This window comes from Nyctereutes procyonoides, unplaced genomic scaffold, assembly GCF_905146905.1.
Source record: "Nyctereutes procyonoides isolate TBG_1078 unplaced genomic scaffold, NYPRO_anot_genome, whole genome shotgun sequence".
In the NCBI taxonomy this organism is placed as follows: domain Eukaryota; kingdom Metazoa; phylum Chordata; class Mammalia; order Carnivora; family Canidae; genus Nyctereutes; species Nyctereutes procyonoides.
This window is the reverse complement of record NW_026575135.1, coordinates 51938379-52080623: the sequence shown is the minus strand read 5'-3', so window position 1 is coordinate 52080623 and position 142245 is coordinate 51938379. Positions and strand designations below refer to the sequence as shown.

Here is a 142245-nt window from a genome sequence, read left to right as displayed (position 1 = left end):
AACCGCTGAGCCACTCAGGGATCCCTGGCCCCATGGATTTTAATAAAGAAATTTAAATTTTAAACTATTTAGGATCCAGTTGATTTATTCTGGAACAAATGTGCTCACTTTTCAACTCATTGTCACTGAAGGAGAAACACTGCCAGCTCCTTCCCTTGGTGGTTCAAGGACTTGGCCAGCCCAGCACCTCCTTCTGAACATCGCTGGTCACCTGGAAGCTCTGGGCACGATAGAGTTCATCTTGCTCAGGTGACTTTTTTCCTAGACTTTCCTTGGGAATTGTCAGAAAAGAGACCTCTCTGCCCTTGGACTGAAAATTCCTTGGACTGATCTTTTCTGTTTCAGGAAATTGCATACCCTATTGGAGGGGTCACAGAACCAGTGGGGGCACATGCATGGATCATAGACCCCAGATAGGGGGCCTCTACCAGACCAGAGGGAAGAATGGGGAGGGGAGCTTGGGCTGGGGGAGACCACATCTGATGGCCAAGGTCCCAGCGATATAAAGCGCTTTCCAATGGATCTAGGACTAGCTACTCAGGGTAGACCTGGAAGTCAGATCATAAGTGTCTCCCCATCAGTGGTGCCTCCCCTGCTCCCCACCAGCAAAAGGGGATGTTCCATAGGATGGAACAGAGCCTGATGCCTCAGGAAGCTGAAATTCAGGGAGAGGCAGGCCTTGCCGAATGTCACACAGTGAGGGAACTCGGAGCCATGACTCTGACCTGGGTCTTCTCCCTTCAATGTGGAGTCCTTCTCCTGGCCCCCTGAGAGGTCCCCAGCTCTCATATTCCTGTTGATGGTGGAGCTCCAGGGGAGCAGAGCCCACCCGGGGTGCCCTTCGAGGGAGTGAGACGCCATCCCAGCCACCACCCGCCCCTCCCCATTCACCCTCACATTCCCTCACCAACCTGGCCACCCTCGAAGCCCCTGATGTGACCCATTTCCCTCACTTTCCTCTCAGCTTCAAAACAAACCAAAATGCAGACCAACATCCTTTGTTTGTTTTGGGGGATCAGAGAAAGGGGAAAGCAGCTCTGTGGGTTTGTACTTAAAAACAAAACTGCTCTGAGCTGCCCGAGCAGAAACCAAACCAAAGGTGAATTCAGAGGCCAGAAACCCTCATGGCAATGCTGTCTCAGAATGAGTCAAAGAGGGTGTGGCAGGCTCGGAAAGAAGGCCGCCCAATGACCCAGCACTAATGACCTGGGGTCCGATAGCCACCGAGGCGGGCTCAAGGCCACAGCCATCCTGTGCTCAGCCTGGGCAGTGTGGGCTTGGCTGGGGACCAGGCCCTGTTAGCACGGAGAGGTGAGGAGATGGCACATGGCATTGAAAACCAAGCCCAGAGATTCTGGACCTCATAGCCCCTGTCTACCCCCACCCTAGCACCCTGGTAGCCCACAAGCCCCTGATGAGTGCCCAGGACCGGGTGATGTATACCTGGGCCCTGCCCGGTAGGAATTCCTGGCCAACAGATGAGACAATGGGGACTCACTCAGCCCTTGAGGCTACAGAGGAGAGATGGCCAGGCACAGCCTCACTTGAGACTTGGACTTGAGCTTTCCAATGAGTCGGGCTCCTCTAAGGCTCCATCTCTGGAGGGATCACACCATAAGGCAGAAAGCAGGATGCTCCAGGCATCTGGGGCTCTCCTGTCTCTGCACCCAGGGCATGTAGGCCCTGAGAGACATGCCTGGGGAAGGACTCTACTGGGCCTTTTTTCTCTGTTTGGATAAGAGAATGGGAGCTGAAAAGGCAGACCCACAGAGGCCCAGCTGGTGCCGTCAGATCCAGTCAAGAGCCTCGGGGAGAAACTACGAGCCAGTGGTCAGAGACTCGCCAGTGGTCAGAGACTCAGGGGTGAACAGTGGGTCATCATTTCCCGGTGTCCCAGGCCGGCCAGAGGTACTCCCAGCTGATGAAGGATTCTTTACTTCCTCTGAGACTTTCAGAGGCATAGTCTCATTTGAGGTTCAGAGCTCTCCGGGCAGGGGATAATGAGGCAGCTGGGGCTCAGAGACACAAAGCTATCTACTCAAGGTCACACAGCAAGCCTCACCAGGTCAACATGGGCCCATGACCCATACCTCTCCCAGAACCAGCCCGCTTAGAGCAGGATTCTAGACTGTGGGACCAGCTGGTGGCAAGTGGCTGGAGAGGACTCCTCATGTCCTCCCTGGTTATTCTATCTAGAATAGGTTGAGTGCCCTTTGGGTTGAGCACCTCTGTTTTCTCAGGCTACCATTTTTTAATTCCTTGGCAATGAGCTGAGCACTTGACTCTCATTCCCTCACCTAACCCCTCCAGCTTTGACAAGTCAGGACCTCCATTAGCCCACCTCAGAGATGATGAAGCTACCACTTAACCAACCAGCCCAAGGTCACACAGCTGGTAAGCAACAGACTAAGACTGGACCAAACCTCTAACTCAAGAGCAGGGATCTCTGCTCACCACCTGCCTCCCTCCTCTATCCCTCTACCAGGGGAATTTTTAGCTTGCATTGCCTCCGTTCTAAGAGGCCTCCAAAGCTGGGCCCCCTCCAGGATCTGGATGGGTTGTGATTCAGGACCTGAAATTCAGAGGTTCATCTCCACACACAGGGAGGCAACTCAGACATCTGTGCGGGGCCCCCAGTCCCCTCTCGGTCCCTAGGTCACACCGTACGCAGGTGTGTGTACCCACCAACGGCAGCCAGCATCTGGCTACCCACCTTCTATCGATGGAGAATCTGCCCCATTCTTCCTGCCTGGGTCCCTCCTCAGCTGCTGGGCCCCACAGGGAAGCCTCTGGTGACCATGGATTTATTAAAGCTCCCAAGACCCTGTTAAACTAGCTGGTATTCTAACTCCCTCCCCAGAACAGTGTCCTGTCTTCCTTCAGAGTGGGGCTCAGCCCCACATGTGTGCACATCTCCATGCATCTGTGTGCACATTTCCATCCGGGTGTGTGACTGTGTGAGACTTGTATGCAGGTGCATGTCTAGCTATGCGTCTAGGTATAGAAATGACTGTATGATGTGTGTCACTGAATCATTCATTCATTCAACACCCATTTCTCGAGCACCTGCTCTCTGAGTCGCTGTGGCAGTGCTGGGAACATAGAAGAGAACAGGACCACATAGAGCTCAGAGCCCTCATGGAGGCACCCTCAACCCCGGCCATTCTGCGGAAGGGAGGCTATAATTCTGCATGGGAGCCAGAGGGCAGTTTTGGCCTTTTGAGGGGCTGGTCTCAAGACAAGGTCCAATGCAAGGACCCAGCACCCCCAGCAAGGCCTGCTCTGCAGAGCCGTACTATTTTCTTGCCTTGTGGGGTTTGGCCAACCCAATTACAGGCCAAACTGTCCCTTGCCCCAGGCCCCAAGAGACAAAGCAACCGCTCTTTCCACAGAGGATAAAGAACAGCTAAGGATCAAGATTCCCTAACGAAGTCCACAGAATCAGTCAAAACAACCCAGGCTCTGTGGCTGGGACTTGCAAAGCCTCCGGAAAAAAGCAGAGTGTGTATGGCCCATCCAGCCGGCCACCCTACTTGTTTACAGAGGGGACAGCTGGAGCCCAGCAAATTCGTTTCCTGTGGCTGCTATAACTAATTACCACAAACTTAGGTGATTCAAAACAACACACATTTATCATCTTACAGATCTGGAGGTCTGAGGTCCTAAGATCCAGGTGCCAGCAGGGCTGCATTTCTTCTGGGGGCTCCAGGAAAGAATCATTTCTTTGCTTTTTCCAGCTTCTAGAAGCTGCCTGCATTCCTTGGCTGGTGACCTTACCCACCATCTCTAAAGCCTGCAGCAACGCCCACAATGCAGCATCTTCGAAGAATCTCTCTCAGGCCTCTGCTTTTCTTGTCCTATCTCCTATGACCAACTCTCCTGCCTCCCCCTTGAAGGAGCCTTGTGATTACCTTGGCCTCACCTGGATAGCCCAAGATGATCTCCCCAGCTGCAGCTCCTTCACTCCTCACTTCTGCGGAGTCTCTTGTCCATGTCAGTGGACATATTCACAGGTTCTAGGGGTTAGGACATGGACATTTTAGGATGGTAGGGAACATTATTCTGCCTCCCACAGCCAGAAATCGAAGGACCCATCCAAGGTCTAAGAGGGTTGAGTGAAGGCCAGAAGGAGGCTGCAGGCCTCTGAGTGTTGTGTCCTTTGGAGCAGCACCTCAAAATAGAAGAAAGGAGTCCTCCCCACAAATTGAAGCTGGTTTTAAAACACCTTGCAAAGTGGTCAGCAGCATCCGTTCTGCTTTCCATCTCAACTCCACCACCTGCCTCTTGGGTGACCTTGGGCCTGTCATGTAACATCTCTGGACCTCGGTTTTCTGATCTGTGAAGTGGGGGTGAAGATAAAGAGCCACACGGCCTGATTTGAGGGTGCTCTGAGCCTGTGTTGTGGCTGCGCCGTTAGGGCCATGTCAAGTGATCTTAGCCACCTCCCCTGCCCCCACCAAACACACCCCAGGTGGAAATGAAGGAAGTAAGTGCCCTGAGAAGGAAGGGACACACACTTGCACCCAGCAGGGCTGGGAGCCAGACAGCGTCCTTGACCCTCAGAGTCCTTCCCCTGCCCCTCCTCAGAGCTGCTTTCCTGGAAACTCCCCAGGGAATGAAGCTTTTGATACCTAAGTAGGTCATAGAAAGGGAACAAAGGGATGCTTTTTGCCTGCAAGGCTGCCTGCTGGGGCAGGCTAGAAGCCCTGGTTAATAAGGAGTTGAGCGGTGCGTGACTGCAGGCACGCAGGCGGGAGGCCCGTGCGGGGACAGGACCCACTGAGAGGCAACAGAGATGTGTCAGTGTCCCCGCGGCTTGAAGGGAGGGGCAACATCAGAGGTGCTGCCGAGGTCTCTCCAAACAGGAGGTCAAGATGGGGTGAAGAGAGGTGCCCCGGGACCCGCAAGGCTTCCAAGGCAGGAGCGTGAGGCGGGCCTCCGAGGATCGAGGATCGTTTCTATAGGAGAGAGAAACGACATGCTCCTGCCTACTCCCACAGAGTCTCCACGCAGCCCCCACAGGAGGAAGCTCAGGGAGCCCGGGGCGGGGGCAGGGGCGGGGCGGCCTGTGGATCGCTCCACTGATGCTGCCTCCTCGCAGTCATAGGCCAAAAAGTATTTTATCATCTCATGGTGCTACAGACCCCGCCATCAGCTATAAATCCTTTGGCGTGTTTACTTTTTGCTTTGCTCTTCTGTTTTGATTTTGCACACTTTTTGTGCAATGTGGATGCATTCAGAACAAATCAGCACAAGCCAGTGTTGTTCTCACGTGGGATGGTAGGTCTGGCTTGACGTTGCAGGAGGAAGGAGGACATGGGGGGTGGTCTCAGAGGCATGGATCACCGCAGTGCCCCGCTTTTCACAACATCCACAGCATAGCATGATCCTCGGTCATAAAAGGCTAATCAACAGGCACCAGCATTTTTTTCTTTTTTCAACCCCTAAAAACATTACTCCTTATAAAAGAAATTCATATTCATTAAGGAATATTGGATAGTAAGGACCAATCACCCAATGACCTCACTATCCAAAGACAATTTCAGCTAATATCTTGGTCTACTTCCTTCTAGTCTTTTTTTTTTCCCCGGGCATCTTTTTATTTTTAACACATCTGGGCTCAAGCTGCATGCATACCTTCTGTTTCTTTCAGGTAGCATGAACATATTTAGTGTTGTAGCTCCAATATTTAGAGCAGTATTTAGCACAAATATGACCTCAATAAATATTTGCTGAATTCAAGAATGAATGAACATGGATAACTGTCTAAGTTCTGCAAAAGAATGATCATCATAATGTGACAATTGAGGGCTTCCTTTGCACTGAGTCTTTTTATATACATTATCTCATGTCACGCAATTACCCTACAAAGTGGGTACTCTTCTTATCTCCATTTTACAGATGTCTAAACTGAGATTTAGAGAGAGATTATGTCCCAAGTTTATACAGGTAGCACCTGATTTCTAATGTAGGTCTGGCTAACTCCAAACCTATATTGCTGATACTATGTATCACTGCCTCTTGGTGAACATTTTTATCTATTTTTCTTAAAGTTTATTTTTAGTAATCTCTACACCCAATATGCAGCTTTAACCCACGACCCCAAAATCAAGAGTCCCATGCTCTACTGACTGAGCCAGCCAGGCACCACTAAAATCATTTTTTAAAATTTTGTTAAATATTTTATTTATTTATTCATGAGAGACACACAGAGACAAAGAGAGGCAGAGTCACAGGCAGTGGGAGAAGCAGGCTCCATGCAGGGAGCCTGACGTAGGACTCGATCCCAGATCTCCAGGATCAGGCCCTGGGCTGAAGGTGGCACTAAACCACTGAGCCACCTGGGCTGCCCACTAAAATAATTTTAAATGCTATACCCAATGCAAGTTCGAGCCTTATATTGGGTGTAGAGATTACTAAAGATAATTTTTTTAAAAGATTTTATTTATTTATTCATGAGACACACACACACAGAGGCAGAGACACAGGCAGAGCCGGAAAGCAGGCTCCCTGCAGGAACCCCCGTGTGGGACTTCATGCCAGGACCCCAGGATCACGACCTGAGCTAAAAGCAGTCAGTCAACCTCTGAGACATCCAGGTGCCCCTAAAAATAAGATCTTTAAAAAATAAAAAAATAATATGACCTCATAATATTCTTTTAGGTGGACTGAGCCATTTCTCAATCACTGCATATGTAGACTATTTTCTGTTTTTCTTTCCCCTCTGCTGTCACAAATAATTCCACGATAAATAATTCAACGTATAACTGAACTCCATATTTAAGGAGATTAATGCTATTCATTACCAGAGATTCAGCATAAGTTGAATTCCTGATTCAAATAGTACAAGCATTTTTAAAGCTTCTGAGGCCTATTTCTCAGTTGATTATGTTTTGTTTTGCTTTACATGTGGAAATTTAGATGAATTAATGTGCCACCTTCTCTTTTATAGTGTCATCCCCTGTACCCAGCTTTGATACACCTTCCCTTTCCAGACAAGTCAATAGTTCTATTTTCCAGTGATCATACAGTTTGCTCTTAAATTATTGAACCCTCCTGTTCTTCAGTGCATCCTTTGGGGGACATGCTGAAGAGAAGCCCCTTTTACACTTGCAAGACCTCCACACACACCCCACCCCCCACCCCCGAAAGGGGCAGAGATAAAAGAGAATGTGCAATAAGGAGAGTGTGAGATACAGAAGCCACTGTTTTCCTGATTATGGGGAATGATTGCCCCTTCTTCTACACATGAATGACTTTCTCTCAAGGTCTTCCATTTCTTAGAAGCTTCTAAAGTGCTTTGGTTGACCTGGAGTTAAGGCAGAACCACCCTAATGCAAACTGGCTTAAGAATCTCTTTGAAAAACTCAAAAGATGCAAAACTTCTTCCAATAGAATATTAGAAATAAGTCAGATTGGGGATGGGGATGTTGCTGGGTATATCGGTTTTGGTAAACTGGCTTTGGGCATGTGGGTGGTAGCTAGAGTCAGAGTAGGGGAGGAGGCTGTGACCCAGATGGATAACAACTCCTCCCACCTCAAGCAAAAAAAAAAAAAAAAAAGAAGAAGAAAAAAAAAAAAAAGAAAAAAAAATCCATGGGAGCATCTGGGGGATCAGGGGAGCCAACCCATACCCACCCACACTCCTCCGTGGAAAAGGCCTAGCTAGGAAAATGTGTATAATCCCGGCTGCAGGAAGAGGGGGCAGTAGATCATATCACATATGGCCTCTGGGTAGTGCCTTGTATGACAGCACGTGGTGGAGGGAGTCAGTGAGGCTAAAATCCAGCCAGAGGACCCTCTAATTACAAGGATGGAGAAGGAACCTCCTTCCGGTTCTCTAAAAGATGTCCAGGGGGCCAGTGGCTGTCTGGACAATAGCAGTGAATTGTAGAAGGAGCACTGGACCGGGAGCCAGGAGGCTGGGTCGTGACTCCAACCCAGCCATAGCTCTCCAGTTGGGAACCAAGAATCACCCACCCTGTGCCTCAGTTTCCCCAACAATCTAGCCCATTCTACCGGTCCCGCCAGCTCTGATACTAAGAGAATGTAGGCAGCTCTCACGTATGCTCAACTGCAGCTAGAAGGAAGACAGCCCGGTGTGCTTCCGCGGGTCAGGTCGACGGCACTTTCCAAGAAAGACTGTTGCAAAGTAACTTGCATTCTGGTTTGGGGTCAGAGCACCTCACACTGCCTTTTCCACTCAGCTCCTCTTCATGGACTTGATTATTTGCAAGAACCTGATGCCGTCGGCCGGTCCACCATCTGGACGTGGCACCACGTGTTCCACTCTATTTCTCCTTCCTCTGGACCCAGATCAAATTGTATTAACAATTAATATGAATCCATTTACTGAGCGCTGCCCGTGTGCCAGTTACTGCGCGTGCTGCTTCAGGAGCTGGCTCACTGCACCCTGACCTCCAGGCCCTGAAGCCAAGCATCTTGTTCTACAAGGTTAAGGGACAGAGGCCCCAAATCCCACGATACATAACCAAGCAGGAGTCACGCTCAATCACTGTGACTCTGAACACGGGCCCTTGTAACATTTCCACCTCTTTCAGAGGAAAGGAAACCAGAGCAAGAAGTGGCCGTGCCCCTCGCCCAGTCATCGAGCAAGCCAGCAAAAGGATACCTTCAATCCCTTCCTTCTGAAAAGGCCTCAGACTCTATGCATAAGCTCCTTCAATGCCCCCTCCGAAGCTTGAGAGTGTCCGTATTTCATCAGTTTCTTCCGGGTCAATGAACCCACTGGCCAGCCCTCCACCACTCTGCAGATTCCTCCCATCAGCCATTCCAGGGCCAGGTGCTCAGGGGAGAAGGCCTGGCACCCATCCTGCACAAAGACGCGCCTGGGGCCCCTGCATGGAGTGAGTCCCTAGGAGCTGGGTGGGGAGGAAGCCTGGTATGGGGGGGAGGGGGAGTAGAGGTCAGGTTGTACACACTTTATCCTGCCTGCCTCAGGGCACATTCCCACAGAGCCTCAGCCAGGCCACCCAACACCGCACAGGGGAGCTTTCTCCAAACTCCACATTGCTGGGTAACTTGGGGGAGTCACTCAGCATCCCTGTGCTACTCCAAGGCCACAGCCCACCCACAGTGGCAGATACTCAACCAATGCCTGCCAGAGCCTCACCTGGGAAAGGTGCATTTTTTTCTAAACCTCAAGTCAACCAGTCAGAAACAGGGCTTCTTCCCATTCTTAATCTTTATGGTGGATTCCTCCCAGGGCTGGCACGCACTCATACGCATTAAAAATGCAAAGAAAGAAGTACAACAGAGAAGTTATGACTTCCTGTGGGCTGCGGAGCCAAGAGGAGGGAACAATTAGCTCCTTTGTTGCGAGGGTTGCTGTTTGTCACTGACAATGGCATTCTTAAGGAATTATGATATTAAAGATTTAATAACCATTTGATACACGCAGTAAAACATTTCAATTACGGCGTTTCTAGAAAGTGCTGTCCTCATCTGTTACAGGAATTTACCGAGTTTCTTTTAATTAAGTCGGTTATAAATGAGACACGTCCTCAGTGAGGTAATTTTGTGAATGAAGCTACCCTGAAGTACTAATTAGTTTGTTTTTAATGCTTAATTTACTCTGCCAACACGATGGTTAGGGTGGGGCTGGCCTGCTAGGACTGGATGAGGTCTCGCTGGCAGGCTCTCCCAGCTGGAGAGAGGGAGGCATTGCATTTCAGGCTGTCAAGCTCCGTCCGAAATTGCCTGCTGGACTGATTACAGACTAAATTTACCTGGGGAATGCGGGACCCCCTGGCCCTCTCCCTGTGGAGCACAGGGAGCCGCTTACTCTGCGCAGGAAGGCCCAGTGAGCTGCCCAGACAGGAGTGGGCGCCCCACCACCAGAGGTGCCAGCAGAGGGCATTTGGGCGTTGGATGGGAAAGTGGGCTGAGTGATGGCAGCATCCTTCTATTCCCCCAGCATCCTTCTATTCTTTTTTTTTTTTAAGATTTTATTTATTTATTCATGAGAGACACACAGAGAGAGACAGACACAGGCAGAGGGAGAAGCAGGCTCTCCGTGGGGAGCCCGATACAGGACTCAACCCCAGGACCCTGGGATCACGACCTGAGCCCAAGGTAGACGCTCAACCACTGAGCCACCCAAGCATCCCCTTCTATTCATTTACTCACTGCACAAGTCCCAAGGCCCCTCTCTATGCATATGAGGGGCAGGATGCCACCTTAGTTTGTTGCTGCATGGAAGCAAATTAGGGGTGTAACCAGTGTGAAGTGGCCACAAAGGAAACAGGCAGGGAACTCTGGGAACACAGGATGGGGACAACCCCCCCCCCAAGGAAGTAACATGGAGAAGTGGGGGGTCAACATGGGAAGCTGTGTAGGAATGGTAGTTAGGCCCAGTTGTGGCACCCACTGGGTGATCCGACCTAAGGGAGGATGGGCTCTGGGAAGAGCTTTCAGCCCTGGGGGAGGCAGGAGAAATCTCAAACTCTTCTCCCATCTCTCATGTATAGACATATTTATACACACACATATGAGTCTTCATCATGCATGAGGACATCTGTTTATTTTGTTTTTGTTTTCTTTTTTTGTTTTGTTTTCTTTTTATTTAAAAGACCCACTTGTAAAAATGTCACACGAAATGGGAATATAAAGATTACAGAGTGAAAGTCTCCCATTATCTCAAAGATCAGATTGTTTCCAGAGAAAACCACTATTAACATACTTCCATATGTGGATGTGTGAATGCGTGTGCATGCAGAGCTGTATACACGCACATACAAGGTTCTGCTTGTTTAATAGGCCCTATGAAATATGTGATTCTATGACTTGTTTTCACTTTATTTTTTTTTAATTTTTATTTATTCATGACAGTCTCACAGATAGAGAGAGAGAGGCAGAGACACAGGCAGAGGGAGAAGCAGGCTCCATGCACCGGGAGCCCGACGTGGGACTCGATCCCAGGTCTCCAGGATCGCGCCCTGGGCCAAAGGCAGGCGCCAAACCGCTGCGCCACCCAGGGATCCCTGTTTTCACTTTAGATCACAAACACCGTTTCATATCACTCAGTACATGCAGATCTTATTTTTTTTTAATTTTTATTTATTTATGATAGTCACACAGAGAGAGAGAGAGGCAGAGACACAGGCAGAGGGAGAAGCAGGCTCCATGCACCGGGAGCCCGACGTGGGACTCGATCCCGGGTCTCCAGGATCGCGCCCTGGGCCAAAGGCAGGCGCCAAACCGCTGCGCCACCCAGGGATCCCAGTACATGCAGATCTACCCTGTTCTTTTTCACAGTTGTATTCAAAATTAGAGCCTACTTTATTTATACATCACCCTACTAATGGTCTTTATTTAATTGTTGCTTTTTTTTAAAGATTTTATTTATTTATTTATTCATGAGAGACGCACAGAGAGAGAGGCAGAGACAGGCAGAGGGAGAAGCAGGTGCCATGCAGGGAGCCCGATGTGGGACTCGATCTGGGGACTCCAGGATCACAACCTGAGCCAAAGGCAGGCACTCAACTGCTGAGCCACCCAGGGATCCCAAAAATAAATCTCTAAAAAAAGTATATGTGTTTTTAAAATGTTAATAGACACTTCAAAAAAGTCTACTCCTGGGCAGCCCCGGTGGCTCAGCGGTTTAGCACCCCCTTCAGCCCCGGGGCGTGATCCTGGAGACCCAGGATCGAGTCCCATGTCGGGCTCCCTGCATGGAGCCTGCTTCTCCCTCTGCCTGTGTCTCTGCCTCTCTCTGTGTGTGTCTCTATGAATGAATAAATAAAATCTTTTTTTTTTTATAATTTTTATTTTATTTAATTTACGATAGGCACACACACAGAGAGAGAGGCAGAGACATAGGCAGAGGGAGAAGCAGGCTCCATGCACCAGGAGCCTGACGTGGGATTCGATCCAGCGTCTCGAGTATCGCGCCCTGAGCCAAAGGCAGGCGCTAAACCGCTGCGCCACCCAGGGATCCCAGAATAAATAAAATCTTAAAAAAAAAAAAGTCTACTCCTGAAACCAATACTACACTATATGTTAATTAACTTGAATCTAAATAAAATAATGAATGAAGACTAGTAGGTACTGCCAAGTGGCCCTTCTGAAAGGGGCTGGGCCTCTTGCAGCCACTTTCACAGAACAGCACCCATTTCCCTACATTCTCTTCAACACTGGGCATTATCAGTCCTTTCAAATATTCTGACAATCTGATGAGCAGAACCCATGAAATGGTGCTCCTCACTGTTTTTACTTCTGTCCTTTTCTAAGTGAAAAACGAAGGAAGATCAAGTCAGTGGCTGGAGGACCCAGGTCGGCAGCCTCACCATCCCTGGCTCACCCAGGACTCAGAATGTCAAGATCTCCAGAGAGACAGTGGACAGACCACCCACTGCAGCAGCAGCCTTGATTATGCAAGATACACTGCAGTCAGGGCCAAGAGCCAGCGGAGTCCCGGGGACCAAGGGGACCCAAGCGGGGAGGCCTTCCTGAGGCAGATGCCCCAGATACAACAGCACAGACCTGGCTGCATGGGTTTCTTCAAGGGGCACAGCCCCGGCAGGCAGGTTCTGCCCCCCATGAGCTGAGGCCAGCCCCACCCAGCAGGTAAGGGGGGGGTCCCCCCACCCCTGCCAGTGCCTTCCCAGGGGGCTACCCCACCCCTGGCACTCCTCGGCAGAACAGGCAAGTCCCAGTGACTCAGCACTGCCCGTGGTCAGAGACAGGCCATGAGTCACAAATTACCAGTCTTCTGTCCGAGCAGGCTTTGCCAGCCAGTGAGGAGGCAATGCTGGCAGGGAGCTACAGAGCTCTAGGCTTGAGGCAATGGGAAAGAAAGGTCCAAAGAAAGAAAGAAAGAGAAAAAGAGAGAGAGAAAGAAGAAACAAAGAAGAGAGCGAAGGAAAGAAAAAAAGAAAAAGGGAAAGAAGAAAGAAAAGAAAGAAACAAAGACAGAAAGAAAGAAAAAGAAAGAAAGAAAGAAAGAAAGAAAGAAAGAAAGAAAGAAAGAAAGAAAGAAAGAAAAAAAAGAAAGGGAGAGAAAACTAAAAGAAAGACTGCAAGAAAGACAGACTGACCCTGACAGGAGCAGCAGACTGAGTACTCTTACCACTTCTGTCCCTGCCTGCCAACAAGAGTTTCTTGGGCTCCCAGGCCACAGAGCCAAGGCCAGTTTCAGGGGTGCAAGCCCAGCAGGAGGGCTTGGGCATGCTTGGACCGAGGTCCCTGGGCTCCAGACCAGGAGGAAACTGGCTGGCGTCAGAGCCTAGCGAAGTTTCAAAGACGGCATCTTCCAACCGAAACTATGGGAAAGTTTAGAGCCAGGGCGCCTGCCTTGTGCAGTGGGTGTTGGATCCAGGGAGGCACTTCCCTGCCCTCCAAGACATGCCCCACACCCAGGGCCGTAAGCAGCCTTGCTCGCGGTGCCAGGAGGCCAGTTTTAAAAGCTCCCCACCAACAGGAGCTCCAACCTCAGGCCTTCTGAGCATTGGCACATCCTTGAGCTATTTTGGCGTGGAAGGGCTTCCAGAATTTTCAGAGAACTGGGTGATTCTTTTGTGCTGGAACAATGAAGCGAGGCACACCCCACACCCCGCACCCAATCCTGCCCCACACAAAATTCCTTTAGTTCAAAAACAGATTCTGAGCAACAGCAAACTTAAATGCCACCCAAGTGTGAGGTCCTGCTTATTTCCTTTTGTTATACTGTGTTCGATTCTGCGACTGACGGGATAGAGGCCCAAGCAGCAAGAAATGAGGGCCAAAGCCAGGCCTGGGTGGAGGTCCAGGAGACCCCTTGTCTACTTCAAGAGGCTGTCACAGCGCCACCAGGGCTCCATCCTTCATCTCCGGATCCATCGAGTCTACAAGCCTCCCTGCACCCTACACATCCCCAGGTGCTGGGGCTGCCCCACTAGGGGCCTCTGCCCCTGATGACTTGTTTACATGCTGGGCTGTGTGGAATAGGCTGAACACAGACTTTAATGAACATGTGTTGGGTGCAATAAAGCCAAGGGCAGGACTAATGAGAAACTGACTCTTTATCTTGGCAGCTGAAACTTCATGCCTTTCCTTGGGAGCCAGTAATAATAATGGTCACCATATATTGAGTGCAGCGGTGCTCCAGCCACCATGCTGATGCCCCTCACACACATTATCGCAGCCCATGCTCCACTCCAACACTAGGAGTCTGATCTCCAAGGCCTGGCACAAAGCCCAGCACTGGGGAGGTGCTCACTCAGGAAGTACTGTTCAGTGAATGCTGAAGTGGTACAGATAAGGAAATGAAAGCTCTTCCCAGTACCCCTTCCAAAGAACCAATTTTTAAGAAAAGATTTATTTAAGAATTTATTTATTTATTTGTGAAGGACACAGAGAGAGAGGCAGAGACACAGGCAGAGGGAGTAGCAGGCTCCATGCAGGGAGCCCAATGTGGGACCCGATCCTGGGACCCTAAGACCATACCTTGAGCCGAAGGCAGGCAGTTTTAACCGCTGAGCCACCCAGGCGTCCCTTGTTTATTTATCTGAGAGAGAGAGTGTGCATGAGCATGGGGGAGAGGGGAAGAGGGAGAGGGACAAGCAGACTCCCCATTGAGCACAGAACCTGACACAGAGCTCAATCCCACCACCCTGAAATCATGACCTGAGCTGAAATTAAGAGTAGGACACTTAACCAACTGAGCCATCCAGGAACCCCATCTTTCTTTCAAGAAACAAAGTATATACACCTGGCTGAAGACTACTATCCTTCACCCTGTTCCATGTTCCTCTGGGAAACAATTAAATTTTTCTTTTTTTTTCAATTAAATTTTTCTATCATATTTTTTATACTAACCTTATATGCAACCATCTTACTGAACACTTCCTAGTTCAGTTTACCTGTGGATTTCCTTGAATATTTTATGTAGACGAGTCATCTGCACATAAAATTGCAGTTTTTTCTTCCATTGCAATTTTTATCTTTTCAGTTCTTGTTTTACTATGCTAGCTAAAATATCTAGTACAATGTTGAATGGTATCAGCACTACACATGTAGATTTTTTTCATAACTGATTTCAAAGGAAATACATTTTAAGTCTCACCATTAAGAGTATCATCTGCTAGGATGCCTAGGTGGCTCAGGGGTTTAGCGCCTCCCTTTGGCCCAGGGTGTGATCCTTGAGTCCCCCGCCATGAGTCCCACATTGGGCTCCCTGCAGAGAGCCTGCTTCTCCCTCTGCCTATCTCTTTGCCTTTCTTTCTCTCTCTCTCTGTGTCTCTCACAAGTAAATAAATAAAATCTTAAAAATAACAACAACAACAAAAAGAATATCCTTTGCTGTAGATATTTGACAGATATCTTGTCTCAGGTTTAGGAAGTTTCCTTCAACTCTGAAATGGTCAAGTTTTTTATAATGAGTGATGTTAAATCGTTATCAAATGCTATTTGTTAGCAGGGCACCTGGGTGACTTAGTTGGGTGTCTGAGTCTTAATTTTGACTCAGGTCATGATCTCTGAGTGGTGAGAGAGAGCCCCACATCAGGCTCCATGCTCAGTGGGGAGTCTGCTCTAGATTCTCTCTCTCTCTCTCTCCCTCTCCCTCTGCCCGTCCCCACACTTATGCACTTGTACATGCACTCCTTCTTCCTCTAAAATAAATCTTTTTTAAAAATGCTATGTGTGGGGTGCCTAGGTGACTTAGTCAGTGAAGTGTCTGCCTTTGGCTCAGGTCATGATGCCAGGGTCCTGGGATCAAGCTCTATAATGTGGCTCCTGACTCAGCAGGGAGTCTGCTTCTCCCTCTGCCCCTTTCCCCTCTGCTCATGATCTCGCTCATTCTCTCTCTCTTGCTCGCTCAAATAAATAAACTCTTTTTTTAAAATGCTATTTGTATCTATTGAGAAGATTATATGGGTTTTGTTGTGCTAGGTTAGGCAGCACATATACTAAAATTGGGTTTTCTTATTTGCTATGTTAATTTGATAAGTTTCTTGGGGTTTTCTAACTTTATTTTTAAATATTTATTTATTTATTTATTTATTTATTTATTTATTTATTTATTTATTTATGAGAAAGAGAGAGCACAGGGAGGGGCAGAGGGAGAGGGAGAGGGAGAGAGAAACTAGCAGACTCCGTACTGAGCACAGAGTTTGATGTGAGGCTTCACCTCATGACCCTAAGGTCATGACCTGAGCCAAAACCAAGAGTCAGCCACTTAACCAAGTGTTCCACCCAGAGGACCCAACTTGGGGTTTCCTACTTTTAAATTATTTTTGTATCCCAGTTGGATCAATTATATACATACACTCAATTTGCTAATATTTTTTTAGGATGAAACAAATGACATTGGTATATAATTTTTTTCTCCTATTTTCCTTTTTTTTTTTAATTTTTTTTTTATTTATTTATGATAGTCACACAGAGAGAGAGAGAGAGGCAGAGACACAGGCAGAGGGAGAAGCAGGCTCCATGCACCGGGAGCCCGACGTGGGATTCGATCCCGGGTCTCCAGGATCGTGCCCTGGGCCAAAGGCAGGCGCCAAACCCCTGCGCCACCCAGGGATCCCCTATTTTCCTTAATCATATTAAGGACACATTAAGATTATTAAGATTATATTACATATTAAGATGATATTAATTTCATAAAAGATTACATATTAAGATTATATTAATTTCATATTAAGAAATTATATATTAAGATTATATTAAATAATCTTACATATTAAGTTTATATTAATTTCATAAAGTCAATTAGGAAGCATTCCTTCTTTTTCAGTTTTCTAGAAACATTTTTCAAATTTTTTCAAGATTTTTTTACTTTTAAGTAATCTCTACACCCAGAGCAGGATTTGAACTCAGAACCTCAAGATCGAGAGTTGCATGGTCCACCAACTAAGCCAGCCATGTGCCCCTGGAACAATTTATATTTTTTTGAATTTTTAAAATAAGCTTTATTTACTTTTAAGATTAAAAAAAATTTTTTTTTAGGGCAGCCCTGGTGGCGCAGTGGTTTAGTGATGCCTGCAGCCTGGGGTGTGATCCTGGAGACCTGGGATGGAGTCCCATGTCGGGCTCCCTGCATGGAGCCTGCTTCTCCCTCTGCCTGTGTCTCTGCCTCTCTCTCTGTGTGTGTGTGTGTCTCTCATGAATAAAGAAATAAAATCTTAAAAAAAAATTTTTTTTAATAAAAAATTTTAAAAAATTTTATTGGAGTTCAGTTTGCCAACATATAGCATAACACCCAGTGCTCATCCCGCCAAGTGCCCCCCTCAGTGCCCATCACCCAGTCACCCCAACCCCACCCACCTCCCTTTCCACTACCCCTTGTTTGTTTCCCCCCTAGAACAATTTAAATAAAAGAAGGATGACTATTACTTGAGTTATTTGGCAACAATCACCCATAAAGCTATATAGGCCAGTAATTTTTCAGTATGTTGCAGGACTGCTGGTTTTTCAAAAGAAACTTTTCTCTTTTTTTAAGATTTTATTTATTTATTCATGAGAGACACAGAGAGAAAGGCAGAGACATATATAGAGGAAGAAGCAGGCTCCATGCAGGGAGCCCCACGCAGGACTCGATCCCAGGACCCCGGGATCACCACCGGAGCCAAAGGCAGACACTCAACTACCGAACCATCCAGGTGTCCCTAAAAGAAACTTTTAATTTTGGAATAATTCTAGTTTACAGAAAAGTGGTGCAAAGATTGTAAACAGCATTACCTATCACCTGGCCCCTCCTAATATTAAGAGTACATGGGGTGCCTGGGTCTGTCTTTGGCTTAGGTCATGATCCCAGGGTACTGGGGATGGAGCTTTGTATCAGGCTCCTTGCTTCTTCGTAGGGAGCCTGCTTCTCACACACCCCCTGCTTGAGCTCTCTCTCTCTTTGTCTCTGTCAAATAAATAAATAAAATCTTAAAAAAAAAAAAAAAAGAAAAAGAGTGCACAGGAGCTCTCCTCTACTTGCTGATGGGAAGCTGCCTGATTCACGAATCATTTATTTTATTTTTTTATAAATCACACATTAAATTCTCTCATAAATCACTCTGATCCTATTCTCAGTATATATATATATTTTTTAGAGCAAGCAAGTGAATGAGGAGGGTAGGGGAGGGAGCAGGGAGTCTGCTTCTTCCTCTGCCCCTCATCCCACTCCTGTGCTCGCGTGCTCTCTCTCTGTCTCTCTCTCTCTCTCTCTCTCTCTCCCTCTCTCAAATAAAATAAAAATCTTTAAAAAAAAAAAAGAAATATCGGTATGTTACTATTAATTAAACTCCAGACTTTATTTGGATTTCACCAATTTTTCCACTAACGTCTTTTTTTCTGTTCTAGTATCCAGTGTGGAACACCACCTTATAAAGAGGGTTGAGGGCACCGGGGTGGCTCAGTGGGTGAAGTGTCTGCTTTGTACTCAGGTCGTGATCTCTGGGTCCTGAGAGTGAGCCTCACAACAGGCTCCCTGTTCAGCAAGGACTCTGCTTCTCTCCCACAGCTCATGCTCCCTCATTTGCTCATGTTCTCTCTTTCTCTCTCTTAAGTGAATAAATAAAAACCTTAAAAAGAAAAAAAAGAATGCTTATAGAGAGGGTTGATTTTTAACTACTTAGTTTTAGCTGATTGTAATAATAAATGCCCTGCCACATTGATTCACTGAGTTGCTTTGGCCAACATTTGATATTATTTAGCCAAGGAAATATTAGCGAATGTGACCTAACCAGAGGCTTGAGAGCACTCGTGCACTGGGGTTTGCTTTATTCTGCTGTTTACTGGGAATCTTGCTGCTGACATGAGAAGCCTGGAATACCTAATGGAAACATAGGACTCACCTGAAAATCAGCATCAACTGCAGATCACGTGAGGGAGGGCACCTTGGACCATCCAGACTCAGAAGAGGAGCGAGCTGGAGCTGGCTGCCACTGCTGAGGCTCCAGGTGAGACCAGAAGAAAGCCGGTTCTTAGGGAATGCCTGGCTAACCTGCGGACCCACAGAATCATGAGGAGAAAAAAAGAAAAAATTGTTGTTTTAAGACATTCTGTTTTAGGGTGACTTGTTACTCAACAATAAATGAGACTTCTATTTTTCTCTAACTCGCTGCACCAGTTTTGAATGTTGACAAGGTTCTAGAAAATTATATGTTCCTTTTGAAATTTCAAGTTTGTCAGCATAAAGTTGCTTGTGGTATTCTCTCATAGCTTAAAAAAAAAAAAGCCTCTACAGGATCTTTTATTACGTTCACTTTTTAATTATTTTAAATTAACCAATTAGTTAATTTAAATTAGTAAATTAGTAACCAATTAGTAAATTAATCAGTCTAGTATTACTTGTTCCTTTTCTCTCTTTTTTTTTTTTTTTTTTGGTTGGTTCATCTGGTTGGAGGTTTGTCTTGATCCTTTTTTTTTTTTTTAAGATTATATTTATTAATGAGAGACACACAGAGAGAGAGGCAGAGACACAGGCAGAGGGAGAAGCAGGCTCCATGCAGGGAGCCTGCCGAGGTGGGACTCGACCCTGGGACTCCAGGATCAAGCCCTGGGCTGAAGGCAGGCGCTAAACTGCTGAGCCACCCAGGGATCCCCTGGTCTTTTCTTTTTCTTTTTTTTTTTTTTTTTTTTAAGATTTTATTTATTTATTCATGAGAGACAGAGAGTCAGAGAGAGAAGCAGGCTCCCTCTCCACCGCTGAGCCACCCAGGCGTCCCAGGTCTTGCTCTGTCTTTTCAAAGAACTAACTTCTGCTTTTGCTTATTGATTCTTTGTTTTTATTTTGTTTCCATTCTTACTTCCTTTTCACCACTTTCTTCAAACTATTCTGTTATTCTTTTGCTAATTCTTGTGTTGAGTACTGAGCCTATTTTTTGTCTTTTTCAAATATATATATATTTGAATATACATGTGTATAAGATATGTGTATGTATATGTGTATACACATATATACACACACACACACACACACACACACTTTTTTTTTTTTTGAGAGAGAGAGAATGCTTGTCCAAGGGCGGGGTGTGTGTGTGTGTGGGGGGGTGTATCATAGGGAGAGGGAAAATCTCAAGCAGCCTCTACACCCAGCAGAGAGCCTGCTTGAGGTTCTCTCAGGGGCACCTGGGTTGCTCAGTGGTTGGGTGTCTGCCTTTGGCTCCGGTGGTGATCCTGGGCCTGGGGTCCTAGAATGGAGTCATGAATCGGGATCTCTGTGGGGAGCCTGCTTCTCCCCCTCCCACTGCCTATATGTCTGCCTCTCTCTCTCTCTCTGCGTCTCCCATGAATAAATAAATAATTTTTTTTAAAAGAGATTCTTTCTCTCGGGGCATCTGGATGGCTCAGTGGTTGAGCATCTGCCTTTGGCTCAGTTGTTGATCTCGGGGTCCTGGGATCGAGCCCCACATCGGGCTCCCTGCATGGAGCCTGCTTCTCCCTCTGCCTGGGTCTCTGCTTCTCTTTCAGTGTCTCTCATGAATAAATAAATAAAATCTTTAAAAAAAATTATTTCTCTCACCTTCTGCCCCTCCCACTCACTCTCGGGGGTTCTCATTCTCTCTCTCTCTCTCTAAAAAAAAAAAAAAAAAAAAAAAAAAAATTCCAGCCAACCAGAAGAGAAAAAGAAGGTAAATTCCCTTCAAGTTGCAATATCACTTCTGGTCACTTATCATGGCCATGTCTGTAAGTAAAGCAGGATGAGAGATATAGATTTTAAATTTGCATGGCTAACAATTCTATTACCAAAAATTTTTTTTAACTCTACATGATGATGGATGTTAACTAGACTAATTATGGTAATTGTCTTGCAAAATATACATATATTTAATCATTATGTTATACATCTGAAAATAATACATCAATTATATCTCAATAAAAACTTTTATTACTACATGACAAATGGAGAACAGATATCAATGTTTAAGTAAGAATTTTGGCCACATTTGCCACTCTAGTTTGTGTTTTCTTTGCTCCCCCCCCTCCCCGCCAACTTTCCTTTTTATTTTTATTTATCTATTTTTTAAGTAGGCTCCACACACAACATAGGGCTTGAACTCTCACAGCCCTGAGGTCAAGAGTTGTATCCTCTACTGACTGAGCCCACTGGGTGTCCTTTCCCTCTCTTTCTCTGCTTTTCATAGTTTAATCCAATTTTCTTATCTTTTTTTTCCCTACTGGGTTAGAAGTCATGCATTCTGTTTCTTATACTTTCAGCAGATCAACATGTGTATGTTTACAAAACATATACAACTACTCTAATAAAATCTGAATATAAAACATTAACCCTATCCCAGAGGCAAATCCAGGTTTTATGGGACCTGAAGTTTATTCAATTTGGGGGTCTTCTTTAAGAAAAAGGAATAGAGGGACGCTTGGGTGGCTCAGTGGTTGAGCAGCTCAGGCTGTGATCCCAGGCTGTGAGTCCCACATAGGGCTCCCAGGGAGAAGCCTGCTTCTCCCTCTGCCTATGTCTCTGCCTCTCTCTGTGTCTCTCATGAATAAATACATAAAATCTAAATAAATAAATAAATAAATAAGTAAGTAAGTAAGTAAGTAAATAAATAAATAAATAAATAAATAAATAAATAAATAAATAGAAAGAATCATCCTGGGACTTATGACTTCATAGCAGCTTAATGAATTCACTTTCTACTCTTTGCTCTTCCAAAACAAAAGAATCTTAGAATGCTTTACACCAATGACCCTGCTCCATCTTTCTTTGTGGTTTTTCAAAAGATTTTATTTTTAAGTAATCTCTACACCCAACATGGGGCTTGATCTCACAGTGAGAGTCCCAGGCTCCAGCGATGGAACCAGGCAGGTGCCTACCCTGTTCCATCTTAACCATTATTGTTGCCTAGTACTTTATCCTTTCTTGTTTTTAAACTTTCCAAGATTAGTTGCCAATATTATTATTGTTGCTTTTGTTGCTTTTTAGATACAGGTTTACTTTGATTTACCCACACACATACTTTTTCTCAGGGATGCTTCTTTCCTTGAATTGCTTCCTTTGGGATTAATTTCTTTCTTCCTGAGATGCCTGGGAGGCTCAGGGGTTGAGCCTCTGCTTTAGGCTCAGGATGTAATCCTGGAGTCCTAGGATTGGGATGGGGATGGAGTCCTGCATTGGGCTCTCTGCTCAGTGGGGAGCCTGCTTCTCTCTGTGTGTCTCTGCCTCTCTGTGTGTGTCTCTTATGAATAAATAAATAAAATATTTTAAAAAAATAATTTCTTTCTTTCTGAGGAGCATCTTTTAGCAGTTCTTTCCATGAGGGCATGTAAGAAAACATCTTTTGCTCCCCCCCCCTTTTTTTGTCTGAAGTGTCTTTATTTTGCCCTCATTCTTTTTTTTTAAGTTTTTATTTATATATTCATAAGAGACACAGAAAGAGAGAGGCACAGGTGTAGGTAGAGGGAGAAGCAGGCTCCATGCAGGGAGCCCAATGCAGGACTCCATACCAGTTCCCCGGGATCATGACCAGAGCCAAAGGCAGATTATCAGTCACTGAGCCACCCCAGTGCCCCATATTTTGCCCTCATTCTTGAATAACATGTTTGGCATAAAATTTTAGGGACAATTATTTCCCTCAGCACTTTGTAGATAGCATCCTTGCCTCTCATTGCTGATGAGAAGGCTATTTAAAGATCATTTCTTTGCAGGGAAAGTTTCTTTTTTTCTGTGGTTTTCTTTAAGGATCTTCTCATTGTCTCTGGTGTTGTGAAGTTTCACTACAATGTGGCTAGCTATAGAGGGATTCTATTTTTTCTGCTCAGAAATCACTGTTCTTCTTCCATCTAAGAACTTAGGTATCAATCCATTCTTGAAAATTCATGGTGGAGTTTGAGCTGTTTCTTCTATCCTGTGTGTCTTGGTTTCCTTTCTTCATTATTTCTAATCTTTTGAAAATCTTTTTTTTTTAAGATTTTATGTATTCATTCATGAAAGACATAGAAAGGCAGAGACATAGGCAGAGGGAGAAGCAGGCTCCATGCAGGAATCCCGATGTGGGACTCGATTCCAGGATTCTGGGATCATGCTCTGAGCCAAAGGCAGAAACTCAACCACTGAGCCATGTAGGCATCCCTAATCTTTTGAAAATCTTTATGTTGAATTGGTATGTTCATCTAAAGTGAACTTAGAACAGAGAGAAGTTCTCTGGGAGGTGATTTTTGTGTGTTTTAGTAAAAGCAAATTTGACTTAGTATCAGTACCCTCTGGGGGCCCCAGCAAAACTCCTGCCCACGCAGACACCCCCCCCCCACGTTTTACTGTGCTTTCAGAAGAACACAAGGATGAATGTTAAAGAACTCAGAAGCATAGAATGACTTATAAACTGCCAAGTTAGAAACAAGAACTTCAAAAGATCACCAAAGCTAACTAGAGAAAAGGGAAATTTTTTTACTGTTCTCTAAACTTTATGATGAAGACTGAGGGGCCCATTTCAATGCCTGTAGCCATTTCAGTTGGGGTCAAACTCTGTGAATACATCCCAAGACAGACTTCTCCTTCACCCTTCTCTCTCCCCAGCCATCCCCTACTAATTCAGTACTATTCTTTTTTTTTCTTTTTTTTTTTTTTTTATGATAGTCACACACAGAGAGAGAGAGAGAGGAGCAGAGACACAGGCAGAGGGAGAAGCAGGCTCCATGCACCGGGAGCCCGACGTGGGACTCGATCCCGGGTCTCCAGGATCGCGCCCTGGGCCAAAGGCAGGCGCCAAACCGCTGCGCCACCCAGGGATCCCTTCAGTACTATTCTTTTTCTTTCTTTTTTTTTTTTTCAGTACTATTCTTAATGTGGGTGAGAGAGACCAGCTATAATGGATGGTGGGTGGTGGGGGGAATGATGGCTTTACAGAGGTGAGGAGGAACTCTCCTGCAGCTAGCTATTTTAAGTAGGCTCCATACCCAATGGGGAGCTTGCACTCACAACCCAGAGATCAAGAGTCAGTACGCTCTACTGACTGACTCAGCCAGGGACCCCAATAGCTAGCTTTTTTTTTTTTTCTTTTTTAAGGAACAAAGCGGAATGTTTGACAAGTCCCAGTTCTGTAGAACGTCCCTCCACCATCCCAGGTCCCCTGAGTAGCATCAGACCAGACCTAGGACTCCCAAAGTCTGGACTGTGGTCTGGGGCTCCTGTTCTTGTGCTCTAACATTTTCTAATACTTCTTACTTTGCCATTGTTGCAGATCTGGGTTGCAGTGGGGTGGTTTGCAGGCTGAAGGTGGGGAAGCCAAGAATGCCTGGGTCCTGGCCACACCCCAAAGGGAACATCTGGCCTGCAGCTTTTCTCACTCCTTTTCTCCATGCATGCTCCCCCAACTCCAAGGAGCTTTGTGCTGAGGAAGAGCACAGTGTGTGTGCTGAGGAAGTGTGCCTCACGCCTGGGCACCATCCATCACCTCCCAAGCATCAGCCTTCCCTTCTGTGAAATGGGAATAACAGTAATTGCTCACCCATCCCAAGACTGAAGACGTGTTTTGAAAAGAGAAAAATATGTTAAAAAGTGGTGAGTCTTGTCGGGTGCTACTCAAACGAGAAATTACTGAGAAACCTGGTAGAATTTTGTTTTTATAATCTTATAACTGAAGTTTTATCCATATAAAAATTATACATATACATGATTGTGGCATAAAGTGTAAAGAATTTTAGAAAAGCCTATGACAATAATACCATAAGAACGTGGTATCCTGTATCCTCCAGTCTTTTCTCCATACCGGTGTATGTAGTTGTTGCTTTCATTTAATATCACGAGCATTTTGCGGGGAATTAATATGCTACATCATCATTGCGAACGATTTGAAGTCGTGAGTTTTTCCAACGGTTTGTGTGACCCGCGGTAAAAGTAGTTAATTAGAGAATACAAGTGATCTCTACTGCTAGGTATTTCCACGGTTTCCCAGTTTTAAACCAAGTCCCCATGTGTTGTAATGTTCATCTTTGCACACAGTTATGGTTATTTTCATAGCAATGCACTTGCCAGATGAAAGGTCTGCACGGGTTTTTTTGGCTTTTTGGTTTTTGTGTTTTAGGTCTGCACAGTTTTTAAGTTCTGGTACAAACACGTTGGCAAAAGGGCTTGTTGGATTTTCCGTTGAAAACTGGTTCCCGCACCCTCCCGCCCCCCCAGCCCGCCCCAGCCCGCCCCCCATTTCCTCCAGAGGGACCGTTGGGGGGCTCTGACAGTCCCGCCCCAAGTCGGGAGGAGGTATTCAATCATGAAAGAGGCTAGAGGGGCTAACCTTACACACCTCGGCCTTCAGACCCCCTGCAGCGGCCCCGAGGCTGGGCCTCCCGGGGAGGAATTTGCAAAGAGTGCCCAGCGGGTGCCGGGCCCATTTCTATGCAAAGCACTAGGCCACTGCCAAGGTGTGGGCGCAGCGGGGGCGGTGCCGGGCGGGGGGGGGGGGGGTGCGCCGGCGGTCGCGGCCACTTGAAAGCGCAGGGTTTGGGGGGGGGTCTGGGGGGGGACCTCCGCTGGGAGGCTCACACAGGACAGCCTCCTAGGACTGGCCCTTCCCCGCCGAGCCGGCCAGGGGGGTGCGCAGGGCCAGCCCAGCAGGGCTGCGCAGGTGGGCGCGTCCTCCCCGCCCAGCCTCGGGGGACCTCCTCCGAGGCCCCGACTCAGCCCCACTCGGGAACCCGACCCGCAGACTCGTCGCCCTGGGCCGGGGGCACCTTGGCTCTGAGACACGAGCTGCAGAAGGCCAGCCCGACCCAGAACAAAAGTAACACCCTGAGCTTTTCCACCGTGCAGAATTCCCCCGGCCTCGGCTTTCGCTTTTTGGGTTAGGAGCGGGTATCATGAAAGAAATGAGAAGTTAAGATTTGAGTCTGAAAGGATTAAAATTCTCTTCCTCCCTCCCGGCCTCCCCCCCCCCCCCCAGTTCCAGTATTACTGCAGAGTTAGCAAGTTAGGGCCGGTGGGTGATGGGTATTGGACAGAGCTTAGCCTTGCTCGGAGCTCGGAGCTCGTGCTGCCCCCAGACCTTGGGCGCCAGCTCCCGCTCCACTCCCTCCAGCTCCACCTCGAGAAGGGGGAAGCCGGTGCCCCCTCTCCACACTCCCCTCCGCGGTTAGGTCTGTCCCAGGGTAACCCCAGCATAGGCGGCAGAGCCTTCCCCAGGGCCCTTTTGCACATCTGAGGCTGTACAGAGGTTGTTCCTGGTGGGGGCCCCAGACCCCACAGCTACAGCAGTGCAGAGAAGAGTCTCAAATAGCTAAATAGCTGGCCGGGCAGCCTGTCCCCCATATCCAGGGAGTAAGCATCCTGAGCTCATCTTGCAGACAACTTCTAAGGGCTTAAGTTCATTATTCATATACTCAACAAGGATCTGTTAGGCACTTTGTGCTAAGCATTAGGATGGTAACTATGAACACATCAGAGAAAACATTCAAGATTTAGACATAACCCTAGAGAGAGACACACACAGGCACAGAACCTAACTCAGATAACATTTCTGCACTGGGTTTGAACTGGATCCAAACTTTGCCTGCACCAGGGGCCTGGAGCAGCTCTCCTGAGCTCCAAAGGGGCTTCCTTCCATCTCTCCCACCAGATTTGTAGCATGGTGACTGAGGCTTCTTCCCTCCTCCCTTCTGATAAGTGCAACAAACAAAGAAGCCAGCAGTCCAGAGGAAGCTTCTTTCTGATGATCAAGGTTGCTGATGTTCATGCACAACACCTCAGGGGTCAAAGGACAGGGAGCCCAGGAGATGCAGGGTGTCCAAACTCAGCTCCAGGCAAAGGCACTGACCAAATGCCCTTTGGGGTCTAATCCTCAGGTGCACAAGTGTCCCTCTCATAGCCACCAGGAAAAAGGGATGTTGTTACAGTATTGCTTGTGATGGTAACAATCTGGAAACGGTATAAATGAATATTCATCAGTGACAAAATAGTTAATTAACCTATGGGAATACACACTTGAGAATACTATGCTGTCATTATCAAAGAACAAGGTAGGTTTACATACCTTGACGTGCAGTGCTACAGATACGGAGATCTTTAAGATGTACCGTTAAGTGGAAAAGGAAGTTGCTCCGTAATACACAGAACTCAGATTTATGTTTAAAAAAGAAGTACACCAAACAATCTATCCTTGTATCTGTACACATATAAATGAAAATGCATTGAACAGACTGGAAGAAGACCCATTCAAAAGATAACCCCCAGGTAGAGTACTGGGATGGGAGAACTTTAGCTTTAGCCATGTTTTTACCCTCAATATCTGTATTATTTACATCATTAGAAGTCAATTTGAAAGAAGGAATAAAAACTTTGAGGGGCGACTGACTGGCTCATTCAGTAGACCATGTGACTCTTGATCTCGGGGTCCTGAGTACAGGCCCCATGATAGGCAGAGAGCTTACTTTAAAAAAAAATTTTTTTAATGGAAATTAGATCTAATTTGAAAAAGGAAGTCAAACCAAGCAGCAAGCATGCTGGAGTAGGGGGGTGTCCTGCACCCTGGTGCCAGGCAGAGAACCTGGGTGGGAGTCAGGTGCCAGAGCTCCAGCCCCAGCTCATGAATGCCAGGTCATCCTGAGAAGAGAGAAGTGCTGTATAGTAAAGTGGAAGGCAGAGGTTTTGCTCATTGGATGAGCAGTCAGGCCAAGTCAACCTCACCTATAAGGTGTCTATAACAGCCTTAGCCCTTCTTCTCCTGGTTCCCCCAAACCCATCCCAATCACTTAGCAATGGGAGGACTGCTGGTTCCCCTTCCCAAAGAGCACTTGAAGTTTAGAAGAGAAACTAGGGAAGAAGGATGCTTACCCAACCCTGCAAGGAATCGTGTGGTGATGGGGGGAACTCCAAGCAGGTAAGTGGAGATCTGGTATTTGCTAATCCTCACATATGCTGTGAAAACATCCGCCAGGAAGGCTTGTTTTCCATGCAAACCTACACAGAGCAAGAAGAACAGTGATGGGTGTCATGGTGACTATCCCCAGAGCCCAGCCCCAGGTCCTTACCCTCTTCTCCAGGCCATCTGTAACCTTGCTCAACTGTGCAACTCCTCCATTCTTCTGTCCTTTCAACAGACCTCAGGACCTCACACACTGTGCCCTTGACCTGCACTGTTGACTCCCCAAATCCTCATTCACCAAGATAAGTCTGATGCAGGCTTTAGATTTCTGTTGACCTGTCATTTCTTGGGACCTTCTTCCTGAGTTCCCCAGACTGGGTCATTTCCTGCTGAGGTCAGCTCTCATTTTAGTCTTTTTTTGTGTGAGTGAGCCCTATACCCAATGTGGGGCTTGAACTCATGCTCTACTGACTGAGCCAGCCCAGGTGCCCCAGCTCTCATTTTAGTCTTGGATATCTCCTTTGTATGTAGTACATGTTGCAATGATGTTTATATGTGTCTAATGGTTGTGCTGTGTCCATCTCCCCATCTCTCCATCTCCCCTACTAGATTGACCCTGATCCCTGGGGAGGCAAGGCTGAGTCAGCTTTGCTCACTGCTCTCTCCCCAGCACCCCTGCACAGACTGGTACCTGATGGATTCAGCAACAAGGAAACTCTGTGGTATATGGGAGAGACTCCAAGCCCAGAGAATTCTTGCCCTGTGGCAGTCTTCAAAGGACTCAGGACATGCCTTTCCTTCCATCATGGTCATGCACATCTAGTTGTAAGGGAGAGGGCCGGACCAAATAGCCTCTAGGGGTATCTTCTCATCCAAGGACCTAAGGCCATTAGGTACAGGAGCTGAAGAGGTGAGAGGCAGGAATAACAAGGAGAGAATCAGGTTGTCTTAAAGAAATGGCAGTTTGCCCACTCATAGCCCAACTGGGGCCTAGGTGGGTATCTAACAGTTCCAGGAGGAGGTCTGATTTAATGGCCAGGTAATAATTATTACTAATTAGCACTACCCTCATAAGTAAACACTTAAAGTATTTCTTCTTCTTCTTCTTCTTCAGATTAATTTATTTATTTGAGAGAGAGAGAGAGAATATGCGTGTATGCATGAGCAAGGGGAGGAGCAGAGGGAGAGGGAGAGAGAGAATCTCCAGCATACTCCCTGCTAAGCACAGAGCCCAATGTGAGGCTCAATCCACGACTCTGAGATCATGACCTGAGCCAAAATAAAGAATTGGATGCTTAACCCACTGAGCCACTGGCTTTAAGAGAAGCCAATATTTCTCTTAAAAGAAGTATTTCTTCTTTTAAGAGATTAAACATTCATCTTTAAACTTCCTTATTCCCCCATTTGCCTGGCAAAGCCTTCCTTCCCTGTCATAGGAGGAAAATCTCAGCCTGGTCTAAAAAATCAAAAACTGTAAATCCTTTCAATAAACACTTACTGAGCATCTACCATGTGCCAGATGCAGCCTTTACCCTCACAGAGCTTATTTCTCATGAGAGAGGGATCTATGTATGACTCAGTCCCCCATCCTACCCTCCTCACACTGTGACTGTACATCCCCACCATGATGAAACACCCATGGACCTTCTTCATCATCATTATCATCAAGACACAGTACTAACAAACTGCACCTACTAACACTAGAAGTAACTAACAGAAAGCACTTACTGTGCGTCCAATTCTGTTTAAGAGCTTTACACAGGGATGCCTGGGTGGCTCAGTGGTTGAGCATCTGCCTTTGGCTCAGGTCATGATCCTGGGGTCCTGGGATCGAGTCCTGTATCAGGCTCCCCATGGGGATCCTGCTTCTCCCTCTGCCTATGTCTCTGCCTCTCTCTCTGTGTGTCTCTCATAAATAAATAAATAAAATATTTTTTAAAAGGGGGGGGGCTTTACACAGTCACTGGTTCAATGCTCACAAAACCCTATGAGGCAAGTACTCCCCGTGGTAGAGATAAGCAAGGCCTCCCTTTCACCTTCCCAACACCCATCCAACCCAGAGGGGGCCTGTCTGACCAGCTGCTCCTGAAATACTTTCTTCAGAGTTTGGCAGAAATGGAAAGTGGGTTGTCTGTGAGTGTTTCAGCCTTGGCCAAAGGTCAGCCGTCCAGCTAAAGCTGGAGGGGGACATAAAAGGCAGAAATTCCCCTGGGAAGAGACTCTTGCCTTTTGGCCCTGCCCCCTAATTATCAGCCCCTGGGATGTGTTCCTTATAAAGCAAGCTGCATCAGGGAGCCTGGGGAGCAATGGAGAGGTGGGGAGTTGCTGTCAGATGCCAGGTGTTTCCAGACCCTAGATCCCCTGAGGATGTGAAGGGCACAGAGAAGGCTGTCTGACACACAGCTGCCAAGCCTCTGGTCTGTGCTACACCTTCCTTGACTAGGCAGGGCTGGACTGGCCTGCAGACACAGAACCCAAGTGGAGCCCTGGCCTCAGAGGCTGGAGCTATGCACAGGTGGCCCATGCAAAACCGAGCCATACACACATGCACAGGAGGTAAATCAACTCTGGCTATCCCTCAGGAAAGGCGACAGGGGATAGGGAAGTGGAGAAGGGCATTTAGCTGAGGGGTGAAAGGTTTTGCAGCAGAATATGCGGCACAGGCAGGGGCCTATTCAGAGCATCATGCAAAGCCGTGAGGGGGCCAGGTAGCCTAAGACTTGCTTAGGGAATGCCATATGAAGTGGCAGGGTGTTCTCAGCACATAGAGATGGCTCTGGGAGCAGAGACGAGTTCTGAGAGATGGAAGGCCTCCCTGAGCCTTACAGGCCACAGTAGGGACTGTAGATTAACCACACAAGGTATACAAGAAGTAAAGAAGGTCCATTTGTGATGTGGTCCCTCAAGCATCTGGAAGGATGGCTCTGGCCACTGTGTGGTCTGTGGGTGGAATGGGGCCAGGTGAGGCAGAGAAGAGCATGACAGTATCATGTGAAGGGGGCCAGGGATCTAGATCCAAACCATCATGGTGACGATGGAGACGAGGAGACGGAATTGGAAATACTAAGGAGGAGGGACAGAGGGACTGAGGGTCCACCTGGGGTGGGGAATGAGGGCATAGGAAGCCAGGGAGGCACCTCCGGTGTGTCTGGCCCAGGTGAGCAGGTGGCGGTCGTATTTGCTGAGCCAGGAACCTAGGAGGAACTGCATTTGTTTGGGGACCTATCACATCTCAGTCTAGATCAGCTGAACAAACATATACTGAAGGCCCACTGTGTGTCTGGCCGGATGCTCCCTTTGTTTACAAAGCCACAGATGAGCTACATCATGTTTCTCCTGGGCTTTCCCAGCCAAGGAGGTTCTGGCTGAGGCATCCGCTGCTGGGGCTTCCATGGCCACTGACACCCCAGACTTTCACCCCAAGAAACCCACTCCACAAGAGAGCCCAGAGGCCAGAATAGAAAGAGCAATAAAGGCTGTTGTTGACACGAGAGGAAAAACCAGGCTTCCTGTTTGAACTCAGGCAGGTACTGGAAGTTGTGAGTAATGTCGAATCTTGGCCTGCTCTGAAGGCGGTCTGCGGTGGGGGCTTCTCACACTCGCTGTGAAGAGTGGCTTTGAATCACTCACTTGCAGGAGACCTGGGGCCCGGCCGGGGCAGGCTGTGTGTAAGGAGTGCTGCATCCACCCGGGCAGGCCGCAAGGGAGGCAATGTCAATTTGCACAGCTCGCTGCAGTCCGTTGTCCTCCATGAGGACCCAACATCCATTGCTAAGGGCTTCCCACATCGGGGTCCCCAGTGCCCTTGGCTCTGCCACCCGGACCATTCCCAAGTCCTTGGCAGCTGGGGTTGTCTTCCCTTTACCCCACTTGAGGTCAGACTAGAGGAAGAGGCCACAGGGGCTTGGGGGTCCCCTCCAGACAGGGAATACTGGCCTGCATGACACCAGCTCCCTACAGGACCCGGGCAGGGTCCCTGGACTCTCCCACCTCCAGGCCCAGATGTAAAGGGACCTGAGATGGGAACAGAAACTGCAAGCCATCTCCAGAGGTAAAGCACCAGACGCTGGGCTGATGCCTTATCTCGTTTGAGCCTCACAGCAACATTCCTGGGTCATGGACAAGGAAATCTTTCTATTCTAAAATGTACAAATAAATAAATAAATAAATAAATAAATAAACTAAATTAACGTTACTGAGATATAGCTGACGTATACTAAACTGTACATATTTTAAGTAGACAACTAAATTCTGCATGTTTACACTCATGCAGTCATTACCACAATCAACATAATGAACGTTCCCATCTCCAACCACGTTTCCCACGCCTCTTTGTTTTTTTTTTTTTTAATTTTACTTATTTATGATAGGCACACAGTGAGAGAAAGGGAGAGGCAGAGACACAGGCAGAGGGAGAAGCAGGCTCCATGCACCGGGAGCCCGACGTGGGATTCGATCCCGGGTCTCCAGGATCGCGCCCTGGGCCAAAGGCGGGCGCTAAACCGCTGCGCCACCCAGGGATCCCTCCCACGCCTCTTTGAAATCCACTCGTCCCTCCTTCCACCCCTCTCCCAGACCACCTGACCTGCTTGTTGACAATATAGATTCCTTTACATTTCCTACGGGTTTTTTTAGGGTTTTTATTTATTTATTTGAGAAAGAGAGAGAGAGAGAGAGAGAGAGAGAGAGAGAGCACACAAGCAGGAGGGAAGGGGCAGAGGGAGAGGGAGCAGCAGACTCCCTGCTAAGTGAGAAGCTCGATGTGGGGCTCTGTCCCAGGACACTGAGATCATGACTTGAGCCAAAGTCAATCATTTAATTGACTGAGCCACCCAGCCACCACTCCTATAGTTTTGTGTAAATCGAGTCATACAGTATGTACTCTTTTGTCTGGGTTTTCTCATCCCACAGGATTGTTGTGACATTTACCCACGTTGTTGCCTATGTTGCCCATATCAATAGTTTGCTCCTTTTTATTGCTGAGTAGTATTTCATTATATGATTGTACCACAGTATATTTATCCAGTTACTTGGTGGTAGACATTTGGGTTCTTTCCAGTTTCTAGCTATTCCAAAATAAATTGCTCTAAGCACTTGAGTATAAGTTACTATGTGCATCGGTTTTCATTTCTCTTTCATTTCTCTTCTAAAAGTGGTTTTACAGTCCCATCAACAGTACAGTAGATTCACATCCTCAACAACACCCAGTATGGTGTATGGTCAGTTTTGGGGTGTGTGTGTGTGTGTGTGTTTTCAGTTCTGATGGATATGGTAGTGGTATCTCACTGTGGTTATAATTTGCATTTCCCTGGTGACTAATGATGCTGAGCACCTTTTCATGTGCTTATCAGCCATTTGTATATTTTCTTTTGTAAAGTGCCTTTACAAATCTTAATATCTTGGAAACTGAGACACATCTTACAGTTGATGGTTTACTATAGCTTTACTGGCAGGGAGCATTTTTTCTTTCTTGGTAGGACATAAAATACGGTGTACCTTATGATGGATGAAGTATTCAATTTATGAAATACGTGAAGTCACTTGCCCTGGATCTCACAGTGGTTGGGGGACAGAGCATCTAACCCTGACGCCATGCTTTTAAACAGCACGTTATTCTCCCTACTTGGAAAAGTCAGGTCCAAGTGTATGGTCAGTGTGAGAAAAACAGAATGGGTTATCCACTGCACTACTATGCTCTAAGTGCTGGGCCCTAGAGTCCTGGAGCATTCAGTAGCCTGGCTCTGGGGGACCTCCTGGAAGCAGAAGCAGCCCCTAGGTGTGTAGACCCCAGGCTGGTCTTGGCACCTCTCTGCTCAGCAATTCTTCACTATATGAGCCTTCGACTGGCAAGGGGTTTCTAAGATTAACCATGTGCCAGGCAAGTGTGTAGAGTGGATGGCGCTGAACAGGATTCAGCCACGTAAGACTCAGGACCCAGAGAGGGAGTCAAGAGAGACTCACAGAACACACACTCTGTGGAGGCTAGAAATGCTCAAAAGGAGAGATGATCCCTAAGGGCTTTGTGAACAGGATAAAATCGCTGTTGTGTGGTACCTAAGGGCCCTGGGCAGGTCTTTTAGGTCATACGGCTCAATTCTGGCTCCAGCCCTTACCAGCTCAGTCACGTCAGGCATGCATATGGCTTAACATTCTGAGCCTCAATTTCCACCGCCACCCTCTGTAAAATGAGCAATAAATTATGTGACAGTAGGTATTTCTATTTCTCTTACAGATGAATAAACAGAATTAAATAAGAAAATGTATGTAGAGTGCTTGGCTCAGAGGAGGGCTCTTTGGTTTAGACTTTAAGGATAGCTAGGACTTCAACTGGGAAGAGGAATGAGGGAATCCCTGGAGGGAAAACCTGTGTGATCCAAGACAGAGCACGTGGACTCACATTGGGAAGGGGACTGAAGTGGGAAGTCTGCAGGAACAGTGATTCCTCTTTCTCTGCCATGGACAGACCTTTACTGCTGCCTCAGAGAGCATCTCCTGAAATGCAGCCAGGTGCTCTGTGTGCAGCCAATGGCCCAGCAGTAGAGCTGCCCACGGTAAGGAGGCTCAGAGGACCAGGCACTCCAAGCCAGATCCAGAAGCCCTGAGCCACATCTCAGTCCCTCCAGGGATCCCCTCACCAAAGTGCTGCCGAGGAGACGGTCCAGAAATCCCCACACGTCTGTTCAGGTCCTGGCCAGCCACCAGCTTACCAGACTTCCTATGGCTAGCCACTTAATCTTTATGCACCTCAATTTCTCCATCTCTCAAATGGTGATATGAAAATATGGCAGGCCCGCCTGCCCACCACACAGAGCTGTGGCTGAGATCAAATGAGCTGCTGAAAGATAAGTGAGAGTGCCTCAAAGCCAGTAAGATGTTCTGCTTATGCAAATCCAGGGCAGTTCAGAGAATCACATCACCAACTGCCATGCCCCTCAAGGATACTGGGCAGCTTTTCCTAAGACACCTGTGTTTTTGTGACCGAAAAAGTGAGGCCCAGAGAAATAAAGTAATTCACCTAAAGTCACACGGCTGGTAAGCCAGGTTCAAGCCTCAGTTTGACCCAAGCAGGTTGAATCCCTGTGCCTCATGGGCCAGGGGTCTCTGTGGTCTCTGGGTTCCCTAGGGCACAAGGCAAAGCTAAAAATGAAGTTGGGAGCCAAGGTGGTCTCTCCAACAGACTTGCGGAGCCACTGATTCCATGTGAAGTTTAGAGGTCTTTGAAAATGCCTGGTCTCAAGTGCCTGGGTAGTTCAGTCTATTAACTGTCTACCTCCAGCTCAGGTCATGATCCCAGAATCATGGGATCCTGTTCAGCAGGGACTCTGCTTCTCCCTCTTCCTCTGCCTCTTCCCCAGCTTATGCACACACACTCTCTCTCTCTTGCTCACTCTGTCTCTCTCAAATAAATAAATAAAAATCTTTAAAAGAAAGAAAGAAAAGAAGAGAAAAGAAAAGAAGAAAAAGAAAGAAAATGCCTGGTTTCTGCAGACACAATTATGGGACCTCCATGGCCTTGGGTTATTTTCTGCAGCCATTGCCCTAGTTGCTCTTACTTCATCTGCAAAATGGTCATAGCACTACACTTAGTTGGGCTTGTGCTGGCTGCCATATTGATGTCAACCTTCTCCAGGACGGGAGAGGAGGTAAGGGACACGAAGCCTGCTTTGAAAAACCAGTCAATGATTACACACACAAGGGTCTGTTCCTATTGTGATGTAATGACTGTCGGTGTGGGCAGCCCTTGGGAGATTCCAAATATTGATGAACTAACAGAAAAGTTCAAATCAAATGGCAGGAGATGCTGTGGCTGATGAATCCAGAACCTCAGGACCTCCCCAAGAGAGCACAGACATCCCCAAACCCTCTAGACCACTTAACATCAGCCTCATGGAATCTTTGCAATTAGGGAAAATTGATGGGCATGAATGTGCAGATTCTTGGCAACTTTTGTGGAGGGGAAACAGTTCTTTTTAGGACTTGCCCCTGGTTTTTCCTCTCATAAAATCCCCTTCTGATCAGTGCCTGATTCTTCTCTTTCTTTCCTCATTCCCTCCTTCCTTCCTTCCTTTCTTTTTCTTTCATTCGTTCTCTCTGCATAATCTCCAATACAGGCAGCAATGAGGAGAATTCATAGACTCAGCACATTCCTATCCCATTTCTCATAAGTTTGGGCACCTGATTTTCCCTTGTGACGCGCATCCTAATGGTGAGCACGAGGTACAGTGAGCGGTTTTGAAGGCAGCTCCTTATCATGGAGCGTTATCTGAGCCATCAAAGTACACTTTAAGAAAAAAAGCAGTTTCACCATCAAACTTGAAGGTTTGACTGTTAAAAGGAAGAGCCGGGACAAAGCAACCACAGCTTTTATCACACACTTACGAGGGCGGCGTGCGGTGGGAATACTATATATTTTGGGCCTGCTGCTGAGAATACCTCCATGGCCTTTGAACAAAAAACAAACCATGCTATGGAAATTGCCGGTAATTGACTTTACCTACAGTTTCAGAGGGCGCACACCGGGCCTTGTGGTTGTGGGCGCCGTTTCATGCTGGGGTTCGCGTCCCCGGCTCTGCTTGGCACAAAGAGTGGAACAGATCGGGGCCTCAGATCTGTGCGCACCTGTGGTCGCTGCAAGGCGGCTAGGCGGACTGCCGCAAGATAAGGCAACAATGGAAAGTTTCTCACCTGAAAGGTCCGAGGAAGAGCAGGGAGGCCTAGGTGCCCCAGGGAGAGTCATCTGCCCCCCAGAAACAAGGGAAGAGGAAGGAGCCAGCCCCCAGAACCCAGCCCCCTCCCTCTCAGGAACACCCCCCTCCACACACAAACACTATTCATTTTCTTGCATGGTTTCTTCAACATGAACACTAAGGGATTCCTTTTACCTTTGAAAGGCAATACCTGCCTTCATCTATCAATAGTTCTCCTTGAAGAAAATAAACAGAGCGAACAGAACTTTGAAGATCAGAGATTTGTTTTTCAAAAAGCATGCATGCTCTATAGATATGGCCTTCATTCACGGTAGAGGTACTCCAGGGCATCCCTCAGAGAGAGCAGATACTTGTCAGGGCAGGCCTGCTTCCAGAGGCCCCTCACTGGCCGTTCACAGAGGTCCTCTGGCCCATTTATGCAGCCCCCAGACAGTTCCAGAGTGGGCCGGGGACTACCCAGAAAGGGGCCCCACAATTCCTGAGTTTCTGGGCTCTCTGGAGGTCAGGGAGGCCCGCTAGCCTGTGACCCCATCAGTGCCAAGGAAAGTCTGGGCCAGAGCTGGTGTGGGTGGGGTGCATGGGAGGGTGCTGACCCCATGGGCCATGGAGACCTTTGGGGGAAAGTGTATTGGAGAGGAGAGGTAGCCTGGGGAGGACAGTGAGGGCCATGCTCGGTCATTTCATTTGCTTCCGCTTCTGCTTTCTTATGCTTTCTTATTGTAAGAAATAACAATCAGCAAAGGACATGAAGCATAAATGTATAGCATAAGGAATGCAAATGAACACTTCTGTGGCACCTCTAGGATCAGGCACTAGAAGGTGGCCTGCCCTTGAAGCACGCCCCTTGCCCCACCTGACCCCTTCCCCTCTCTCTTCCTCAAAGGTCACCATTCTATCCCGACTTTTAGGGCAATCACTTCCAACTTTAGTTTTACCCCATGAGCTTACCTCCTCTAACACCGTGCAAGAGTTTTGCCTGGTCGTGAACTTTATGTGAATGGAATCAATCATACCCATTCTTTCAGCTTCTTTCGTTCGACACCACATGTTTCACATCCATCCGTGTCGTGTGTCGCTTTGGTTCATTCATCGTCACTGCAGCCTGCTTCCTAGCCTACTTTGGTGCACTGCCTCTCTGGTTTGCAACCAGCAGTGCATGGGGGAGCCTAAAGTCCTCAATCCCTCGGACTAGCCTGCAGCACCAGCCTCCCGCAGACTGTGGGGGTTTGCCCAGACTCAGTTGTCTCCAGCTGGCTTCGCTCTGCCAGGACAGGCAGGGGCAAAGAGCAATGGGTTCCCAATTTCCTCTGCAGAGCTTCCCATGGGGGACACCGGAGGCTGTGAGGACTCACAGCAGAGGTTCGCCCCAGCCTCGGCACAGACGCCTGGCAAGGGCAGTGATCCACGGCTGCCCTGCCACCTCTGAAAACCAGCTGGGCTCTGGAAACAAACAATAAACCCAAGCATGTCCCAAATGAGAAGCAGGTGGTTTCCTGGGACCAGATTTCTTAACATTCCATCCTCTTGGTTTAGCCTTCTCCAATGTGGTTCCCATTTGAAGGAGTCTGAGCCTTTGGAGCCCAGAACCCATATGAAAAATGATATAAATTATAGCTCACCATCCCAGCCTGGCTGTTTGGGAGTTTGGCATAAACATTAAGGAAGGGCCACCCTGATTATAAGGTAGAGGCACTGGGGAGGGTGGGCGGGCTGGGCAGCCCCCCAACGTGCATTTCTCTGTTCCCCTCTTGGTGCCAGGCTTAGCCAGTTCACCTCTCCTGGTGTTCTTTGAAAACGAGGCTCAGTAGGAGTTAGTGAGGCAGGCTCTGAGGTCTGGGAGCATGGACAGGTCATCTCCTGCCTCCTGCCCCACTATGCCTCCCCTCATACCCCATGTTCACTCCCAACTACTTCCTACCTCTCTGTCTTTGCCACACGGTCCTTCCACCTACTCTGCTATGACCCTTCCCACGCCCCGGGAGCTTGTCCAATTCTCCACGGACTATTCCTGGATGTTCAGTTCAGAGACCCACTGATGTCCTCCCAAACGCCTGGCATCATTCCTCCTCCTCCTCTGAACCACACCAATTAGCCCTGATTGCAGAATACATGCATTGTTCTCTAACGGTTTCATGTGTGCAAGGCCCAGATCCCCAGATGGGAGTGGGGGCGGGGGTGGACATTGGCCAAGCCTCTACTCCTCTCTGAGCCTCCGTGTTCCCATCTCTGAAGGAAGAATGGAGCCAGAGGTCTCACAGCCCCCCAGAGCCCCCCACCCAGTGTACGGCCTGGAGGTTCTGGTCTTCAGGAAAGCAATGTGATGATGGTCTATTGTCCCACCCTCAGCCTCCACTCTCAGGCCCTCTACCAGGAAACCCACTCCCACCAAGTCTCACCTCCAAGTGGGAGCCCTGGGCCTCCACCCCCAGCCCCACCCCCTGCCACTGAAAGGCAGCACTGGGGCAAACATCCTAAACCACCGAGTACTTCTAAAAATACGGTGTTTTTGTCAGAGAGCAACCTTCCACTTCCTTCAGACTTTGATCCCCATGCAACCCACAGAGGAGAAGACACATTTACAATAACAGTTTACAGCTTTCATCTTTCTTTGGGGGCTACCTCTCGAGGGCTTGGAACCCCCAACTGCATGGTGGTACCCCCACGGTCTTTCTGAGCATGCTCACATCCATCTTGGCTCGTGGGTGGGAGACTAACATATCTGTGCCCCGGGTGGGTCTGTGCTCAGGGAGCAAAGTCCAGGACTGAGAGGCTGCCTGGCCACAAACTGGCCATGAAACATTATGCAAGTTTATAAGGCCCTTTCCTGTCTAAAAATCTTTTTTTTTTAAAGATTTTATTTACTTATTCATGAGAGACACACAGAGAGAGGTAGAGACACAGACAGAGGGAGAATATGGGCTCCATGCAGGGAGCCCGATGTGGGACTTGACCCCCTGTCTCCAGGATCACACCCTGGGCCAAAGACAGATGCTTAACTGCTGAGCCACCCGGGAGCCCCTTCTGCCTAAAATCTAGAGACAAAAATTAATGCTAGGATAGAGTGAAATAAATATGGACTCAAGTACAGAAATGGACTAGAAAAAAAGAATGGAGAGGTTGACGCTAGCATAGTGTTGGACAGAAGTAGGAACTCAAATATTTGTTAAACTTTCTTTTTTTTTTTTTTTTTGGTAGACTTTTAATGAATGTTTCTGACTGGAGAGATCAGGGAAGTTCTTGTCACAGTCTTGCAGGCTGGGGCTTAGAAGGACGCTGATAGGTGGGGATGGAGAAGTTGGATTTCCTGGCATAGAAACAGCATGGGCAAAGGCTCAAACACATACTGAACAAGCAGAATGCAAATTCACACGGCTGAAACAGAGCTATGAATACGCTTCCACTAGCTCTATAGACACAGGAGCAATTGCTGCCCTGCCAAGAACACAGGTACAGGCAGAATGACAGGGTGAAGTGAAAGGACAGTGACAAAAACGATCATACATGAGCACCAACTGGACGCCAGACACCGTGCTGAGCCCTGAACACGCAGGTCTCTGCAACATTATTCACATTTGTTTTTCCTTCAGGGAAACAGCCTCAGAAAGGAAGAGTCCTCTGGTTGTCCCCACGTCAGCGACAGAGCTGGATTTGAGGCCAGGCAACCTGGCCTCTGATTGATAAGGCCGAGCAGACTCTGCCTGAGGCCCCCGTGATTCTGGCTGGTTCTGTGCTTGCTGACCAAGACTCTGGCCTTCCTGGTCAATCCGGGGCCCAGGAAACAACCGCAGTGCCCATTTACCCACGCCTCCTACGGGCCAAGCCCTCTCTGCTTGTGACTTCATTTAATGCTCCACCAACCTTTGAACTAAGTGCAACCTTTGGTTACAAAACCATGCAAGGAAGCCCAAGTTCAGAGAGGCTAACTCACACGGTTGGCAAGTGACAGAGCGGGGATCTGAACGCAGGTCTATCTGACCCCAGATTCTGTGCCCCTAACTTCTCTGCAGCCTCTCTGGGTTTCACCTCCTGCCTGGGAATTCCAGACTGTGAGTAATTCAAACATGTCTGAAAAAGTCAAAATCACTATAATTTCCTAAAGACTTTAATGGATGCAGAGCATCTTCATTTTTTTTTTTTAAGATTTTATTTACTTATTCATGAGAGACACAGAGAGAGAGAGAGAGAGAGAGGCAGAGACATAGGCAGAGAGAGAAGCAGGCTCCATGCAGGGAGCCCGACATGGGATTGATGTGGGACTTGATCCCAGGACTCCAGGAACACACCCTGAGCCCAAGGCAGAAGCTCAACCGCTGAGCCACCCAGGCGTCCCAGAATCTCTTACTTCAAAACAAAGAATTTATCAGCAAAACTGACAAAGGGGCCTCTGAATCACTGTCTTAGGCTTCTCTTTGTTTTGGAGAGGAAGTTGTATGTAGAAGGCTCCAGCACCGGAGCCAGGCTTTGCCCCAACCAAGGTTGGGGTCCTGGCTTTGCTTTTCCCATGCTGTTCATTCCTGGGGTCATGCCTTGACCTTTCTGGATGCATGTCCTCATCTAGAAGATGTGCAGGTCTGTCAAGGTGATTTCCAACACTGACCCTAGATCTCATGACGTATGCCTGTCCCCCTTACCGATCCCCAATGCCCCCCCCCCCCGAGAAAGAACAAAGATGCCATACTGATAGCATGGACGTGCAGTTCAGCAAATTCACTACGGGGCTTTAGGTTACCAGAGATTTTTATTCGAATCTTGTTTCCTGGTTGCAACCTCTGCCTCTTCTCAAAACCCAGCAGATCTAATGGAATTTCCCTGTCGGCTGGTTCACAGATTTGACTAGGGCTTGCCAAAACCATCTGGAGCAAAGGCCTCTTTCAAGCTCACACCCAATCATCTTTCCAGGGGATAAAGGTGATTTATGGATTCTCAACCCTGAGTCATAAATCTACTAGAGATCTGCTGTGTTTGGGAATGGCAGCTGCCGCCACCCCTGGCAAACCTGAGGACATGTATGAGTCATTGGTGCACAGGTGCACCTCACTCAACAGAGCTGGATATGGTCCTGTGAAGTTAGATGTGAATGGAACTGGCTAAGGTTCTGGGGGCACCTCGGTGGCTCAGTGGTTGAGCATCTGCCTTTGGCTCCGGTTGTGATCCCAGGGTCATAGGATTGAGTTCCCACACTGGGCTCCCCACAGGGACCCTGCTTCTCCCTCTGTCTGTGTCTCTGCCTCTCTCTCTGTGTCTCTCACAAATAAATGAATAAAATCTTTTTTAAAAAAATGCCCTAGGAGAAGCCATTCCCTTCTGCAGTGGGTAAGATCACTGCCTATTTATAATCAGGCTGGGCTTCCACATATCCGAAATACTAAGGTAGAATGAGGAAGGTGTACACAGTGACAAGACTGGCACGTATATGCATGTGTGTGTGTCCTGAGCATGGCCATGTGTGTCCTTGTGAGCAGGACCCACAGAACTGTGCCACAGTAGCCCTGCATGTGTGCACCGTGTGTCCATGGGGAGACAGGCCAGGCCAAGGGGCTCCAGGCTGGGCCAGGCTGGCCCTATGCAAGGCAGAGCTGAGAATCCCACGTGGATCAAAGCCCTACAGGCCTGTAATTGCCCAGAGGGCCTGACCAGTTCTCCTGGATGTGCCTTCATTCCAGAATTCCCATTAATGCCCCCCACATCAGGCTCAGAGCTTTGGGGTGGGCAGAGGAGAATAGGCCTCTGTGCAGGGCAGAGACCTGTGTCCACAGAGTTCTAGGTAGAGTAGGGCTAAGGGCATTCTTCCCTCTGCCTGGAGGGGACTGGAGTTGCCCCTGAGGGAGAGACGGCTGCCAGACTTCAACCCTTTCTATCTTTCAGGGAGAGATAGAAAGTGGCCACAGCAGCCCCTCTCCTGCTGGTCATTCCCTGTTCTGGTGGGAAACCTTTTAATGCCCCCTAGCTGGAAGCCCTTGCTGCATCTGAAAGTAACTGTTACTTTCCTGTAATCCGAAGCTCCAAGCCCACTGAGGTGGCCCAGAGATCAGGGCCGTGTGATCCCAGACCACGGGGCCAGCAGGGCCATGGGGTGGGGTGGGGTGGGGAGTGGGGGTGCAGTGGAAGTTGCAGCTGCCCTGCTGCTCAATTTAAAGCAAAGTCAACAGGGCTGGGCACCACCTCACCCCAGCAGGTGTGAAGCATTTCCAGGAGGAGCTCTTGGAGTCTCCCAGCAGAGGTGCCAGGGTACAAGTCCCATCTGCTCTGGGACTCGACCTCCAACATGCCTCCCTGGGCAAAGGGAGGGAGCACCTAACATATACCTAGCCCGCGTTTCCTCTTTTCTCATCAGCTCCCACAGGCTCAGATACTAGAACAATGATAGAGCTTCTCTCAGTCCAATCTCTGTGTCCAGAGTGGTGGGACCGAAAAGACATAAAACAGGACAACTGCCTCTATGCCGCCACCCCCCACGACACCCCTGTCCCCGCACACTAAGGCCAGAGGACAGAGTGGGATGGAGCCGCACCAAGCCCCACAGCTGCCTTGTCCAGGGCAGAGCACATGGTGACAGGGCTTCCTGAGGCCACTGCTGAGTTCCCGGCCAGGCCGGGAAGGGCTGTGGCAATCCAAGGCAATGTCTATAGCCTTAACCAAGAGCTCTGGGGTTTCCTTACACAGGCTGCAGGAACCAGGAGTAGCCCCATGTGGGAGCATCAGTTCTTCCAGGAGTCCCGCCTTCCCCAGCATCTCCAAGGCCTTCACAGAACATGGATAGATAGGCCATGTAAGAATGTACTGTAGCAAAAAAAAAAAAAAAAAAAAAAAAAGAACTGCAGTCAAATACAATTGGAAAATTTGGGCTTAAATAAAACCAAATGGGTCTCTTAGGGGCAAAACATCTCAGAACATGTATTTAACATGCTACATGCATCTCAAAAGTCAAAGGATGAAGTAAGCTGTTTCCCGGATTGCTTCTGACCTTTCTCACTTGGACTTTATCACAAGACTGGAGTTTATCAAAATCACCGGGGGACATGCTCCTCTACGCGATGTTACCACCCCTTCTCACTCTCCTAGGGCCCCAGCGTGCAGGGGGAGGCTGGTGAGGCACAGGGACCGGAGCTACGCCGTTCGGACCAGGAGCCACTAGACACACGCAGCTATTTACACTGAAGCTGATTACAATTAAGTGTAATTTACCACCTCCTCCGTCACACCAGCCCCATTTTAAGTGCTCAGAAGGCACGTGTGGCTGGTGGCTACCATACCAGACTACACAGAGGATGTTTCCATCTCTGCAGAAAGTTCTTTCAGACAGTGCTGATGAGAGTGGCAGAGAGCCTGAGACACAAGCGCAGAGCTACACAGTAATTCTAAGAAAGACCCAGAGCAGCCCTGGCCTTCTGCCCCTGCCGGGTAATCTAACCACCAGCCTCCCTTGAGCCATGCGGCTACAGGGCACCAGCTACAGAGTCAGTCTCTACCAAATGGAACAGAGGATTTTCCCTGGGATTTCAGCAAGGTGCACCATTCCTGCCTCCAGGGCCTGACTCCCACACTCTGGTTCCTTCCCAGGCCCTCCTAGGCCTCACTGACTGCCTGGGGAAGGAGCCACTGCACTCCCTGCCCCCTTCCATGCCTGTGCTCCCAGAGGAATACCAGTCCCACGGTGCCCTCATTCTCCATGCCAGGAGACAAGGCACCTAACATATGGCCTCTGCCTCCAGGTCTACAGCTCCACAGAGCAACCCGAGCTTCAGGATTTGAGGCAGGTTCCAGAAGCTGCCTCTGCCAGGACTCTTAGCATTATGAAACCCCAAGTCTGGGGGGTGGGCAGGGGTGTAGGAGTGGTGTGCAGGGGGGTTGTGGGCCGTTTGTCTCTCCTTCATTCTGGCAACCAAGGATACTCTGTTTCCATGCCCCAGACTTCCTCCAGGCAGATGCCAAAGGCCTCCCTCCAAGCAGTCTGGACTCCTGGACTGCTTGCCGCCCAGGCCAGTCTTGCTCTTAAACTGGCTGGCCAGGTGGCTGGGGAGCTGGCTAGGGGAATGGTCTCTAGCAAGACACTGCCAAAGACCCGTGTCCACTGCTTCCTCTGCACAACTGGCTATAAGCCCAGGCACCACTGAGGGCTTCTGCTGAGGGATTCTCTGGACCCAAGGACTGGACAAGCTGCCCCTACTTGTCAGCTCTCTGTAGACTTGGGCCACATACAGTGTCCAGAGCAGCTGTCAGACCTACCCAGGCCCTTTCTGCCTGTCCTCAGGTCTCAAGGCTTCCCTAAGGCTTCTTTCTGCCCTGCCCCAGAAAAAGGGATCTTGGGCATTCCTCGCCAGGTGAACTGGCTACACTGAGAAGCTAATCTCTGTAGGAAGCCAAGCCCGCAGCAACAGAGACACTCCATGTAGCTGTCCTGTTCTGCCGAGATATGGGTCAATGCACCCATGAATATAAACTTGCCCTGGCTGGAACTAGGTACTCCAAAAGTTACAGGGCCTACCCAGTAAAAAGTAAGCAGACACCAGTTCTAGCTGCCCATAGCTTGCTTGATTTGGACCCAACAGTGCCATCATGTCACATAACTCCAGGGGGTACCATTCACACTACAGTCCATATAAATGACACTCCTGGAGTTGTGCCATATACAGCAACCCCAAAAGTAGGCTTGCCATCTGTGCTACATAATGGCTACATGACGGCAAGTTTGACCTTTCTCCCTAAGAGTGGCTGTTTTAATCTCCAGTCCAGCCTTAGAGCAGGCAGTCCCACCCAGGGTCCAGTCTCGGGGCCTCATCCATTTCTTCAATGAGCCCTTAGCAGAAGCCTTCAGCAGAGAGTCAGGGGTGGGACACAGGCCTGGAACCTCAGGGTTCTGTGGCTCGTGCTCTAAAAAGCCATTTCTTTTCTTCTTCTTTTTTTTTTTTTTTAAAGATTTCTTTTATTTATTCATGAGAGACAGAGTTCTGGAGAAGCAGGCTCCCTGTGGGGGGAACCCGTTGCAGGACTCAATCCCAGGACCCTGGGATCACGACCTGGGCCCAAGGCAGATACTCAACCAACTGAGCCACCCCGGTGCCCAAGCCAGGGATCATCCTAAGTGGGAACCATGCCTGTGGAGGACAACTTGACCATTGCCATCACAGCTAGAAGCATACAACTTCTGTGACTTGGCTTTCCCACAGGTGTCAATTAGCCTACAGATGTACGTGCACATGTGTGAAATGGTGTGAATGGACAAGATGATCCACATCAGTGTTGCTTATCACCATACATCTCAGAAACAACCCATGTGATGACCCAAAGAGGCCTGATTCATTAATGGAAGGTTCACAGACACAATGGAATGCTTTCCTTCTTCTTCTTCTTGTTCTTGTTCTTGTTCTTCTTCTTCTTCTTCTTCTTCTTCTTCTTTTTTGCTTTCCCACTTTTTTTTTTTTTTAATGCTTTCCCACTTCTAAAGCAGATTGACAGCCATCTCTATACACAGATAGGACGGGATCTTCGAGGTGTGTTGTTAAGTGAAAAAAAAAAACAAACCACAGGACAGTAAATTTGATTTGCCATTTGTGGCAGGAAAAAAAAAAGGTTGCACACAATGCAGACGTAGATGCTTGCAGATGCACGAACTGTCTGAAAAGATACACAGGCAAGTAGTGAGAGTGGCTGCCTCAGGGAAGGGGTGGGGTGGACAAGAGGGTAGAAAGGAAACAATTTTCACTGCATAATTGTTTGTACCTTTTTTTTCCATGTACCTTTGAAGTTTGACCCATTACCTATGTAGTCTTTTCAGATTTTATTTATTTATTCATGAGAGACACACAAAGAGAGGCAGAGACATAGGCAGAGGGAGAAGCAGGCTCCCTGCAGGGATCCTGATGCAGGACTCGATCCTAGGACCCTGGGATCAGGACTTGAGCTGAAGGCAGAGGCTCAACCACTGAGCCTCCCTATGTAGTCTTTTCAAAAGTGAAATGAAATAAAATGTTAGAAAACCTCCTTAAGGCACTCATTTCCCATTTTCCTGCCCCTAGGCTGGTCCAAGCTCCACCCTCTTATAGACTTCTCCCCACATTGCGTGTTTCTCTCTGGCCCCAGAAGACCCTTGCTGGTGACTTGGAGACAGCCCCAGAAGCTCAGCATCTTCCAGAAGCACCCCGCAGGGCAGTGGTTGCAGGGCGGGAGGGAGTAAGATGGAGGAATGTAAGGGGGTGTTGCCCACCTTCGGGGTGGAGAGCGGGGGACAGTGAAGAGGCCAAAAACCATAAGCATTCTTTTTTCTTTTCTTCCAGTATTCAGAGTTACATAAATAACCTTTTCCCACATTTTTTAAATTGTAGTATAAAAAACATAACATAGGGGCGTCTGGGTGGCTCAGTGGTTGAGCATCTGCCTTTGGCTCAGGGTGTGATTCCAGTCCGAGATTGAGTCCTACCTTGGGCTCCCCACAGGGAGCCTGCTTCTCTCTAGGTCTCTGCCTCTCTCTGTATGTCTCATGAATAAATAAACAAAATCTTTTAAAACAAAAAACATAAAATTGAGCATATGAAAAAAATTGAGCATATTAAGCATTTTAAGTGTGCAGGTTGGTAGTGTTAGGTATGTTGACATTGTGATGCGACAGATCTAGAGGGCTTTTTCATTCTGTAGCAGTGAAACTCAATGTCCAACATTCTGATTCCCCTCCTCTCCTCTAGCCCTTGGCAACCAGCTTCCTCCATTCTGCTTCTCTGCCAGAAGCATTCTTGATCCTGGCTTGGAAGATAGGCCCAGGGCCAGAGGTCCCAGAGGGTCCTGGCAGGGTGTGCACCTGTCCTTCACAGCACACGCAGCTCCATCCCACCCTCCTTGGAGACAGCATAGCTTCAGGGTTGGGAGCGTGAACATTCCGGCTTTCCATTCACAAAGCTGTATGTATGCTCTTAAACGAGTCTCAGCCTGTTTCCAGCTCAATAAAATGGCAACTCGCGCAAGATAATGATACCTTTCTCCCCATCGGATGGAGGGAGGTGGGGAGCACATGAGGTGAGTAGCTCAGCCCACAGTATAGGCTCAGCCTGGGCTGGCTTTGGTCACCATGTTCATGGGAGAAACTCGGCCCTTAGCCCCTGTTCTCAGGACGCAGGCATCTGCACACCTGTCCTTTACCCATCTAGTCTATTGCCTGTGACTGATGCTGCCTGTCTGGGATGGAGGCCCAGCCCTGTGCAAGGTCAGAGCCTTCCCAGGGCCTTGACAAATATTCCTGGAAGAGGGAGGTTAAGATTCTACCCCATGTCCCCAGGAAGATCCCTCCCTCTGAAGTTCCTACCTTGGGATCTATGGAATTGCCTGCAGAGCTGGGCAGAGGTGGGTGTTTCCCCTGAGAAAGGCTCCCGCTTCCGTCAGACCCTCAGAGTGGCCACAATCCAACCCATGGTCAAAACCCTCCCCCCCTGCTGCCTGGCACCTGGGAGCCCCGGTGGCCTTGGTCCACCCTGAATCCCCCTCCTTATGAGGTGGGCTCTCTGCCAGGCCTGACCACTAGATACAAGGCCGCAAGGAGCCAGGCCAGGTGGGATGGGGCTGGGGTGACTTGACTGTAAGCGGTGCACTCCTGTGAGTGTGTGTCTGTTCTCGCAGATCAGCTCTGAATGAATGATCACATTGGTCCTGGGACCCCTAAAGCTTACGATGAGATCCTGTTGAGCTGCACACCACCCTTCCAGGCTCTCCAGCCAGCCACTACTGAAGAGGGTGCTTCTGACGGAAGGTGCAGCAGGGTAGGTGGGGTCACAAGGGGGATCTCCACCATGCAGCCTGTGCCTCACCAAGTTACACAGCAGCACCCTCTGTGGCCTCTGCTTCGTGAAAAAGAAAAAAAAATGCATACATGCATGGAAAAGAAAGTCTGGAAATAAGTACATCAACATCTTGGGCAGCTCGGGTGGTTCAGTGGCCGCCTTCAGCCCAGGGTGTGATCCTGGAGACCAGGGATCGAGTCCCACGTCAGGCTCCCTGCATGGAGCCTACTTCTCCCTCTGCCTGTGTCTTTGCCTCTCTCTCTCTGTGTGTCTCTCATGAATAAATAAATAAAACCTTTAAAAAAAAAAAAAGTACACCAAAGTCTTAACAGGGTTTAACTCTGGATACTGAAATTACAGATTATTTCTATCTCATTTTCTACAGTATTTTTTTCTTTGACTCAGTGGTCCTTTTTTTTTTTTTTTAAAAAAAAGACTTTATATATTTATTCATGAGAGACACAGAGAGAGGCAGAGACATAGGCAAAGGGAGAAGCAGGCTCCTGGCAGGGAGCCTGATGTGGGGCTTGATCCTCTGACTAAGATCAGGCCCTGAACCGAAGGCAGACCTCCAACTGCTGAGCCACCCAGGTGTCCCTGATTCAGTGGTTCTTAATTGGGGGTAAATCTGTCCCAAAAAGGGCATTTGGCAACATGCAAAGATACTTTTGGTGCCACAACAGTGAGGGAGGGGGTACAGCCTCTGTGCTCCTGGCATCTAGTGAGTAGAGGCCAACAATGTTGCTAAATATCATACAATGCACATGACAGCCTCCACAAGAGAGAAATATCCCACCAAAAATGTCAGCAGTACCAAGACTGAGAAACCCTGAGAGAAACCGTGGAACTTATTCTGACAGGGAAGCAAGGCTGGAAAGGTGTGAGGCCCTTGAGCCCACTGAACCCGTCCCACGGCCTCCGAGGCAAGCCCTTCTCATCCACCTACCGTGTTTGGTTAAGACCTTTGTGGGCTCTCCCCCAGGCAACCCCGAGGCCTGTCCAAGAAGCTGGCCGCCCCTCTCTGGAAGCTGTGACTCTCCTGGAGTACAGCCTATAGCTAGAGGGTCACCATACCCCCAGGACCCTTTCCCCAAAAGCATCTCCGGTTTCACCTCCTCCCAGAACACATCCCTGTCTAATAAAAAGACGTCAGCACCGATTAGTACTGACTGCCAGGACCCTTCACATCCCTGCAATCAATGAAACCCCTACATTCTCAAACATCCTGTTCCCAAAATTTTGACAATGGCATCCTGTTTTCTTTTGGAAGGAAATCCAGGTTGGATTGATTAACAAATACAATCATTATTTAACCTCAGAACTTGGTTTTGAAATTAATTTACAATAAAAGAAAACGTCCATGCTAAATAATCTCTCTAATTATATGTTAAGGGCTCAGAAATGGAAAACATTCAGGAACACAAAAGGCCCAACCGAGCTCATTAACTCTGCTTTGCCTCTGAAGTATCTCTATGGTAACTCACGGAAGGGGGGCAGGCTTTTAAAATCAGATCGCCAAGACTTCACCCAGAACAGCCACAACACAAAACTCTTAACAAAAAAAGAAAAAAAGAAAAAACGTCGTGGGCAGCCTGGGTGGCTCAAGGGTTTAGTGCCGCCTTCAGCCCAGGGTGTGATCCTGGAGACCCAGGATCGAGTCCTGCGTCGTGCTCCCTGCATGGAGCCTGCTGTGTCTCTGCCTCTCTCTCCGTGTCTCTCATTAGTAAATAAATAATAAAATCTTAAAAAAAAAATCATCGGATGATGAAGTGGTGAGGGTGTGTTTCCAGTTGCAGCTTCTAGAACCCTTCAGGCTCTCCTCTAAGCTGGGAAGCGGGGACCACAGGAGCAGTGGTGTGCCATAGGAGGCAACTGTTACATTTTCCCTGCAACTGTGGCCCAGGTTCTTGGGGGCTTTCCCATGGGGACCCAAACAGGACAGGTCTGGTCAACACCGGGAGTTCTTTCTCTCAGGCCAATCCTCCACCAACCTCTGCCAGCACGCCCCTCCTTACCCTGCAGCCCTCTGCATGATGGTGATACCCTGCATGGCCCTGACTACTAACCCTATCTTCGTCACAGGAAGATCCTTGGCTCCAGGCTCCTGAAGCTTTCCGCATGAGCTTGGCCTGATTGTGTCATTGGAGCTGTCTGCAGCCTGCACAAGTAGCGAATAATGTCATGGTAACCAGGGCCAGCCCAGTGCCTACTCTCACCCCCAAGGCTCAGATAGAGGGATGGAGGCATTGGGAGGGAGCAAAGGCCAAAAGGGCCAAGGTTTAGTCCATGATAGGAAAATGACCCAGCAGCCAGGCTGCCCTGGATTTAAAGTTGTGATGCTTGTGCCTAAGTTTATGCAAGAGCAGCGAGCGAGCCAGGCTGGATCCCAGGCTCAGATCCTGCAGCCTGAAGAACAAGGAGATCAGGTGGTACTGGGTGGGGTGCACTGTGTGGGGCGGGCCACGGGGGGAAGACCCGGAGACAGAGGAGGAACAGAGCTTCATGAAGAGAAGATGGTGGGAGGGAAGAGAGAGGAGGAGGGGAAGTAGAACTACAGGCGGGAAAGACGGAACTCATTGAAACTTAGCAGCTTAGGGCCTGGGGTGCTTCATGCTGAGCATCTGCGACTCTGAGAAGAAGGGCTTTTTGGAGGACTATAATTTGGGCTACTAGAAAAAGCCAATATCTGGCTGGGCTGGGCTTGGGGGATGGACTATTCCGGCCTGCCCTCTGGTTGCCACAGAATTAACCTTCGATGGGACCTGCCTTTTGACTTACCAAAAATTAAAATGCTCCCGATTCTCAGGGCCCTGAAGGCTGCCTTCAGATATATGGTGAGGAGGCCCATGGATGAGGTCCCTCTCACTGTATGCCTCTCCACATCCCCCGGTGGCTCACCTTCCCATCTGAGCAGCCTGGTACAGTCTTGGTGAAGCGAGACATCATGTCTGGGGAGTCTGCTGGGTCTCTGGCCAGCTATTAAACAGCTCTATACCCCGCCCTGGAGTCAGCCTTTCTAACCACCTTCCTTATCTCACCAGAATCTGTGGGCCAGACCCAGGGGTTGAGGCTGAAAGGGGAGAGGGCTGTCCCACATTTCCCATGCCTTGCTGGTGCAGCCTGGCCTCTTGGCTGGCCCTGGGTCAATCCAGTAGGCCCCGTGTGGCCAGGCCTGTGCATGTGCCACAGGTGTAGAGAACAGAAGCAGCAGGATGCTTTTTATTTGTTAATTTAGTTATGCCCCACCTACTTCTAAGGATTTGAGGCCCCTGAGGAGTACTAAGTGCCCAGGGGGACATATCTTTGCAATAGCTAGGCAGGTTTCCCTTTGGAGGCAGAGTAGGTGGCAGTGGATATGCCAGAGGCTGTGGCTCTCCCTGGGGGTAAGTGGATTGAGCATTTTCTGGAAGGCAGAGGCCAGCCAGAGCCCCATCCCCTTCACATCTTACCCAGCAGAAGAGCTTCTAGGGCACTCGCTCATTTACATATCATTTGCATTCTATTTTCATGTAATGCATAGGATGGAAAATCCCCCTCGGCAACTGGGCCCAAAAGTTACAGTCCCTAATGCTTTGCTCCCATGGCTGCAGCACTGGTGGCAGACAGGGAGTCCTGCCCATTACCTGGGCCTCCTGCCTTGAGGTGGCAGCTGCTGTGAAGGTGGTGACAGCAACAGACATAGGCCTCGAAAAACAAGAGACTTTCACATGTGACTCACACTCCCAGGATCAGAAGCAAAATTACGTGTGAAAACCAGAGCCGGCTGAGTGTTCTCTGGGGAATCCCCTTGAGCTCCCTCCCCAATTCACTCCTTTTAAAAATCCAGGCATGGCCCTGCACTCAGACCCTCCAGGACCATGCCACGCTCTCCAGCCATAGTGGGTAGGGGCCAGGCTACCCATGCTGGGCGCCTTGCTGGGCACCCCGATGTTCTGTCTCAGGGTTCTAGGTCTTGGAAAGCAGAGAGAGTCAGAAGTGGATTCATCCCGGGGCGGGGGGAGCCCAGATGGGTCCTCTGAGCAGTTTTGCCTTCCAAGCCCAGGGCTGCTCCATGGTCATCTTTGTCCCAGCTTGGCTTCCTCCTTACATTCCATTCCGTGAGCCACCCCATATCCTTGCAGTAAACTGCCGCTCTGCCTCGGACCACTAAAGGGGACTTCTATGGCTTGTGAGCTGTAATCTCAATGGGCACATTCCCCATGAAGGTAGGATGCTTCAAAGCCTTTAGCAAAGGCCACTTTCAGCTCCTGACAAACCTTGGGCTTTTCTGTCACCCCCAGCAGACCAGCCTGGCCCTGGATCCTGCTCCTGCCAGTTGCCAGTACCTGACCTGGGGGAGGCACTGCCTCCCTCTGAGTCTCTGGTTCCCTCGCCTGTAAAAGAAGCTGGTGATTAGGAAACAGGATTGGGGTAAAGATTAAGTGAGATGAGGGAGAGCTGACATGAGTGGGGATTCAAGCACCACTTTAATTCAAGCACCACCTTGCTCTGCCCCTCATATTCCTTTACAATTATGCCAACATTCCAGTGATACTTCGATTGCTTTGTTTCATCATCATTTTCATTGTTATTGTCCAAAGCAAGAACAATGTGGTACACTCATGCATTATCCCCATGAATCCTCCACTTTACAGAGAGAGAAGCTAAGACCCAGAGAGAGGGAGGTAGTAGTAAGCTCCTAAATCCGTCTCCGTCCCAGGGTTCAAATTCCATCCCCATCACTATGAAGCTGTGTGACCTTGGACCAAGTTCTTGGTCCCCTCAGTCTCCATGTCCTCCTCCCTAAAATAGAGGCAAGAAGAGTAACCATGTCATGGGCCAAGTATTAGATAGCACTGAGGAATTGTCATTCACTTTTTTTTTTTTTGGATGTGATAATGGCTTTTGTGGTTATCTAAGAATGTGTCCTTATTTTTAGAAATATATGCTAGGGACACCTGGGTGGCTCAGCGGTTGAGCGCCTGCCTTCGGCACAGGGAGTGATGTTGGAGCCCCGGATTGAGTCCCACATCGGGCTCCCGGCATGGAGCCTGCTTCTCCCTCTGCCCATATCTCTGCCTCTCTCTCGCTGTGTCTCTTATGAATAAACAAAATATTTGAAAAAAAAGAGAAATATATGCTAAAGCACACAAGGGTGAAATGACATGATGTCTGCGATTTGCTTTAACATACTTGATTTAAAAGAGACAGAAGGAAAAAACCGAGAAAAAACAAGTGTGACAAAATCTTGATAATCATACATTTGGGATGAGGGGATGTATGTGGATCTATTCTCTCTACCTTTGAGATTTTTCTTTAAGACAACGACAACAAAAGACCACCTGTCTCACAGAGCCGTTGTGAGGCCTCCCCAGTGGTGCTGGCCACAGGAAGCACTGTCACTGCCATTATCCTTGTCATGATCCTGCCAGCCTGAGCAGGTGAGCCAGGGAAGTGCCAGCACTCCTGACCACCCCCCATCCCATCCCCTCCCAGTTGACACCTTGCTCTGCCCCTCATTGTGGGACCTCACCAGCTGTGAGTCACGGCTCTGTCACCATCAGTGAAGGCAGGGCTCAGTCATGAAGTGTCTCTCTCTCTCTCTCTCTCTCTCTCTCTCTCACTCACACACACACACACACACACACACACCTTTATGCCCCATGTGAGCAACTTTCTTCTAAAAGTCCCCCTTCTGGGATTGGGTTGAATCAGAACACCTGGACATCAGGCCTACTCCAGAGCCAAGGTGAGAACCCTGCCATGGCTCCTTCGTGAGGGAGATGAATTCTACCAATGAATCCAGTGCCAGCCTCTGGTATGCAGGGGTGACAGCTGCGGGGGGAGGCAGGGGCTTCGTGCCCAAATGTCACGCTCCTTACTTCCCTTCCCATCCCTTCGATTCAGACGCAGCCTCTTCCAGAGCCAGCCACCAGGGGGTGCTCTCCAGCGGAATCACAGCCTCCAGGGGACCCAGAGGCTGTGGAAGGAGCCACCTGGTCACCCTGAGCTAGTGAGCAGCTTCCAGCGAGCAAGTCCCAAGTCCCCACCCTACCCCTAATGTTCTCATGTCCACCGGCATTTTTAAATAACATTAAATCGTTTATTTTTTATCACAAAAGCAACTCATGCTCAACACGTGAAATGGCTTCTTTGGGTTTTTGTTTTGTTTTTGCTGCGTGTTTCAAGATTTCTTGCACTTAAGGCAGATGGCTCTTTTTGGGCTATGTAGTAGAGGGAGGCCTCCCAATGGCCTGTGAGACCCAGGCAGGTCCCTGCCCCTTCTGGGCCTCAGTTTCCCCTGTGTGCATGTTTGGGGGGTACTGGCAATCTGCTATATCTCTCTGAGGTCTAATAGCCTGGCTTACCTCAGTGTTCCAGGTTGGTCCAAGGAAGGTAGGACAGGGGAGGTTCACCGCCCAACCCTACTCCACAAGGCCCCCAACTCCCTGCCTCCCATCTCACTGGCTCTTCATTGCGCAGCCCTGGCCCCTCCTCAGGGGACCCTCCTGATCACTCTGGTCTGCACTGCTCTCCTCTGCCAGCCGGGGCACTTCATTACACCCAGCCCTTGTGTACACAGGGTGGACTCTAACCTCCTACTGACACCTGCCCATCCTCTGGGAGCTTTGGAACCACAGTGAATAAGAAAGGCCTACCCTCATCTAGGCTGGCATCAGAGGGCAGCTCCCTGACTTGTACTGCAACCTGGAACCCATGGTACCTCTGGTACTTTCTGTGAGTGCAAAGGAAAGGCCAGGACGGCATTTTCCATGCTGGGATGCAGGTGCACTGCGGGTTTGTCTCGTGTAGAAGTCCCAGCAACCAAATGGGTTTTAAGTGCTTTCCCCCTATAGACCTGAGTCTCACCTTTGAACCCAAATGTTCAAGTTCAGCCCTACAAACTGGAGTCGTTCAGGGACCAGCCAGGTCCCACCCAGAGTATTGTGTTCCAGCCAGAATAAAAAGCGTTGGGACTTCTGTTCCTCCCCAGCTTGGGGCCCTAGATACAGGGCTTAGCAGGAGACAGGGAGCATTTCTCTGGCTCCAAGGCAGACATAGACAGGTGGTTCTCAGGTCTGCAGTCCTGGGCTCTCAGAAACCAGCTGCCAAGTACTCCCCCCCACCCCCCACCCCACAAACCCCTGCCCCCCCTGCCCCCTCCACTCCTGCCTCCGGTCAGGATGGAAAGTCTGTCCCAGCCCCTGGACTATAGCCAGAAATCCAGTGCATCAGGCCAGTTGTTGTGGTCCAACCTGTTGCTGCAGAAGCAACCCCCACCCAAACCCAATCAAGAAGGGGAGTTTTTGGTTACAGACGTATTCCTACTCTGAATCAGTGTGAGAAGGGCCCCATGAAAGTCTTCTGCCCATTTTCTGCCATGTGCCCATTTTCTCAGGGCACCATAGACCCCAAGGAGCAAGGTGACTTGCTTATTATGGTCAATGGGCTCAAATGTGTCAGAAACTTCCCCAAGCAGGGGGGCAGCCCTGAGAGGAGTGAGAGTTGAAGAGAAAGAGAATGGATGGGTCAGGACCAAAAGGGGGCTACAGGCATGAAAGTTTCCACTCAGAAAAGGAAAAAGAATCCTCATTTCAAAGAGCAGGGTCTACCTGTTGTGTGTGGGGGTGGGGGCACTTTAGGCCTGTTGGGGACAGGAGCAGGGAGATGCCAGATAGAGGGGGAAGCCGCTTTTATTTTTTTATTTTATTTTTTAAAGATTTTATTTATTCATGAGAGGCACAGAGAGAGAGAGGCAGAGACACAGGCAGAGATCGTGGGACTCGATCCAGGGTCTCCAGGGTCTCCAGGGTCTCCAGGGTCACATCCTGGGCTGAAGGCAGCGCTAAACCACTGGGCCACCGGGGCTGCCCAAGGGAAGCGGCTTTTAAATCAGCCCCCTAGGGTCTCCTGGGTGGCTCATCAGTTGAGCATCTACCTTCAGCTCAGGTCATGAGCCCGGAGTCCTGGGATCAAGTCCCACATCGGGCTCCCTGCAGGGAGCCTGCTTCTCCTTCTGCCTGTGTCTCTGCCTCTCTCTGGGTCTCTCATGAATAAATAAATTAAATAGATAAATAAATAAATAAACCAGTTCCCCACCTACCTCCTGCTTCAGCAGCTTTCAAAACCATGAGCTGAGCTGAGAAGGGAAAGAAAAGAAGGAGAAAAGAGAAATTCTCAAATTATAAAAACAAAGACCAAGCTTGACCAGAGGGGAAACCCTTTAAGATGTCAGTAATAATAGAGCATTGAACAAAAAGTAAAAACAGCAAAGCTGACAAGGAAAACCACAGCAGTCAGCAGGGGCCCACCAGTGACCCAAAGCTGAAAAGATACACTTTCACCTCACAGTAAAGAGGCTGGCTCCAAAGAGCTGGCCTCCCTCCCCTAGGCCCTAGCACAGCTCTGTGAGGGGGGGATCCCAAAAGGTTTCCTGGGGCTCTGTCTCCAGAAAACAGAGCATTGCTCCCCCTCAATGAGGCAAAGCTCTGATGCTACCCTTTTGGATGGTGACTTGGCCCTACCTCCCTGCCAGAAAGCCTGAGAGCATGGACTTGCCTGTCCTGGTGCCCAGGAGAGGCGGAGGAAGCACTTGGTACATGAATAAATGACCCTTGGCTCCCTGAGCACCCCCTCCCCCATCAGAAGCCCTGGAGCCCATTCCCTGGGAGCCAATAACCCCATCTCCCATTTCTGAGGAGCCTTCTGAAGAAGCCAACACCAGCTAGGGGTCCCTTCTGTTCCTCACAGTCCTCACACAAAGAAAGGGAAGACATCTCCATGGGGCACAGAGCTAGAGTGAATTTAGAGCCTGGAGACAGAGATCAGGGTTTGAGTTCTGTGACCTTGGGTGAGTCATTTCCTTTCTGGGAGCCACAGTTTCCTCATCCGTAAAATGGGGTTAAAAGACCTACCTCTTGGGGCTGTTGGGAGGATCAGATGAGATAACAGATAGGAAGGAGTTTTGTAAACAGTAAAGTGCAGTGCAGGTGTCTGGAGATATGCTTGGGTCTAATACATATTTATGGACATCTGCTCTCTGCCAGGCCCTGCTATAGCCTAGGACAACAGTCCTGAGTAAAATCTCTGTGTTTGAGACAGCAGAGAGAAGGGGAGTGAGCAGGACACCCCTTGCCCATAGCCTCGCCTACACCCAGGGAGGCTGTCTAGGGTATCCCAGGTCTCCTAGATCCTGTCCCTGTTCCTAGAGGCTGTGGGAGGTGGTCCATCTGCCTCAGCAGTGTCACCACCAAAGCTAACACCACCAGCCTGGAGCTCTGGCTGCTTTGGGGACCCCATGATGGAGATTACTCAGCTGGAGGAAGCAGGGCTGAAATTTGTAAATGGAGTCACCCAGCAATGTTGCCACCAATTAGTTGGAAAAATCTCCCCTAGGCAGCAGTGAGGAAAGGGAATTTCCGGCTTGGGGGATACTTCTCTGACCCCTTCCTGCCTGCTGATCTGCTATCCTGCTCCTGTGGGCACTTGACCTCCCTTAAAGTGGCAGCAAACTCCTGGGGCGACAGAGCTGAGTGGTTGCTAGCCCAGGTCCAGGACACAGAAGATCCTGACTTTAAATCTTAGCTCTGCCTCTTACCAGTTGTGTGACCTTGGGCAAGGAACTTGACCTTCTCAAGTTCACTTTCCCTAATAATAGTATTTTCAACTTCATTAGGGTATGGTAAAGAGTAAATGAGATGACCACTGTGAAGCCCCTTGTATGTTACTAGGCTAGGCTTATATGAGTTGCTCAATTAATTTTTATCTATTTAACGAATATTTATATATATGGTATTTAATATGGACCCCAAACTATTTCAAGTACTCTACCAATAACAACTCACTTAATTCTTATAAGGACTTAGATGGGTATTTTTTTTTAATTTTTTTTTATTTATTTATGATAGTCACACACACGGGGGGGGGGGTGGGCAGAGACACAGGCAGAGGGAGAAGCAGGCTCCATGCACCGGGAGCCCGATGTGGGATTCGATCCCGGGTCTCCAGGATCGCGCCCTGGGCCAAAGGCAGGCGCCAAACCGCTGCGCCACCCAGGGATCCCAGATGGAGATTTTTTTTAAAGATTTTATTTATTTATTCATGAGAGACACACACAGACACACACACACACACACAGAGAGAGAGAGAGAGAGAGAGAGGAGAGAGAGAGAGAGAGGCAGAGACACAGGCAGAGGGAGAAGCCGGCTCCATACAGGGAGCCCAACGCGGGACTCGATCCCGATCCCATGTCTCCAGGATCAGGCCCTGGGCCAAAGGCGGCTGCCCCAGATAGGTATTATTATCATTCCATCTTACAGATTAGAAGACTGAAACACAGGGAGGCTAAGTGACTTCCCAAAGTCACAGAGCTAGCTAGTGGCAGAGCCAGAATTGAAACCCAGGTTCTCTCCTCTTCTGCTTCTTCCCACCTCTCTCCTTCCAGCCTGTGGTTTTAAAAGTTAAAGCAAGTGAGGGGAAACTGATTTAAAAACAAGCCCCTGGGCAGTCCAGGTGGCTCAGCAGTTTAATGCCGCCTTCAGCCCAGGGTGTGATCCTGGAGTCCCGGGATCGAGTCCCACATCAGGCTCCCTGCATGGAGCCTGCTTCTCCCTCTGCCTGTGCCTGTGCCTCTCTCTCTCTCTCTCTCTCTCATTAATAAACAAATTTTAAAAAATCTAAAAAAAAAAAACAACCAAGCCCCCTCCCATCGCCTAGTCTGATGTCCCCAGCCCCAGCAGGCCTGAGGGGGTGGTGGGTGGTGCCTGGGCACAGATTTGGCTCAGGCTTCCTGCAGCTGCTAGCCACTGCGTTAAGCCGCCTCCCCCAAAAGGTGTTATTGTCATTACTCTCCCTTAAAATTGGCCTCCTATAGGAGCACTCCCTTCCAGCCTCCACCCCCTGTTTGGAGCCGGAGATGTGCAAGGTTTGCTCTTACTCACCTCCGAGGCGGCCGTAGCTCCCATGCCTGCAGTGGACTCCACCAAGCCATGTGAGGAGGAGAGCGGCATGGAAGCAGAAGGAACTGCCCACAGCCTCCAAGGGGCCTCATGGGTAAAAACCCTCCTCTACAGCTTCCCTCCCTTGGGAAGGAAGGGAACTCTGCTCGCACACCTCTGGTGACAGGGAGCTCACTGCCTCTGTTGGCAGCCTGGGTTGGCCATGGTTGGCCAGCTCTGACTGGTAGACGTGTTTCCTCAAGCTGAGATGAAATCTCCCCATGTAATTTCCTCCTATTAGTCCTGTCTCTGCCCTCGGGCCCCACAGGCCAGCCGGCTCCCTGCAGCCCGTAGACGTCTGGAGATGGCCATCTTTTGGCAGGCGGAACCTCCACTCAGGCTGAAGGCTGGGCAGCCTCAGGCTGGCCTCAGAAGGCAGGGCTCCTAGTGCCTTTCTTACCTTGGTCTGCGCTTTCCACCCATGATTACCAGGACCATGGGGTTACAGGGACAGGCTCCTCTAAAGACCTGGTCCTGAGCACAGCGCTGCTGGCTGGACACTGGACACCACTTAGCAAGTCCCTGCTCTTCATTAGACTACACTGTGCTAAGTACTTTACAGGCAAGAACTTATCCCATCTTTCCAGCTTTTTGAGACAAATATTATTATTGTCACCCACTGAACGGGTATGCAAATGAGGGCTCTCAGAAGGAGGTGGCTGGCTCAAGCTCCCACCCACAATGAATAGGTGGAGAAGCCCCAGTTTACAACACAGGCCATGAGCTTCCAGCCCGGCTCCTGACTGCCGGTGACAAAGACAGCAGTGGAGACGTGGGAGACCCACTCAAAGCACACAGACCAAACTGCTCAGGAGAAGTTGAATGACTCCAATCCTAAAGGCCATGGGAATCTGAAAGGGAGAGAGATCCCTGTGGTCAGGAGCAGGTGGGATGATGAAAGGTCCATGATGCCAAGAAGGTGATGAGCCAGTAGGGCAGGAGTGAAGCCTGGTTAGAGTTGTGATGACCAGTTTGGGGTTCAGCTATTGCTCATTTCCTCCAGATCAGGGACATGAATTGGGAATGTGTTTTGGATAAGGAGTGCCCCTTCCTGCCTTCCAAAAGCAAGGATACCAGCATTTTCCAAAAGACTTCCAGAGGAATTCTGTTCTTTGGAAAATCATACATGGAAAAACAGGTTTTTGTTTGTTTTAAAGATTTTATTTATTTATTCATGAGAGACACAGAGAGAGGCAGAGACACAGGCAGAGGGAGAAGCAGGCTCCATGCAAGAAGCTTGATATGGGACTCGATTCCAGGTCTCCAGGATCAGGCCCTGGGTGAAGGCAGGCGCTAAACTGCTGAGCCACCCAGAGTCCCGAAAAACAGTTTTATGGTCAAATAAGTTTGGGAGACACTTGGCTGAAGAAGGCTAGACAGGACATCTCTGGTACAGGGCTTCTTGAGTCTTTCCTGGCTGTGCACATTGGGACTGGCCATGACTATAGGGTCTGGCACAGGCTAGCCTCAGGTACCCCATGCTCAGCACGTCCTGTTGGTATTTTTTTTAAAAAGATTTTATTTATTTATTCATGAGACATACACACAGAGAGAGGCAGAGACAAAGGCAGAGGGAGAAGCAGGCTCCATGCAAGGAGCCCGATGTGGGACTCGATCCTGGGACTCCAGATCATGCCCTGAGCCCAAGGCAGATGCTTAACACTGAATCACCCAAGCATCCCCCTGTTGGTTCTTCTTGCAACACATGAGCTGCTGGGAATAAAAGGGGGCAATCTCCACATGAAAGATGGTAGATTATGCACCCACGAGTCTGTCCTAGGAGAGAGGACAATCAGGGAGAGCTAGGATCTGGGGAGGAGAGGAACCGTCCTAGGTGGTGGAGGTAGGGAGATCAGAGGACCTTGGACATGAAGATGCGCCATTCTGGGCAATGTTCAACTGATGGCCAAACTCCCCAAGGATCCTGGCTCACCTAGACCCAGAGATCCTATGGGGTTAAAGTCAACCATAATCTAGAATGTGGTTACTACCCCACCTGATCAGAGCTCTGTCCTCTTTTTTTTTTTAGGCTCTACACCCAACATGGGGCTTGAACTCACAATCCCCAGATCAAGAGTTACATGCTCCACCAACTGAGCCAGGTAGGCACCCCAGCCCTGTTCTCTTTAATCCTACTTACCTCCTAGGCTGACATTCATCCTCCAGGAAGCCCCGCTTGCCTGCCACGTTGTGTGCCAAGACATATAACAACAGTCATGTTTCTGAACCCCTGGTTCCTGGAAATTCTCTCTATCCTAATGTGTCCCACAAGAGTTCCTTGAAAGCAGGTACAAGACCTAATACTTCCTCCCCAGATTTAGTGATCACTGCTGTGAATGATTCATCCATCCATCCATCTATCTAACCACCCATCCAATCATTCAGGCCAAAAATTTCTGAACACTGCACTTTGCCAGCCCTATAAGAAGCCCTGTATCAGGCAGCAAAGCCCTTACAACCCTGTCTCAAAACTAAATATCTAGTGGTACTTTTCTTGTAAGACATTCCTGCATCCATGTGTCTGCGGCTGTTCCCACAATCCAAACATGAGTGGGTATGGGCACATTCCTTGTGAAGCTGCAGGCAACTCCCACGTGGACCCTGGGTCTGTCCCCCTCATTTCCTGTTGCATTTGTGATGATTCTTGCCTCACCTCTGATCTCATGGTTGTGGGCTCCTCACTATATCCCTGGTACTAGGTAAGGGGCCCTGAGCCCAAAGAAGGCAGAAGACTTACCCGAGTTCATCCAGTAGGTCAAGGAGTCATGCAGGGACCGGAACACAGACCTCCCACTACCGAGCTCTTTGGAGACCCACGCACTCTGACAGCACAGTGTGTGGCGTTTGGCAGCTCCTCCTGGCTTGCCTTTGGGGCTGACACATTGGTGCCTCTGAGTCCAGACCCCTTCCTGTGGAAACCCTGGGTGATTTCTTTTTCCTGGTGAGCGAATCCCAGCTCTATTCCCTGGGGACCATGGCTGGCACGGTGTGGGAAATCAGCCTGTGGGAAACTGTCATCGCAAGCCCTCTGAAGTTGAGGGGCAGCTCTTTGTAGCCTCACCACCACCACTCTACAAACCAATTTGGCCAAATTTCCTTGGGGTTTCATCAGGAATAACTAATACCTAGTTTTTTTTTTAATTTTTATTTATTTATGATAGTCACAGAGAGAGAGAGAGAGAGGCAGAGACACAGGCAGAGAGAGAAGCAGGCTCCATGCACCGGGAGCCCGACGTGGGATTCGATCCCAGGTCTCCAGGATCACGCCCTGGGCCAAAGGCAGGCGCCAAACCGCTGCGCCACCCAGGGATCCCCACTAATACCTAGTTTTATCATTAATCTTTTTCATTACATTTTTACTTTTAAGAGCAACTCTCGGTTATTACATAAAGTCTGGAGAGTGGGGTGGAGGAGAACCCACAGAAAATTATAAAGAAAGAAGACATGAAAAAAAAAGAAGGAAGACATGACCCCAAATCCTTCTTGCTTCATTTTATTTTTTTACATATCTATTTATTTAAGTAATCTCTACACCCAATATGGGACTTGAACTCAGGAACCCAAGAGCAAAAGTTTGTACGCTCTACTGACTGAGCCAGCAAGGTGTGCCTTGTCCATTGCTTCATTTTGAAGGCAGCTGCCTGGTATCTGACCCAGGGCAGTCACATTACAGCAATTGTGTGTCTGCCATCCTGCAGGCCACAGCCACCTACATGCACACACACACAAACACACACACACACACACACACACACATGAACATACAGTGAAACTACACAGTTTCCAAAGAGCAAACTGTGTTTCTAGTAACAAACCACAGTCTGCCTCTAGGACGTGTGGCCAGGCTCTGCCCCGAGAGAGAAGGTTCGCACGGGAAGTGTTCCTGCCCAGAGCCGGCAGCCAGGCCTCCAGGCTGTTCTCGGCAAGTCCCGACAGGATGCCAGGCGGGCTGGCGGGCAGGAAGAGATGCCTATCCCAACCTCTCCCTGTTGTAATTTACCAAACCCATCTGGGGCTCCTTTGAGTTGTTTTCTGGAAATGCCACATTTCGAGGGTCTCCCCATTAGAAAAGGTCAAGGAGTTCACACAGGCCTTTCATGTTAAGGAACTTGAAAGAAAAGGAAAGGAAAAGCACATTTTCAGCCTTAGCTGCGATGAGGTGGGCCCAGGTCATGAGAACACTTAGAGGGCTTACATGACGTTACACGAAGAGCCAATTAACCTAACAACTTCCGAAGACTATCTAGCTCAGGAGCACCCATTTATTAGAGCGCTTGGAATGTGCCAGGCCTTGCACTAAGCTCTTTCCTAGGATACGGAAATCAGCTCCGTATCACTCCTGCAGCACAAGGCAGCCCTTGGGGGCTGATACCCATTTTACCCAGGAGGAAGCTGAGGCTCAGAGAGGATCAGTGATTTGTGTGGAATCCCCCAGCTCATCAAAGGTAGGGCAGGGATGCAAACTCAGGTCTGCCCAAATCCAAAGCTGGAGCTCCCTTGATCAGACCCTCAACCCTTGTGAGCTCTGACTGTGTCCTACATTCAGCCTCTGAGGACAGCACATGTCCACCTAGCTCATGCGCATGTCGATGAAGCCTCACTAAATCTTCAGGTCTGGGGGCACCTGGATGACTCAGTTAAGTGACTCCAACACTTGGTTTCAGCTCATGTGGTGATCTCCTTGGTCCGGAGATTGAGCCCCAGGTGGAGCTCCCAACTACATACTAGGCATGGAGTGAGCCTGAAGATTCTCTCCCTCTGCCCCTCCCCCCATGTGCACGTGCCCATCATGGGCCTGCGCGCGCACGCACACACACATTCTCTCTCTCAAATAAATAAATAAATCCTTAGCTCTGTTCTGGATTTCATGTGTCCAGAAGGCTCCAGGGCGTCCCTGCAGAAGACTCTGGCCCTCATCCTGAAACTCCCTGGTCACCACTAGAGGGGGAGCCATAGCAGATCCCACTCACCACCCAGTGGAAGAACCCCAGGGCCATTGTTCCCTTATGGGCTCTGAGTCATGCCCAGAGTGGGTAGTGTAGGGTGGACCCAGAGATGGTACAGACTGAGGTCTGACTCAAGGGAAACACTGGGCCCTCCTATCTAGCTAGCAAAGAGCTTGAGCCACCCTATGCAGACCAACCAGAGAGATTCCCCCGTCCTCCTGGTGGTCTCTCCAAGCAACATCAGCCACCCTGAAAGTCAGGCTTCAATTAGTCACAGCTCATTCATCAGCATTTGTCTGCAGAGACCACAAACCAGATAAGAGCACTCCTCTGGAACTTAAAGATCATGATAGAACACTACAGTGTGGTAGTTAGGGTGAGGATTCCAGAGTCAGACTGTCAGGCTTTTGGAATTCTGATACTCTCACTTCCAAGCTGTGAGATCCTGGGTGACTTATTCACCTCTCTAAGCTTTGGTTTCCTCATTTGTGAATGGGGATAATAGTCCCTATGTCACAGAATTGTTAGGATGATTAAATGAAATGATGTGTGTGTGTGAAGCTCTTGATTTGATGCCTGGCACATAGCAATCACTCAGTAATAGGAAGTCATTGTGCAGATGGTAATGATGATGTTGATGATGATGATGATGATGGAATCAGTGTTGGCCAGACAAGGGGCTGCTGCAGAGCCATGCCTGCCTTTTGTGGACAAGCCCAAGCTCCTTTTCCTATCTCTCCAAGCCTTCCAGAGGCTTCCAGGTCCAGATGAAGTTTGCCTCCTCCAGGAAGCCCACCTGACCACTCCAGCCACATTCATCTCACCATATCTGAGCTCCTTCTGCCCATGGTCTGAATAGATTAATAACTAACAAATATAGCTCTAATAACCTCTCTGCCTCTCAAGCAGACAATACCTCCTGGGGAAGAGGAACCCCACCACTGCCTCTCCCCTCTCTACATCCTGAGTCAAGGGTTAGGTACGCAGTAGATTCTCCCTAGCAGGTATCCAAGCTGATTTCAGTGTGGCTGTAGATGTCTGATATTCAGCTTGATTCTCCCTCCCTTATTGCTCCTCCTCCTCACACCCCTGTTCTCCTTGCTTCACCTGCCTCCTCCCCTGGTTCCACCCAGCAGGGCTTGATCCTGTAGGGTAGTGGTTCCCAGACTTTGAGATTTCACAGCCCTATAAAATGTGCAAAGAGATTTGGGAGTGGGGGATTGAGTAGAATGGCCAACTTTTTCTTTTGCCAAATAAGAACATTTAAAAAAAATCAATTTCCACCATTACTTTAGTAAAGAAAGGCTGTTTTTATACCAATAAAGCAGAAAATCCATAATCTCTGATTATAGGCTAATACTTTAGGCTGAAAAAAAAATCCAACCTTATTGAGAAAAACAAACCACCTCACTGTTGCCCTGACTTCTCTGCTTTCTCCATGGACTGGAGAACACAACCCCCACTGTCCTGTGTCTACTCATGGGTGTAGGGACCTTTATCCCAGAGGAGGCTCCTGGTAAGCTGGGATCACCCTGAGACACAAGGGGACCCCCAAAGCCTATGAGTTAGGCAGATCATCTTCCCATTCAGCTTTCCCAGAAGAGGTTCATCCCAAGTCAGATCTTTTTTTTTTAAAGATTTATTCTTATTTATTTATGATAGACATAGAGAAGAGAGAGAGAGAGAGAGAGAGAGAGAGAGAGAGAGGCAGGCAGAGACACAGGCAGAGGGAAGAAACAGGCTCCATGCCTGCCGGGAGCCCAACGCAGGACTGGGGACTCGGGACTCCATCCCCGGACCGCAGCATCGTGCCCTGGGCCAAAGGCAGGCGCGAAACCGCTGAGCCACCCAGGGATCACCCCCCAAGTCAGATCTTATAACCTCAGGGCTGAGGAGGAGGGGGGCATGGGCCCCTCCTCGTGTACCCTCTCCCCTCTCTTTTGGGCTAAGATTTGCTGGATTCGCCCCACCACACACACACACCCACTGTCCAGTGGGGATCAAGTGAGACTCAGCTCACACCCAGAAAAGGAGACTGGGGGAACCTAACGTGCAGGATCTTCTCCACTTCTCCATCGCCAGACTGAGCACTAGTAGCCCTCATCCCCTTTCCCAGCCCCCGGAAGGGAGGAAAAGTGGGCACTCCAGCCGTGAGGTAGGAGGCCGAGCCGCCCCGCTGCGCGGGCGCAGATAGGATCTGAACGCGGAGAAGGACGGCCCTGGCTCTTTGATCCGCAGCCAGCCGGGCTGGGCCTGGACCCGGAGGGGCGGCGCGGCCCTCTTCCGGCCCGGATTTGCGCCGCTGCCAGGGGTCCCTTGGGGCTCTGAGCCGGAGCGGCGTCCAAGACACCCTCCTTTCCAAACACCCTCTGTCCCTGTGCTCTCCGGAGAGCTGGGAACCCTACAGTGACTCCAACCCTGAAACCTGCTGGGGGCTGCTGCGGCTCACTGCACCGCGCTTCTAAGGGACCTGTGTCTTTCCCAGATGCGGTGCTAGAGTCGAGGCCAAGCGTGCTGCGGAGGCCTGCGCGGACACGACTCCGGGTGCCTTGTAAAGGCGATGGAAGCCGGCTCGGGTTCCCGCGCGCTCCTCTGGCTCTAGTAGCGCCGGCAGCCTGGATCTTGCCGGAGTCCGCGGGTGTCAGGCTCAGCGTCAGTTGGCTCCATGCGAATGCGACTTCCCGTGTAGAGTTGCTTCTGACGACCCACCCCTCGTCGGAATCCCGCGGCCCACGTGGCTGCCCAAAGGCTCGCATCCCTGGGCCGCATGTTCTGAGTTGGGAGGGTGCTGAGGGCGGTAAAGGATGCGTGGGTGGCTGAAGGGTGGGATCCCTCTTTTCGCGCCCTGGAGATGCCACACGGCCGAGAGGCACGTCACAGACGTGTGATGCATGAGCCCCGCATGCAAACGGGCGCTCAATAAACGTGTGAGGGCAATATGCTTGGGTTGGCGCCGCACGAGGGCAGCCTGGAAGGAGGTCCCAGGCCAGCCTAGGGTTGGAGAACTGAGCGGAGAATGGGGATTTGAGGAGTCCTCACCCTGCCAGCCGGGGTTCGCGCACAGCCTCGACCAGCCTCCAACCTCTAAGAAGTCCCCAGTCTCAAGCCCTCGATGTACTAAGGGCCCGGGGCGCCGACGCATTTACACCTCGGCTTGCCTTCCAGTGCCCTCCTACCCCCGCCCCGCCCCGGGGCCTAGGGGACCCGCTCCCTGTGCCCTCGGGGGAGAAGCCTGGACGCAGAGCGGGAATCTCTTATTGTAGGGGAGGAAGCGGGGTCTTATTGTAGGGGTCTCGTTTATTGGCCCCACATTTCAGAAGAGGGGTGATGCCTTTCAAGCTAGTCGGACGCCTCGCAGTAACGCCGCGGAGAGCGAGCCCTTTAAGACTGTGCGCGAGGCCCTCGCCCCAGCCCCGCGGCGGAGAGGCGGGAGGGGGCGGGGCGGCCAGGCCACGCCCCCGCCGGGCCCGCCCCCGCGCCCCCGCCCCGCCCCCCGCACTCGGCCGGCGGCGCCTTTGATGTTCGGACCCGCCAGCTCCCGGAGCCGCGCAGCCTGGCGCCCGCGCCCCGCGCCCGCAGCCCGCCCAGGCGGAGTCGGCCCGCGCTCCGCCCGCCGCGCTTCGGGCTCGGAGGTCCGGACTCCGGGCTCGCCGCCTGCCGGGCCGGCTCCGCGTCCCGCACCCCCGCGCCCCGCGCCCCGGCGGGCGGAGCGCACGATGCCGCAGCTGGACGCGGGCGGGGGCGGCGCGGGCGGGGGCGACGACCTGGGCGCGCCCGACGAGCTGCTGGCCTTCCAGGACGAGGGCGAGGAGCAGGACGGCAAGAGCCGCGACAGCGCCGCGGGCCCCGAGCGCGACCTGGCCGAGCTCAAGTCGTCGCTGGTCAATGAGTCCGAGGGCGCGGCGGGCGGCGCGGGGGTCCCGGGGGCCGGCGCCGGGGCCCGCGGCGGAGCGGAGGTCGGGGCCGAGGTGAGCGCCGGCCCGCGCCCCGCGCCGCCCCCGGGCGCCCGGGGCCCCCGTCCCCGCGACCCCCCCCGCCCCGGGCCGCTAGCCCGGCGCCCCTCACGGCCCCTCTGGATCTCTCCGCAGGCGCTCGGGCGGGAGCACGCTTCGCAGAGACTTTTCCCCGACAAACTTCCAGAGTCCCTGGAGGACGGTGAGTTTCGGCCCGCGCCGCCCGCCCGGGCTGGGGGCCGGCGGCGGGTGGGGGTGGGGTGGGGTGGGGGTGGGGGCCTCCCCCCGCTCCCCCCTCCCCTCCCCACCCCCCCCCCCCCGCCTCCCGAGGCTGCAGGAGGCGGCAAAGCCCGGGCGGGGGGAGCGGGGGGCGGGTTTCCCGGGCGCCGCCGGCCCGAGTCACTTCCGGTGCCCTGACCTTTATAGGAGTAAACAGACCCCCGCCATCTCCGCCTCCCCTCCTGCCCAGGTGACTGGCTAATCCCCGGTCCTAGAGGAGAAAGCGTTGGCCCAGGTCCCTTGGCCGCAGGGCGGGCTGGGGGTCACGCAGGGGCCGCCGAGGGGAGGCCTGGACCCGGGTCCTTCATCCGAGCTGAGGCTCCCCGGCCCGTGCCTTCCCCGGCCACTCGCTCGAGCGGGACCCCTTGGCAACTCTCCCTCCTCTGGGGAGCGCCGGCCGCGCGCGGCTGACCCCGCTGTGGTTTTTCAGGCCTGAAGGCCCCGGAGTGCGCCAGCGGCATGTACAAAGACACGGTCTACTCCGCCTTCAATCTGCTCATGCACTACCCACCCCCGTCGGGAGCAGGGCAGCACCCCCAGCCTCAGCCTCCGCTGGTAAGTGGCCCCGGCACCCGGCAGCCTTGGGCCTGCCACCTCCTTGACCAGGTAGGGGAGGCGTGGGCAACAAGTGGCTTTCGCCTACAACAAGATAGATACTGGCGTCTCCCCCCCCACCCCCCCACACACCCAGTGGGATCTGAACCGGGAGAACTTTGCTGAAAGTAGGAGAGAGGGCCCCAGGCACCGCTCCTTTCCTCCAGCTGTTGGCTTTTGTCTTCCTAGCTGGCTCACAAGCAGGTGCAGGCCCTGTCCTGGTGCTAGGGAATGCCAGGGTACAGTCTGTTACCAGAGTTTTTTGAGCTGACACCATCCACTCCCTTCCTAAGGATGCTGTTCGCGGTGTGGTCTGAGCTGTGAAGCTTTGCAGTTAGCCTTCGCCCCAAGCCTAGGTGTTTGGAGGAAAGGGCAGAAACACTAGTGTGCTTCAGAGCTCCTGGATGTGGGGGAGAAACCTGCTCTACTTTATTCTTATTGGCACCAGTGCACTCTTGCCAGAGAAAGACCCCGAAAGCAATGTGTAGAGAGTAGGTTTTTCTGAGGCTGGCTTGCTCTCACATGCACCAGGAAAGGTTTGCAGAGGTGTTTGAAATCAGCGGTGTGGGTAAGGGGCCCGTTTAATCATTTTGCTAATTAAATATGTTCAGGCGCTTTGAAAAGATCCCACGGTCTTTATAAACCCTGCTTTTCTCCCTCATTGGCACAGATGATCTAAAGGGCGAAGAGTCTATTCTGAGTGCATTGGGGCAGTACAGCTGCACTTAGAAAAAATTGAGATTAGTGTTTCAGACTGTCCTCAGCTGGCCTAAATCAAGGGGGACTTCAGAGCTCTTAGAGTACACGAAGTGTTTGGAGAACTCTGATGGCTCCAAATGGAGGCCCAGTGCAAGAGAGGCCAGCAGGTAGACGGTTCACGTGGCTAGTTGGGGAGTCTCCCCGAGGGAGGATGGTAACTGCCAGGCTGTCTCAGACAAGGAGTGAGGGGAGTTGGTTCTGAAAGCTGTTTTCATACTGAAGCCGGTGGGAGGTGAGAAGACAGATTGAGGCTTCTCTCTAGAAACCTCAGAATGGAAAACCTGGTAAACTGTTGACTATAGAAATGAGCCCCTTGTCCCTTGGACTCCCCATTTCCTCATAGACAGAAGGAGCATGTTGGCTGAGTAGTTTTTCTGCTCCAGGGTGACTCCATCTATGAGGTGTTTGCTTCTTTCAAGGCTGTGGGTCAGGGGGCTTGCCCTCTGGCCTGGCCACCTGGTGCAGCACCTCTCCCCAGAAACCTCTGCGCTGCAGTAGCAGATGCTTAACACAGATGCTTTTTGGTCCAACTTGGCATAACCCTACACTTCCAAACTGCTGGCAGGTGAGCTGCTTGCACGGAACGCTGGGGTCACTGTGATAGTCAGGACTTGACAAAAGGCCCAGGCCCAAGAACAGTCCCAGGAGGGCAGGCTTCCCTCCATCCTCTTGTGATCTTCACAGTGGTGCAGGGAAAAGGCAGGGTTTCTGCATTCCTTCATGGCCCAGAGAGAATGCCCAGAGTGGGAGGGCCTCGTTCTCTTTAAGGGTGTGGTGATGGGACCATTTGGTGTCCTTAAGCTCACACTGGTCAGAGTGTAGCGAACGGCTGGCTGGAGTGGCCAGCCAGCCGTCAGCATTGGGGGTAGGGGCTGAGGGCAGGCACACCATTGTTCCCCTGGCCTGGGTCGTTTGTTTTTTCAACTTCGGCATCTTTCTCAAGCTACTGTATGTCACACCTTCTCCTATAGAGGTAACCCCCCTTGTCCTACTCCCCACCCAGCTGCAGCCTCCCACTGCCTGGCTTCTGGGAACACAGGAGGAGGAAGGACCAGTTCTGGGGCTGATGTTCGGTGTGCTGGAACCAGCTGTTCTGCAGGGCTGGGGACAGAGACAGAGGCAAGGGCCTAAGTTGGGGTGACAGTGGGTGAGGAAGATGTACATGAATATAGAGGAGCCTCTTTTAAGCAAACCTGATAGTTAAAAATGAATAGCAAATAGGAGTAATTGCTGTTGCGTGGATATTAAAAAATACAGTTGGTTTTAAAAAGCAAAATTGGTTGACTCCAAGTTTTGGGACCACATTTCATTAGAAAAGAAACTCACAGTGGGTCAGGAGTCCATTGTAGGGGCTCTGAGGATAAACTCCTTTTGGAGGTTTCCTCCCAAACTTTGCTTTCCTGAGCCCATCTTCAGGGGACAGAAGACATGCTGCCCAGTTGCTGCCCACGGGCCTTAGAACTAGCCCGCCTGCCCCCACTGCCCTCTGAGAGAATCTAGGCGGTCAACAGTTGTGCTGAAGAGCTTTTAAGGCCAGTCGCTTAACTTCCCCCAGACAGCGGGGAAGGCGCATGTCGGGATCCTCCTCTGCCCACATGTGGGTGGAATGCCCATGTGGCTACCATGTTGGATGCCTCAGAGCAGGCCGACTCAAACCTTGCCAGGGTCAATGGACCAAATGACCACCTCACAGCCATCTGCCAGGGGATAGAGGGAGATTTTTTTTTCCCTTATAAGGGTGCTTCTTTTTGGTACATGGCTTCTAGTGAACTCTGTTTTGGGAAGGAAGAATTAGGTCAAAGTTTATCTTTGATGTTTGTGAGGCATCTAATATAGGCTTGCAGATAGTTCCTGGCCTGGGCCAGTAGCCACTGCTTATCTCTTGTTTTGTTTGCTCTGTTCTGCTCTGAGATTGGGGGTGAGGGTTAGGGTAGAAGGGCCAGTGAGCTGGTCCTGGGCCTGACTTTGAGGAAATTCTAGGATGAGTAAGGCATTGCTCCCTAGGGAAACTCAAATTCTTGGATGTGCTCTAGTGGCCCCTTCTGTGGGTTCCACTTGGAGTCTTTGGCCTGGAAGGTTGCTCTGCCTTTTGCCATTTAGATGAACTGTCCAGAATAGGCAAATCTATGGAGAGGGAATATGGATGAGCAATTGCCAGGGGCTAAGAGAAGAGGGGAATGGGGAGTGATTGCTAATGGGTATGGGGCTTCTTTTTGGGGTGATGGATGTGTTCTGGAACCAGGCAGTGGTGATGGTTGTACAATCTCGTGAATATACTAAAGCCGCTGAATTGTATACTTCATAATAGTGAATTTTATGATGTGCAAATTACATCTCAATTGAAAAAAAAAAAAAAGGCTGAGCCTTTTGGCTCTTGCAGGGACTTGGGGCTGTTCCCCAGTGCCTGACCTCCACAACCGTCCTGGTGTGTGTGCATGCCCCTGAGCCAGGGCCCAGGCATCAGTTTCAGTGTGGGGGATCCCAAATGAGGCGGTGGACCCTTGCTTGAGCTCACATTCCTGGACTCCAAGGTCTGAGATAGATGAGGGCTGTGCTAACGAGCTCTGTGGGAGGCAGGAGGTACAGGTATGAGCAAGACTTGAGCAGAGGAAGGAAGTGCTGCTGACACACGGCCACCATGTCCAGGGAAGCTCTGCAGAGATGCATCCACCCAGCCCTCTGTAGCTTCAGAGAGAGGGAGCAGCCAGGGCTTGCTGGGGAGGGTTAGTGAGGGTTGATCACCAGCCCCGCTTGGAGGGGTCTGGCACCAGGCTGGGCACTGGACAGAGCATGACCAGTCTCTGCCTCTGGGAGTGCCTAGCTGAGTGGAGGAGACAAATGAACAGGCTGGAACTAGGTCCTGGTTGGACAAGTGCAGTCACAGCAGGCCCTGCTGGGGCGTCCTGGTTGGAGCTGGCTCCCATGTGGGCTATGGAGGAGGGTCCGCCGAGCAGCTTCTTGAAAGTATAGAGTTGGCCAGCAGATGAGGACAAAGAGTACCAGAGCTCCCCTGCACACATGCCACATCTCCCACTTCTCTACGTCTAAAACCCAGGCCTCCGCCATCCCTCACCCAGAAGGTAGTAAGGGCCGCCTCTAGGCTCCCTTTTGGCTGCCTTCTTGGCCCCTACCTGAACCCCTGCTCTGACCCCCGATCCAGACTCCACATAGCAGCCCAGCATCAATCAGATCTCTTCTCTTGCGTGCTGAAACCCTGCAGTGGCTTCCCCTTGCTCTTGGAGTAAGCTCCAAACCACTCACCACAGCCCAAGAGCCTGGGTGGCCGGCCCCTGCTGACAGCCCCTCCTCGTTTGTACCATCCTCTTCCTCTCTCCCTGAATAGCAGCTACTGCAGTGTCCCGATCTGTTTTATACTCATCCCATTCTTTTCCACCTCAGGACCTTTGCATTTGTTCTTTTAGTTTGGAATTCTCTTCCCCAGCTCTCATATAGCTGACACCTTCTCCTTTGTCATTCAGTGCTTTATTTTATTTTATTTTTTTTAAAGATTTTATTTATTCATTTATGAGAGAGAGAGAGAGAGAGGCAGAGACCCAGGCAGAGAGAGAAGCAGGCTCCATGCAGGGAGCCTGATGTGGGACTCAATCCCAGGTCTCCAGGATCACGCCCTGGGCTGAAGGCGGTGCTAAACTGCTGAGCCACCGGGGCTGCCCTCATTCAGTGCTTTATTAAAATATCGCTTCCCCAGAGACACCTCCTGTGAACATGAAAGTGTGGCCCTCTGTCATTCCCCCAGGCCTCTGCTGCCTCACCCACCTTGGTGGCTCTCACCACGGTGGGTGGCACTGCTTTATGATGCACTCACTATACTGAGACCAAAGGCTGCCCGTCTGTCAAAAGTATCTCTCTACCTTAGTCTCATTTGTTTATCCAAGTGGTAAGCACCTCCCTACCAGAGTTGGGAGTGTGGATGAGAGGCAGCAGTGCCAGCGAGGTGCCCAGGAAGGTGCCAGCTTGTCCTGGGCTTGGGAGGTGGGGGGTTGGCCATAATTGATCCCTTCTCCCTTGTTCTGGCTTTTTTGAACTTGGTGGTGGCTCAGTGGTAGACCCCACATAGATTCCCATCTGGAGGGTTGTGTCTCTGCTTTGGGCAACTGGAGTCTGGAGGTTTGAACCCTGGGGGCCAGCTCTGGGGCAGGGACACAAGTGTACAGGCCCCTTCCCCCCCTCCTTTTTTTTTTTTTTTTGAAGATTTATTTATTATCAGAGGCAGAGCAAGCAAAAGAGCAGGGGAGAAGGAGAGAGAATCTCAAGCAGACTCCCCACTGAGTGGGGAGCCCAGACGGGGCTTGATCCCAAGACCCCAAGTTTATGACCCGAGTCGAAATCAAGAGTCAGACACTCAGCCGTCTGAGCCACCAGTTGCCCCCCCCAGCCCCCCCATGGCTCCTTTGTTGCTGCTGGACTTCACCTAGGGATTCTTGGGAGGGGAAGTACTATTCTTAGAGCCAGGATGGGAGGCCTCACTATTCACTCCATCCTACCACCCCCAAAGATTTATCTGAAAGAAGTCCCCCTTCCCTAGCCATGTAGAAGCCCTTTATGTAAGAAGTGTGGGGCTGAAGCTGTTTTGTAAGAAAAGCTAGGGAAAAGACCCATTTGGTTGTTGGCTTCCTATCATTCAGACCTTTGCTCACATGGTCACCCCATGCATGCACCCCATTGTGCCTTGCCCTGGTTCTTCCCCTGCCGTGGAGGTGCATGTTTGCAGGCCCCGAGAGGGTACCCACATAAAGCCTCTTTATTCTCTCTCATATAGCTTCTAGTTTGCTTATGGGTTGCCTTCGTTGCCAGTGGGAGTGATGCTATGTACAAATGACTCCTCAGGTTCCTTTTCGATTATTTTCTTGGAGCAATATGCTTGAGGAGAATTACGAGGTTAAAAGGAAGAATCAGGAGCACTTGGCTGGCTCAGTCAGTAGAGCGTGCAGCTCTTGATCTTGGGGTGGTGAGTTCGAGTGCCATACTGGGGGTGGAGACTACATTAAAAAAAATAAAATCTTTTTTTTTTTAAGATTTTATTTATTTATTCCTGAGAGACACACACAGAGAGAGAGGCAGAGACAAAGGCAGAGGGAGAAGCAGGCTCCATGCAGGGAGCCCAATGTGGGACTCGATCCTGGGACTGCAGGATCATTCCCTGGGCTGAAGGCAGACACTCAACCGCTGAGCCACCCAGGCGTCCCACAAAAATAAAATCTTAAAATAGTAGGAAGAATCCTAGCATTTTGCTCCCCCGTGAGCCCTGTTTACTGCGGGTTCCTTGCATGCAAACTCCAACATGGAGCTTCTTTTCGGTTCATTTAATAGGTTCATGGTGGGAAATAGGACTTAAACGTTATTTTGACTTGCATTCCTTCCTGACTTAGAAGGCTGTATGGCATTGGCTGTGGTATTTGGAAAATCTGTGGCCCCTAAGGTGCATCTTAACCTTCAGACTATCCTCTTGCTGCCTTTCAGGGCCAGGGAAATACCACAAAGGAGGCTCATCCTGCCGGCCCTGCCCCACCCTGTCCCCAGGGGCTGCTGTTCCAGGACCCCTGCCCATTCCTCTAGCTCAGTGGGCTGAAGTCACCAAGGGCCAGGTGTTCCTCCCTCAAATGTCTCAGGGTTTCACCGGACCAGCTTCTATAGCTCTATCCATCTCCCAGGTACCCTGAGACTGAGTAGGGTTGAAGAGGAGAGAGCTTGGTGGTTACTTCCCGAGACTGCCAGCAGCCCATGGCCTCCTTTGTTTCTTGAGGCTACCCCCCATCCCTTGCCCCGGCAGCAAAGGAGGTGTAGCTGAGCTATGAGAATGGGCTCTGGGGGCCTGGGTTTCTAGTCGTGACTGCTGAGGTCAGGCTGGATTAGGGTAGGTCTGGCTGCAGGGAGGGGCAGGTGGTGCCGTGGCCGCCTCCTCCCCGTGAGCCTCCTCAGGGGCCTGTGGTCCTGGAGCTGTACAGTCACACTCCCTCATGCCTGTGACTGGCTGCTTCCTGCCACTGTGTACAAACAAGATTCTGGTGGAGGAAACAGGTGTTTTATCAGGTCAGAGGGCCTCCCTTCCTCAGCAGTACAGTGCATAGATCTTTGGGTAATCACCTTCCTTCCACCAGTGGGGACAGGAAGGCCAGGTCAGGGAAGGGACCTTTCCAAGGCCCCTTCGAGGCACGGAAAGGGAGGAAGATCCACCCTCGAATACCGTATCTGCCTCTCCTTGGCTGAGAGGCCTCCAGTGAGTTCCTTAACTGCTGGGAGGCTGTTTTCTCATCTAGAAATGAGAAGGAGGACTCCGACCTCTTTGGGTTCCTGGGGCATGGAAGGAGGCAGTGTGTCTGGGGTCCATGGTCCACGGCACATGCTGTGAGTACAAGCACTGGGGGCGGGTTGCTAATACTAGGGTGAAAGAGCTCCTTCAGAGGGTGGTTGGGTGCTCCTGAAGCTGGACTGAGATGCGACCACAACACCTGTTCCTCCTCAGCTCCGCAGCCGGCTCCCCTCAGTGGCGTGGAGCCAAGCTGTCCAGCCTGCCTGGCCCCAGGGCCTCACGTGGCTGGTGACAGAGTGGCTGCTGTATCTAGAACCCTGGTTCCAGGCCCCTACTGGCATTTCCTAGCTTAGCCTTGGCTCAGCACAGGGGGGTGGTAGTCACTGCCTCCCAGAGCTCAGTTCTCTTGATGCAAAGACTCCTGGGGGCTCACAGTTAGCTTTGAGGTTCTGCCCAAGTTGGTGAAGGGCAGTAAGGAAGGAGAGGCCAGTGGCGGGCAGCCAGAAAAGCTTCCTGAAAGGACCAGCTGGAACCCTGCACAGGTGAAATGGGGGAACACTCTGAGGGGGCAGGGGCAGTTTGAGCAGAGAAAAGCAGAAATGAGTATGTTCTTGGTCACTAGAAGGGCAGCCCGAAGCCCAGGGCCTGCGAGGAATACCAGGTGATGCTGGTAGAGCCAGCAGGGAGGGCCCAGCACGTGACCTCGATAGGCCGGTGGCACTAGTCCTAGAGCCTGGCAGTGGCTGGCGAGCACACGAAGGACCAGGTGGTGACCATCGGCAGATGGTTTGAGTTGGACACAGAGGGAGAGGCAGACAGGGCCAGCAGCTGGGGCAGGGTGGATGCTGGGAGGCCCAGAGCTGGTGGGAGGAGCACAAACAAGGCTGAGGGAGGGGGTGGACTTTGGGCAGGGGAGACCCTGGTGTGTTGGCACAGGCCAGGCAAGAGAGCCTCAGAGGTGGAGGTTTGCATTTCCATGTTATTTGATGCTCAGTCTGTCTCTAGGGTCATGCATTCAGGGTCTTGGCCTCCTGTTTACTGAAAGGAACTGCACCCCCAGAGGTTGAGTCCCTCGGCCCAGCAGTGATTTAGTCAGGGCCTCTTACCAGCACTGTCTTCAGCAGGACTGGAGTCTGGGGAGAGTCTCTGAGAACCTAGGACATTGTTAGCTTCTTCCTTCAGGCAGTTTGGGGCCTCCTCTTACAGATCTGTGATGCTTGGGGTTTGGTCTGGGCACCACCACCCCGCCTTACAAAGATGTGGCCTTAGCATGCAAAGTCTCTCAGGGGTGTCCCAGGTGGGTTTGTCTTGGTCATAGGGTTTGGCCTATTCTGGTCCTGCTAGAACCTCTGGTCCCGCAGTCCCCTCGTGCATGGGTCCCTGCTGGGTAGGGGCCATGGCCTGGGGTACGGCCAACATGGGTGTGAGTTGGGCCCCCTCCTGTGGGGAGGCTGCCCACGTAGCTTGTCCCATGGAGCCTGACTGCCTGGTTTTTGCCAACAGACATGGCTTTGTGCCATAGCCAACTCCAGAGCCAGAGCTCCCTGGAGGTCAGAGGAGGCAGACGTTCTGCCAAATAAGCTTCCCCTACCTCTTTCATTAAAATGATCAGTTGTTTCCCTCTCTAGAGACAGGAGAGTTGTCGGAGCACTACACTATGTGCTTCTAAATGATGAGTGTGTGGCTAAGGCACAGACAGGCAGGACGTGGCCCACCCCAGGAACTTGGGCTTTGGGGATTTGCATAGTTAGAGGGCCCCCTCCCCACAGTATTTGGGCTGGCCTAGCCAGGGTTGGCATGAAACAGCCCACTAGGCCCATGAGGGCAGGGAGCTGTGATGGAGAAGGAAGCCAGAGGGCAGGGCCACTTTCTTCCCTGGCTATGCGATCTCTAGCAAATCTGTTAACCTCTCTGGGGCTTGGTTTCCTTCACTAATTTGGGAGTGGGGAATCCGTGGCCAGGGAGGATTTCTGAGGTTCAGGTAAGTGTTGGCTGGAGACACCTGCAGCTCCTGTGGGCCTCAGGTGGCTCTTGTTGGGCATTGCCAGGACTGCTCCAGGGCCAGCCTCCCCATCAGGCAAGGGAGATGGGATGGAGGGACAGGTGATGGGAATCCAGGCAGAGGGCATTCTGACTAACTCTGACCTGGCTCTGGTGGCAGAGGCCCAGCCTCCCGGTCTGCTGGGCCGCCATCTGAAACGCATTACTGATGCTTTATAAACTCCACATCATTTGGCCACATGAAAGCCTAGAATCTAAAAATAGGCACTCCCAGAGGACGCCCCGCATTGGCGGGGCTCAGCTGACCTCTGCACGCACACCCACCACCAGGCCACCTCCCTTGATGGGGAGCCCCGACTGGTAGGGCCACACCCACTCACCCTCCCAGTGTGGGCAGCCACTGCCTGGAGTCACTTTATCTGGGCACAGATCTCATCCAGCTGGTCAAAGCTTCAGGCCGCAAGGCTTTCCCCAGAGCAGAATGTCTGAAGGAACCAGGCGGGAGGCAGCTCAGGGTGTGTCGGTGGTCCCAGGACCCCTTTCTCAGCTCCATACATGTCTGGAGTGTCTGTGGGACACGGATTGGGAGGCTAGTGCAGCCATTTTACAGATGAGAAGACTGGGGCCCTGTAGGGGGGCAGCTGGCCACTGGCTGATGTGGTGGCCTGAGAAGGGCAGGGGGCCTGCCCAGGGCCCCATGGTGTTGGTGGAATGCCAGCCCTGGCAGGAAGGCAGGGCAGCTGTGCATCTCCAGGCTGCTGGGGTTGACTCTTTGCCCTGCTTTTCTGTGGGTTCCCTCTCCCTATGGTCTGTATGACCAACTGCAAACCACTCTTTTCCCTAAAAATAAACATGCTTATGGGATTGGGGAAAGCTTTGTAGCTATCAAAGGAAATAATAGGGTGTTTAAGAAAATTACATTGCGTTTTAAATAACCAGCATGAAAGTCATTAAGTTTGAAGTTTCATTCAAATCAGATGGCTCTGTGGCTGGCCCAGTGGCCAGGCGGGCAGAGGGTGGGTGGGCCCTCGGGGACACCGAGGGACAGCCTGCAGAGAGCTCTGTGGCAGCAGCAGCGATGTCACTGGTGGTACAGCCGGGGTCCAGGCGGGGTGGCTGCTTAGTGTGTGCCAGGCTGTGGCAGCCGCCCCACAGCTTGCTGGCGGCTTGAAGCAGTGTGCTGGCGGGAACCGCCCAGCTGTGGTGGGTAGTTCCAGGGGTGGGGCTTGGGGGCGACCCCAGTCTGCAGGGTGTAGGGGCAGATGAGGCCAGGATTGCCAAGGCCACAAGGGTTGATGGCTGTGTTGAGGTAGGTTTTCAGGACTGGTGGTTTGGGTTAGAAAGGGCTGGGGGAGACCTATGGGGCCAGGGCCACATCTGTCCTCTTCACTGCTGGCATCTTAGTGCCCCACACAGCCCTGCAGAGCAGGTGCTCAGCAAACCGTTGTTGGAAGAGTGACAGCAGCGTTCCTGGGTGGCTCAGTGGGGTAGGCGTCTGCCGTCAGCTCAGGTCAATCCCAGGGTCCTGGGATGGAGCCCCACGTCCAGTTCCAGGCTCAGCGAGGAGAAAGAAAGAGAGAAAGAGAGAGAGAAAGAAAAGAGAGAGAGAGAGAGAGAGAAAGAAAAGAAAGAGAAAGAAAAAAAGGAAAGAGAAAGAAAAAAAAAGAAAAGAAAGAAAGAAAGAAAGAAAGAAAGAAAGGAAAGAAAGAATGAATAACAGCAGCTTTAGTGGTGGATGTGTCGAGAACTTCCCAAGTGCTGGGACTGTGCCCGGAACTTTGAGTCCCAGAGTTGGGATCCTTATAGGACGCTGAGAAAGTGGTTACTATTACTGCTCTCATTTTACAGATGAGGAAGCTGAGGCTCAGAGAGGTGAAGAATGTGCTAGGACCTGGAAGAGTAGGGCTTGCACTGAGGTTTCTTTTGTCCCAAGATCCATGCTCCTTGTGGCTCTGCCCCTTTGTTCTTAAGTGTGTGGAGGCCTTAATGCTGAGTGGTACCCTCACGCCTGTTGGGCTCGTGAGCTGGAACCAGCTGGGTGCTCTGGGCCCAAGGACACTCTTGACCCTCAGTGCCCCTCCTGGGCATGACCTCACAGCTCTGGGCCTAGGTCAGGGCTGGATACTTTCCTCCCTGGACATCTGACAAGTCAGGGTTGTGTTTTGTGGTTGGAAGCAGGAGCTCAGGGTTTCCAGAATAAATGTTGCCCTGGAACATGTTTCCAAATGACGTTTAAGATAGATCAGGGCTGGCGGCTGACGGAAGCACGGTCTGTTAGTGGACCCTTTGCTCTTTCTAGCTCTGGTCGTGGTTTGGCTTGGAGCTCAGTGTGGGGCCTCTCTGGAGCAGGTGCCCTCCTCTGTGTGCTGTGGGGCTGGGCTGGAGGTTGTCCTACGCCCCAAGTCACTGGGAATGGCCGTGTCCCCAGGCATGGTGTATCATGTTTGTTGGCATTGTGTCGCTCCCCTCCCCCGTGGGCAAGTCCGGCTGGGGCATTTTGAGAGCAGTGTTTCCTTATACCGCTGCCCTCCTTTGCCTCCCATCCCCTGGCTCTGGCAACTGAAGGCCGGTCAAGAGCTTGGCCGTCGGACCTGATAGCAGTCAGGCAGGAGTCCAAAGGAAAAATCAAGGGCCACCTCACCTTTCCTGAAAAGCCTGGTTTAGGGACGGGCTTGCTTTTGTCTTCTTTTTTTCCCCTTTATTTTGTTCTTCATTAATTTAACCCCAACATCAACCTCCTGAGATATGACAGTCATACCTGGATTGGGAGCCCAACAAGGCTTGGGGAGACCTATACCTTACAAATGCTGGAGGAGTGATTTGAACCCAGGCCTCTGTGTTTCCTGCCCTTACCACCAAGCTTCCTGGCCTCAGACAATATGCCTATATACTCCTTATTAAAAACGTGGGTTTTGTAGCCCCAGCTGGGTCCCCCTGGGAACCCCTTACACCTCTGTCCCCACTCCTTACTCCCCAAGAGTTTGGGATTTCCCCCTCTCCCTTGTTTTTATACTGGTAAACCTAGGTGAGTATCTGTCTGCAACAGCTGTCTGGTGTGGTTTTTGGAACCCCCTAACTCAGCTTCCTCAGGGGGCTCTCTTTGGAGGGCCCCTGTGGCAGGTGGAGCAGCCCTGCACTCCTCTCTCTGTGGACATCGGGTCTGAAGGGCTTGGTGAGGGCGCTGAAGCCTGGGTCGGCTCCTTTCCGCTCTGTGCCCTGCCTGCCTTGGTGTAAACTGCTGGGTTCAGTCCACTCAGAGCCCCGAGGGCCTCAAGTGGCGGGAGCTATGAAGGTGAGACCCAAGTGAGTTTCCTGACCATGGCCCCAGGGAGGGACGGTCCTTCTGGGTCTAGTACAGACAGCTTACCAGAGACACCCGTCTTGTCTTCGCTTCTCAGAAGTTGGCTCAGATTAATCAGGGCAGAAGTGCGGTGCTGAGATCTCCTGGTGTCCCCCGCCTGGCCCCAGGGGTCCCATCAGCCCCCTGCCTTTCTAGGCTCTGCCTGGGCTCTCTGGGCTCTCCTTCCTAGTCAGCCTGCTTACTCGTCTAGACAGGCCCCAGTGAAAGCCACCCCTGTTGCCAGCTGCTGTCCCGAGCCCTCGTCGCCTGCGAAGGGGTGAGCACAGGCCAGACCCCATGGGAAGGATGACCCATCACGTTTCCTTTAGTCATTGATGATGGAGAAACTGAGTCACTTGTGAGGACAGGGCGAAGGCACACTGCTGGTCAGTCAGAAAGGTTCTCAACAGGGGTCATTGGCCAAGTCAGGGGTCCTGGGTCCCTGGGTCCCTGGCGGGCTGGAGGTCTGAGTGGGGAGGCTCAGAAAGAGAGGGAAGGGGAACCTGGGAAGCCCTGGCTTTGTGTGCAGGGTCTCCATGCTGGTCTGAGGTCTGTCCCTGAGTGGTGAAGATCTCTGGCCAGGACCCCCACAGGGCTGATTCCAATCCCAATCTATTGCTACTTGCCATGAGCCCTTGGGCATGCTATTTAACCTCTCTGGGTTTCCCATTCCCTGTCTGCAAAGTCTGCACGGGTCATCAGGTGACGGGAAGACTGGTCAGATCCTGGCGGGGGTGGAGGTCTGCCGTGCGTGCCTGGGGACACAGCGGGCTGTTAGCAGCCCAGGCTGCCGTCTCTTCCTGCCTTTCCTACAGAGCCTGTTGGCTTTCCTCCGGGGAACCAAATCTCTGAACTTCCCTGAATCCCCCCATCTGCAGAGCCTGCTCTCCCTCCTGCCAAAGACAGGCTGAGCTCCGAAGCCATCCTGGCCTACTCGGCTTATGGCAGGCTCCTGAACGGCCGGGCACCGAGGAGGAGCCAACCAAGACCACCTGTGCCGGGAGGCTGGAGAGGGCAGGGGTGCCCTGCCACAGAGCTGCTGCAGAGTCCCCACCCGGTGTGTCAGCAGCATCAACTAGCAGCTCAGCTGCAGCAGCTCCCGGAAGCTTCTATTTTCCTCTAAAAACATCCTGTCCTGAGGGGCGTTCACCTCAAAGAGGAGGAAGGAAAACACAAGTAAACGAATGCACAGAAACCACTGGAGGCTGTGGGCCAGGCCACTCAGCTCAGTGAGGTTCAGCTAGCTCGGAGGGTGCCTTGGGGCCAGGCTGGGTCTAGAGCAGGCCTGTGGTTTGCCAAGGCCTCCTGCAAGGGCTCTGGTCCTCACCTCTGCTGTGGCAGGGCCCCGTTATCTGATGTTGAGGCCAGGCGGCTGGTAGACTGGCCACACGCACCTGGCAGGGCTCTGTGCAACCACGGCAACAGTCCTCTGCTGGCAGGTGGGACCAAAGCCTCCTGGTCCACAGGGTGTGGCCCAGCCATCCCCCAGGCCTCCAGCTCGGCCAGCCACACAGCCACGGCTCCGTGCTCTGCGGTGGGTGGCGGGCACAAGGTGTCCGGCACGCTGTGGGTTGGGAGCTCTCGGGCCGTCCTCTGGAGAGCACCGTGTCCTGGGCAATAGGGCCCAGAGCGGGGGCTGAGGATAATATGGCACAAGCCTTACTAGGGTATGTCTGTAGGGGTAGGGTCTGCCAGGATCGCCAAATCTAGGCCCATTTGATACGCAGACAAGTCCCACTTGGAAGGGCTTTGGGGGGCTTGCTTTCTTCTCGGAAACTTATCCCCGGCGTCCCAGGCCTTGGGGCAGCTTCCCACTCAGCAACTGGCCAGACTCCTTGGTGCTTAAAGCAACCACTGTTGCTGGACAGTGGGTCCCAGTTCTGGACACAGGTCTGGGGGAGCTGTGGGGCTACCTGGTGGGCCCTAGAGGTGGGAGAGGAACCACAAGGGACTGATCCAGGCCAGAGTGGATGCTCAGGACCAGTCCATGCATGGAGCCTGGCTCTTGGCAAGAGTGGGGAGAAGAGAAGTAAGAACCAGAGGGGACTGTTGAGCATGGCCAATATGAGGGGTTATGTGGGGGTGCTGAGCCTGGGAGCTGAAGCTCAGCCCATACTCATGCAGCCCAAGCCGTGTGCCCTTGTGTGGCTCCAGGTGTCCACAGAAAGATGTACTTCTAATTAGTACAAAGGCTCCATATGAATTAGCAGCAGCCCTGGCTTTGGCTTTCTGGTTATTCTGACTGCCAAAGTACTGCAGACAGGAAGAGACTTGGGGGGAGGGTGGGTCGGAGGCGACGTGGGGTCTCAGATGTCAGACAGGATGTCCCTGACTCTAGGCAGTGGCCCCTGCTCTTTCCAGCTTCCCGAGTGCTGCTGTGACCTTATATCTAGCTCCAGCCAGGGTGCTTTGTCCAGCATTGCCACATTCTCCCTAAACACTGGCTCATGCTGGGATCCCTCCCCATTCCTGCTAGAGACCCAACTTGGAGGGCCCAGCTTTCACTCAGGCAACAGAAACCGTGCAGGGTGCAATCTCAGGGAGGCAGTGAAGACAGACAAGTGAACAGACACTTCAGCGCAGTAGGGTCGGTCTGCGTGCTGCGGTCGGTGGGCCACAGTAGGGGACCCCTGCTCACACGGGGAGGGTAGGAAGGGCTTCCAGGGTGAAGTCTCATTTATGATGATGCCTGGGAGATGGATGGAAATAGGCCAAGCCAGGTAGGGGGGTATTTCTAGATATAGATTTAGTGGGCCCTCCCATGGCTGGAGCATAGCGGGAGAGGAGGGGAGAAGAGATGTGGCTGTCCGGTGTCACCAAAGACCCAGAGAGCCCACCAAGGGGTCCCAGCACAGACCTGTTTGAGGGCCGCATGGCCACAGGCAGTCTTCTCAACCTCAGCCTCATCTGCCTCGTGTGCAAAGCGGGGAGAATGCTTTTTTAAATGGGTTGTCACAGGTGACTTTTACAGTAAGTACTTTGCATCCCCTCTTTGCACCTGCCAGCAGCAAACAGTAACTGTGCCAATAGCCCACCTTCCTGCCCTGGAAGAAACACGAGGCTCGGGGTATGGATCTGCTCGTCCCCATGGGGCTCTCTCCAGCTCCGGCACAGGCCAGAGGGAACAGGGGAGCCAGGAAGCACAGACGGGAGTCCGATCCATGGTGGATGAGGGAGTGGGGTGTGCAGAGGTTCTGGGGCACCAAGGATTCTGGAGGCCTCCCCTTAGCAAGTCTTAGTGAACGTGCCAAGTACAGAACCCAGCCAGGCCTAGAGGACTACAAGCGCGTTGTGCCCTCTAGGATCCCCAGGCTGACCTCTGCACCAGGTGGGCACCTGTGCTTGCTGGGCTGGGGAGCCCTAGTCAGGTCACAGTCCCTTCCTGGGAAGTGACCCTTAGACTGAGGTCAGAATGAGAAGGAACGGGGCATGCAAAGAGCAGGAGGAAGCAGGGAAAGTTCTGAGAGGACAGAGGAGGGGTGGGCAAAGGTGCTGAGGCTGAGAAAAGCTAGGCTCCAGAAAAGCTAGGCACCGAGGCAGGTGAGGGACGGAAGAGGGGTGGGCCTGTGCGGTGGGGTCATCAGGCAGGCAGGCAGCTGGTGTGGCCAGAAGCCCAATCCTAGGGGTCCTGGAACCTGCTGAAGCATTTTTAGAGTCAGGGAAGTGCTGGCTTGGATACCTGAGCCACCAGTGTGAGGAAGGGAAGCTGGGGTGGACAGGTATCCCCTCACATGCGCCCTCTGGTTCCATCCATGACCGCCATAGGCCTCGGGAAGAGTGGGTAGCGTCACAGCTCAGCTATTTACTATGTGTTTTGGGCAAGGAGTACCACCTCTCGTGCGCATCTGCTCTTCTATCAGATGGAGAGAGTATTTCTGCCTCTCGCTGAGGAGCATAGGAGTTACCCTCTGGAAGGTACTCAGAACTGAGCCTGACACATGGTAACCCTCCACTTATTATTAGGAAACGCTTTTCTCTCCCCCCGAAACATTTTGGCCTGGCACCCAGGCGCTCGGTGACCCAAGCTGACTGACCATGTCTGTCGCTGGTGATCAACAGAGAATCTGGATGTGAGGGCCGGGGACTGGGGGCGCTAGGGACATGTCCTTCCTGGCACAGCCCCTGCCACAGGGAGGCCGCTTTGGGGGGGCCTGGCCTGGCCTCACGCACTCCCCCCACCCCCACGTGTGAGGCCAGAGGAAGCGGCAACTTTCTTCGCTGGGAAAGTGTTGTGAGAGGCTAGCGCGTGTGGGGGTTTTCAGAGTCAACCGTCAGAGGCGAGGGAGTTTTGTCTGCCGGTGGCGGCGAGGGCTCTGAGGGCGCACAGGGCCTGTGAGCGGACCCACAGGCCCGCTGCGGTCTGCAGGGAAAATGCAGACGGTGTTTATTTTTCACCGGAGCCCGCAGGAAGTAGGGGGGCGAGGGGGTGAGGGAGGGCAGCCCAGCCCTGCCGGGGCCAGCCTAGGAGCAGAGGAGACCTGCCCCGGAGCCCCTCATTTCCACCTCCTCCTGGCTCCAGGCTCCGAAGGAGAGGAGCGGTGCTAGGGCAGCTCCGTGAGCAGTTTCTAGCCGTAGGCTAACGAAAGTGTCCGGAAGGCCACAGACCACCTCTGGGATGGGGCATTTTGAGTCGGAAGGTGAAGAGCAGTAAAAGCCATGCACCGGCAGGAAGGATGGCCTCCCGGCCCCAGGGTCTCTGAGTCCTGGCCCTGTCCTCTGGTGCTGTAGCCCCGGGGCGGGGGGCATCCGGGCGGAGGCAGAGGGACAGGATCCTGGAGTGTCCTGACCGAAGAGTATGGACTGCTGTTGAGCCTTCTGATTGTGTGCGTTCCACCACGCCGGGAACGCAGGGCCCAGCTCTGTGCTTGGCACTCTGCCCCCAGGTAGGAGAGGCGATCACGGATGTGCCGTGGAGATCCTGAGAGCCTGATGAGGACGTTCAACCCAGGCCTGCCCCTTGCCTTGGAGGCCGGCGGTCATCATCAGAGGAGAGGAGAGGGGTAGCTCCAGTCACTGGGCTCCCCGTACACATGCCAGGCCCCAGGCAACCCCAGCTTGCTGTCTGGGCAGCCTGGCCCTGGGACAGCCTTGTGCTGAGGCCGTGGAGCGGGACGTTCCCCTGGCTAAGGGGCGTGTGGGGCACTGGGCCCTCCGCCAGACGGTTCCCCCTGGCTACCATCGCAGACGTGGAGGGGGGGGCAGGGGCACGAGGCTGAGGGGCAGCCTGCATAAAACGTGGGAAGGACTGGCCAAGTCCTCAGTGCCCTGCCCTGGAGCCCTGGCCACCCAGGGCCTCCAGTGAACGGCAGGCTCTCTGTCCCACCCCTGCCCACCTGGCACCTCTCCTGTGGTTTGGCTGCAGATTCCGGTTTAATTAGAGGCTTTCCCCCATTTCCCAGGGAGGGCTGGTGGACAGGATGAGCCCTCTGACCACCGGATGGTGCCTTCTACCTCCCACCCCCTCAATACCTTGCTCCACACATGCATCCCAGGCTACGGGCTGTAGGCCGAGCTGGTTCTGGGGTTTCCCAGGCCTGGCTTTGCTACACCCTGGGGCTTAGCGCCAGCCTGGCCTACGACAGTCAGCTCTGGTCCTCCCATCAGGTCAGAGGGTTCTCCCTGGTTCCCTGGCCAAAGCTAGCCCTTCGCAGGGATGGGAGGTTTGCTGGGAAACATACTGTGGAGCCACCCTCCCTTCCCTCAGAGCAAACCCACCCTACCCCCTTCCTGGGCAGAGTGGGACTCTGAGACCATCTTCCTGTACCTGGCACATTGGAGCCCAGGCTCTGGTTCTAAGACTTCCTTCCAAGGGTTTCCCTGTCCCCGCCCCGCCAGCCAGGCTTATAGTCTTGGGGGCCCAAGAGTCAGGGCTCAGATGGCAAGGCCTTTTCTGAAGCAGGGGTTTACATTCAAAAGTTCCTAGGCTGGAGGGACCTGTGGAGGGTGCTCATTCCACCCACTGGGCAAGGGCTCCAAGCATTTGTACCCTTAGGTGGCAAATGGTGGGATGCTTTCCACCAGAGTCCCAGGTTCTTGAGGCCGTGGCCCTGTCACAAGGCCTGGTCAGGGCTGATGTCTGCCTTTCACTGTTTTGGGGATCTATCAGAATAAAAAGGCCCCAGAGACCTCCAGGAAGCTTCCTAGGCTGTCAGCCACTGCTCCTCAAAACTCTGACATGAGGCAGAATTTTTGGATCTGTAATCATTGAGGTAGTCAGGGCTGCTTTTCTCATTCTCTTTATTCAAGGGGCAAACTGGCCCAGCATCCTGTAATGAGGTTCATGTAAAGGTCAGAGAGCCTTGGAGCTGGGCTTCCAAGCCTGCTTCACACTGTGGCACACTTGAAAGTTCCCACTAGACTACCTGGAGGAGGAGGCCAGACACACATGGGAGGTGCTGGCTGTGAGCTGGGAGGAGAGGGGGGCAGCGGGGTGGCGGGGGAGTGGGGCCTGACCACACAGTGCTCCGCAGGCTCTCTAAGGGTGTTGGTAGCTCCAAGCAGAGGAGAGCTGTGATCTGATTTACACTCTTGCTGGCTGGAGGCCTGGTGGAGGAACAGGGGGCCCCTGGAGTCGTCCAGGTGAGAGGCGACTGTGGCTTGGACGGAGTCAGGGACAGGGAGGAAGAAGCGGTGGAGCGCCCTCTAGATTATTTTGAAAGTAGAGCCAGTAATACCTGATAAATTGGAGGTGGGATGTGAGAGAAGAGTCTAGGGTTACTCCAAGGTATTTGAGCAACTGAAAGAGAAGAGCATTTGGGGCAGAAAACCAGAGGCTCTGCTTTGGACGTGTTGAGTTTGGGCAGCATTTCAGACTTCTGGGTAGACTTGGTGAATATACACTGGGGGAGTGGAGTTTCCCAGAGGAAGCAGGGGCTGACGTGGAAACAAATGGCAGTCATCAGATGAAGACATGGAGAGCTGTGCCCCCAGATGGGAGCACTCTGGGTGTGAGGGCAGGTGGAAAGCCAGTGGCCCGTTTTGGGTCAGGTCAGGAAGATGAGCACCAGAAGGCAGGCCGACAGAGCGGCCTGTGAGCCTGGAGGCAGACCAGGCCAGTGTGGCATTCTGGAAGCAAAGCGAAGAAATGGCAGCCTACTGGTCCCCTGCTGGAGACGCGGCTGGGCCCACGGCAGGCGCTCAGTACGTGAAGGATTTCGCAGGTATCCACACACCCCACGGCTGTCCCACCCCACTTTGTCCGCAAGCCTGAGGATCCTACATTCTATCCTTCGTTCCCACATGCACCCTGATTCTGTCCCAGAGGTGTCTGGGGTCAGTCTGGGGGTAGAGAAAGCCAGAGTGCAGCGTGGGCCCCCAGCTTGCTCACAAAGCCCGGCCTCAGAACAGCAGCGGGAAAGTCGGCAGCACCCAAGGCCTGGAGACACTGTGGCCCGGTCACCAGCCTTCTGGGCTGATGTTGCCAGTGGGCTGCCGGGCATGGGTCTTCCCCATCTAGGCAAATCCTCTGCAGCAAGTCCATTGCCAGGCAGGGACTCCAATAACATTGCCTCGGTGCACTGGAGGGCCTTTCTGCATGTCCCTTCTTCCCAACTCAACACCTGAGTCCTTGAGCTCTTGGGTGCTGTGTGGCTGTACCCTTACAACAACCCCATTGTCCTCTCCATTTGACAAGGAAACAGATGCTCAGATCCTATAGTAGTTCTTAGAGGCCACACACGTCAGAACCAGGACCTGAACGGGCCAGCCAACTCCTCGTCGGGTTGACAGAGGAGCATCCTCTGGGCTGCCCCAGGAGGCCAAGGGAGGGCTCTGGTTAGAGGTGCTCACAAATCCATGCTAGCCACAAAGGAGCCACTGCCACTGGGACATGAATCTCGTCTGCCTGAGGGAAGGCTCATGATCCTGGTCTGTGAGACTCTTCCCAGTGGGCAGATGAATGGGCAGAGGACTGGACAGGTGGCAGTGTCAGCACCTGCCCCATACCCCCAGGGAAGGTGCTGCAGCTAATAGCCCAGCCTCAAGCCCCTCTGGAGGCAGGAGTGTGGGGCAGAGGGCAGCCAGGGCTGCTGCTGTGAGCCTCACACTGTGGCTAAGTAGCAGCTCCTACCTGGCCTTCCCTCTCGGCTCACCCTGGACCCCAAACAGCCAATCCCAAGGGACCTGTGCCAGGCCTCACCATGAGCTACCCTGAGCTTCCCCAGGCCTGGTGATGAAGGAATCATGAACCCCACCTATTACACAAGAGAGGAAACTGAAGCCCAGAGATGTTAGGGAGTCTGGCTCAATTCACCCAGTGGGAAATTTCACCCACAGGGTGGGATGGAACCCAAGTCACCAGCTCTCATTGCTGTCCTCCAAAGATGTCCTAGTTCTTCTGTGCATGAGTCAAAAGTCACTTATCTGTGCTCCTAGCATCAGAATCCCCACAGGTGAACTTCCCAAGTGGAAGCTGAACCTCAGTGGTAGATGGTGTTCCCAGGATCCTGGCCTGTGCAGGTGTGCACTGGGGATGTGCAGAGCTGTGCCTTGGCCCCAAGCAGCACCTCCCTGTGGCCGGGTCGTATGGGGAGCCCCCTTCCCAGCATGAGTCATCTCATGACAGATCCATGTGACCAGTGTGAAAAGTAAGAGTCCTGTGTTGCTGAGGAAACAGGAAGTGGGGGGACTGGGTGGGTTGGCCCTAGAGAAACCCTGGCCCCATCTAGCCCACCTGCTCTGAGTTAAAGGGCTGATGGGAACTTTCCCTGTCCCCACAAATCCTGTAAAGTCTGAGGTGGAATAGTGGGTCAGATGCAGGACCCTGAGTCTGGGGGCTGGAGGAGGAAAGAAAACTCTAGGCTGTCCTGGAGTAAGCCTGGTCTTCTGACCATTACCTGCTGTCCACGGCTGGAAGCCTTGACCAGCCCCCCCCAGACAAGCCACAGGGCCTCCACAGAGGCCACAGAGAAATCCGGGAGGAGGGGGCAGGAGTGTCTCAGATCCAGAGGCAGAAAGAATTTCCTGGACAGGGGAGGGAGAGGTGCCTCCTGGAATTGAGTGTACAGAAACCAAGAGGCTCTCGAGGCAGTAGGGCTGCTTGAGCCAAGTCTGGGAGGCTGTGGGCAGGGCCACTGACTGCACATAGGATGGTCGAGTAGTGCCCCCTCCCAGAGGCCTGTGGTTTTTAACCACCCCCACTTTGCTTTGACATTTGGGCTACCCACACAGCTAAAAGAGGCTCTGTCTTCATGTATGCCCCTAGCCCCGGGCCTTCCTCCTTCGGGTCTCCCCACATTCACACCCCACCCCTCATTTTTCAGCACAACAAGGCCAGCCAGCCAGCCCACAGCGTCCCACAACTCTCTCCTCTCTATGAACATTTCAGCAGCCCACACCCTACATCTGCACCAGCCGACATCAGCCAGAAGCAAGGTATGGATCGGGGGGAAGGGGAGGGGCCTGACAGCCCCAGAGGGGTTCTGAGTCCAGGGGGCTAGGCCCTTTTCACAGCCGGAGAACCTGGGGCTGCACAAAATCCAACCCCAAAGACAATGCCAGAAGGGTGGATGGGGAGCCTGAGGGCAGGTGGTGCCAGGTCAGATTGGAAGGCTTCAGGTCGAGGCCAGACCCTACTCCTGAATGGCCTCCCAGGGCCGGTATGTGGGAGCAGGCATCTGTGCAAAGCTGAGGACAATAAAACGTATCCTTTCCCTCCCCCAGTGAGAAAATGGAAAGTGGTGGTTGTGATGGCTGATTCACCTCAGCCTCAGGGAAAGTCATTCTGAAATCAGCCATTATCGGCTGTGGGAAACCTGCTGACTCAACCGTGGGGAGGCAGAGGGGGTGGGTGGAACCCGGGCTGCCCAGGCCAGGGGGCCTGCCTCCTGCACACAAAGCCAGGCCAGAACCCCCAACTGAGAGACCCCAGCTGAAGACCGGTGGTGGACCGGGGCATGGTGGGGCCAGCCTTCCCCATCTTGAATGACTCCACCTCTGCCCCTGGCCAGCCAGTATCCTTAAGGCTGTCCTACCCAGCCTCTCTGCCCTCGGTTTCCTAGCCTGGAAGTGGGGCACTGTTCTTACGCTGGCACGGTCCTGAACAAACCAGTGTCTGGTCCTCTAGCTGATGGAGGTGGGGTTGAAGAGGCCCCACAGGAGGCGCTAGGATGCAGTAACCAGCCGCAGTGGCTTCCAGGTCAGGCTGGATCCCTCACGCAGCCCCCTCTCCTGTAGGCGTTCACAGGCCTCTGCAGACCCCTGACCTCTCCGGCTTCTACTCTCTGACCTCAGGCAGCATGGGACAACTCCCCCACACCGTGAGCTGGTGAGTGTGGGCCCCATGGGAAGAGGGCACCTTGCACTCATGAGACCCATACCTGCCATGGCACTTTGCACTCCAGCCTACTCTGCTCAGCATTCTGCCGCCAGCCGTGTCAGTCCCACGGGCCGCCCAGCAGCTCGGTCCGTTCCCCAGGTAGCCAGCCAGTCATGCTCCCCTTGGCTCCTGGCCTTAGCCCCACGGCACCTGAACTCTGCTCCAGTGTGAGAGATCTGGATGGCTTGGGGGTGGGGGACACCAAGCTGCCCAGGGTCATGAATGTGTAAGGAAGAGCTAGACCTGCCTGAGCAGGGAGGGGACAGTATGTGTGAATGGCTGTTTGCCTCCCGGCCACATGGTAGGCAGGGGAACACTTCCTGCTCCTCGCAGTGCCTACTGTTGACTAGTCCCTTGGCTGCGCTCCCCGAGGAGCAGAGTTCTGTGCCCCCTCTGTGCCTGCTTGAGCTCAGGCCCCTGGCCAGCTGCCTGGAGAGCCTGCTGCAAGTCTGTGAAGGCTGGGCCAGCAAGAGCCAGCCTGAACGTGAAGTCAGTAGGCCCAACTGTAGACCGGAGGGCCCATCTTCAGCTGGAACTAGGTTGCAGCGGGCTAGTTGGCCCTTCACCCATCAGCCACAGTGTGATCTGGACAGGTGTATGGCCTCTGAGCTGGGGCAGTCACCCCCAGCAGGGAAGCGTGGTTTTCCCAGGAAGGAAGGGAAGCCCAGAGGCCTGCCCTCTTCTACGTGCTCTTTAGCCACGTTCAACTCATGCCTCCATTTCCAGATTCTCCCTGGGCAGTGCACCATTCTGAATACCAGTCAGGGCTGTATCTCTTAATGCCCTCAGGTTTGAAGTTGGGTAGGCAGGGTTCTGGACAGCAGAGTGGCATGGCACTGCTGACGCTGGCCAGCCCTCAGGCCACCACCCTCTCGGGACCTGATCCACCTGGTGCGCTCCCCAGGCCAGAGGCCTGACAGGCACAGGACAGCGTTAGCACTGGGTACTGTACAGATTCAGAGGGGTGCCTCGTCCTGCTTGGGATGTCAAGGGCTTCCATGAGAAAAGGTTGTGTAGCCAAGCAAGGCCTGAAGGAAGACGAAAAATGAAAAGGAGCAGAACCACCCAGTCGTCCTGACAGTGTATGCAGAAGCCCTAAGAGAGTTGTCCAGCCTGTATTGACCAGGAAATTTCAGGAATTTCAGGCTGGAGTGAGCGGGATGGGCTGGGGCTTCCTAAGCTGAGTCCTAGGAGAATGCTGCTATTTCTGCTCCTGAAGTGCCAAAAGGCTGCAGAGGGAAATAGGAGCAGCACGGATTGCCCTCTGGTGGTGGAGGCCGAGTACAGACACCGAAGGCGTCCTAGCAGAGGCTGATACCCTGCACACTATGGGTCAGGCCCAAGCAAGGTGGGGAAGTCCTTCCCCACATCTGGCCAGTAGCCAGACTGCTAACGGCTGTCTCTCCCAACCACAGGCCCAGTCCTCCTCTCTACCCCTTGTCCCCTTCCTGCGGATATAGACAGCACTTCCCTGCCCCCACTGCAGCCCCTGGCGCCCCCTACCCCAGGTGAGTCCCGTACCCTGCAGCCAGGCTCCTGCTTCCTGTTGCCCAGGCTTCAGTGCCCACACGAGGCCTTGCCCAGGCCAGTGCTTGCCCTGTGCTAGTTGTCTGTCCATCCGTCCGTCTGTCATTCTGCAGCCCCTTGCTGCTCTGTGCCTAAGAATGAAGCCAGTGGGAGAACGAGAGGCCCAGGCCCAGGCCATACTGTGCAGCCAAGTACCCTAGAGCAGCCAGGGACAGCGCACGCACACGCATGCTTGTGCTCCTGCCTGTGCACATGCAGGCGTGTGTGCACTCGCCTCTGTTGTGCATCCCTGCCGAAGGGCGAGTCAGGCATACTCGCTTGCCTGGACATTCCGTGAGCTCTGCCCAAGCTGAGGCATCATCCCTTTACATGCGTCTCCAACCTTGGACCCTTGGGGACTGCCTGCTCAGAGAAAGGAACAAGGGCATGGTGGTTTCCACAGAACAGCAGAAGAGCGAAGTGACAGGTGTGTGTATTACGTTTGTGTCACTTCCCTTCACTCACGCCCTCAGAGGGGACAGACCCAAGCCAGGGATGGAAGAAGGACCTCAGCAGACATTTCCAGCCCGACTGGAGTTCACAGCCCAGGGTGGGAGGTATGGACAAAACACTAACAGGCCAATGGGCTATCTGGGGTGATGGGAAAGCCCTAATCAGATCTCAGCCAGGGAGAACTTCCCGAAAAGAGAAACATGTCCAGAGTAAAGGGGAGCAGCACTAGTTGGGAACGGCTAGGGGGGGTCAAATGATGGAGCACAGGGGAAAAGATGGAATCAGCAGGGATGTTCCTGCAGGGTGGGGCAAGTCCCATGGAGGAGCCTGGGTTTTATTCTGTGGGCTCTGGGGGAATTTCAGCAGAGTGGCCAAGAGCACTCAGGAGTTTTTAAAATGTCCCCTCTGGGTGTTGTGTGGAGAGAGGCCGGAAGGGCTCAAGCAGGAGAGGAAGGAAGCTCCCAGGGCAGAGGCACAGGCTCAGGAGGCTGAGCTGATAAAAGCATAAGGTAAGGGGACAGATTCAAAAGCTGTTTATAGAGGATCCCTGGGTGGCTCAGCCTTTTAACGCCTGCCTTCGGCCCAGGGTGTGGTCCTGGGATCGAGTCCCACGTCCTACTCTGTGCATGGAGCCTGTTTCTCCCTCTGCCTCTCTGTCTCTCTCATGAATAAATAAAATCTTTAAAGACAAAAACAAAAGCTATTTGAGTTAGTAGCACCTGAGAGACATGGATATAGATTTTTGCAGTGTGTCTGTGTAGTATGTTGGGTGCAGGTATTTGTGTGTATCTGTGTACCTGTGTGCAAACCACTGGGGGTGGGCTGTCCTCACCTGTCTTCGTGTACTGTGCTGGAGCCTTCACGTGTCCAGGGCTTTGGCCTGTACCTTCCTGGCTCAATGTTAACTCTCCTTCTGCCTTCAGGTTCACCCATCCATCCCTGATGCTGGGCTCTGGTGTACCTGGTCACCCCGCAGCCATCCCCCACCCAGCCATCGTACCTCCCTCGGGGAAGCAGGAGCTGCAGCCATATGACCGCAGCCTGTGAGTGAAAGGGCACACAATGTGGAAGAGGGAGGGGAACCAGTGAGGAGACTTCAGGATCCCCTCAGCCAGATACGCATTCCTCCCCTCAGGCTCTACCCCTGCTGCTTAGAAACTCAAGGGACTACCAGGGGCAGCCTCTGGTCAAGCCATCTTGTGATTCTTGCCACTGACTGACCGGTGTTTTATTCTATTCTTTTCCTTATTTAAGCAATCTCTTCACCCAGTGTGGGGCTTGAACTCACAACCCCAACATCATCAAGAGCTGTACGCTCCTCCAACTGAGCCAGCCAGCTTAAGAAGATACCATTTATAAAACCCTAGTTTCCACGCATTTACACACCCACTGCAAACACACTAGAAGGTAGTAACATTAGGTGCACACTGGAGGGCTACTGAGTGACCTGGATTTGTGCCCCGCAGGAAGACACAGGCAGAATCCAAGGTGGAGAAGGAGGCCAAGAAGCCAACCATCAAGAAGCCCCTCAACGCCTTCATGCTGTATATGAAGGAGATGAGAGCCAAGGTCATTGCAGAGTGCACACTCAAGGAGAGTGCTGCTATCAACCAGATCCTGGGCCGTAGGGTGAGGCCAGGGGCAGGTGGGCTGGGGTCCCTGGCCAGCTTCACCCCAGTGGTGCTTGTTGACTCCCCAATGCCCCCCATCTATCCCTTCTTCCCCACTGCAGTGGCACGCCCTATCTCGGGAAGAGCAGGCCAAGTATTACGAGCTGGCCCGAAAGGAGAGGCAGTTGCACATGCAGCTCTACCCAGGCTGGTCGGCGCGGGACAACTATGTGAGTTGCCAATGACACAGTAGGGACGAGTAGGGGAACCTTTAAGATGCCATGCCCCAGACCACCGTCCTGAAGGCAGAAATGAGGTGGCCAGGTGGTGGCATGAAGGGCCCAAGGCCTCACAGGGCTAGCCTGGAGAGAGCTAAGCAAGGGAATCTGCCCCCACGGTAGGCCCATGTCCTCTTTTCCACCTGGGATGCGCTCCCCCTCAGGGCTGGCGCCTGATATTTGGCCACCTAAGTGGAAAGGGACTGAGGGGCCTTGTACATCTCCTCCATTCAAACTGCCCCGTGGTAGGTACTCTGGCAAAAGCTGCCATCAGGAAACACTAGGCCTTGTGGGGAAGAGGGAACAGTGTACCCAGAATCTCAGCAACAGCCAGGCTAGGCTGCAGGTCTCCCAACCATTCAGTCACTGGAATTAACCAAGGGGCCACTTCCCAGATCTGAGCCTCCCTCCCTTTGTTCCCTGCAGGGGAAAAAGAAAAGGCGGTCACGGGAAAAGCACCAGGAATCTACCACAGGTGAGGCCTTCTCAGCAGGGGTCATGAGCACGCTGCTCTGGCCCCAAGGGAGGGTAGAACCTCAGCCCCAGGACCTTGGGGCTTGGCCCTCCTAAGTCGCGTTCACATGGTGCTGCAAGTGTCCACAGTGTAACGCTGTGTTGGTGTGCTGCCTCCTGTGCCCTCCCCGAGCTCAGCCTCTGCCAGGGAAGCTGCCCCTGTGCTGCGTGGAGACAGGCACATGGGCCGTGCAGGTGGGGCCACCTCGGCCCAAAGTCATGTAGCCTGCTGGCTGCTGCCTGACCATCCCTCAGTCACCCCCGCTCCCTTAGCTCAGCAGTGCAGAGTGCTCGGATGGAGGACCCGAGAAAGCCACACTGCTTCAGGTCTCCTTCCTGTAGGTGAATTCTTGCCCCACGTCTGATACTTCAGACTCCAAGTCCATGACCATCTCAGCCACGTTGCCCCCCCCCCACTCCCCCCCAAATCTCGAGGCTGGGACTGAGGCCGAGCAGAATCCTTAGCCCTTTTTCTGAGGTTGAAGCGTGGACTCCACCGTCTACCTGGTTTAAGCTACAGCATGATGGGGTTAGGGGTCAGGCAGATTGGGCACTGGCAAAAGAAGAAAAACTGGATGAAGTAGGCTGGATCCCTGTGGGCCCCTCAGCTCCTCCCACAGCTCCGTGGGGCAACCCGATGGAGGACGAAATGATGGGATCCCCTCCCTTCCTCCGTCCCCCACTCTTTCCCACTGCCTCTCCTGCTAGCTAGGCGCCCGCCTTTCCTGAGAACTTGGCTCTGGGTCCTGGGGCTCCACTGGGGCTGGCTGTGCCACAGAGAGGCCCTCTGCCTATGGGGCCTATGGGGTATCTGTGACTGGCTGACACTGACGTTACCTCTTCTTTCTGGGCCCTGCTCTGCCCTGCTGCCTGCCTGCTCGCCCTCTGCCCTGCTCTGCCCCTCTGGCATGGCTGTGAGCAGACCCTGGCTCGCCTAAGAAATGCCGTGCTCGCTTTGGCCTCAACCAGCAGACGGATTGGTGTGGTCCGTGCAGGTGGGTTTGTCCCCACCACCATCCTCCCTTTGCTTCAAGCTGCTTCCCTGACTCTGCACATGTTCTGCTGGGCCTGTAGCCCTCCTCTGGTCTCCCAGCCCCATAGCATACCCACAGATCAGGGAGCCCATGCCTCCTAAGAATGAAGTGGAGGAAGGATGTTCTAGAAAGGAAGAAAAGCAGACTCAAAATAAGGTAGTTCTGGTTCCTAGGGTCCTCTGTTAAGGATAGTCTGATGCTAAGGTTAGCAGACTCTCTTTGTGCATCCCAGTCAGTGGCCTGAGCCCCTGCTACCAGGCCTAGAACTCACGATGGTCCACCAGTTCCCTCACTTCAAGTTAGGATCCCTACCTGTATTATCCTGAAACCCTTGAATCTAAAACCAAGGTGCCCTAGGGTAGAGAATAACCTCAATGCCAAGTGTCCATGTATCTTATCTTGTACCTGAGACCAGGAGACTGCAGAGGTAGGCAGGGAGGAACCGGTGGTATCCCTGAGCTGTCCTAGCAAAAGGGCCATACTTAGGCTCTATGGCACTAAACTTGTGCGTCTCCCTGTACAACAGAGAAATGTATGTGAGGAGAAGGCAGTAACTAACTTCAGGCAGTAACTCACAGACTCTAAGGAATACTGTCCAGCCCATCAGAGTGCCCACCATGTTCCCTCTCCAAGGACAAGGGCATTTGGGTAGCATGTAAGTGTGTGCACGCCAAGGACAAGGGCATTTGGGTAGCATGTAAGTGTGTGCACGTACACATGGGGAGAGCATATTCATGTTACTCTGCCCAAGCACCTCTTGGCCAAGCCACAGGCATCACAGGCATTGCAGCCCTTCACCTTAATGCAAATAAGAGCCCCTCCCCAAACACGTCAAACCGGCTCAGAGGCCCAAATTAGGAGATGGCCCCTCTGGAAAACGAGGTGGCCCACAGGGCTAGCCTGCAAGCAGTTCCTGTGCCACCCGCTGGCTGTGCGGGGAACTGCACCTGATCCAGGTCTGGGCGGGCCCAGCAGAATTGCAAGGCTAGGTTTGAAGGCACAGGCCCACCACTCAAGTCCTGGGGAGAAGGGAACAAGAGGTCAGCTAGGCCTGTGCAAGGACAGCATTTTCTGGTTGTGGTGTATGACTATGAATTCACCCTCTGTTTACAGATAACTCTCTTCACTATTCCTAGGAGGAAAAAGAAATGCATTCGGTACTTACCCGGAGAAGGCCGCTGCCCCAGCCCCGTTCCTTCCGATGACAGTGCTCTAGGCTGCCCCGGGTCCCCAGCCCCCCAGGACTCGCCCTCATACCTCCTGCTGCCCCACTTCCCCACAGAACTGCTTGCCAGCCCTGCGGAGCCGGCGCCTACATCACCAGGTCTTTCAGCCGCTCTCAGCCTCCCAGCCCCCTGGACCCCCCCAGATCCCCCCCAGCGCCCTGCAGAGTACACAAGTGCAACAACAGCAATCTCAGAGACAGGCAACCTAGCATGCACGGGACACCTGGCTACCTCCAGGGGCCCATCCTCTGAAAGGAAGCGACAGAGCCCCAAAGCACGTGGAAACTGGCCAGGGGCCCCGTTACCTCCCGCTCAGGGACCAGGCCCGGGAGACTTCCGAGGCTGTACAACTTCTGCCTGAACCTGGAGCCATCAATTCCAAGCGCTCCAAGTGGTGGGACTCAGATCTGTGTTGTGTCTGATTAAGGGCATCCCTTGTGCCTACAGCAGCCTGCATGGACTCTTTTTACCACCTGTCTTGCTGGCCAGATGTCCCCGCCTCCCTTGCTTTTCTGCTATAGGTCACAGAGGGGCTGGACTCAGCCCAGCTGCCTGCCCTACCCTACACCTCCCTAGCCCCACCACTGCCATGCCCTCCCCATACCAGACACTTCATGGACCAAGAATGAGCTAGTTTATGAAACAACATGTGAGCATGGTCACAACCACATGCTCAAGACCATGCTCTCAAAAGGGGCTGGAGAAGCCCTGTTGATAGAATGCAGTAACTATTCATAAACTAGACCAGAAGGAAGCCTCTTACCAGTTCTCAAGAGCTTGTAAGACAAGGAGGGAATGGAACAGGCTAAATCTAGGCCTATCACCGTAGGCAACAGGAATAACCTGACACTACCTTATCAGGCAAGTATGGGCAGTGAGAGGTACCTGGCTCTAGTTCACATTACTTAGAATTGTTTCCAAGAGAAACCCAACCTCCCCAAAAGGTGATACCAAGGTCCCAAGTCTGTCTCTAGTGGCTGAACTTAACAGCTGAGAGAAACGATGTCCCTAAACCTGGTGTGCATCCCTCCCCAGTCCCAGAGCCTTTGCCACAGCTCCATTTCCTGCTTAGCCGTATCAGTCTAGGCAGCCCTTGGGCAGTTGTGAGAGGGAGCCCAAACCTCACAACAGCCAGTGCCTACCTTCCAGCATGAAACAGGTCAGCTTCCTTTCCCTGATGGGGCTGTAGGAAGGTACCATCACCATCAAAGCAAGGAGTCCAGAGAACCTCCAGTGGTAGTCAGTGGGTTTTCACCACAGCCTACTTTAACCCATTTCTGAGCCAAGCTTCAACCCTGAGCCTTAAAAAACAAACTTTTTTTTTATTTAAAAATTTTTTTTTGCCTCTTCCTCACTGTACATAGCCTGACTCCAAAGAAAAAAGGCTGTTCCTATACCCATGTACCCCTCAACAAAAGCCTTTAGTTCCTACTTTAGCCACTGGCTTCTCAGAATCCAAAGAACATATTCTAGTTTAGTGTTGCAAGAAGTCTTGAGAGAAAGAAAAGACTATTGTAGTATTCAAAATATTTTTGTATTGTTAATGCATCATCATACAAAAACTTTTTTAACATGAGAATAAAGATACTTTTTACTGGGTTTCTTTTTTAAAACTTGACCCTGAGGAATAAGCTGTTTCAGTAATGGAGCATTACACTCTCCTTTTCTTATCCACAATCTACAGAAGCCAAAGATTACTTTCCTCACTTTTCCCACAGGGGGGCTTAGGCCTTGCTCCAACCACAAGAGCTAAGCTCATTCTATGTGTAAACTCCCATTCCAAGCTTTGCACCTAAGTCCCAAATTGTGGGACCTCACAACTGATGCAGGGCTAGGCTGCCTGCATATGAGAATGGGCACAAGACCACTAGGCTCCATCTTCCCCTCCACTATCCTTCCACAGAGAGAAAAGACCAAACACTCTGGTGTATATCCTATTTTGAAAAAAACGAGCAAACTGGAGTTTTTTGGAATGTGGTGTCAGAAAATTCGAAAGGGCATTTTAATAGTGCTCTTTCCTCCCAAAAGCTAATTAATTAGGTGAAGTATCTTCATTATTTTTATGTAAATCCTCTCCAGTTCGGTCTGCAGGCTACTTTTTACACAGGGGTTTCCATCATGTTTAATAGCGTTAACTCCTCAAACCCATCATGAATGTAAAAGGTGTAAGGCCACTTCAATAGGTCAAACATTAGATACAAATGCCGGGCAAAAAAATCACAACAGCCAGCCACTGGGTCACTCACCATCATGCACTGTAATTTTCACTGAGTTATATTTTTGGGATTTTATGTTTGAAAATATTTATAAATAAAGTCATCTTCCAGAGTAGTGCCTATTTAAAGTAGGCCACTGCAAGCTGTAATCCTAGACTTGCTTTTTTTCTGGAAGGGTACAAGAGGAGACCGACCATTCTCTCGACGTCTGTCCCATTTAAAGAATTCCACTCTGGCTACTGGCCTAGATGTTTCAAAAACTACACTTTAAGGCTCATGCAAGAATGGGTTGCTGCATCTGATTTGGTGTCTAATTCAGAGCACACTGGGTACAGGAACAATGCACCCTTTGTGTATGTGAGGGTAAAGAGGGGGGCTCTGGCAACTTCGTTAAAATCCAACCCAGCCTCTTAAAAAGGTAACTTCAAAGATGAAACTCGAATCCTCCCAGGTCAAACCAGCACATTCCCCAGGCCACAGGTGACTTGAGTGAAGGCCCAAATTCAACTTCAAATAGCACGCCAGTCCCACCTCACTACAAGCCAAGAACTAGCCCTGTTTCTAAGACCTCATGAGACAAGATATCCCAACCTCCGTTCCACATTCCCAGAAAACAGGCGAACTGACTTGGCATCCGTGTTGCAGCTGCTCCTCCTGGGCTTAGAAATATGGTGAGGACGCAGCTCACCAGCTGGCAAGGCCTGCCAAGTCTCTCAGTTTGAACATGTTTCCCCTTTTTATGTAAGAAGCCCTGTGGCTAACCTCTTCTGGCTGTGACTATTTTTCGAATGTCCCCAAAAGCACTGCTGCCCAGCTTCTACTGAGTGTACGGTTTAAGTCTGGCAAGAAAGGCCACAGGTGCCAGGAAACAGGCTGATTCTTTTTATTTTTCCAAAAAAGAAATGAAATAGGTTTCTGCACACATTTTTAGAAAAACAGCCTAGAAAGGGCAAGGGTAATCAAGACTTGTCAAAGTAGAAGATTTGAGGACAAGAACAATTCCTTATATAAAAAAACTGATTTGGGCTTTGAAGTTAGAAAGCCTACTTTATCATTACTTTCTACACAGAGCTTTAAGAGTTCACCAAGGGTGGGCAACCCGGGTGGCTCAGCGGTTTAGCGCCGCCTTCAGCCCGGGGTGTGATCCTGGGGACCCAAGATTGAGTTCCACATTGGGCTCCCTGCATGGAGCCTGCTTCTCCCTCTGCCTGTGTCTCTCATGAATAAAAATCTTAAAAAAAAGTTCACCAAGGGCCCCTGAAAGACAGCTGACCACTCAAGCAAACCCTGGTTCCTAGGCTCCATCAATGCCAATTATTCCAATCCCCTGTGTCCCAGATCTCTAACTCAGGCTCTCGGGCTCTCTACTGGCCCAGAGCAGCTAATGGATCTTTGTTTGCCTATCTGCCCACAATGGGCCAGAGGGGTCTGAGACCAGTCCTAACTTAAACAGCAGGAGACATAGATGGGGGACATTCCCAGTCTGTTGGATAGAATAAAAGCCTAGCTCAGCTCACCTCACGAGAGATTTCAAAGTTAACAATAATGTGGAATCAGGCACAGAAGTAATAAGACAAAGCACATTCTGTCCTAGTGGTAGCAGTTCTCGAGTTCAGTCAGACAAGGTAAGAGGTATTTCATCAGCTATAAATTACATAAGAAATAGTTATTAGTTCAAGCTGATACTTCTTTTAAGTTCACCTGGGGCTTTGGAACAGATCTTCCTTTTTTCATTCAGGTGTTCTTTCCTTTATCTGAAGACTTATTTAAAGTATGTGGTCAATAGGCGGGGGATAGAAAGGGGAGAAAAATGGAGGAGGAGGAATTAGGTCAAAGGAACAAAGAAAGGAAACCAGGCAAGCCAGCGAAGACTTCTGGAAACTCCTCTTGAACGCAGTTTTCTGACCATGCTGCTCTGTAGTCCCACCCATCCTATAAGACTCCTGGAGCAGAAGTATCTGCAAAGCTTGTGAAGCAGGTAAGAGAAGTTGTAAAAGAGCACACTCAGCACAATGACAAATGTTAATTTGTACAATATATGAGGTAAGTGCTGAAATTGAGAGCACTTTTATGGACTAGACTGATCCTCAGAGAGAAAGAAGAGGGAGCTGGCATATAGGTCAAGTGCCTAGTAAATACTTCTGAAAATTTCAAGTTAAGCAGTGTCAGAAGGTCATGAGAACCACAGAATGTACAGATATTGTTGTAAGCAACTATATTCTATATTCCTCCCACAAATGCCTCTCAGTATTGGCATGCAGACCAGATGTAGCCAACAGTGTAAGATGCCACAAGGCAGCAAGTATGTATGTCATCCATGAGTTAAACTATCACTCAAGTCCCACAATGGAAATCGGATCAAACGAGAGCACCCTGACCAACACCTTTATGCCAACAATAATGTTCATATCCACTGACCACTCAAAAGTAAGGACAGCATTCAGTCCATTCTGCTTAGGTGGCCAAAAGATTCAATGCTGGGCCAAAGGATATGTTCTAAACTTCTCACATCATTTGTCTTGATATGCACATCCAGTTCTCTTACTCATTCTGCCTTTTAGAGTGATTTCTTTTTTTAAAAGATTTTCTATTTATTTCTTTGACAGAGAGTGAGCGAGAAGCAGACTCCTTGCTGAGCAGGGTGCCCTACAAGGGGCTTAATCCCAGGACCCCAGAACCATGATCTGAGCCTAAGGTAGACGCTTAACCAATTGAGCCACCCAGGCACTCCTAGAGAGTGATTTTTAACAAGAGTAAACAAAAGCATCAATTAGAACTCCAACTATAAAACCCCCTATCACAGTCCTTTAGTAGAATACTAAAAAATGTTTTCGTTCAACCATTCAAGAACTGCACTGCCTGACATGGGATTGATGAACTCTCTTCCTGGACCATCACTAAAATTCTATCACTAATCCAGCACTATTTCATTCCAGCCTATATTCTCTAGCCAACTGACTGATACTCAACTTTTTGCTGGCAGTTCCAGACTGAGAACTGCTTCCCCCCTCACCTTGGCATTCCTCCATTCCCAACCAAAACCAAAATGACTTCTGAAACCAAATTAGTTTCTTCTCACAAGTAGTGGCAAAAGTTATGCTTTAAGGGACGCCTGGGTGGCTCAGCAGTTGAGCATCTGCCTTCGGCTCAGGCTATGATCCCAGGGTCCTGGGATCGAGTCCTGCATCAGGCTCCCTGCATAAAGCCTGCTTCTCCCTGCCTGTGTCTCTGCCTCTGTCTCTAATGAATAAATAAAATCTTTTTTTTTTTTTTAAAGAGCTTTAAAAGATAAATGGACTTCTTTGGCCATGGCTAAGGTGAACAGCGCTCAGATCAAGAGGTCAGCTGCTCTCTCTGTTCTTAATTCATGGAAGTCACTTCCTATATCTGTATAACTTGACCTATTAAGAGTCTAGGTAACCTACCTCGTTTCTTAATTTACCTTGGGATCAGTAAACAAACTATAGGATGGCCACTGTGTAAGCAAACTAAGAGACCATGTCATTTGGAGTATCTGCCTGCCCTGAGTCACATGCTCATTGTGACTGCTACTAGCTGCCTTCTTCAGCTAGATCCAGTCTAAACTCAGCATTACCATTACTTCATATTACCAGGATGTGGTCCTAACAGTCCACCAAATTAAAGACCTCGTTTAATTCCAGCAGCTGGTGTGTTCCAACAGGTGCAGAATCAACATCACAGCTATAATGCTGTTCAGGAATCTTTTACTAGGATGAGTTTGTGAATCTTTAGAAAAATTTTAAAAATTGCAAAGCAATACCCACCTTCTGTATTAAAGGTTCATTCATGAAGGCAAGCTAATAGAATGGCACTTCAAATATAAAACTTGCTTCTACAATGTAAGAATTATTAGAATCTGTTTGAGGGGGCATATGCTTAATCCACGATAATGTGAGGGAAAAAGGAATAGACTAACACTCAGGAGTTTAGTTTACTCTCAATTTTAAGTGACAAAGAAAAGCTGAGAAGCCAAAGAACTGTCCCAGAAGAATGTTCATCACCAAAAGCACCACTCTGCATGTAGCTACCATTTCTAACTTACCCCAGGCTACAAGGGCACTAAGAGGCATAAGTATGAGTCTGGCCTCACAAAAGGACTTCATGCCACGGTATTGATTTAGGGCAGCTGGGTAATGAGAGGGTGGGAAAGGGTATATCTCTGGAGATAGGTCTGGCTACTGTAGATAATGGCAAAGAGCCACTCGCTTTCCCAGGGTAAGGTGAGGGCCTAGAAAACTCTTGGTAAGTATTAAAGAAAAAGTGAGCATCTAGCAGGGAATAGGGCAGGCAGGGAATAGGCCTGTGTAGCCAGCCTGAAGTGCCTCTCGACACCCCATCTATGACTTACGTGGCACATGATGTCCACAAATGGCCTATTTTCTCTGAGATGAGCTGTCAGAGCTCTATAAAACCTGAGAGTTTAAGACTATCAGGATGTCTTGTTTAAAGCTTAGGGCCACAGTCTATAGGAAATCAGGAAGGGAACAAAAATCTTAACTACTATACTGTCTGTCCGCTCAGTCTCACCCATTCATCAAAAAGATCCCAGTGTCCTTTAAATAGGGGTAATGCTATTTAGTCCTGTAATTCCAACAATTCTTGGGGGTTATATAGATTGAGAACTAACAGCAATAGGTTTTGTTCCTTTCTAAACTAAATGAGACATATGTTAACGATCCTGAACTTTCAGTTAAGAATTTGGTTTTTCATGATCTTGCTAGAGATCTTGCTGGGGGTGATTAAGTTTTTTCAAGAACTGACCATGATGGTGGGAATTAGCAGATAAAGACACTCCAGCTAGGACTGAATTCTGCTACCTCCCCCAAGTGAACCCAAGACAAATGGAAAACAACCTTAATTCCTGAGAATAAAAGGAATCAGGGATCCAGAAGTAGTTATAAGGGTTAGCAAACTTTTTCTGTCAAGGGCCAGAGGGAAACATTTTAGGCTTTTTAGTCAAATACCGTGTCCTGTATTGATTTTTAAATAATCCTTTAATAACATAAAACCATTTTAAACTCAGAAACTGCAAAAACAACAGGCTGTGTGCTGGATCTCACCCACACAAGGGCTGTAGTTTGCAATCTGCAATCTCTGGTACAGACCACAAATAGGAATTCATGTGAGACAGTATATGGGACTTTATTAAATAGATAGATTTGGAGCAAATGAGAGGTAAAGTATAAAGGCAAACTAATGTCAGCGAATAATCTGAGCTGAAACAGTTCATAGTAAACATGAAGAGAATGCAGTAAGACTACATGTGAACACAGATGATGCTAAATGGGAAAGCAGGAAAAAAGGAGCACAGAGGACAGAAAAAAGAACAATTTGTGGGCCATCTTAAGCCACCAAGAAAACTTAATTCTACTATAGGGCAGAGGCTGGAAACAATGGCAGGGCCATTCTTGAGGCCACGTACACCAGTTAAGAACTGAAGCATTGGCTCCAGTGAACTGGATCATGACAATCAGAAGAGACAGAAGTCTATCAGAACCCAAGTGTTAGGTCAGCAGCCTCCAGTGAGCTCATACATGAACTTCCTTGCAAGCTGTCTCCAGCTACACAACCATACATATATATTTAACTCATTTAATAATAATAAGTGAAGAGACAGTTAATTTACACAAAAGCAAACCATTTACCACCTACTGTGTAACTTACTTTTTATTGAAGCTTTCATTCATGATGGATACTCCTAGGTTTTGCCATACACTTTAATGTTAAAGGTTAAATTTTTTTTACATGCAAGTAGTGTGAAGTTTCCCCCACATGGGATAACTGATGATAAAAAGATGACATACTACATGGGTTATTTGCCTTTTTTAATTGAAAAGCTAACAGACTGGCTAAATTTCCCCCAAAACCACAAACTGAGTAGTAACTGAGTCTCTAGCCAATGTATTCAAAGCTAAGGATTAAAAATGCAAAAACAAGTCTTTAGATCCAATTAAGGGAGCCCAGCTACATACAAGCTCATCAATACCAGTGGTACTCCTTGACTCCAGGAAGTTGGAAGACATCCTAATAAGCCCACTCAAAACATTTACCTCAAGTAGCCTTTTTCCAGTTTCCAACTCATGAATAAAGATAATACGTTGTTAATTCTATTTCAGAAAACTTTTTTCAACTTGTTTTATTTACAATGCCAACTTTTAAAAGGTCATTAAACTAAAGTTAACCAGACAATAAACTAGGCAGAAATCGCTTTACAAAGAGAGGGAAAGCCCAAAATGCCACCTTCTACGAGAACCCACAGTTCAGTTTATTAAGAGCAAGGAAAAAAAGAAACTTTCGATCATACTAGAAGAAACTCAGCCATAAGTTTGGAATCTGTACTCAAACTACACATGCAAGGAGGACAATATTCTGCTAAAACAACTGATTTGCTGCTGCATTTGTCTACTGTTTGTCTAATATTAACAATTATAAACAGAGCAGTGCAACTAGTATTTGGAACAATCCTTACAGTGTTACAGTGTCAGGCATAACATCTCACTTCTCTTCACACCACTGGTTCTCTTTGCGTACCTAGAAGAGACAGATATAAGGAAGTACCTTAAGCAGCTTTTCTTAAGACTACTACCCTCATGATTCATTAACAGCCTGTGAAGAGGGTTACCAAGGGACAGACGGAAAACTAGAAAAATACGAGGGTACAAGTACACTTCCTTACCCTCCTTTGCCTCCCCAGGTTTTTATTCTGCCCTGCTGAAATTATCAAAAAAGCAAAGGCAATGGGCAATTAAAGCTTCAGTCACCAGAACTGACAGCCAATTTAAATACTTCATTCACATTATTTCAGTTTGTAGCTCTGTCAATGTTCTGATCTACTCCTTCGTTTCTTCCCCCATTCACTAAGTTGCTTTCTTTCAAGTATCCTTGGCAGTACACTAGCCACAGTGCTTGCTTTTCTGAAGTCAAATATTTATGGCTTACACGTAAGCTCCAGGTGACAAAACTAGTAACTGTGAAGGAGGAAGTATCAAAGAACACCTATGGCTGCTAATTGTTCTTATGCTCATACAAGAATGGGAGCATGCAAGTATTTAAAATCACAGACAGACCAGTCTCTCAACAAGAATATTTTTATGACACAGAGGTACCTATTTTATCATCTTTCAAGTAAAGTCAAGACTCCTTGATAGAGACACATCCTCTCCAGGTACGTTCTGAGTTTTACTTTTTTTTTTTTTTTTTTTTAAAGCATGTGATTAGAAACAAGCTGTGAGCAACCTACCTGGGCTTCCTCTTCTTCAGTAAAGTCATTTTTGATATTGAAGGTCTTACGGATCTCCTCAGGAGTTTTCCCCTTGATCATATTGGCAACAGTCTTGCATGTAACATCAAGCAAACCTTTGATGTCTAAGTAGTTCGCAGCCTGGAATGTGATGGTTGTTTTCATTATATAGTTGATGTTTTCAACTAAATCCAAAGTTAGCGACTGCCAATCCATATGTAATTAAACTTAAAATGCTAGTTAATTTTGTGAAATTAAAGGGAAAATCAGATGCTTTTGTGAAATATTTTCATAAAACACTTTGTTACACCTTCTGTAATATGGAGTCCTGCTGCTGCCTTAAGCAAACCATACACCACCTCAAATGCTCAAGAATGGTCACTACTTGTGGGTGTGTGTATGTGTGTGCTCTGTGCACAGAAGCACCACATAGCAAATCTTGACAAAAATATTTAAAGAAACAGAAGCAATAACATTACATTTTACTGATCTTCTCAAAAAATGAGCTTTTAGATTCTTTGGTTTTCTTTACTATTTTCTGCTTTACAGGTTTCTGCTCTTTAATATTCTCTTCTGTGAGTTTAATTTCATCTCTGACTAGTTTAAGGTAAAAGCTTAGATCACGGATTTGACACTTTTCTTCTTTTCCAATATAGGTGTGCTATCAAGTAGTAGTCCTCTGAATACTACTTTAGCTACGTCTCACAAATTCTCTTGTGTTGAGTTTTATTTCCCTTTAGATCAAAATACTTTCCGGTGTAAAATTTCAAATTCTTGCTTCTAATTTTCTTTTTTATTTCTTCTTTGACTTGTGTTACTGTGAAGTGTTTGTTTTCAAATACTTAGGATTTTCCAGAGAGCTTTGTTACTGACTTCTAATTTGATTTCACTGCAATCAGAAAACACTATGTGTGCCTCGAGTTCTTTCAAATCTGAGACTTGCTTTTATTTCTAACATGTCTATCTTAATTTAATAGTACATACTTGAAAAAGTATTCTGCTGTCATGAGATTTAATGTTCTATAAATGTCTATCAGGTCAAGTTGGCCAGTAGTGTTATTTGAATCTTCTATATCCCTATTCATTCTATTTGTATTATCAATTAAGGAGAGACAGAAGATGGTGGGTATGTCTATCCTTTGAGTTCTACTGGTTTTTGTTTCACTTTTTGGAAATTCTGCCTTTAGACAGATAAACATTTAGGATTGTTATGTCGTCTTCACAATGGACTGATTCTTTACCATTATGCAGCAACCCTCTTTAATCCTGGTGATATTTTTAACTCGGAAATTTACTTTAACACAGTCATTGCAGTTTTCTTTTGATTACTATTTGCATAACTTATCTTCTTCCACCCTCTAAAACTAAGAGTGTCATTATAGTGGGTGTTTTGGGGGCAGTGCCTAGGTGGCTTAGTTGGTTAAGTCTTGTCTCCCTGGTTAAGTGTTGTCTGCCTTAGGCTCTGGTCATGATCCCAGCATCCTGAGATCAAGCTCCACACTGGCCTTCCTACTCAGCAGGGAGTCCGCTTCTCCCTCTCCCTCTGCTGCTCCCTCTGCTTATGCTCTCTCACTCTCCAAATAATAAATAAAATCTTCAAAAAATAAAAATAAAAAATAAAGCAGGTATTTTGGGGAGAGCATAGCTGAATTTTTTTTAATTCCAATGTGACAATCTGTACTCTGTGTTTAAATCCATTTATATTGAATGTGATTGTTAATGTGTGAATTTAAATACAGCACTGCATTTGAGTTTAGAGAATTAAAATTTAGCAACAATGAATTTAACAAGTTAAACTCTCTTAGAAGTGCAAACTAAACTCTTACAAGTCTTAGAAGTGCTGAACTAGAGATTTTTTAAAGTATGCATTAAAAACATACCAGAATAAGTTCAAAAAGTGTTCCTTGGTCAACTTTCAGGAATTCTTGGTCCCAAACAGGAATATCATCTGTCCGCTTTTCTTTGTTCTCATCATCCTCAGGAGGAGGGGGGTCATCCTTGTGGTGGGTGCACCACTGAATGACCTGTAACAAAGTTCATTTCTCTGTGGCACTACATCACGAGGTACTCATTCCACTACTGGGGCAAGGTTATTCCTACACTGGGCTAAGAACTAGACAGAAGCTAACTTGAATGGCCAAATTAGTGGCCAGGCTTGAAAAGGAAAACTGAAGCTTGAAGAATCTTCACAACCCTTGAGGCTAGAAAATCTTAGAGAACAGCAAACCATGCAGATAGATTACTATACGTGACCACATTAAAAAAGCTCCTGTGCAAAAGAGACATGAAGTCAGACAGGATAATGAATAGAAAATACGTGCAACAGGAACAACCAGCAATGGATTACCCTCTAGAATAAATCGTAAAAAAGAATACAAAGCGGGGAACCTGGCTGGATTAGTCAGTAGGGCATGTGACTCTTAATCTCAGGATGCCCATGTCAGGCATAGAGCTTACTTAATAAAAAAAAGAAAATCACTACAAAGATATGGGCTACAGATATGAACAGGCTACTCACAAAAGAAATCTGAATACTCAAAAAAGAGAAAATGCTCAGTATTATTAGATGCAAAAAAAAAAAATCAACAGTCTAGTCAGGTCCTACTTTAGAATGACTAAAGGGGGGGGAAGAATCAAGATTTTGATACTCATCACTGTCAACAGTGTGAGGATAACATGAATTCTTATACTAGAGAGTGTAAATTGGCATAACCCTTTTCAAAAGTAATCTAGCAACTACCTAATGAAGGTAAGGATACAATATCACCAAGCAATTCTAAATACCCTTCACATATGCATGAGACTACCGGGTATAAGGATACAAGAAAAGCCGACATGTTCCCTTAGTAGGAGAATAAACAGATCAAGTTTCGAATCTGGTTAGATCACAAGTATCATCATTAAGACCAAAATGAACACTGAAAGTATTACAAGTTGTAGAATCTAGGTGATAGGTAAATGGGTATTTGCTGTGTAATATCACTTTCTGTATGACTAAATTTTCTTTAGAATATATAATGCTGGAGAAATAAAGCTGAAAAAAAAAATGGCAGAGCTGAGAAATTATACTGCCAGGATGTAAAAAAAAAAAAAAAAAAAAAAAAAGGAAAGAACTAGTTTTAGAAGGATAAGCCAAGCTAGGAGTTTTAAAGAAATAAACAATGCCTTTTTTAATAATTATTCTAGTTGTATAAAAAAAAAAAACAGCTTTCAATATTTGCTTATGTAGGGATTAAAAAAAAACTCTTAAAAGAGGATGTATGAAATGAATGTTGATTATCATTACTTGAGAGGGTTTCAGGTCAGATAGAGATAAGAATGGGAGATTTTACTGTATACTTTTATGTTTTAGATCATGCAATTATTCAATACATAAGCTTAAACATTCTTAAGACTTAATAATGAAAATAGGTTAAAAAAACTTACTCTCAGAAGTGGCTCTATAATCACCCAGCCCATCAACCCTGTCCTTCTTACTAATTCTTTGCTTGTTCACTATGCTCTAGTCACCACACTTGCCTCCCTTCCTTTCCTCAAAAGGTAGAGCATGCTCTTGTCTTAGGGTCACTGCACTTGCTCTCATTGCCCAGAATTCTCTTCCCCTACATATTAATTAATGTCTTTGTTTAAAGATCAACTTCTCAGGAAGGGATTTCCCTACCACTTTTATCTTAAAAATAGCTAATTCTCCACCAACCAACCCACTTATACTCCACAGCTTTTCCATCTGACATATTTCTTACATTATATATTTCCCCCACACCTTTAGAATGTTAGTTCCTAAGGGCAGAGATTTAGTCTCTGGTTTACTGCTATATCGCCAGCACCTAAAAAATATCTGGCATTTGAATGAGTGCAAACATCAGATGCATTTTGCATTAGTATAAAATAGAATGTTAACTCCAAGACAATACCCAGAAGATAAAATATAAAGCTTCTAAACCATAGAATACTATAAATGAGGTAAAACAATGCAAAGTAATAGAAACACTATATAAACAACTCTTGTAAAAAAGCCCACTGAACTACAAAATGGATGAATCCTGAAACCATTCTGCAAAGTGAAATAAGCCCGACAAAAAAAAAAAAAAAGACAAATACTGTATAATCCCACTTATAGGAGATACCGACAACAGTCCAATTCATATAGACAGACAATAGAATAGTGGTTACAAGGGGCTGGAGGTAGGAGTATTGAGGAGTTATTGTTTAATGGGTACATAGTTTCAGTTTGTAATGATGAAAAATTTCTGGAGATGGTGAGTGGTGGTAATTGCACAGCAATACAAATGTACTTAATGCCACTGAATTGCTCACTTAAAGTGAGAGTGGTAATTTTTATGTTATGTATATTTTATAACAATTTTTTTAAGTCCATAAGAAAGATGTGCAAAGGAAAACAAAGCAGAAAATATAAATGGCCAGTAACATATGTAAAAATTGTTCATGCTTAGAGAATCACTTTTTACCCACTCGAGGGCAATTAAAAGAACTGTTAATAGCCAATCATGGTAAGATATGAAAATATATGCAGCATAGCTGCATTTCACACCAGGGTCACGAGAAAGCAGGAGATGAAACTGCATATGGGCAATGACTTCTGAAAATCTCTGAGAAAGGGGCCAAATAGAACCAACCATTCCCATCTCTAATCCTAATTTCCTCTACCTTGTAAAAACTGAGTGGTCTTTCTCCAAATAAACATCCAATTGAATAGCTGGCTCTGTTAAGGAGCCTTGTGCCCTGAAACACTAAATTTGATTCAATGTAAAGAGCCTTTTATGCTTAAATATAAGGTAAGGTGAGCAATGGGGGTACATTTGTTCTCAAGCTCCCCTTGAGGCATAGCTTCAGTAGACAATTTTTTCCTTTTTCCTAAGCACATACTATTATTATTTCAGTAATTTAAATGTGTTAATCAAAAAAAAAAAAAAAACCTACACAACCTAGGGTGCCTGAGTAGCTCAGTCAGTTGTGTCCAACTCTTGATCTCAGTTCAGGTCTTAATTTCAGGGTGGTGAGTTCAAGCCCCATATTGGGCTCTACACTGGGCATGGAGCCTACTCAAATAAATAAACTGCACAACTCAAATATTCTCAGGGCCTGTTTAAATAAATACAACAAACATTTAGAATCATAATCCATCTGTGTAATGAAGCTACCTATGTAGCAGTATAGGAAGATCATCAGGATGTTAAGTGACAAAAGAAAAGTATACATATTCAAGCACATAGTTTGTTACCTTACCTTTTTTAATATTGCTGCGTTAACATTTGGTAGAGGAACTGGGTCATCATCTCCTTCATCATCCATTCCCAAATCTAAGAAAATTATATGAAGAGTTGCCATTATTTCCTAATTCTATTGTAAGATCGACACCAACCAGACGTGTCAAACAAGTACCTTGTAAAACATTGTCTAAAAGTCCTTGAAAAGTACTTTACTAAGAAATAGTCTCTTACAAGCATTTAAAATTAGCGGTTCCTAGTAAGTGGTCCATAAACCACCTAAAACTATATAAAACTGTGTTACTAGACAAATACAGGAAAATTACATAAACAGAATCCTTAAAGAGGAAGAAAAGTAACCTAATTAAGTGAGATTGAGATGACTTTGGGGTGGGGTGGGGGGGGGAAATCAAAGCCAGACTCCTAGTCTTCCTCTTTATACCAAACTCTCTAGATGGGATGAATTTAGAAAAATAAGACTAAAAAGTATTTCAAGTAACAGAATCTCAGTCTATTAAAATCTGAAGCCCAAAGAGATACACACACACACACACACACACACACACACACACACACACACACACAAATCATGCAGCCACTGACAAACAAAAATAAGGCAAGCAGAGCCATACATACTGGGTATGATTCCAGGATTAGAGTTTTTAAAAGCCAGGTATAAGAAAATAAATGTTACTGAATAAAAATGGGTATACACTTATATATTTAAAATATTTCCAGAAGATACATATGGAATTGTTAACAGTATCATGTGTAGGATTAATAATAATAATAAAAGTTAATAATGTGGGCTGAGGGACTCTGTTTCAGTGTATACCTGTTAGTGTTATTCATCACATATTATCCATAATTGTGAATCTATACATTGTCCTGGTAAAAAGCCTAACTTTCATATTCTCAAAGTGACTGGTAAACAAAAAAAACAAAACAACAAAAAAACCCTTAAAATTAAAATCCCTGTTAAAGATTCTAAATAAGAGTGTATTTTCATGCTAAGTGGGTTTGTTTGTCCTTCAGTCTCTATTATGACTAAAAAAGAGCTGCCCAAAGTTATTTGTTAGTAAGTATGAAGATTAGAGGCCAAAGTTACTTTAGCACTATATTGGTGGTAGCAGAGTACCAGTTATGCTGACATGGCCAGCATTGAGTCAAACCATTTGAGTTCCCGGTATGTAACAGGTGTCCTAGGTAGTGGAGTGAGCAGTGAATATAGAGGATACAAAGAATTGTTGCAATTGTAGACAGAACTGCTCAAAACGTCTCAGTGACAAGAGGACACCGTAGTAAAATCCTAAAGGAGAGAAAACACCTAAGTAGAGGAAATGACAAACGCAAAGTCCTTGTGATAGGATGCTCTGGCATGTTCTAATAACACTAAAGGAATCTAGTGTTACTACAGCAGGTTTAGCAAGGGTGAAAGGAGTAGATGAGACCAGTGACGGGACCTGATGGTAACAGGGCCCCATGCATTTTGGCTACTGTATTGGGAAGAGATGGTAAAGAGTGGCAGAGAAAAGATGGAAATCTACTATGGGGCTGGCAATAATCCAAGCACAAGATGGTGACTTGTACAGGTTTACAGCTACGGAAGAAGAAATGATTCAATTCTGTATGCATTTTGATGGCAGAGGCAATGGATGGGAAATAGAATGTGAGACAGGGAAGACAAAGGTTTATGACATAAGGAACTAGATGAAACTGCCAATGGAGTTGCCAATAACTGATAGGCAGAAGGCTGTCAGAGAACTGTTATTTTGAAGGGCTGGGAATTAAGAACTCTACCTTATTGAGTCTGAGGTACCTATTAGATAACCAAGGGTAGACCAAGCAGTTAATTAAATATGCCAAGTCTAAAAATCAAAAGAAGAGATCAGAATTGTAGGTAGTTTTGGGAATTGGTGTTTAGATGGCTTACAACACTATCAGGCTAGATGAGAAGACCAAAGGAATGAAGAAGTATAAATATGATGAAGACGTCCAATGATTAAGCCAGCCGTGAGGAACTACGGGCTTTAAAGATAGGAAGACAAAAAGCTCTGAGTGAAGTGACAAGTAAAGTATCCTGGAAGTCGGATGTAGAAGAGGATGATCAAATGTTGTCAACTGGTCTAGATGAGAAATCAAAGATGATGCACTTGACAACATGGAGGTCAATGAGCTTAACAGGCAGTTTTACTGGAGTGGTAAAGATTAGAGTATATTCAAAAAGAATCCTATTTTCCTGTATAGATGGATCATTCATTTCCCTTCCTACTTTCTACCAATGTTGTTCCCTGATCCCATCTCAATCTAAAGTAAAACTGTAAAAATGAGTGTGTCAATTTTGACTAAGCCACTTTTGCTTTTCCTGTACTAGTATGAAGTATTTTTAATCTGGGGGAGAAAATGAAGTTACACTATATAAAATACTTATGTTTGGGAATTTGAGATAGTAGAGGAAACATAATACAGAAGACTAACTTGTTTAGATCCAAACATTATATGGAAGAAAGGCTTATTAAGTCATATTAAAAATAAGGACCTTACAGTTGTAAAGGATCACTTCCCTAGCATTTAAACCAAGGATGTGCAATTCCTTTCTACTTTTAGACTGAATGCACAAGTATCAATAGTCATTCCTTTAAGCTATTTAGTTTCAAAGACTTCTGAAAGACACCTGTATCCTGATACCACATCCTGGACCTGAACAAATCAGTCAACTCACATGTACACATGCCAAGATTTTCACTTCTGATTATCCTGTGATTAGGTTTTATTTTTGTTTTGTTTTGTTTTGTTTTTAAGTCACAAAAAACCCATAATCAAAAATAAGAAAACCAGTTAAGTTGCCAAATTCAATAGACGCTAATTCTGAAGAGGCTAAAATTCTATATTCTTTAAGTACAACTGGTACTTAAAGTCATTCACCTCTAATGCCCAAAGGCTATGGAAGAAAAGAATCATATAACTGTTGCTATCACTCCACTTGCTTCAGTGATCTAAAGAGGCCTGGAAAACCTTCAAGGAGCCCTACGTTCCTACATGGCAAATGCTTCTTTGAAGCAGCACAGGAAAGATTAGTGTGCCAGACACCAACTAAGATGAAATAAAGAACACTTTCATTGCCAAAGCAAGAGTTCAGGCAGCAATTTTGGTATCAGTTTCTACACCTTCTAGGTAATGCCTTACTCACCTGCCTTTAGGGACACTTGGATTGCTTTCACACTCTTTATTAGTGACCATACCATAGTTCTTCATTCAACAGGTACTTGATGAACAGTGACTGTGGGATGTACCAAGGGGTTTACAACTTAATAGAAGTGATCTATTTTTGTAAATTATCAGGATACAGGACTGTAAGTGCCATAGGAGTGGTACCAATTACCAAAAAAGAGTTACACGTTCAGCTTTTATCAGCAAACAGAAGTCACCAGCTTAGAAAACAGAAGACACACCCTCTGCAATTTAGCTTTTGCTTCTACCATACCTAATAAATGCAGTAAGTAATGCTCTAACTTACTGTGAAATCTCAAATGACCAGAGTATAGTATATGAATCTGATAATCATTCTGGTCATCTCAAAATGCCTCCCTCTTCCCTTGGTTTCCACAAATCTTACTCCACTCATCTTCCACTTCTGACTTCTACTCACCTGACACCACCTGCCTCCCGTTCCAATATGGCTGACTGCCAATCTCATTTACTCCCATAAACACTCCTATAACCCACCACACAAACTCTATGTATCTCCAGCAGTCCACCAAGACTGGACCAAGAGCCACATAGATTATTACAAAAATCTTCTTGGGGGCAGGGAGGGGTTAAGTAAACATATCTAAGAAGTCATTTTCTTTCCATTTCTCTCAAACCCATTCTTCAGATCTACCAACTACAGTATCACAATCTCATTCTATAACAATAAACCCCAAATAAAAACCTCTACTTTCCTAGAACACATCTTGTCTACTTTACCTCAGAATCATCTCCTAAAACATTCTAATTTTACTGGAGCTGAAATATCACATCACTACTGCTACCCAATGTAGTCTCTCCACAAGCTTGAAAAGTAACATCAGCCAAGACGTTCCACCAGTACCACTTGGCACACTCTACTAACGCACTAATTACATGGTGTGACGGTTTGTGTTCTTTGGTGTCCTTCTCCCCAGCTAGTTTACAAATTCAAGAGCAAAGACTATTTCTCACTCACCTTCCTTTCACTGCACTTTTCACTTAAGTATAAGCTAAATAAAAACCTTTGATATTCGAGTACTTAACATCCTTATTACTAATTTTTTTCACCAATGCTAGAAATTGATTTGTAATGTCTCCATATACTATTACTGTCCACCAACCCAGTAATAATGTTAAGAAAAGATTCATTTTTAACTAGTAAAGTTCTAAAATGTTTCAGAGCCTGTTTTCTAACCTTAATTCTTCAATGTGTCATGTATATGCTTTGCAGCAGTTTCAGGGGAATGACAAAATGGACAAAAGGAAAAACTCAGTCAAAAAAAAAAAAAAGGACATCTCAGTTTACCATCTACTCAGCTTACTTCTCTGTTGAAACAAAGGACTCTATTTAGATATCATATAGGAATGTATCTCTTTTCCAGAGCCTTTTATTTTTCTCATTAGAAACTGTGAATCCAAATTCACTCGATAATTAGGCCATTGTCTGATGCTTAGAAATCACTTCAATATTAGCTTATGATCTTATTTATTTAGTAATGAAAAAAATCCATTAATTCAGACAATGCAGAAAATATCCTCTATCAAAAAGATGCAGTTAATTCTTTAATTCAAAAAATGTAAACTTTACCCCTTCATACTCTTGAGCATTTAATGACAAATCGTGACTTGTTTAACTTCAATGTTCACAGGTTACCTCCAACTAAACATTACTTCCTTTTTCCCCTGTCCCAGGTTTTCTAATAAACTTACCTTCCAACATGGTCTTGATAGTCACAGACTGTTTGGCAATTTCAACATCAACTTCAAATATCTCTCCATCAGAACTCTGCAACTTAATTGAAGGCATCTAAAAAAAAGGTACTACACTGAATTGAAATATAAGAGATACTACTTTTTTACATTTCATCAACTAGTCTGTTGTTAAAAGACATCTAACATATTAACTATAAAATCCTAACGACCTGTAGTATATATATAATCCTGTAAAACACAGCCAGTGGTTATTCCCAGGCTAGCATAGAAGTATTGCTATCAATTTTTTCAAAGTGTAACTCCTAGGAATACAAGCTTTTAATTTTAAGGCTTGCCCTACTGAACTTATTACTGGTATAAATTTTAGAGTTACATTCTGTATTTTTAATGTAAGATATATTTAAAATAAACTATTCAGTCTGAGCCTGCATTTTGTTGTTGCTGGTGTTTTTTCTAAAGCTTTATTTATTTTGGGACGCCTGGGTGGCTCAGTTGGTTAAGCATCTGTCTTCAGCTTAGGTCATGATCCCACGGTCCTGGGGTCGAGCCCCACATCGAGCTCCCTGTTCAGTAGGATGTCTGCTTCTCCCTCTCCCTGCCGCTCCCTGTGCTGGTGCTCTGTCAAATAAATAAATAAAACCTTAAAAAAAGAGAGAGAGAGAGAGAGATTTTAAAGAGAGAGCTCTAGAGGATGCATACACACACTTATGCATGCAGGGGAGGGGCAGAGGGAGAGAATCTTAAGCAGACTCTGCTGACAGGGAGCCCCACGAAGGACTCAATCCTACCACCCTGAGATCAGGACTGGAGTCAAAATTCAGAGTCAGAGGCTTAACCAACTACGTCACCCAGCACCCATTTGCCTGCCTTTCTGCTGTCACTGAATGCTGACTACTCTCATCTGAATAGTTAATTGTCACAATAAACCTCCTGCAAAGCTGAGGGTGGTCAGTCCAAAATAAATGAAGTTACCAAGTAAGATACAAATGTTCCAATAGTGAGACTTACCAGTAAAAAATGAGTTCAGATCTGAGGAGTGTTATGAGAATATTCTTATTTTATGTTTGCATTAATGTAAAATATACAAGATAATAATATATTTAAGGACAAACAAATGTCAATCTCATCTGCTAAACTAAAAGTACTTAAATTTAACAGTCCTTTTTATCTTCCATTACTGACTGTCCAGGTGTCCAAATTTGAGTTCTCCTGCTAAAATAAAATCCTCAGAGAAATAACCTGTTACTAGCTTCAAAAATGTATTTATTACCTCAGACTAATTCTGGGTCACTGGGAAAAAGATAGCTCTTAGATAAAAATTAAGCAATTAACTACAAAGGACTTGAGTTCTAGCAAAACCAAAAAACCCCACTTCTTTAAAATGAAAAGTTCCAAGCCATCAATTTCTTATCTTCAGATTCTTAGGGGAAGTAGGAAGAGCAGCAATACCCGACTCTAAACATTACTTTACAGTCCCTTCAAATTTCAAATAAATATTTTACAGGCCCATGCTTCTCAGGTATTCATAATCCTGCAATGGCCCTATTAACTCTAGAGTGTAGAATTCGCCATTTAAAATATTTACTGCACCGGGGATCCCTGGGTGGCGCAGCTGTTTGGCGCCTGCCTTTGGCCCAGGGCGCGATCCTGGAGACCCGGGATCGAATCCCACGTCGGGCTCCCGGTGCATGGAGCCTGCTTCTCCCTCTGCCTGTGTCTCTGCCTCTCTCTCTCTCTCTCTCTCTGTATGACTATCGTAAATAAAAAAAAAATAAAAATAAAAAAATAAAAATAAAATATTTACTGCACCTATTTTAGGATCAAAGATTCCAAACCCATTAAATCAGTTAAAATATTCATTCCACTTTTCTTAGACAATTATCTCTATTACCCAAATAAGCTGTTAGAGAAAGGAAGCAAAAAAAGGTAAAGCTCTGTTTTAAAATCAGCCACTGCAATATCCTGCTCTCACTCGTCCAGGGCTGGAGAGAATCAGATTTCACTTTTCAGTTCACAAATATGTCTATTCCTCCATGTTGCTTAGTGCTTGCCAATAATGCAGTTGTCCTATTCAATGGAGAAGGGCCCAGAGCAGAGGACCCTCCCTGTGACAGTAACAAAAGATATCCCTCCCAAAACTATTTTAATGTGAATCCAATTTTTAATTACAAAACATTCTATGCTCTTTTTATATTCCATAGTACTGCAATCGGCACTTCTACAGAAAGGCAAGCTTGGCAATACAATTGATAAAATTACTTGTAAGCACAATGACCATTTCATATTGCTTTCAAGTAACTGTTGGTAAATAACCAGATCTGCTTAGTCATAGTCAAATTCCTGTATTATATTACTCTTTTTTTTTTTTTTAATTTATGATAGTCACACAGAATGAGAGAGAGAGGCAGAGACACAGGCAGAGGGAGAAGCAGGCTCCATGCAGGGAGCCCGATATAGGACTCGATCCCGGGTCTCCAGGATTGCGCCCTGGGCCAAAGGCAGGTGCCAAACCGCTGCGCCACCCAGGGATCCCTGTATTATATTACTCTTAAGGGAGTTGAGATCTTATTAAATAAGCAGGGAGGCAATGGGCTCATTTGTAATCGAATTCACTTTGTGATCCCAAACTTAATACTTCAAAGAGTCGTTTTGTTTTCGTTTTTTACTGTCACAGAGTTGGAATTCAGGACAAAACTGTAATGATGATAATGGACGAGATTCTGATTTGACATGCTTTCAAGACAATTCCTTAAGCTTCTGATCTTGAAAATCAATCACCTTCCATTACTGGCATGAAACAGATTCTATCAACAACATAAGAGAAACCTGTGTTTTCAGTGACCCGAATTGTGACACTTTTTTGAGAGCAGAATGGAGAACTCTACGTTGCTCTATGACACAGATACATTCTATCGTGACGCTCTGGTGAAAAATTCATGACCCCAGAACCCAACCTGAGATCCTTATCCAGGTGAACGTCCTATCCCCGTTAAAACTTAAAAGCAGCCTGGCTTCGAAAGAGTTAGGCCTCCTAAAAGTCACACCACGATGACGAGAACATCTGGCTATTTCAACAGTTGTTTCAGCAACTCCAAGCTGTGGCAAAATAATGGAGAGAAATATTCTGAAGCAGCAGGCGGCCTGCCGGGCAGACGTGCGGCCCAAGCAGTTCGCCGCGGCTTACTGTGGCTAGTGACGCCAGATACAAGGAAGAGAAAAGAAGATGGGAGCGAAAAAACCCAGCGCTCCCGGACTCCCCCCGCCACGCTCCTTCCGGACGCCGAGACAACAAACAGGCACGCACGCCCACGCCGGCCTAGGGTCCTCCGCCGACAGCCCCGCCGACAGCCCCGCCGCCACCCCCACCCCCACCCCCACCCCCACGCGGTCCCCGAGGCCGGCAGGCTCACGGCCAACCGAGGCCCCGGGCCGCAGCCTGGGCCTCGCGGCCGAGCTCCGCGCAGGCAGGCGGACCCTCGCCCCTTGCGAGGAGGGGCCACTCTCCGGCCCGGCTCGCACCTTCTCCCGGCCGCCCCAGCGCCCCCGAGGCGTCGTGAGGACGCGCGGCCAGGCGAGGGGCTCGCCGGCACCTCCCGGGAACAGGGTCGGCGACGGGCTGCGCTGGGCCTGAGGGAGGCCTGGCCCAGGTGCCTCCCTCCAGCCTCCCGCCTCCCGCCTCCCGCCTCGGGCGGGCCGAGGCCTCCGCCCAGCCCGCAATCCACCGCACCACCGCCCCTTCGCGTTCGGTCGGCGGCTACTCACGGTGCTCGGTCTGGAGCCGACGGCGGGCTGGAGGCTGACAAGAGCGGAGCACCCTCGCCGGCCAGAGGAGAAAGGGGGAGAACAAGGCCTCTACGGCGGCGCGGCGCGGCGTCGGCCTTATAAGGGCGGGCGCAGGCGCTGAGGACCCCGGGGCCGCGGCGTCACAGAGCCGGCGGGGCTGGCCGCCGAGATCGCCTGACGCAGGCGGAGACAGCGGGGCGGAGGGGCGGGCGCTACGGCGCGGGGGCGGGGCTTCGCTCTGACCCCCCCCCCCGCATTCCACCCCCGCCCCACCCCGCCCCACCCGCCTCACCCGCGAAGCCGCGGCTCGCGGTCCTGCAAGCAGAACCGCGGGACCGGCTGGGATGCTCCGCCGCCTGCAAGGGTCCTTCAGGCAGGGGCTGGCCTCTGCCGGGTTAAAGACTCCCGCCGTGGAAAGCCTTGAAACTGCTAGTGAGCGTGTGGGCGCCGAGGGCTGGTGTCGGGGAGGGGCTGCGCACCCCCCCCTTCAGGACGGGGAAAGGGGCCCCGGGGGAGGAATGACAGCTGGGCGTTGCGGTCACCGCTCTGAGACTCCGCTCGGTGCCTCAGTGACATCCCCGAGCCCAGCGTGCGGTAGCTCACTCTCCGGGGTAACCCGTGAGGTTGAAGTGTCGTTGCCCTCTCCCCGCTTTGGACCTCCGGACACGTGCAGACCAACGCAGCTTAGTGCTCTCCAGCTTGCGTCCTACCGTTGTTTTCCCAAGAGGCCTCCAGGCCGGAGGAGCCATTGTTGCAGAGGACCCCGAGTCTGGAAAGGAGGCCTCTCTGGAAGCAAATTCGTGTACTGAGCAGACGTGCGTGTGAGGCCGGGCAGCAGGATTCTAGGGGTGAACCAGGCAGCCTGGGAGGGTGCAGCCTGCACAGAACTCTTGCTATGGGATGTTCCCTGAAGTCTGCTGGGTCCATAGGATGAAGCTAACGCTAAAGGAAAGGGAGTTTGTGACAAAACACCCCCCCCACCCCTCCCAGCCCAGCCCCACGCCCTGCAGTCGGGCTCTGCGGGACTCTGCTGTGTTGCTGCTTGGTGAGCATTGCCACCCCTCTCGGCCGGCCGACTAAGGCGCCTGGCTCACCTAACCACCGAGCATGTGATGGGATTCCTGACGCCAGGGAGACAAAAGACACTTCCACACAGGGCCCCCTAAAGAAATCAGAGGCCTACAGCTCTTCTGGGATGGGACTGGGCAGGGAAGCCAAGCAGCTTCTTGGGTTACCAGGTCTTTGTCTACAAGCTGTGGTATCCAGTGTCTGCCAGGTGCCACAGCTGATGGCAGGGAGATGAAAGGACCTACACCTCTCATACTTTTTTTTCCACAACACAGCCCTGCCCTCTGCAGCTCAGGACTCAGGTCCCCTAGGTAAGGCCCACTGGAGCCCCTTTGCTCCCTTGCCCGTGGCATACAGGTGACACCTTGCAAACTCCTGTTAAACATCCTGAGAAGGAAGGACTGAGCAATAATAGGTCACGTCTCCAGCCTGAGGACCCAGCATGGAGTAGGTGTATGCTTTTCCAAATATGTCTGGGGACCACCCGTGTTAGAATCACCGAGAGATGCTTGTTTTTCTTTTCTTTTTATTTATTTTTTAAAGATTTTATTTATTTATTCATGAGGGGCAGAGACATAGGCAGAGAGAGAAATAGGCTCCCTGCTGGGAACTCGTGTGGGACTTGATCCCAGCACTCTGGAATCACCACCTAAGCCAAAGGCAGACACTCAACCACTGAGCCACCCAGGTGCCTGAGATGTTTGTTTTCAAAATGCAGATTTCATTTATTCATATCTGGTCTATTATATTCATAGATTATCTCAGGAAAGTTACATAAGAAATTGCCTCATGGTGAAGGGAACCAGGTGACGAGGTTTAAGGGGCTGGAGTGATTTGTTCACTTTATACCCTTTTCCACCTTTTGGATTTTGATCCATATGAATATATTACATATTCAAAAACGTTTTACTTCAAAAAATAAGTTAGCATCAAGTCAAGAAAAATGCAGATTCCTGGGTCCACTCTTGATCTAATGAATCTGATTCCCTGGTGGCAGGTTTTCCTGCCTTTTTTTAAATTTTATTTATTCATGAGAGACACCGAGAGAGAGAGAGAGAGAGAGAGAGAGAGAGAGAGAGGCAGAGACAGAAGCAGGCTCCATGCAGGGAGCCTGATGTGGGACTCAATCCCGGGACTCCAGGACCACACCCTGGGCCGAAGGCAGACACCCAACCACTGAGCCACCCAGGCATCCCGGTTTTCCTGCCTTTTAAACAAGTTTTCCAAGTGATTCTTAAGCCGAGGGTTAGTTGAGAAACCACTGTAGTAGGGTCTCAGTGATGAATTACTGCTAAGAAGGGCCCAGCAGTGTCTGTCAAAGGTGACTCATTTAGGGGCACCTGACTGGCTCAGTGGTTGAGTCTCTGCTTTTGGCTCAGGTTGTGGTCTCAGGGTACTGGGATCGAGTCCCGCATCAGGCTCCCCACAGGGAGCCTGCTTCTCCCTCTGCCTATTTCTCTGCCTCTCTCTGTGTCTCTCATGAATAATTTTTTTTAAAGGTGACTCATTTAGCCCCACACTTTCTGAATCAGCCCTCCCCTCCTTCAAACTCTCCTTCTAGGATGGACAAGGCAATTGGAGGACTGTCAGGTGCAGGCTGATGATTACTCATCCCCACTCATTTATCCATAATCACCAACCCAGGTCAGAAAGGACTGGCCCCCACAGAGTCCCCTTGCTGGGTAAGAGTGCGAGGAAATAGGGATTCCTCTAACTTCAAAGCTGGCCCTGAGAAGGCTGAGGTCCTGTCCTTACTTCAGCCACTCCACACACCATGTAATCAAAGCTCTTTGTTCTGCAGAGGAAGGAAATAAAACCAAAGAGAAGGGACATTTCCATTGTCAGAAAGCCACTGTGTGGAACAAGGTTGAGGCTCCAGTCCCAGCTATGTTGCTGCTACCACAGCCCAAATACTGAATTGTAGCTACATCCCTCAAATGCTAGGAATATTTTCTGATTTACTACTGTTTCCAGCATACTACTTGCAGAGAAGCTAAAGGGCTCACATTCAAGTCCAGGTGGGAAAATCTGCTTTTTATGGTGAATTCATTTCCAGGGATTATCTCGCTTTGTAAATCGAGTTTCATTGCTATAAAGAGTTCACAGGAGAATTCCTATGAGGACCAGTTCTCTCAGTGCATCTAAAATGGGACTTTGCTGCCCAGAATTCAGTTCACACTCCCTTTGTCAGGCACCTACCCATGGGACTAACTGAATCTGGAGGTGTGTTCCAGCCCATAGGACAGCATGTAAGCGGAGAAGTAATCCAGTTCCCAGGAGATCTCCGACCTTCTTTCTTCCTTTTTCCAAACTCTAAGCCTTCCATCTAAAAGCCAGACTACCTTATTACTCTAGAAGAGAAAGGGCTGGATGTAAAGAAAAAAGTCAAATTTTTGGATCTTGATTTGCAAAATGAACTCTTAGAATAAATGGACTCTTTAGAGCAAGAAGGTTTTTTGGAGCAAAAAGCCCAAGACGCTGAAGGACTCGAATCTTAAATGGTATAACAGCAACAGCAGTGTTAGGAAAAAGAAGGTATGATGATACCAGAACCAATTTTCCCAAAGGATAGGGGTGGGGGGAAAATTGAGGCAAAGGGAGCATTGCAGTTAACCACTGGGGTGGGTCTCTGAGAAAGGACTCCTCCCATCCTCTCTGCGCAGCGATAGAGCTTACTAACCCCAGAAAGGTTTGTGGGCTCTCAGGATGGAAAGAATCTATGCCTTGGTCTCTGAGAAAGGGCTAAAGTCTTCCATGATGAGAAAATATGGGATCAGTTAAGTAGAAATGGCAGCTGGGTGTGTTTAGGCAAGTGGGCCTGGAAGTGTGTCAGGCTCAGGCCTCATGAGTAGGGATCTCAGAGACTCTCTAAATGTGTCCTGGAGCCCTAAAACAGCATGGAAGTTGCTCAAAGAGGAGAGAGATGACCAGGAAGGGGCTTGTGAAATGTAATTAAGGGAACTCAGATGAACCTAGGTCAACTGACACTGTCCAAGCCAAAAGCCATGACACAAATGCATCCGTCTGTGGGCATAGCAGAAACCAAGGATGACAACTTACAACCAGGTGTTGCTGCCTCCCTGCAGAGTACAGGAAGATGGGTGATGGATAATGGATGATGACCAATGACCAGACAACCTCCAACCCTCTCCTCCCACTCCACGCCATGACCACATCAGCTCTGCATGATGTAGCTCTGACCCTAGATAGAAAAGGGACAAAAAGGGATCCCTGGGTGGCTTAGCGGTTTAGTGCCTGCCTTTGGCCCAGGGTGTGATGCTGGAGTCCCAGGATCGAGTCCCACATGGGGCTCCCTGCATGGAGCCTGTTTCTCCCTCTGCCTGTGTCTCTGCCTCTCTCTCTCTCTCTCTGTGTCTCTCATGAATAAATAAATAAAATCTTAAAAAAAAGGAAAAGGAACAAAAATCCTCAATTTGACCGCATGTACCCCCGAAGTGACTTAATGATCATACACTCCCTTGGCTGACTGTGCCAGGAAGTAAGCAAATTACATTTCTGCTATCAAATGGAATAGAGAGCAAGTAAGAAAACAAAAGACCTATCATTTTGGCATAGCCACGTTTTCTGATTTTAAAATTGTATATGGCCACAGGGGGACAAGGATCCTGCAGACTGGTTGCTGCCCACTTGCTGCTTACATCCTGTGTCATCGTGGGATATGTGGCCGCCTCTGTCCTTTGTAGCCTCAGTCTTCTTGTCTGTAAAATGGGGCTTACAGCACTATCTGCCTCACAGGATTTTTGTGAAAATTAATTATTTTAGTCACTAGGACGGCCAAACTTAATAGCTTGGCCATACCAGCTGTTGGCAAGGACAAAGAACAATTGCAACACATGCTGCTGGTGGGAGAGCAGATCGGTACACCAGAAAATTGGCAGTCTACTAAAATTAAACATACATATGCCCAATGGCTCAGTAATTCCAATTATGGACAAATATCCAACAGGAATACATTCTCTTGTCTACCAAAAAATATGTTTAAGAATGTTACAGTGGGACACCTGGGTGACTCAGTCAGTTAAACGGCTGCCTTCAGCTCAGGTCATTATCCTGGGGTTCTGGGATTGAGCCCCATGTCAGGCTCCCTTCTCAGCAGGGAACCTGCTTCTCTAACTCCCTCTACCCCTCTCCCTGCTTGTGCTCCCTCTCTGTCTCTGTCAAATAAATATATAAAATCTTTTAAAAAATGTTCACAGCAACTTTAACAGAAAAAGCTAGAAATAAAAAATCCACCAACTGTAAATGTAAAAATAACCTTGTATATTCACATAGTGGAAGAGTAAATGGCAATGAAAAAGAAACTACTGATCTTAACAACAGCATGGATGAATCTTACAGACATAATGTTTTTTTAAGATTTTATTATTTCATGTATTATTATTATTCAAGGCTGGAGGAGTAATGGAAGATGCTAGGGAGGAAGGTGGGAGATTGTTGCAAGGCTCCTCCGCCCAGGAAAGACTTAGCTGCCCAGAGCCCAAGTCCAACTGAGGCCTTGGCTGAGAGGGCCACTCATCAGCTTCCTTGCTTCTACTTCAGCCAGCCAGGGCACTGCCTCCCCTGGTAGGCTATAGACCCATCCCCAGGAAGTTGCTATGGAAGCTCTAGTCAGAAGTGGCATCCACACCTAAATGGAAGAAGAGAAAACTTCTTACTCTGACTCCATCAGAGACCCGTGGGTCTAGGCTGGATTGAAGGGTTATCAAACCGGAGTGGGCTTGCCCATGAAGCTGAGATGGCTTAATATGTAACTTGTCCCAGGCCACACAGCAGGGAAATGGGGCGTGGAACTGAACCAAGTTCTGATTGACTCACCACAGATGAGTCAAAGCTTTCCAGAAGAGCATGGGCTACCCTCTGTTTCAGCTCCCCCCAGTAGGAAAGTCCACAGGGATACATGGGTACCCTCTATAGGCTCAGAGTGGCTTCCCAGGGCCCCGCAAAGACAGGGACAGGGAGGGGGTTGCCCTACTTACAGTCTGGTCCTGGCCAGTCCCCAAGAGCTGATTGGCTTTGGCCAGCAGATGGTGCCAGAGGGCCAGTAGTCATTAACTGAGCCTGTCCCCTCACAGAGATGCTTCCAGAAGCTGCCTCCTCTCCTCTCCAGGACCAAGAGTCCTGTCCAGATCCCTGGTGTGACTGAGAGATTGACTTTGTGTACAGCTTGACTACATACCCACAGTGTGACTCTGGAAGTAGCTTCCAGCCCTGTAGGCCACAGCGTCCCTCTGGGAAATCAAGTTCACACACAAGTCCTGGCAACAGGGCCCAGGACAAAAGCAGGGCAATGTAGGCCACCGAGAACTGTTTTGTAGATGACAAAATCATGACAGGCATGACCTGCTCTCTCCCACTATGGGAACCAGAGGACACCAGCATCAGTGTGGCATCTGGAACCAGCACAGTGGGGCAAAACCACAAGAGGACAATCTGAGCAGTCCACAGCTCAGCCTGGCAACTGGCTACCCACAGAGCTCCAGGCCAGGCCCTGATATGCTGGACATTCCAGGAGCTAGACTTGGGGAGACATCAATGAGGGGCAGGTAAGTATGACTTTATTGAGAGAAAGAGAGAGGAGAGGCAGAGAGAGAAAATCTTAAGCAGGCTCCATGCCCAGCACAGAGCCTGATGTGGGGCTCACAATCCTGAGGTTATTATCTGGGCTGAAATTAAGAGTTGGACACTTAACCAACTGAGCCACCCAGGCATCCTGACAAGTATGACTTTAGGATGTCTCACAAACCAAGGGCTAGTCTGTGAATGCTGAATGCCTAGTTATGAAGGCCTGTTTGCCAAGGGGCCACTGAGTGGCAAGGACGTCCTCAGGAGAATCTCTTGAGTACAGGCCCAACCCATGACCTACTAACTGGCCCAGAAGGCTGCCAGTGTGTACTGTGCCAGTCAACCAGTCAAAGAATATTTACCTAGTACCCTCTCCATCTGCAATGTCATAGGCAGTGGTAAACAAGACAGAAAAGGGACTTTGGTCTTAGGGAGTTTGTCTTCTAATGGGTAAGATATATATTTTTAAAGATTTTATTTATTTGAGAGAGAAAGAACACGAGCAGGAGGAGGAACAGAGGGAGAGGAAGAAGCAGACTCCCTGGGAGGCTGATTCGGGGCTCGATACCTTAATACCCCATACCTTGACCCTGGGATCATGACCTGGGTCCAAGGTAGACAACCAACTGAGCCACCCAGGCGCCCCTAGTGGGTAAGATAAGATAAACGCACACAAATGAGAAAATGTTAAATAGGTGAATATTGTGAGGAAAATAAAGGCTGATGTAGAAAGTGAAGTTGGGGAAGGTAGGGGCAGCAGTAAGCAAAAACCTGCTGGAGAAGGCACCAGCCATGGAAAGCAGTGGGACAGCTATTCAAGGAGAGGAAGGCTCTGAGTTAAGAATGACCTTGGGGGATCCCTGGGTGGCGCAGCGGTTTAGCGCCTGCCTTTGGCCCAGGGCGCGATCCTGGAGACCCGGGATGGAGTCCCACGTCGGGCTCCCGGTGCATGGAGCCTGCTTCTCCCTCTGCCTGTGTCTCTGCCTCTCTCTCTCTCTCTGTGTGTGACTATCATAAAAAAAAAAAAAAAAAAAAAAAAAGACCTTGGTGTGTTCCAGTATCATCAGAGCTTAATGAGGCAGGGGGAGAGTGAAATGCAATACAGACAGAGGAGCAAGCAAGGACCAAAGCATGAAACTTGGCAGGGAAGACATAAGAAGGTTGGATTTTATTCTGTTTGCATTTAGCAAGCTCAGGGGTTGGAGGTAAGCAGCAAGTGGCCTGATCTGATCTTCAGTTTAGAATGCTCACTTTGTGACTGTGCATAGAATGTGGTTGGTAGGCAAAAGGGAAATAGTAAGATCTTTCAGGAGGCTTGAACCAGGGCAGGGACAGTGGAGATGAGGAGAAAGATGTACGTGGAGGTATAGCTAGTGGATTTCATGTGCATGAATGGTGGTACTATTTACTGAGTTAGGGACCACCAGGAGTTTGGGTGGAAGATCAGGAATCCAGCTTGAGATGCATGTTAGACATCTGAGTTGTGCCAAGGAGGCCATCGGATATATAACTCTGGAGCTCAAGGGAGAACATGGGTTAAGAATCTAAGTTTGGAACTCTTGAGCCTATAGATGGGATGAGATGAAATCACAGAGGTAGAAGAGAAACAGAGACCTAAGCATTGGGTGACACTAACATTTAGCAAAAGACTTGGGAAGTGGTGGTCAAAAAGGAGGAAAACAAGCATACCTAGTGTCATAGTAGACGAGGAAAGAAATTATTTCCAAGAAGTTGTTTTGGTTAATTGCCTCCAATCCAATGCTAAAAACTGGACTTTTTTTTTTTTTTTTAAGGTAGGTTTTACACCCATCATGGGGCTTGAACTTCTGACCCTGACATCAAGAGTCACATGCTTGGGGCACATGGGTGGTTAAGCATTCAATTTCTGGTTCCAGCTCAGGTCATGATCTCAGGTTGTGAGATGGAGCCCAGCATCAGGCTCTGTACTCAGTGTGGAGCCTGCTCAGGATATTCTCTCTCCATCTGCCCCCAACCTCCCACCCTTCACCCCCCACTCTCTCTTTCTAAAATAAATAGATACATCTTAAAAAAAAAAAAAAAGAGCCACATGCTGTACCAACTGAGTCCGTTAGGCGCTCCTAAAAACTGCAGTTTTTTAAAAAAATATTTATTTCAGAAAGAGGGAGTGCAGAAGTGAGGGGGGGGGGGCGGCGCGCAGGCAGAGGGAGAGAGAGAAGCAGACTCCCTGCTGAGCAGGGAGCTTGATGTTGGGCTCCATCCCAGGACCCCTAGATCATGACCTGAGCCAAAGGCAGACACTTACCACCTGAGCCACTCAGGTGCCCCCAAACTGGAATTTAATATAGTAAGAAAAATGTCTACTGTGCTTGGCAATGTAAAAATAACCTTGATAAAGTCTATTATTCAAGTGGAGCAATGTCCCGAGAAAACAGTGTAAGAGGAGATGAACAGAGAATAGCTAACAAAGGTTTGCCAAGAGGAGGAGCATAGAAAAGGCACAGACATGGGGGCTGTGAGGTCAACAGAGTTTGTTTTCAGTATTGAAGATGCTGGAGCCATGCTTGTATGCTGTTGGGAATGATCCAGGTGAGGTCAACGTTACAGATACAGCTGCACAGCTGCAGAAAGGTTAGTGGAGGTGGTGGCAGGAAGAAGAAAGTATAAGTTGGCAAGGTCATCAGAGTTCTGGAGTACAGGAGAGGGGGTGCTGGCTATTGGAGAAGAGAGAGACCATGTGAATCAGTCCTCTTGAAGCCTGAGAAGGAATCTTAGGAAGCAGAGGAAACTGTCTGGCAGTGACTGGTTACTGTGATATTTGTATAAATGAGTTCCTCCCATGAACTCAGTTATGCATTTCTCTAGTCGTGTTCTGCTGCTCAGGTGCAGGATTCAGTCTCTGGATAGCAAGTCCTAGCCTGGGCTACAAACAGGTTCCCATCCTGGAGCCTCCCTCCTGTTGCCCCTGACCTCCTGCCCTCAGCAGGTCAAAGCAAAAATCTCTGGAGATGTCATCAGGTGACTCTCAGTGTCGCTCTACAAACAACACGCTAGTTTTCTCTTTTAAAAGAAGTGATAAATAGGGGATCCCTGGGTGGCAGTGGTTTAGTGCCTGCCTTCGGCCCAGGGCATGATCCTGGAGTCCCGGGATCAAGTCCCAGGATCGAGTCCCGCACTCGGCTCCCTGCATGGAGCCTGCTTCTCCCTCTGCCTGTGTCTCTGCTTCTCTCTGTCTCTCATGAATAAATAAAATCTTTAAAAAAATAAAAATAAAAGAAGTGATAAATAGTGATCTTGTGATAGTGTCTCATACAGATTGGTGAAAAGGGGTAGCTCCTTTTCATCCTATGGGTCTCAGCTCAATGCCACTTCTTCAGAAAGCACCAGGCTCATTACCAGCCCAATCAGTGCACTGCTAAATTTAAATAAAATTCATATAAATTGAAACATTTAAAAGCCACTGTATCAATATGTATTATGCTATCAGGTAGAAAATTGTAATCCACAAACTTGGTGAGTTGTGGACAACCTGTGCAACAGCATGTTTGTGTAGGCTGTGATAAAAGGGTACCTCTTTTTACCTCCCTGCCTCATACCCTGCCTTATTTCTCTTCATAGCACATTGTCCCTATCTGACTTTTGTATTTATCTCTCAGAAATGTAACCTCCACAAGGGCAGACACTTGGTGTTGCACATCACTGTATTTATTTCCAGTGCCTAAGAACACCTGACACATAACAGCTACTCAGTAAGTAGTTGTTGAGGGCATGCTTAAATCTATTTTCTCCCATTTGCCCTTTTAAATTAGGTTGTGATATTTTAAAATATTTTAAAATTTAACTTTTTTTTTTTTTAAGATTTTATACCACCTGTACCAGCCACACCCACTCTCCCAACCATGCAATTCAGCTGGTATCAGGTAGTGGCTGACTTACCCATGGACATTTTTAAAAATATATTTTTATTTATTCATGAGAGACTCACACAGAGAGAGGCAAAGACAGGCAGAGGGAGAGGCAGGCTCCTTGCCTGGAGTCCGATGCGGGACTTGATCCTGGGACTCCAGGATCATGACCTGAGCCGAAGGCAGGTGCTCAACCATTGAGCCACCCAGGGGCCCCTTACCTATGGACATTACTCAGACACCATGCAACATGCTTTCTTGAGCTCATTTGCTATGCTCCCCCAGATAGAAGCCGCCCCTTACTACCCTCTGGCTGAGAGAACTAAGCCCTCTTGCTAGAATCACAAACCTTCCCCACCCCCTCACTGCACACACTCTTGCTTTCACTCTTTCTTCCTAGCCTTTTCATTGATTTATTTCCTACCTCTCATCTCCCCCTTCAACAAATATTTCTGTCCTTTGCTTCAAGACTTGGAGAGCCTTGAAATTTGCTCACAAGCAAGAGCTATCAATATAGAACAAGGCTTGGAATGTTGAGAGTCAGCCCGTCCTGGAGTCATAAGTTTTTTAAATGCAAAAACTGTTTCCTTTTGACCCAAGATGCCAGCCACGCAACTGATGGACTTAGGACTCAGGTCTGAGTCACTTCATCCAACTACCACCTCCCCTACTCTCCTACCAGGAACACAGAGGAGAGCCAAAGCCCAGCTTGGATCCTGCAAAGTTGGTGAGGGTGGGAAAGGCTTTCTATGCCTCTAAGATGTAGGCACAGAACATAGTGGGAGGACCACCTGTCCCGGTTTGAGGACTAAAAACTCTGCATCCTGGGAAATGCTTAAGTCCTAGACAAACCAAGACAACTGGTTACCCTGTATTGGGGCTGTGCACAACTGTGACCACACATCCACACAACCTGGTAAGTTGCCTCAGGTTTGCCTCCCTGTTTAACATTAAACTACTTCAGGAACCCAGCGTACTTTTCACCAACTCACTACTAGTTACTTGTAAAATAATGGTTGTCACAATTCTCAAGATGTTGAAGGAGAAATGTACCAGAACGTTTTAAAAAGGTAAGGAGTGACATGCATACACACACAAAACTAAGTTGCTTCTAAAGGAGGTGATTTAAAGTACATGATTATGAGGTAAAACTGCTACTCTACAAACAGGTAGGCTTGGGTATGGTAGTATGTATGGTGAAGGTATCCACAAACCATTAATAGTAAAACAGGAGTAAGGTTTAAGGGGAGACTTTTTGGTATACATCTTTGTGGCACTGACTTTACAAGAAGTATGTATTTTATCATAAAATAGTAGAAAAGATCCTTTTTTTTTTAACCAAAGACTGGGCACCCATATGGATCAGAGCTGGGCAGTGCATGAGGGGTCAAGTGCTTTCTTTCTTTCTTTCTTTCTTTCTTTCTTTCTTTCTTTCTTTCTTTCTAAGATTTTATTCATTTATTCGTGAGAGTCAGAGAGAGAGAGAGAGAGAGAGAGAGAGAGAGAGAGAGGCAGAGACACTGTGTCTGTGCAGAGGGAGAAGCAGGCTCCATGCAGGGAGCCCAACATGGGACTCGATCCCTGGACTCCAGGATCACGCCCTGGGCCAAAGGCAGGCGCCAAACCACTGAGCCACCCAAGGATCCCTGGGTCAAGTACTTTCTATCAGAATTTATAGATGGTTAACTGGGCACCACAAGACCAGACAAGAAAGTAATATGGTCTTGGCTTCTGGCTTCCGAGATGACGGGGTACGGGTTTTCAGAAACATGGGGAAATGGCCAGTTAATGAAGGGCTAGCACAAGATTCCATTTGCTATCCTTGTTAAAGTCACAACAACTGACTAGTTTCCACAGTCTTGCATAGAATACCAGAGGTTTATTAGAATCTGAAAAATCAAGATCATTCCTCTGCTAAAGAATGCCCTCAAATCAACTGGGCTTTCAGGGAGAAAAGGAGGAATTCTTTCATTTAGATGTAACAGGGATAGGATAAGAGAGTGTGGAGGTGGGGTGGTGAATTGACAGAGCACAGAGAACATTTAGGGCAGTGAAAATATTGTTTACTGTAACGATGGGTACATGTCATTATTCATGCTTCCAAACCCCTACACTGTACACCACCAAGAGTGAACCCTAGTGTAAACTATGAACTCAGTGATTATGCCAATGTAGGTTCATCAATGTAAAATTATTTATTGGGCAGCCTGGGTAGCTCAGCGGTTTAGCGCTGCCTTCAGCCCAGGGCGTGATCCTGGAGTTCCAGGATCAAGTCCCACATCCTGCATGGAGCCTGCATGGAGCCTGCTTCTCCCTCTGCCTGTCTCTGCCTGTCTCTCTGTGTCTCTCATGAACAAATAAAATCTTTTTTTTTTTTAAAGGAAAGAAATATATTAAGTATTAATGGAAGTTGTGTTTCAATTTATGGGAGTTTGTGACTCCGGATCATCAGTTTGTGAGTTTGGGCTCCACGTTGGGTATAGAGTTTACAAAAAACCAAACTTTTTATTTATTTTTTATTTTTTATTTTTATTTTATTTTTTTTTTAATTTTTATTTATTTATGATAGTCACAGAGAGAGAGAGAGGCAGAGACATAGGCAGAGGGAGAAGCAGGCTCCATGCACCGGGAGCCCGATGTGGGATTCGATCCAGGGTCTCCAGGATCGCGCCCTGGGCCAAAGGCAGGCGCCAAACCGCTGCGCCACCCAGGGATCCCAAAAACCAAACTTTTTAAAAGATCAGTTTATGGGACTGATTTTTTCTCCTTTAGTTCTTTCTATATTTCCCAAATATTCTTTAGTGAGATATAATACCTTTACTATAAAATGAGAGCACTTTTTTTTTTTTCCTGAAAGCCAAATGAGGTTGATCAGGAGAGGTAGTATAAAGTGATGCATTCCTGGAAAGCAATTAGGCAATATATAACAAGAATCATAAACCTACTCCTTTGACCTGCTCCTGGGAACATTATGCTAAAGCAATCCCAAGAAGGGGGAATACTAGCTTCAGGAAGATGTATGGCAGCCCAGGATGGAATACGGCCTGGTTTGCAGCTTGAGCAAATTGAAGCTTACACCCTCTATAGAGCATTCGTAGCCTTGAGGAAAGGTCACAAAGACTTCCGGTGGGGTAATATTTACCATAATGCTAATTGCAGGCAATTGTGTATTAGTATTACTGCAACCACATTAAAAACTGTAGAGATGTGACACTGACGCCTGGGTGGCTCAGTGGTTAAGGGTCTGCCTTTGGCTCAGGTCGTGATCCTGGAGTCCCAGGATCAAGTCCCGCATCGGGCTCCCTGCATGGAGCCTGCTTCTCCCTCTGCCTGAGTCTCTGCCTCTCATGAATAAATAAATAAAATCTTTAAAAAAATTATTTATTGATTTAATACAGAGAAAGAGGTTGGGAGAGAGCACAAGCAGCGAGGAAGAAGTAGGCTCCCTGCTGAGCTGGGAGCCCAAGGTGGGTCTCCATCCCAGGACCCTGGGATCATTACCTGAGCTGAAGGTAGATGCTTAATTGAACCACCCAGGTGCCCGTTAAAGTTTAAGTAACCTCAACACCCAAAATGAGGCTCAAACTCATGATCCTCCAACTAAGCCAGCCAGGTGCTCCAGGTTCCTCAATTTTGACAAATCTACCATTGTGGTAGGGTATGCTGATAAAAGAGGCGGCTGTGCTTTTGTGGGGACAGGATAGGAAATCTCTATACCTTCTTCTCCATTTTGTAAACCCAAAACTTCTCTTAAAGAGTTAGAAGTTGGGAACTGGGGTGTCCTATTCCATATATACCTCCTTAGAAGAAACCATAGATTTTCCTTTCCATCTTAAATACATTTGTTAATCCAAGACCAGTGTGAAAGTTCCTTTACTCTCAGGAATAATAGGCTGTGGTATGAGGTGCTGAGTTGAAAATTATTTTCTCAACCAGCCTCAGCTAGCTTTCAAGACCTGGTTCATATAAATGTCCTTGAGACACACAAGTCAAGTCACTCCATTAACTTCAAGAAGGCAGTGACCAGGACACTTGACTTGGGCCAACCTCAAGAGTGCAAACCTCCCTTTGCCATTCTCTAAGGGCCTGCCCCACAATCAGCTTCTAGACACAGGGGTCAGGCACAGACACAAGTCATTTTCTCTGGAACTGAAAGCTGTGGAGGGTTTTGCCCATCCTTCAAAGGCCACTAAATACTAACCTCAGCAAAGGAAAAGAGAAATCTCACGCTTTTCTGTAAGTCTGGAATTTTTGTGACAGACACCTGAATAGCTTTACCTTTTCTGCCCTTTTAAACTGCTAGGACGATAAAATAATCCATGTAAAATGCCTGGTACATGGGGAACCCTCAGTGTTAGACATTATTTACCATTACCTATTTCTGCTATCTCAAAGTGAACGTCCAATACCTACTGTTCTTCCAAGTTATTCTGGATCCAGCTACACTCTTTACATTAGGTAATGGTCACTCCAGCACTTTCCTCATTCAGATGCTGAGAGCATCAAAACCCTAGCCTAGTTCAGAATGTCAGCTACCGTTTTTTAAGATTTTAACACTGAAGTTACATATTTCAGAAGCCACAAATCACTTATCCTGCATCCTTCTAACATACCTAATGATATAGGCCATCTGCCATTCAGATTGAGAGCAGAAATGTCCAAGTGCTTTCAAGAGGTGGCTTCAACAAATACTCTCATGAAAATCGGTAAGTCCTCTATCCACATTTCTGCCCCTATTTTTTTTAAATCTTGGCTTCTAGGGTGCCTGGCCAGCTCAGTCAGAAGAGCATGTGACTCACGATCTTTGGGTCGTTGAGGTCGAGCCCCATGTGGGGTGGAGATTACTTAAACTTTAAAATGTAAAATCCTGGCTTGATTTCTAGAGTACGGCTATTTTTCCTAGGATGTAAGGTGAAGCTGGAAACACTCAAAGGCCTGTAACACAATCAAGATTTGTGGGCAGGCTGGGTGGCTCAGCGGTTTAGTGCTGCCTTCAGCTCAGGGTGTCATCCTGGGATCGAGTCCCACGTCAGGCTCCTGCATGGAGCCTGCTTTTCTCTCTCCCCTCCCCCCCATCTCTCATGAATAAATAAATAAAAATTTGTAATTTTTAAAAAAGATTTTATTTATTCATGAGAAACACAGAGGCAGAGGCAAAGGCAAAGGGAGAAGCAGGCTCCCTAGAGGAGCCTGATGCGGGACTCTATCCCAGGATGCCTCAATCCTGGGACACTCAACCACTGAGCCACCCAGGTGCCCCTCAAGATTGTTTAAGTAATCTCTACATTAAACATGGGGCTCAAACTTACAACCCTAAGATAAAGTCACATGCTCTACCGACTGAGTCAGCCAGTCACCCTACTCAACATGGGGCTTAAACTCCTGCCCTGAGACTAGGAGTTACATGTTCCAATGACTGAGCCAGCCACAAGCCCATCAAGATTGTTTCAAAGATATCCAAAGCTAAGGACAAAACATACTGCAGTAGCATCACACAAAAAGTGGGTATAATCATATCTCTCATCACCTTGACCTCTTCAAAGTCATGAGAGGTATCAGAGAGGTAATCACACTGTCATCCCAAAGATCCTTTTTTGTTTTTTAAGGACTTTCTGTGAGAGACCGTGAGAGAGTGAGCAGGGGGGGGAGGGGCAGGGGATAAGCAGACTCCCTGTTGAGCAAGGAGCCCTAGGGGAGCTCAGATTCCAGGACTGTAGGGATCATGACCTTAGCCCAAGGCAGACGCTTAACCAAGTGAGCCACTCCAGCGCCCTCACCCCAAAGATCTTCATTCATATTTGAATGAACTATTTCCTCAGTCCTTTACTTTACAACCAACCAATTCTACTGGGGCTGTGAGGAGGTAGTAGTGAGCTAGGGTTTATGTTTTTTTTTTTTTTTTTTTTTTTTTAAGATTTTATTTATTTAGGGATCCCTGGGTGGTGCAGCGGTTTGGCGCCTGCCTTTGGCCCAGGGCGCGATCCTGGAGACCCGGGATCGAATCCCACATGGGCTCCCGGTGCATGGAGCCTGCTTCTCCCTCTGCCTGTGTCTCTGCCTCCCTCTCTCTCTCTGTGACTATCATAAATTAAAATAAATAAATAAATAAATAAGATTTTATTTATTTATTCATGAGAAATACAGAGGGAGACAGAGAGAGGCAGAGACACAGGCAGAGGAGAGAAGCAGCCTCCATTCAGGGAGCCTGACGTGGGACTCGATCCCAGGTCTCTAGTATCACACCCTGGGCTGAAGGCGGTGCTAAACCGCTAAACCGCAGAGCCACCCCGGCTGCCCGGGTTTAGGTTTTTAAGGTCTTTTAGTCACAGATCATTCAAAGGATTAAAATAAACAGTGGTTTTACTATTATATTTCCACTATTACTAACAGTGGAACAAAATAGAGATTAATCACCCTTCTTCTGCATGATTCTGGGAAATGGAAGTATGCTCAGGGCCAGATTATATAGCCTCTCCTCCAGCTCCTCTGCCTGCTGCATTCAACACACTTCTCAGATTCTCAGTACTGCTGACAAGGTACTTGAAGCTGGAGCTGGACCCAACACAGCAAGGGCTTTTTCTACACACTTTACATTTGGTATATTTCACTGTACCTCCCAACTGGGCTCTTTTCCTGAGATTTGTTTGGACATACCTGACCTTGGGAATCAGAAGGCCTACCCTTGACCAGCCTGACAAAGCCTAACTACCAGCCTTTGCCCATTGCCCGCTAGTACTAGCCATACTGAAGCAGCTCTGAATTTACTGCAAAAGCTTAAGCCAAATTAGAGCAGAGTCTCCTTACAGCTCAGAAGGTATGCTAAGCCTTGACATCGAGGTAGTGGTGTTTGCCATTTCCAATAGCTTTCACCGAACCTTTCACTTCAGTCTTTGTCATGCTTCTTAACTTCCTTTTCTATCACAATTCTCATCTTTGACTTCCACTAATGGGCTCTGGACTTGCTGGCACCAACAGCTTACCATTGCACCAGGAAATGTCTACTAATCATCTTTGAAGAACACAACTGGTACTGTCCATGGAAGCCTAAATGGACTTTCCCAGTGACCATACTCTGGATGGTTAAGGATATCTCCAGAGAGATTCCCAAGGGCTCTAAGTAGCAATACGAGCCACATGTTGTATTATTAGTAGTAGCCTTTCAGGGAAAGAAAGTTCAACAGCCCTTCTACTTATCCCAAACCTATTGAGGATAAAAATAATGTAACAATTAAACTTGAGAAACAAGAGAGCAAACTGATGGTTTACCAGAGGGAAGTTGGGTGGAAGGATGGGTGAAATAGGTGGAGATTGACTGAACACTTACTGTGATGAGCACTAAGTAATGTACAGAATTGCTGAATCACTGTATTACACACCTGAAGCTAATACAACATTGTATGTTAACTACAGTGGAATTAAAAACAAAACAAAAACAAAAACCTTCAGCCATGAGAATTTGTTTTGTCTTAAAGAAAAAGACATGGCCTTTCCCAGCATTTATTCACTATCTCTTTTATCCTCTGGGAGAGGAATTCTGGTCCAGGTGTGGAAAAAAACAGACATCTGGGGTTTTTTTCTTCAGTCCACTTACTCTTATCACTGATCTTTGTGAGATCAACTTTTAAACAAATCTGTACATTATAAATATCCATAATCCATATTTTCTTTCCCTTGAATTTATAAACCACACTGTAACGTTTATTTATACGATAGCACTAGGACTGCAACAGTGCCATTTCAGCAACATCCCATCTTTGTCAATATGTCAGTACCTGTATAAATATACAGAATAAAAAGCAAAAATAAAATGTACTTATAGTTCTAAGAAATAGGCTTAAACTAAAATTGAAACAAAATGGAGATCGTTAAAATGACTGAAATAATACATCCACAACCCTGATAAAATAAACGTGTAACTGTGAAGGGAAAAAAGTTAAAAAGGAAAGTTTACAAAAAATAGAAATATGTCATAGAACAGAACAGATTCAGGCTTTAAAAAAGTTGCAGTTCATGGGGACAGAGTCCACTTAAAGCAAACAAGCCCATCACTAAACTTTAAGGCTCATTTCTAGGAACCCATTATGGCTTTTCTGAAATGTGAGAGTGTATACTGTACAAGATAAAACTCACAGTTGAAACAAAAAGTCATATGGTATATTTTAATTATTTATCAAAAGCCGCAACCACCACCAATCACCACAAAAGCCAATTTTCCTAAATTTGTAGGTCGGACACGGAGCAGAGACTCTTAGTCTAAATGTGAATTAAAATTACTTGGGAAACTTAAAAATACCAATGCCTGGATATGCCTCCAATTTAAATTGGAATCTGTAGTCATCAAGGCTAAGAACTACAGAAATTGTCATCCTTATCCTACTAATCTTAAAGCTAAGTCTTTCTGAAAAATAATACTAATTATACTTCTATTTAAAACATCTGCAACCAAGAAAAGGAAAAAAGCCATCTATGTTTGCTAAGAATAGTTAATCTAAGAAATGAGTACACCATTTTACCATTTCATTTTACCCTTAAAAGTTCCAAAGCAAACTTCTCCAAGCTCCCCCCGTACAGAAATCTCAAAGCACTTATTTTTAGTTGACAAGTCTTTTTTAAAAAAAGCTTTTAAAAAAGTTTATTATAAAAACTATCTTTTAATCTACTAATTGAAAAATCAGCAACAGGAATTAAATATTTTTAAAGGAAATTACTATACTTACCGACGTGTGTGTGTGTGTGTGTGTGTGTGTGTGTGTGTGTGTGTGTTTAACCCACTTCACAATCAGGTAGGTTACTATCACTTTCTGGTTTAGAAGGCAAAGGCCCAGTCATTCTGTACGATTAGAAACTTAAATTCTGGTAATCGTTCTAAACCCAAGCCATTTTGGCCACAAGCCCTTTTCTGCTAACCACAAGAATTAGAGAATTTGTACACCTGAATGATACTACCACATTGATTAGAAGATAGGCATTCTTTCAAAATCAGTTATCACAGGACCTGAAAATAGCTGCTTGGTATTTAGATCACTTGGATACTGGGTTAAAACTGCTATAAATCGATATATTATTTGTTCAAAGAGGAAGGGCATAAAGCAACAAAACAAAAACAGAGATAGATGTATTTCTTGTGAAAGCATAAAAGAACAAAATGGAATGGAGACGTAGAAAAACAGGGTTTTTTGCTTTGTACCATCAAATCTGCAAACCACCACAAATACTGTCAATTAGATCAGGAGAGATAAAAAGAAATTAGCCCATTTCTTTAAACACAGCGTGTATGAGTATCTTCCTAAAGTATCTTAAGTTATGAGAGAACTTCCTTGTCAGTTCCAAATTCAACACAATACAAAGCAAAGGAACTTTTATTACTACATTCACACAAGTAATGATTAAGTGCCCTGAAGTTTACCCTGATAGCTGAAGATTACCAAATGTTAGTTTCCACAGAACTGTTTTAACTTTCTAATCCTATTCAAAGGAGAAAAGGGTAGAGGAAACTCATTAATTGCTTAGCACTGCCACTTCATTTCATATGCCATTTTTGTCCTTGGGTGAATGTATATTAACACTAAACCATGATCTTCGCAATAGTTTTCTATTTGGTTTAACTAGTAGTACTAAAGGAGCTTAATACAGGATAATACTTTAAGAGCTTTATGTGAGACAAAGTTAACGCTAAGATAACGTGACAAGTGTACAAAAGCTGTCCACTGGTTTTTTTATGAAGAGTCCATCTAACATACATAGCAATATATTTATAACCAGAAAACTGCACTAACTGAAAAGTAGACACATTAGTTTGTCAAGCTCTACCTGAAAAAAAATGATGTTTTATTAAAACAAAACCCAAAACACTTAAATCTCAAGTTCTATGGATTACAGTCCAGTCTTACTGAAGCTGCACAGATTTCCTTTCTTGCAGACAAAGTAATATGCAGGAAGAACCCA

General features: G+C 48.9%; 2 protein-coding genes across 8 annotated transcripts; one reads left to right on the top strand and one right to left on the bottom strand.

Moving 5' to 3' along the window:
- Positions 1-67686: 67686 nt before the first annotated feature.
- Positions 67687-99932, top strand: TCF7 (transcription factor 7). Of its 6 annotated transcripts, XM_055302053.1 has the most exons (12): positions 67688-68109; positions 68230-68296; positions 68804-68928; positions 90599-90710; positions 91512-91602; positions 93069-93161; positions 94596-94715; positions 95139-95301; positions 95405-95512; positions 95987-96035; positions 96996-97068; positions 98221-98273. In XM_055302053.1, exons 1-12 carry the CDS (start codon positions 67858-67860, stop codon positions 98222-98224), a joined length of 1257 nt encoding a protein of 418 aa, XP_055158028.1. In that variant the 5' UTR covers positions 67688-67857; the 3' UTR covers positions 98225-98273. The 6 variants fall into 6 exon arrangements, with proteins under 6 accessions (XP_055158025.1, XP_055158028.1, XP_055158027.1 ...); XM_055302050.1 differs by lacking the exon at positions 98221-98273 and having other exon boundaries at positions 67687-68109; positions 96996-98202; XM_055302052.1 differs by lacking the exon at positions 96996-97068 and having other exon boundaries at positions 67689-68109; positions 98244-99932.
- A 6287-nt stretch (positions 99933-106219) lies between these two features.
- Positions 106220-121890, bottom strand: SKP1 (S-phase kinase associated protein 1). 2 transcript variants are annotated; one of them, XM_055302256.1, is made up of 7 exons: positions 121745-121859; positions 120937-121078; positions 117980-118076; positions 113058-113131; positions 109691-109834; positions 107811-107951; positions 106220-107101 (listed from the first exon to the last, which is right to left on the bottom strand). In XM_055302256.1, the coding sequence occupies exons 3-7, from the start codon at positions 118074-118076 to the stop codon at positions 107066-107068; spliced, it is 492 nt and encodes a 163-aa protein (XP_055158231.1). In that variant the 5' UTR covers positions 120937-121078; positions 121745-121859; the 3' UTR covers positions 106220-107065. The 2 variants fall into 2 exon arrangements, with proteins under 2 accessions (XP_055158231.1, XP_055158229.1); XM_055302254.1 differs by lacking the exon at positions 120937-121078 and having other exon boundaries at positions 121745-121890.
- Positions 121891-142245: the final 20355 nt, after the last annotated feature.

Excerpts from the sequence above, each read along its gene's own strand:
- SKP1 (XM_055302254.1), bottom strand. The coding sequence starts at position 118,076 with ATGCCTTCAATTAAGTTGCAGAGTTCTGATGGAGAGATATTTGAAGTT. Across the intron at positions 109,835-113,057 it reads ACGCAGCAATATTAAAAAAG|GTCATTCAGTGGTGCACCCA; the intron begins GTAAGGTAACAA and ends ACTTTGTTACAG. Across the intron at positions 107,952-109,690 it reads CACTTTTTGAACTTATTCTG|GCTGCGAACTACTTAGACAT; the intron begins GTATGTTTTTAA and ends ATCACATTCCAG.
- TCF7 (XM_055302050.1), top strand. The coding sequence starts at position 67,858 with ATGCCGCAGCTGGACGCGGGCGGGGGCGGCGCGGGCGGGGGCGACGAC. Across the intron at positions 68,929-90,598 it reads CCCAGCCTCAGCCTCCGCTG|CACAACAAGGCCAGCCAGCC; the intron begins GTAAGTGGCCCC and ends CTCATTTTTCAG. Across the intron at positions 95,513-95,986 it reads GGTCGGCGCGGGACAACTAT|GGGAAAAAGAAAAGGCGGTC; the intron begins GTGAGTTGCCAA and ends TGTTCCCTGCAG.